General features: G+C 42.5%; 10 protein-coding genes across 11 annotated transcripts; 5 read left to right on the top strand and 5 right to left on the bottom strand.

Moving 5' to 3' along the window:
- Window positions 1–7061: 7061 nt before the first annotated feature.
- Window positions 7062–13556, top strand: zfand5a (zinc finger, AN1-type domain 5a). 2 transcript variants are annotated; one of them, XM_084550683.1, is made up of 6 exons: window positions 7062–7299; window positions 10121–10282; window positions 10628–10730; window positions 10849–10934; window positions 11392–11520; window positions 11627–13556. In XM_084550683.1, the coding sequence occupies exons 2-6, from the start codon at window positions 10123–10125 to the stop codon at window positions 11773–11775; spliced, it is 627 nt and encodes a 208-aa protein (XP_084406809.1). In that variant the 5' UTR covers window positions 7062–7299; window positions 10121–10122; the 3' UTR covers window positions 11776–13556. The 2 variants fall into 2 exon arrangements, with proteins under 2 accessions (XP_084406809.1, XP_084406808.1); XM_084550682.1 differs by having other exon boundaries at window positions 7062–7359.
- A 3317-nt stretch (window positions 13557–16873) lies between these two features.
- On the top strand, window positions 16874–29106 carry snrnp200 (small nuclear ribonucleoprotein 200 (U5)). The gene is made up of 44 exons (XM_084550678.1): window positions 16874–17229; window positions 17450–17613; window positions 18180–18351; window positions 18454–18646; window positions 18739–18794; window positions 18906–19004; window positions 19110–19262; window positions 19357–19456; window positions 19541–19677; window positions 19764–19841; window positions 19976–20149; window positions 20276–20413; window positions 20506–20661; window positions 20774–20944; window positions 21059–21252; window positions 21354–21477; window positions 21610–21759; window positions 21841–22083; window positions 22174–22362; window positions 22452–22649; window positions 22759–22911; window positions 23017–23097; window positions 23252–23335; window positions 23432–23538; window positions 23627–23745; window positions 23836–23990; window positions 24074–24263; window positions 24359–24532; window positions 24628–24788; window positions 24962–25189; window positions 25307–25498; window positions 25645–25823; window positions 25931–26082; window positions 26176–26284; window positions 26376–26484; window positions 26569–26758; window positions 26865–27029; window positions 27139–27260; window positions 27371–27514; window positions 27608–27784; window positions 27876–28036; window positions 28122–28203; window positions 28290–28382; window positions 28473–29106. The coding sequence occupies exons 1-44, from the start codon at window positions 17185–17187 to the stop codon at window positions 28620–28622; spliced, it is 6411 nt and encodes a 2136-aa protein (XP_084406804.1). The 5' UTR covers window positions 16874–17184; the 3' UTR covers window positions 28623–29106.
- Window positions 29107–29239: 133 nt separating this feature from the next.
- Window positions 29240–31946, bottom strand: ciao1 (cytosolic iron-sulfur assembly component 1). Its single transcript, XM_084550679.1, has 7 exons — window positions 31532–31946; window positions 30920–31068; window positions 30721–30832; window positions 30533–30621; window positions 30262–30463; window positions 30101–30170; window positions 29240–29594 (listed from the first exon to the last, which is right to left on the bottom strand). Exons 1-7 carry the CDS (start codon window positions 31668–31670, stop codon window positions 29360–29362), a joined length of 996 nt encoding a protein of 331 aa, XP_084406805.1. The 5' UTR covers window positions 31671–31946; the 3' UTR covers window positions 29240–29359.
- Window positions 31947–32179: 233 nt separating this feature from the next.
- Window positions 32180–34735, top strand: tmem127 (transmembrane protein 127). Its single transcript, XM_084550680.1, has 3 exons — window positions 32180–32947; window positions 33043–33207; window positions 33286–34735. Exons 1-3 carry the CDS (start codon window positions 32710–32712, stop codon window positions 33594–33596), a joined length of 714 nt encoding a protein of 237 aa, XP_084406806.1. The 5' UTR covers window positions 32180–32709; the 3' UTR covers window positions 33597–34735.
- An 87-nt stretch (window positions 34736–34822) lies between these two features.
- gatd3l (glutamine amidotransferase class 1 domain containing 3, like) lies at window positions 34823–39327 on the top strand. Its single transcript, XM_084551739.1, has 7 exons — window positions 34823–35618; window positions 35698–35750; window positions 35830–35943; window positions 36034–36165; window positions 36282–36374; window positions 38007–38186; window positions 38234–39327. The coding sequence occupies exons 1-7, from the start codon at window positions 35502–35504 to the stop codon at window positions 38400–38402; spliced, it is 858 nt and encodes a 285-aa protein (XP_084407865.1). The 5' UTR covers window positions 34823–35501; the 3' UTR covers window positions 38403–39327.
- Window positions 39328–41261: 1934 nt separating this feature from the next.
- On the bottom strand, window positions 41262–67526 carry igsf9b (immunoglobulin superfamily, member 9b). The gene is made up of 22 exons (XM_084551738.1): window positions 67066–67526; window positions 61537–61632; window positions 59481–59687; window positions 52184–52330; window positions 51046–51197; window positions 50731–50848; window positions 50277–50418; window positions 49760–49905; window positions 49484–49626; window positions 49233–49373; window positions 49009–49125; window positions 48782–48932; window positions 48584–48695; window positions 48326–48501; window positions 48001–48239; window positions 47823–47907; window positions 47526–47696; window positions 47392–47428; window positions 43735–47136; window positions 43420–43589; window positions 43033–43244; window positions 41262–42835 (listed from the first exon to the last, which is right to left on the bottom strand). The coding sequence occupies exons 2-21, from the start codon at window positions 61595–61597 to the stop codon at window positions 43045–43047; spliced, it is 6117 nt and encodes a 2038-aa protein (XP_084407864.1). The 5' UTR covers window positions 61598–61632; window positions 67066–67526; the 3' UTR covers window positions 41262–42835; window positions 43033–43044.
- Window positions 67527–71128: 3602 nt separating this feature from the next.
- Window positions 71129–73600, bottom strand: tmem230b (transmembrane protein 230b). Its single transcript, XM_084551812.1, has 3 exons — window positions 73236–73600; window positions 71696–71818; window positions 71129–71605 (listed from the first exon to the last, which is right to left on the bottom strand). The coding sequence occupies exons 1-3, from the start codon at window positions 73338–73340 to the stop codon at window positions 71465–71467; spliced, it is 369 nt and encodes a 122-aa protein (XP_084407938.1). The 5' UTR covers window positions 73341–73600; the 3' UTR covers window positions 71129–71464.
- Window positions 73601–83892: 10292 nt separating this feature from the next.
- Window positions 83893–90870, top strand: adra1aa (adrenoceptor alpha 1Aa). Its single transcript, XM_084551940.1, has 2 exons — window positions 83893–85970; window positions 90064–90870. The coding sequence occupies exons 1-2, from the start codon at window positions 85073–85075 to the stop codon at window positions 90615–90617; spliced, it is 1452 nt and encodes a 483-aa protein (XP_084408066.1). The 5' UTR covers window positions 83893–85072; the 3' UTR covers window positions 90618–90870.
- Window positions 90871–95469: 4599 nt separating this feature from the next.
- dpysl2a (dihydropyrimidinase like 2a) lies at window positions 95470–101777 on the bottom strand (the record flags this gene model as incomplete). Its single annotated transcript, XM_084552329.1, has 14 exons — window positions 101641–101777; window positions 99075–99163; window positions 98775–98959; window positions 98448–98612; window positions 98145–98206; window positions 97926–98006; window positions 97768–97836; window positions 97554–97674; window positions 97317–97473; window positions 97029–97170; window positions 96748–96918; window positions 95955–96134; window positions 95649–95850; window positions 95470–95561 (listed from the first exon to the last, which is right to left on the bottom strand). Exons 1-14 carry the CDS (start codon window positions 101680–101682, stop codon window positions 95470–95472), a joined length of 1758 nt encoding a protein of 585 aa, XP_084408455.1. The 5' UTR covers window positions 101683–101777.
- A 1504-nt stretch (window positions 101778–103281) lies between these two features.
- On the bottom strand, window positions 103282–107540 carry bnip3la (BCL2 interacting protein 3 like a). The gene is made up of 6 exons (XM_084552423.1): window positions 107408–107540; window positions 106073–106343; window positions 105914–105995; window positions 105723–105829; window positions 105473–105622; window positions 103282–104767 (listed from the first exon to the last, which is right to left on the bottom strand). The coding sequence occupies exons 1-6, from the start codon at window positions 107457–107459 to the stop codon at window positions 104719–104721; spliced, it is 711 nt and encodes a 236-aa protein (XP_084408549.1). The 5' UTR covers window positions 107460–107540; the 3' UTR covers window positions 103282–104718.
- Between the last annotated feature and the right edge of the window lie 1751 nt (window positions 107541–109291).

Genomic DNA, 109291 nt, shown 5'->3' with positions numbered 1-109291 from the left:
AACCCTAGAGCCACGCAATTTCACTAGCAATCAATTATTCAAAACAGTTATGACTGCCTTTATGTGCCAGTGTGTGCGTTTGTGGATGTTTATGAGTGTGTGTGTGTGTAATGCTAAGTACAATATGTGGATGGAGAGATGAAAACATGAGGGTTTTGTGCGCAGCAGGCCAAAGTGAGGATCAGGGTCATTTGACAGACATGTATTATTAGTATTATTAGAAGTGACTTTAAAAAAAAAATAAAAATCACTTTGACCTTCAGTAGCTGAGTGTCTTTTTGGTGCACGCTTTCCTTTTTTAAAAAACATAATAGGAATGGCTATCTTGTGTTTCATCAGTTTACAGACAAGCCCCCAACATTAAAGTACATGAATAAACAAAATGTTAAAATAAATGCACTGCTGTCAGTCCCTGACCTCTTTATTTTGTCTTATTGGTTTTAAATATAAACCAAAATGTTTGCGTAAAAATAAATCAGAGCTTGCATTCTTAAGGTATTGGTAACTGGTAATTAGTTGTGCGGATGTGTGATATAAAACATCTCTCTTTATCAATTTTAGATAATTAAAATAATAAGGCTAAGGCTGACATTTGACAATGTGCTTGTGAAATGGAGTGTGAAACAGATCTTACAATGCATGCTTAGTTAAGTTAATTATAAGAGTTGGAGTTATTTACGGAAAAGTCACATGTTGCTGTATCAATTATTTGGAGATGAAAAGCAATTATAAGAATGTAGTGTACCTTTAGGGTTTGGGGAGAAGTATAAATTTGATCATATAAACAAAACTCTAGTTGAGGCTTAAGAAAAATTGTGGAAATAATCAATTTAAATAAATCACTTGTGGATTCATCACATGAGACATTGTGACTAAAAAATAATATATGGGGTGAGTAGACCGAACATAAAATGCAACATGAAAGATCATGAGGGGAGATAACTACAAAAGAACCTGTAGATGGTAGTGTTGCTCCGTGTTGAATCCAGACTAGAGCAGCACAAGGAAGGGAAGAGAGACTTTCTTAAACATTATGCTTATGCTGCTTGTCTTCTGCATGCGGGGATGGTTGCGAATGCCCATGTGGAGAAAGCTAAGAGTGTTGCTGACATGTATGCATATACGTATACACGTGCTTCATCTCATGTGTGTTATGATGGAAAGAAGAGTAGGGAAGGTATCTGTTTCCCAGTACTAAAGTTAGCTACAGCTACGAGGGAGTCATTGAGCAGGCCGGTGGAGGGAGGTATTCAATGTACACGTTGCAGCGTCTAGCTATACAAAAAGTTTGGTTTATTGTATCCATTATTCCAGAAACAACATTTTGCGTTAGTCAGGGCTAAACGCTGACTTTGCTATGAACCACTATAATTAAACAGTAATTTCTACCAATGAAAGAAAAACTAACTTCAGTGGAGGCAACCTTTAAGGAGTAGGATTAGCACACCTTCCTGTAACGTTAGATCAAGCTGAGCATACACACACAACATTAAAACCACTGACAGGAGAAGTAAATAACATTGACCATCTTGTGAAAATACAATGTTCTGCTGGGAAACTTTTGGATCTGGCATTCATGTGGATGTTACTTAGACATGTACCACCCACCCAGACCTGGCCAGGTACCCCCACCCCATAGCAATGACACTCCTTGATGGCAGCAGCCATCTCCAGCAAGCTGCAGCCTGACACAGACACACACACACAAACAGTTTAGGAACAACTCAAAAAAAACATGACAAAGTGTTGACCTGGCCTCCAAATTCACTAGATCTCAAACTGATCAAGTATCTGTGGGATGATCCACAGATGCCCCTCCCCTCAACCCATAGGACCCAAAAGCCCCCACTTACATCATTCTGTTGTCAGACAGAATGATGTAAGTGGGGGCTTTTGGGACAGGACACCCTCAGAAGGCCCATGTCCATTGTCTGATGAGTCACAACTGTTTTGGAGGCACAAGAGAGACCTACACAATAGTAGGAAGGTTGTCATAATGTTATGCCGGATTGGTGAATGCTCATACAGTATCTGCAATTTCTCCATTGCGGGACTAATAAAGGTTTTTCTTATTTGATGGTGATGATGCTGAATGGCTCTGAATGTGGCTCTTTAAATCCAACTTTCAGTAAGTTTTACATACAAAACTAAGATTTAGAATGGGTCTCAGGAAATAAAAGATTAGAGTAGTTGTTCACTGCCCTGAAAATAATCCTCAAATGCTGACATATCCTTCAAAACAACTGCCTTTGTGGACTTTAGTGTACGTATTTGTGGCTAAACAGGAAACGTGATGTGTGTGTAAGCATACACAACATATAATGGGTATTGTTTTGGTTATTGAAACGCTCAATTTAATTACAACTATCGTGTGTAGGTGTTAGACAGTGAATCATCCATCTGTTGGGCTGATAAAAGACTTCTGTACCCTGCAAACTGCCTGCATGGACCGCATGAGTCAAACAGCAGCTCTGTGACAGAAGATTTGTCTGTCATCAAGCTCCCTAACAACCTAATGCAAGAGAGAGAGGCAGGAAAGCAGCAATCCAGGCTTAGCGGCAGTCTGTCTGGAAGGGTCTGAAGGCATTGCAATGTACATCGATAAAAATAAATACAGTAAGTTCATAAAAAAATTATTTGCCAGAGGGGTTGTCTTTGGGAACACATCCAAAGTATCAACAAAAAATAAATAAATTGTTGTAGCTCAGCTAAACAAGATTTATTTATTTAGATGTTTTTCTTTATGTCCTGTTTCTTTTTAGTGGCCTGTCACAGTCAAGTACTCAAACCCTGTCTGTGTGGAAGCCTCTGCCTGCTTTTCTCTGCCAATAACAATCTGCCCGTGAACTTTGTATAGCATTAACGTCTCTACAGTTTCTCAACTGTTGACACTAAATGTAAAGCAGCAGGGGAGCTTTTGCCCTGAGGGTAAAACGTGGCTGTTTTTGTCAGAGACAGAGTCAGACAGAAGGGAGCTGAGAGGAGCGTGCAGGTTTATCCAGGTGTGACTCAGACGATAAACACATTTTCGCCAGAGGGATCAAAAATGAAATCATTGCATATGGGGACTTGTCATAAAACATGTCTAAATCACAGAGTGTAATATGCAGTTTCAGTGACACACAGGTTGTTTACCAGCAGCTCTGTCTTGGTGATTGATTGCTTTTAAGCAGAGGTTGGACTAATTTTTCAGTTTAAGACACTATAGAAAAACAGACTGTTGTTGGAATCTACTTTGAAACCTGGGCCTCGCATAGCTGGATCTCTCCCTCCCATGTTTTTCCCCTTCACTAGATTCCTTCTTCCTGTTTCTGGGTGTTTCTGACAAGGAGAACTAACAATTGCCCCGATATGGAAATTTAAAAACTACAGGAAGGTTATATCAGTCTTCAACCCATCAAGACCAAGAGGGATCAGCACAAACACAAAGAGAAGGTTTACATGGATGGAAAAGGAAGTATTGCTCAATTTTGTACCCTGCGTTCAAAGCCACAGATGGTGTGATAGTGAGTGTAGGTGTGAGTGAGAGACACACAAAAAAAGAGCATGGTAAGTATGCGTGAGTAAAACGCCGTCATCAAGCAGGGAGGTGGACCCAGTCGGACTTTGAGTGTTTTTAGGGGCTGAGCTTGGCTGCTGCAATTGACAGATTACAGCGGCGGAGGCGTGGCTTGTTCTTGCAGTCAGAGAAGCACGTGGCTAGGCCCGTCTGCACGAGGGAGCAGCAACAAAGACCAGCCAGTCTGGGGAACAGAACAGAACACAGGACATCTGCTGCACACACATGTACACACACACACTCTCTCTCGTTCTCTCTCACACACATGCAGGCGTTCACATGCATGTGGTCATACATGCAGTCTCATGTATCAGCCGCAGAGGACAAACCCACGCAGACCAGCTCATAAATGTAAACAGGGTTTTTTTGCAGCACCATGAAGACAGTGTTAAATGCATATGCGTCCCTGTCTGTTGGTTTTCCACAAAACCTTTCTACATGAACCACATGTGCATACACACACACGCCGTGTTAATCCTACAATCACCAACATGACGGCGAGGCTTGTGTGAAAAAGAGAGCATGAAGTTTAGATAGAGTGTGCGCTGGGAATGTTTAAGGGGACTCCTCCCTGGTCAGAAATAACAAGAAACACATTCATGAGGGGTGCAGAGGGGTTTTGTAGAAGCTCAAGTGAGTAGGTACTCAGCAGATATTCATTTGGTTCAGTTATTGTTGTTTTTAACTTTTAGCCTCTTTATTTTCTCTCCGAATATCTTTGCTTTTTGGCAGTGTTTTTTTTTCCTTCTCTTGTTCCCTTCAGTGTTTCATGTGGAGTTTCTCCAACAGTTACAGAAACAACAATGTAAACAGAAATGAAGACAATGTTGTCCCAAATCTTCCAAGAAACTTTCTGTTCATGAAAAGTCTTTCTTTTTAGCTATGTTAACACCGTAGACTGTAAGTCTGAACACACACGCGCACACTATATATCGCTGCTCCCTTTAAAGGGGCTGCATGTGAAGCTGGATGTAGACGGAACAGGGTGGGGGATCAAGTTTTGAAGCAATGGTTTTAGTCAACCTCCGTGCAGAGCTTATCAAGCCCCACACACAGCTTATGTAAATGGATAAGCTGCCATTTCCACCACTATCCCCTTTATCAACAGTGTCTCACCACACCGACGCCAGACACAGGCAAGCTGTGCCTCTGAGTGTGTGTGTCTGCATGTGAGTGTGTTTGTGTCGGGTGGGCCAATATCTGCCTAGTAACTACAGGCCGGCTGCTCCAGATTCACAGAAGTAATCCTCACAGACTCGCACACAAACAGCGAAACACAACAATAACGTAAAAAAAAAAGGCTGTTAATTGTACACATCTGTTGTCATGGCAACACGGTCACTTTCAGCCTCTCACGTGCATCCCAACTTGGCCGTGGAAAAGAAAGTGACAAACACATAAAAGCACACACGTATAGGAGCGAAGCTATGACAGCGAGGGGGATGGGTAATGACACTCAATACTCAACACCTCCCACTCTCCTCAGCTGCCCCCTCCTCTCCCCGAAACCCATGAACCTTCACATTTTAAACAGATACATGTCTCACATGCACGCTCTCTTCGGCTCTGTGCAGGCCCGCGTTAACACAACACTCACACACAAAGACCTCAGTGTAAAATAAAGACGGGGTTTCCTGGCCTTCCCCGTCCCTCCCTGTCCTTTCTTTACTCACATATAAAAAGCTTTTGAGCTTATGGTTGTACAATAGAGGAACAGTACTACTGCTGTGTGTGATACACAAAGACTACTTACATGAAAACGTGCGCTTCCACAAGCACTATTCACATTTAGCCCTTCAATTTAAACAAACAATAACTTAATGTTGAGCATAGTCTAATATTTTAGGGCTAATAAAAGACATGTTAGTCAGAAAAGCCGAAGTGAAATTCAAACCCCAGTTTCAGGGTGTATAAATGAATACACTGACAAGTTGTCTTTTGTTCATTTGTATATATGTTCAAAGCCTGTGTTGTCAGTGTAACCTAAACACTGTGTGAATGTGTCAGTGTGTAAGACAGGGGGGTGGGGATTCCCTTGGAAAAAGGTAGGTGAAGACCAGCAGCAGCAGCACCCACTTTTGCTTTCACATAGCTGTACCTTCAACACACGAATTCTGGTTTGAACTGGATCGAGCAGAGTGAGCAAATTGCCCAATGGCTTCCAGACAGTCCTGGCCTCCTCGGTTTCCACGAACCCACTCACTCGTGCTCCCTCGAATGCACACTAACACCATGCTGCCCGACTTGAAGTGTTTGTTTTCTGCCGAGCGTGGCCTGCCGTGCCTGGGGATGTGTGTGACGCTGTACTGACTAGGTGGGGGGAATATGTCGAGGCTTGTCAGACCTTAGGGCAACCTATACAGCACACATTAAAGGGAACAAAAAGTACATGTTTTCAAAATTCGCAAAAAAACTTGAGTAGAGGATATGCTGGTGGGTTGTTGAGATAGAGGTTAAAGTAAAACTTCAACAAGAAAACAAGGTCATTTCATAGTCATACTATGACTGTCTTAAAAAAAGTGGTTAAGAAATTCTCTGAAAAAGTACAGAGGACTTATTTAAGTGCCCTCCGTAGTGACAACAACCTTGTTTATCAGCTAAAACAACCCAGGATAATTTCACAACATTTTCTAACAGACATATGAAAATAGCCTCAGCCCCCAGTGCTACTGAGCCCTTATCTTTTATAACCCCCCACATGACATGTCTGCAGTCCTGACATAAACACAAGTGTGTTTCAGCATGCGTGTGCTCATGGATGGACTTTTGGACTGAATCAGTTCATCCAGCCGTTTTAGGGTTAAGATTTTAGGGTTTGAATTATGTGTAAGTCCAGTTAAAGGTAATGGGTCGGGTTGGCCTTATTGTTATGACGATTAGAGCTATTTTTATTGAAAGGAAAAAAAGTATCGGTGTCATTGTGACCCAGGATTAGTTGGTATCAGTTTGGAAGCAAATGTATCACCCGATCCTGTTTGTTGTTACCTCCTGGAAAACATGTTTACAGTCTCCTGTGTTTGTGTGTGGAAGGGAGGGCAGCCTTGTGTCACCCACAGCTCCCCCATAACAAACAGGCTCTATATTTTTCAAGTTATAAATCAGCTGTTGTGTTGTTCCTACAGTGTGGGGCGAGGCTGCTTAAGCAGCAAAATAGTGCCCTCTCTGTTAGATAAATGTAGCCTGACTATAACCCTGTTAATCATGCATTCTTCTTTATTCAGTCATGTCAGCAGCATTATTCATTCATCCTTTCTTTTAGGGGGATTACTCAATAAAACTAGTCGTGTCCTTGTAGGAGGATGACGAGTAGATGTGTAATAACGCAATCCGGACTACGCGCATGGTCAGTGTGGATTGCGACTATTCCCCGCACCCCCCGCCCCCCTTTCATCGTCTGGCAGAACTGTACATAGAGCTCGGGGGCTCCGCGCGCAGCCAATGGCGACACGTTGTTTTACCCGTGACATCATCCGCCACTCCTCTTACTAAAGAAGGAAACAAACATCCATCCAGAAGGAACGGGAGACGGAGAGAGAGAGGAGGATAGGCAGGAGGCCGAGGAAGGGAGCATTGACCCCGTCTAAACCTGTCTGACACGGAGGACGACGCGTAAAAACACAACTAGGTAGAGAAAAGGACGACTCCGGGACCCGAAACCGTCGACCCTTTTTCCTTCTGCTCGGACTGACGGCCACTCTTCCTGTCATCTCGCGAGAAACTTCATCGATTTTTTTCAGCAGGTGATGATCTTGGATTATTGTTTTTTCTTTTTTTCTTAACAACAAGGATGAATTTTAAAAGTGAGTTTATCGGGGTTCTAGATGGGGTGTTTGGTTAAGCCGATGGTCGGTCATGGCGACCTTTATCGGTGGATCGAAAGGTCAGGTGGTGTGTATGCGTGATGTCTATGTGTGGTAAACAAGCTTTGTTTTCCTTTCTTTTACTCGATAAAGTAGTCACCAGCAGCAGCGGGATGTCCTCCTCTTGACTGGAAATAATCACAAGCCAACAAAACGTGACTCGGTCTGTTTCAGGGTGAAAACAAGGGAGGGAGCTAGCTAGTGCTGGTTGCTGTTTTTCTGTTTGTCCCGAGCTGGGGGATGGGGAACCAAAGCCAGCTAATTCCTGTCTAGAAATAGAAAATTCATAAGCCGAATAGGCAAGTGGAGCGAGAGAGTTTCTCTGAAATTGCTAGAGAACATTTGCTTAAATATTAAATGAAGTGTCAATGCAGCTTTGCCTGGTGTTTGCGGTAGTTTCTGCGTTGGCTGAGACGAGGTTCGGTCGATGTTGAGGACTGTGTGGCACCACCAAGTCGTTTCTAAGTACTTAAGTGTGATTATATAATCTTGGTTGTTCACATTGCTTAGCTGAAAACACGTAGAAAAGGGTTATTAGTGCAAATGAAGCGATAGAGGCGAGCTACAAATAGATGTCTAAACAGGAAGCAGGGAGATTGCAGACAAAGGAAGAAAGAAGAAACAAAGGGAGCAGAGACCACACTGTCTAGACTGTGGGTTATTTCAGAAAACACCAGTGCTGCTGCCTTTCCTTTTGGCTTCTGTTGGTGATTCTCAACATTTCGTCCATTTTAAGTTATTTCCCTGCTTTTGACAAAACAACTCTGTGTCTTTTCTGTTGTGCCCTTCAGTGTGACTCAGGAGTTTTCAACCTAGCCGGGCCTGAAATATGAGCTAAGCTTGCGGCTGATACAGGAGCACAGTCTTCCCCTTTTGTTTGCTTGCGATTATCACACATATGCCTTTTCACCGTGGGTTCGGACGAAACCAAACGACACCGTTTCAAGTCAGACCAGTTTTCTTTCATTATAATTTTACTCCTGTGAAGCTCTGGATGTTTTGTTGGAAGGAAGTTGTGGTGATTGATCTTGACTGGTGATCTGCCTAGTTCTGGAAACTCCCTGACTTGCCCAGTCAGATTTAGTTTACAATGCATGACACACGTTATTAGTCTCATATATATACAACTTCTCATGTTTACATTAAAATGTTCAAAGGAATTAAATGAATTGATTTCAGCCTTTAACCCCTTTCCTGTGCTTGAGAGGTAGACATCAGGTTAATGTATCTGCTGTTGTTGGGTTTAAAGAGAAGGACATGGCCGATCACATGTAAATAAAAATTCCTTTCGGGCTCCACGGTAGTTTCCAGGCTCTGGTTCAATCCTCCTGTCTGGTGTTTTTCAGCAGTCAGCAGTTGAGCACGTGACACAAATGGTAAAGAAGGTCTTTGTGGGCTTTTCCAAGGAAACCCTTTGTTGACACAGCGGTGATAGCATGCAGGGATAGAGAAAGGGAAGTGGAAGGAGGGGTTGCTGGTTAGCACAAAGGGTTAACGGCACTCATTAGTTCAGGACACATCGAGTGAACTGACAGGACGTTCTGAGACAACTGCCAGCGTCTCTGGGAACATTGTGCTCACCTTGCTTGTTTGTGTCCGTGATCGGGGTATAGACAAGCTTCACACCAACCAAAGCAGCTGCTACGCTGCAGCAGAACAGGGCCAAAGGTTCTTTACAGGGGAAATATGATACTGCTGCCGTGTACAGTGGCAGTTGTAGTGGGAGGGCTTGTGTCATATGTGATCAGATGAATTGCTAGAGAATGATTCGGAGACAGGATGCTTCTTACCCGCTTAATCTAGGCCTTCCTGTCTGCCTGTTCATTCATCTAGTCTGTTGTTGATCAGTTGCCTCAAAGTCAGTGTCTCCCATTACACAACTTCCTGCTGTGTTGCAGTGCAGCGAAGGCAGGTGACGACGTCATGGGACTAGATGTTTTGCCAAGTTACGCACATACACGCTGTTTTTTTGGGCGTATATGTGGTGAGAAATGACTCCGGGCGTTTTGAAATGCCTCGTGTGGCAAGAAGGGGGCGGGGAACACTTTCTGAAGCTGTCGTCCCACTTTTTTTTTTTTCATCTTCATCTTGTTATCTTGTGTCTTTTGTTAAGAACAGACGATTATTTGAACTGATATGTTTGTTCTTTTGTGGTCAAGATACTGTTGGTGAGTCAGAGCTTCTCGTGTGTCTAGACGAAGGAAGTAAATGACTTAAATTGGCTAAGAGGAAGGAAAGGGTTTTCCCCAAAGTAGTATGTGAAAATGAAAGATAGTTTAAATGAACTGTTCAGTGTGCAACCATGGGTGAGGGGATGGAGGACATGGAAGGGGGACACAACAGTGAACAAGGATGTGGGGCAGGCTAGAGCCCAGCTTCTGCCAAAGGTGCTGAGCAAAACACAGCAAGTGTTGTTTGTTCCCTGGACTTCCTGGGGAGAAGCCCTCATTATTGTATTCAGGCTAAAGGTCAGGTCAAGACAAACGGACACATTGTTCTTGAATTTTCATAATATGTCTCTCCTGTTATCTGTTGGCTCTCTTGATACTGCAGCTAGTTTCTCGGGAACCAGACTGGCAGGCAAAGCAGCAGGAAAACACGTCTGTGGCATTATTTTAGCGTTTATGTACAGTTCACATCGAGTTCTTCATACCGGAAAAATGTCAAGCATCCTCACCTTGTCTTTCTCTCATTCTGTTAGCAATGGCTCAAGAGACGAACCAGAGTCCGGTGCCCATGCTTTGTGCCACAGGCTGTGGTTTCTATGGCAACCCGAGAACCAATGGCATGTGCTCTGTATGCTACAAGGAACACCTGACACGGCAGCAGAGCAGTGACCGCATGAGCCCCCTCAGCCCAATGGGTAAGTCCCCACACAAAAATTAGATTTTGCTGTTCCATCTATTTCTCAGAAAGGTTAATACAATTTGGATTGATTACAGCAGCCTTATATTATTGTTGTAAAACCATCAATGTGCCCAAGCACATTTACAGCTAGAAATAAGGAGGAAGTGTTGAAATATAGCCAGTTCTGGGCCAGGCTGTAGTTTCCTAGTGGGGGATGAAAGGTAGCCGATTCCTTCATGACAGTGTTCAAGTTTACAGACCCAAGACTATTAGAGAGACTTTAAATTATTAATTTGGGGTAGATGAGATGAATTTGCTATAATTTCAACATGTTATTAAAAATATTTCTTTTCTTTTCCAGGCTCAACTGCTAGTCCTACCTCAGAGGCCTCGGCCATCCAAAGACTAGAAGCCAGTCTAGCCAAGGTCGACACCTCGCCTGCCTCTTCACCAGACATGTCTAGGTCAGTATTGATTGTGGTTGACAGTTGGAGGTAATGGGTGAGCTTTCATTAAATTAGAAATTGTATTATCTGCTGGCTGACTGACGGGCTGGTCCCCTTCCCCATCTTAAACCCACAGAACCATTCAAGGATCTCTTCCTGTGACCCAACAAATGACAGAGATGAGCATCTCGAGAGAGGACAAGCCTGAACCACTAGAACCTGGTAAAGCACACGTGAATACGCTTGTAGTAGCAGACAGGGAAGCAGAAATAAACTAGAAAACACAAAAGCATGGCTTCACAGGGCTCTCTGTTGCTTCAGTTTATTTTTGATGCTTAGCGCATACCTTTAACTCCACTGATGGTTTTACTTACAGCCTCCAAGAAATAGAGGGTGCCTAAAAATAAACCTGTTTAAAAATACCTCTACACCAGAAGACATTCTCAGATTTGATGCTGCCTGCCAGAGGCTTTCTCAGAGTAGTGCGCTGTTTTCTGCCAAAAACAAGCGGTGCAATTTAGAGATAAGGAGCACACTGATTACTGTCATTTAGGGAGAGACAAGCATACAGTTTTAGATGCCAGGAAGTTTGTCTTGTAGAATTATTATTATTTATTTATTTTTTTTTTAAAGGAGGCTTTTCCTAATTTTTGTCCCTATTGTCTTTCTTTATATCCAGTTGTAAGCCAGCCAGCTGCTTCTAGCCCTACTCCTGTAGCTTCTTCTAGCAGTGACGAAAGCAAGGGTGACACCCCAAAACCCAAGAAGCAGAGGTGCTTCATGTGCCGCAAAAGGGTGGGCCTTACAGGTGAGTGGGCGGACACGAAGGCAACACAATATTCTTCCCAGTGATATGATAATGGTTATACTTGTCATGGTGTACAAGTTTTGACTCTTGACCTTTGTGTTGCCAGGGTTCGACTGTCGCTGTGGCAACCTGTTCTGTGGCATCCACCGGTACTCTGACAAGCACAACTGTCCCTACGATTACAAGGCCGAGGCTGCCGCCAAGATCCGTAAAGAGAACCCTGTGGTGGTGGCCGACAAGATCCAGAGAATATAGATTTGACCGAACGGCGGCGGCGGCGATAGCGAAACACCTTTGACAAAGACTGGAGTATGAGTGCGAACCTTTGAAATGAGCACTGGCACGAGTGGCTAAGTGAGGATCGAAAGGACTTGATTTACAAAATGACAACCTCAAGAGAAAAAGAAGAAAAAAAATGAAAAGATCCTGTCCACGGGAGATGCATGAATGATCACTTTTCTCCTTTTTTGATTAATTCATTAGTTTGTTTTATCCTATTTTCTGTGGTGTGACTTTGCCGCTGTTCAGTCCTCTTTTTCTAAGCATATGTATCGTCTTATTAAGAGCAGACCAGGCGAATTATTCAGGATGTGCTGTGCTCCTCTCACCCATACCAGGCGCCATTTTGTGCCAAACTGTGGACAGCCATTTTACTCAGACCCTGTCATGTGTCAGACACAGGCAGGTGTCTCAAAGCATTCAGACTACACAGAAACAGTCCATACGAGTTGCGTCCCTCTACCTTCTTGTCCTGTGCTCCATTGGTACTGAAGTCAATCAGTGTCTGCCGCCGTGCACAAGGGGATTTGTTACTTTGTCTCTGTCTTTCCCAGCTTTACCTACCTCACAGCTGCTGTGTTAAGCTACATTGTCTTCCCTCTCACTTAGTTATCATCAGCTTTGAACCACACAGTGGATCATCTTGATAGTCGACGTCAGTGACCCCCTCCGTTCAGCATGCCCGTGTCGGTCAGTTTGTGGTGAGGCTGTTTCCATTATACCTGGAGGTATGCGAGACAGGGACAAACAAATTGCTCTGCGTTTCACTGAGTCCAAACATTTGCAATGGAGTACAGGAGTCCCCCAACAGGTCCGAGTTCGGATTGTAATCACAGACGCCTGGTGCAGGGCTGTGTTAACCAATGTGTGGCCTGAGAGGAAGGATAGCACCCGTCCCTGGTGGGTGAAATTAGGCTATAATATCGTGTGAATGAATGGGATAAGTGCACGAGTTACTCTTCATCTGCATTAGTGTTTCAGAAATATCACTCAACTTAGGGTTTCAGACATTTTATTTGCTGAGAGACAATTATCTGTTATGTTTTATTAGCTTTTTTTCCTCTTCCATTGTACTGATGTTAGCGCATGTATTCAGTGCATTTGTGGAATTGGGGTATGTGAACCATGATTTTTTTTTTGTTTGTTTTTTTAATGCGCTAACAGAACATTCGTGTGAGCACAGTGTGTGCGTGTGCGTGTGCGTGTGCGTGTGCGTGTGCGTGTGCGTGTGCGTGTGTGTGTGTGTGTGTGTGTGTGGTCTCCAATCCCTGTTGACTGTGGAGCTACCCGGTTTATCAGCACATGTTTACAGAACTACAGGAGCATGCCAGAGCTAGATTTATGAAAAATAATAGATACTGAGATTAGATGTAACTTCTCATCTGTCTAACAGCTATTGGTCTGTGTGTCTGCTATAGAGCACCATAGAGAAGTGAGTGTGTGTGTGTATTCGTGCGCGTGCATGTGCACATACCTGTGCAAAAGTGTGTGTTCTTGGCTGCCTGACACATTGAAATCCACGTATGTCTGTGACTTGTGTTTTTTCTCCCCTGCAAGGATGTGTTTTTTTTTTCTTTTAAAAAATAACTGTATGTATCCGTTTGAGTTTTCCTTTCTGATTCTTAGTTATATGCAAATTTGTACAAAAATGGAAAAAACAACAAACTGTGTTGATATTTATGTATTACATATAATCTTGCTATCCAGCATTACAACAGAATAGTATCATGTAAATAAAACTGTACAGAGAGACATTACTAAGCCTTGTTGTGTGTTGACTAATACATCTTACCAAGTCTTGGTATTGATGGAGTTAAGTCTGTTTACTTTGTGCCCGTATTTTGAAATGGCACACGGTCTGCACTCATATGGTGCATTTCTACCTTAGTATTACTCAAATCACTTTACAATACTTCACGCACTAGTGGAAGCTGTCATGCCGCTGAGAGCAACTTCGGGTTCAGTGTCTTCCCTAAACTTTCATGTGCAGAAAGAAATTCATTTGGATTTGGAATCCAAACGGAAAGATCAAATGAGTCAAACATTTTATTACACCTGAGCAGAGTAAATGAACTCAACCCATGGAACCCTAGCTCCCCTGGTACTGAGGGCAGCTGTGCACACAGATGGTTCCCAAATCTTCTTCACTTCATTATCACATTTATTATTGTTTACTCTGACCAAGTTGTATAACAAATTATACAAATAAGTCCCATATCTGCTTAGGTATACTCCCAATTGTTTTGGGAACGTCAATTTCGAGCCAGGGTCTGATCAAGGTGTAAGGTTTAAGAGGTTAAGGTTGTTAGGAGTGACAGCACAGGAGTGAACCTGGTAGAATAATAGTGCAGTTATATGCAGTCACATATGAGGAGCTGCAGCATTATTCTGTAATACTTTACCTAGTTTAACCTGACCTCAGACTGACTGATGCTCAAAGAGATTCATTCAAACTCTCATCTGGGTCAAACAGGAAGTATTAATCCCTGGACCTAGGAAGACGGCGATCTTGTTCCGCTTTATCTAGGCTAACGCCACACATGCAGGACGCTCATCATCGTGTGTGTTACGCAGACAATGTGTTTTCTCACACTCCTGTTGGGAGCTCTGGGACAAAGTGTGTTCACAGATGGTGTCACGGCAACAGCTGCTCAGACAGCTGAGGTGTCCTTGTGTGGTATTCCTGTGACAGAAAGCTACGAAGATCACACTGACTGAGATACAATTGAGGAGTCCCGCTAAATCATATGGAGTGAAAACACATCGGATACTTCAAGATGTTTTCATTCCAAATCAGCCAGCAGCAAATGACTCACTGACCTCACCATGCTCCTCACTGTTGATCATGTGCCTGCGTGTCCTTTGAACTAGAGAGGACAGCAGGGTACACTTTGTAACTGACGCAATGACGAATGGAGGAGGATCAACACACTCCAAATATGACCTGGAACAACTGCAGGCATCCTCATCACCCTTTTTTAACGTGTGAGCGCGCACATGTGCAAAAGATTTGAGCACACGCACACACCAGAGTCACTAATCTCTCACCTCCCTTACACGCACGTTAACCTATAATTTGTTTCACTGATGTGTGGAGCTCATTTATCTGCCTCACCCCCTCTCTCTCCCTCTCTGTCTGTCATTGGGTGTGACCGAGGTTAAAAAGCTGGCTCAGTACATGGAAGACATCAGAGATTCTCACTGGCGGAAAACGACAGACGTTGCTGCCAGATGCGTAAAGGGGCTGGAAGTTAAATGAGGACACAGAGAGTAAATACAAACAGGAACAGGCTCCTGTCTCTCAAGGGAACAGTCACACCCACATTAACGCAATATCCCTCCTTTATTTGTGTCTATGGGCTCCTGTCTCCGTGTCATGATCTTGTTTCCTTCATTTTATCCTGAGAAATTTCTGCATTTCATGCTACATTTAAGTATATAAAATGCAGTAGTATATGTCTAAAAACACATATGAAATACTAATACATGTTGTTAAATCACTTTCACTTCCAGGCAAACTGAATACTCTACATATACTGTATGTGAGTGGCAGTGACTTGGCAGGTTGAGTTGGTGCTTTGGTGATGATCACTTCCTGTCTACAAGTGTCTTTGCGCAAAACACCAAACTCCAAATTGCTCTCAATGCTGCCATCTGGGTGTGAAAGCTGGAGAAGTAAAGCCTTTTACCACTCCTGCAAGCGATTCAGACTACTTTTAAGTACTGCACATGATACCAAGACACTTTTACAAATGTAGACAATATAAAGTAAATACACAGATCAGTTCATTTATTTTACATGAATGCAAACTGCTTCCAAAAAAAGATATTTTTGAAAGTCCCTTCACATTTAACAGACAGGACTGCAGCATGTTAAATAGTCTAGATTAAGAAACCGAAAAAATCATGTTGAATGAATGAATGGATTAATGTAAAAAATTTATATTTTATTAGAATTTATGAGGTTGCTGAAGAGATTATGTGGGATGATATTACATCCAGAATCAATTGTGAATCCAACCTGAAAACATTACTAGTCTAATAAATCAGTGTCATACCAAATAGAAAATGAACATTTTCAATGCTTCGAAATATAATATATGTAACATTCAGAACAACCAAAAAATTCAATGTGCACTTAAGCATTTTTTGTACCTATCTTTTGTTTGTATTGTACTTTTTGTCTTTTCATCTTTGCACTGTTGGCATAGTCTGCACTGTTTGCACTGTTCGTACTGTTTTGTACTGTCTGCATAAGCTTGCACACATGCACTTCATGCTCAGTCCCATGTATTGTCCTGGAGGAAAATCCTATCATCTCACTATGTACTGCACCTGCTATATATGGTTGAAAGGACAATAAAAACCTCTTTGACCTTTGACCTTAATATAAGATGAATGAACATCAAAAGACTGTTCAAGGTCTCAAACATTTTCATTCATCCTCCCATTTCACAGATCTTCCTCTGTGTAGACTATTTGAAAGATCACAATAGAAAAAAAATAATAGGTGTATTAATAAAGGCTGCATTCCACTTTGGGGAGATTGTGCTTTTGTGCCTGCTGGACTGGTACAATGTCATTTCTCACAAGGATCCTTAATGGAACTGAGCCATCATTAATAGCCTGTTCTTTGCCTGCAAAATGCCTACTGTGAAAAGGGTCTGTTGTAGATGAGAGGAAAATGTCCTAGTCAGGCTAAAGCAAAAATATAAAATACACCAGCCTCTGTTGCTCAGATTTTTACAATATTATTTTCAAATATGTCTGTGTGAATCCCCAGAATTTACCGAAGTGTTGCTGTCAGATAATTTGCATTCTCTTTCATTGTACAATTATTATTAATTTAAAAACAATTATTTACATAGCACCTCTCAATGGTTTCATACATTTAAAGAAAACTAAGTGGAGCTAAGAAACTAAAAACTAATAAACAATTTAAAATATATATATATATTTGTAACAGTATAATTTAGGAATAATACGCCTATTACCGAACAATTATATAGATTTAAAAGATTTAACTAAATTAATTCTATAAATGTTATAAACAATGACAATTGAAAACCTGAACATAACCTGTAGGGGGAGCCGTACTGTTTTTTCCTCCGCGTTCATTGTTTGACCTTTGACACCGGAAGCGGAAGCGGCAGCAGCGGTTTGTTGTGCGCTCGTGTTAGCTTTGCTTTTGTAACGTATGGGAAACGCATTTTGTTGTACAATACTCGGTCATTTTGGAAACAGTCTTGTGCTGCAAGTCTATACACAGCACCAATGCCCGGAGCGCTTCCATAAAAAGACAGAGTGAAGTTAGCTCTGTGGATATTTAAAGAATCAGCGGGTTTGTTAACAACGTGCGGTAAAACCTAAAAGAGAAGCGGCACCATGGCGGATGTCACCGCTCGTAGCCTGCAGTATGAGTACAAAGCGGTGAGTACTGAGTTTGTTTGGAGAGAAACTTATGAACACCAGCACATTGGAAATGCCAGCGTTTGATATACTGTTATATTATCAGGCTAGCTGTCTTTATGTTTGTATTACACGCTGCTCATTGATTAGCTAGCCGTCCCGCTAACTAGCAGTTAGCCTAGCAATAGCAGCACAGACTGAAGTACTACCTGGTCACATTGTCTTTGTATTGAATTGTTAGAACTCGAACTTGGTGTTGCAAGCTGATCGCTCTCTGATCGACCGCACACGGAGAGATGAACCCACCGGAGAGGTCCTGTCCCTGGTGGGAAAGTTGGAGGGGAGCAAGATGGGTGACAAGGCTCAGAGGACCAAACCTCAGAAGCTGGAGGAGAGACGAGACAAGTCAGTGCAACAACATGCATTTTTGTTTCTGTTAAATTAAACTATCTGCATTTATTGATTCTTTTTACTGTACTTTATGGATTAACCACTGATTCAGTTAATTAATATTTTATTATTATTATTTGATTATTTTGCAGTGGAAAGTTCAAATTGTTTTGACAAGTTTATATGGAAGAAGACATTTGTAATCAGGTCTATTAAATGCACGAGTTGCATGTTGGTCAAAATGCAATCAAATCCAGAAAATAAACATTAGGTACATTTTATTTTGTTTTAATACAAATTAATTTTTATCCTGTCTGATTACATAACTGATGATTGACTATCAGATCAATAGCGACTAAAAACAGTGATCACTGTGAAAAATCAAAAATAAAGTTGTTGTGGATTATCTGTCATAAGAGGAAACACGGATATCTTTTCGCTGCTTTTGAAAATATTTGCCACTAATATGGTCAAAGCATTTAATGTGTGCCTGTTTTGATACCCTTAAGGTCAGTTGTCTCCGTCTCAGTGTAATGGCACTACTCTTATTCTTTTTATTTCCTTTTGTTCAATCCGTACAGGAGGCGGAAAAGAGACGAGGACAGGCATGACATCAACAAAATGAAAGGCTTCACCCTTCTGTCTGAGGGCATTGATGAAATGGTGGGCATCGTGTACAAGCCCAAAACCAAAGAAACCAGAGAGACCTATGAGGTGTTGCTAAGCTTCATCCATGCAGCTTTAGGAGATCAGGTAAGTGAACACTACAGCAGCTGCTCTCTTTAATAAGTCAGCTTGTATATTCTATCGCTGACTAACACCTGATGTGTCATCTCTCTTGGTGACTATCTGCAGCCACGTGATATTCTGTGTGGAGCAGCTGATGAAGTGTTAGCAGTGCTGAAGAACGACAAAATGAGGGATAAAGAAAGGCGGCGTGAAGTAGAGCAGCTTCTCGGACCTGCTGATGATACACGCTACCATGTGTTGGTCAATCTGGGCAAGAAGATCACAGATTATGGGGGGGACAAGGATTTACAGAATATGGGTAAGACTGTTCATTGTCAGCATGAAAATGTACAGTGTCTTGTGTTAGCTAACATGAAAATGTTCATGTAAGTGCATGTCTTTTATTCACAGATGACAACATTGATGAAACATATGGTGTCAACGTCCAGTTTGAGTCTGATGAGGAGGTGAGAATTTGATTTTCTTTCCCTGTAGAAAGCACAAGGCTGATTTTAAACGTTCTAGACTGAGATTTAGGAGCTGCTCCTTTAACTGATTCTTTTATTCTTGTTAAATAGGAAGGGGATGAAGACCAGTTTGGCGAGGTACGAGATGAACACTCAGATGAAGACAGTGAAGGAGAAGAGGCAGAACTGGGCTGCACCCTTTCAGCTAATGTAAGTCCAACAACCGGATCAATATCAGTACTGCCTTTAGCCTTTTGTCTAACTTATTGCACACCATATTAGATGAAATAACTAATGCATTATTTTTCCATTTAGCTCGGCGTCACGGGTGATGTGATGACAGTAAAGAAAAAAGATTTACATCCTAGAGACATTGATGCCTTCTGGCTCCAGCGACAGCTCAGTCGTTTCTATGATGACGCTATCGTCTCACAAAAGAAAGCTGATGAAGTGTTAGAAATCCTCAAGGTATGTTTGCTCCCCTCACCTGCGTTTGTTTTTGTTTAGACCAGATATACTAGTATTTTTTTTTTTTATAACCCTTGTGTCTGTTATTCCACAGACTGCGAGCGATGATAGAGAATGTGAGAACCAGCTGGTGTTGCTGTTGGGCTTCAACACCTTTGATTTCATTAAAATCCTTCGTCAGCATCGTCGCATGAGTAAGTCCGTCTGGTACAATCTGCACCAGATTGTTGTGCTTTTTGGAGTTGCTAAGGTTTTTTTTTTTTCTTCTCCTGACACAGTTCAATATTGTACCATGCTGGCAAGTGCTCAGAGTGAGGCAGAAAAGGAGCGGATCATTGGAAAGATGGAGTCTGATCAGGAACTGTCAAAGATTCTCTACCAGCTGCAGGAGACGGAGAAGGAGGATATTATTCGAGTAAGACCTCTTGATTGTGAAACTCTTCGCATGAATATTTTTTTCCTGTTTAGTCCATCACGTCTGTTATACTTTGGTGTCATTAGGAGGAGCGATCTCGCAGGGAAAGGGTGAGGAAGTCTCGTGTTGATGACATGGAAGCAATGGACATTGACCATGGAGAGGTAAGTAATGACTACGCATCATGTGATCAGTTTCACTACTACTGGTATTTTTACTATTAGCTATTCACAGTAGTAGTAGAAGTGTGTGTATACACTAAAGGATGACATGTGTATCACTTCTTCTTATTGCGCAGTCAATGGCCCCTCGGCAGTTGCTAGACCTCGACGACCTGACCTTCACTCAAGGGAGCCACTTTATGGCCAACAAGCGTTGCCAGCTGCCGGATGGTTCTTTTCGCAAACAGCGTAAAGGTTATGAAGAAGTCCATGTGCCTGCCCTCAAACCAAAACCTTTTGGTGATGATGAGGTTTGTTGGTTAGAAAACGTATTGTTGCCCTTGTGTGCAGCAGCTAATGCAGTACTTTCATTGATAAGCAGTGAGTTAATACGTTCACGTCCATTCAACATATTATTATTATTGTTATGTCATCAGGTGCTTGTTGCCATCGAGAAGTTGCCCAAGTATGCTCAGGCTGGATTTGAGGGTTTCAAAACTCTGAATCGCATCCAGAGCAAACTGTTTAAGACAGCCATGGAGACGGATGAGAACCTGCTTGTGTGTGCGCCTACGGTGAGAAAACTTTGTTGAAGACAAAGCGTTGTGACAATTTTCCCAGAAGCGTATGTTCTCCTATAATGTTGTTTTTCTTGCCCTGCACACAGGGAGCTGGTAAGACCAATGTTGCCCTGATGGCAATGCTGAGAGAAATTGGAAAGCACATAAACATGGACGGAACAATCAATGTGGATGACTTCAAAATCATCTACATCGCACCCATGCGCTCTCTAGTACAGGAGATGGTGGGAAGTTTTAGTAAGGTGAGCTTTGTTTCTTTCTTCCAGAGACTTTTTTTTTTTTTTTACTTGTAAGATATTTAGAACCTTGAGATACACGGTTCAGTCAGTAAAAGCTTTCCCTTTCTTCTCCCAGCGTTTGGCAAGTTATGGCATCGTAGTATCTGAGCTGACAGGAGACCACCAACTCTGTAAAGAGGAGATCAACGCAACTCAAATCATTGTCTGCACCCCAGAGAAATGGGACATCATCACTCGCAAAGGTGGAGAGCGTACCTACACCCAGCTTGTGCGGCTAATTATTATTGTAAGTGCTGTGACCATGAAAGAGTTTTTTTTTCTGTCAAACCCACCCCATAAACAAACATTACCATTTATTTGACATTAACAGTTACAATAACAAAGCTGATATGTTGTGCAGGATGAAATCCACTTGCTGCACGATGACCGTGGACCCGTGCTGGAGTCTCTGGTGGCGAGGACCATCCGCAACGTGGAGCTGACCCAAGAGGATGTGCGTCTTCTCGGTCTCAGTGCCACACTGCCCAACTATGAAGATGTGGCCACCTGTCTGCGCGTTGATCCGGCCAAGGGACTCTTCTACTTCGACAACAGGTGCGTTAGTTAAGAACAAAATTAACACATACATTATCATTAGAGGATGCAGTCTAGAACTTGCTTTTATCATCATCTCTGGTTATTTTTTTTCCCTCTAGTTTCCGTCCAGTGCCCCTGGAGCAGACTTATGTTGGCATCACAGAGAAGAAGGCCATCAAGCGTTTCCAGATCATGAATGAGATCGTCTATGAAAAGATAATGGAGCATGCTGGAAAGAACCAGGTGAGTCCTTGTCTGATTTGTTCTTGACCAAATTTCTGCAAAGAAGAAACTTTGATCCACAATGACTTGTAGGGCTGCAAAAGTAGTTTCAACAAATCTAAGAGACTCCCGATGTTCACTTGTCCCCAATAGGTGCTGGTGTTTGTCCACTCCAGGAAGGAGACAGGAAAGACTGCCAGGGCCATAAGAGACATGTGCTTGGAGAAGGACACTCTGGGTCTTTTCCTTAGGGAGGGTTCTGCATCCACTGAAGTGTTGAGGACTGAGGCAGAGCAGTGCAAGGTGAGCTAATGTCATCAAAGTGAAAAGTCAAACAAAAACAGTGTTGAATCCTTTATTGATTGATTAAAATTTCTCATCTAGAACCTCGAGCTGAAGGATTTGCTACCTTATGGCTTCGCAATCCACCATGCTGGTATGACCAGAGTCGACCGTACTCTGGTTGAGGATCTGTTTGCCGACAAACACATTCAGGTTCTGGTGTCTACAGCCACTCTGGCTTGGGGTGTCAATTTGCCAGCACATACTGTGATCATCAAAGGAACCCAAGTGTACAGCCCAGAGAAAGGCAGATGGACTGAGCTGGGAGCTTTGGACATTTTACAGGTTTGTCTGTACTTGATTGTTACTAAGTTGCAATGAAGTCTGCTGCTTCCACTAACGGTGATAAATCAAATAAATTTCTTTTGATTTCAGATGCTTGGTCGAGCTGGTCGTCCTCAGTATGACACCAAAGGTGAGGGAATCCTGATCACGTCACATGGAGAGCTGCAGTATTACCTGTCCCTGCTCAATCAGCAGCTGCCCATAGAGAGTCAGATGGTGGGCAAGCTGCCCGACATGCTCAACGCCGAGATCGTCCTGGGGAATGTGCAGAACGTCAAGGTTAGTGACTGGCATGTTCAGACGCAAAGACGCTTCCAGATTCGCATTCTCCATTCATTCTCCTTAATGTCTCATATTTGTGGTGTCAGGATGCTGTGAACTGGCTCGGCTACACCTACTTGTACGTGCGTATGCTCCGCAACCCCACTCTGTATGGTGTTTCTCATGATGACCGGAGTTCAGACCCCCTGCTGGAGAGGCGCAGGATGGACCTGGTGCACACAGCGGTCAGCGTCCTGGACAAGAACAGCCTCATCAAATATGACAAGAGGAGTGGAAACTTCCAGGTATACACATCTCTGCTGAGCATGTGTTTGTGTTCTTCTGATTCTCCAGTGCTGGAATTGGTGATAGGTTATGATTTTAAACTCGACTGTTTTGCCTCTTTTCCTGAAGGTTACCGATCTGGGACGCATTGCCAGTCACTTCTACATCACTCATGACTCAATTCAAACCTACAACCAGCTGCTTAAACCGACTCTGAGTGAGATTGAGCTCTTCAGAGTCTTTTCACTTTCCTCAGAGTTCAAGAACATCACAGTGAGAGAGGTAGGCAGACTCCGGACAGGCATTGTGCTTTAAATATAATCCTCGCGAAAAACTTCATTTAAACTATCTAAATTTAGTTGGTAACACAAAGCTTTGTCTTTTTAGGAGGAGAAGCTTGAGCTTCAGAAGCTTCTGGAAAGAGTCCCCATTCCTGTGAAGGAAAGCATCGAGGAGCCTAGTGCTAAGGTAACACACATAACCATGTTTTTTTTTTTTTTTTTTTTTTAAATTGAAAGGTCTTTCAGTTTTTCTTGGTGTAATTTTTAATTGCATCCAATAATTGCCATTTCAAACGATTTGTTAATCCCATTATATAATGCTTTCTATGTTCTTATTTCAGATCAATGTGCTGCTTCAGGCGTACATCTCTCAACTCAAACTTGAAGGCTTTGCTCTCATGGCTGACATGGTGTATGTTACACAGGTACAGCAGGACCTACTTCCATTACAGTTTTAAGTTTTTATACATTTTGTCAAACCACTTTTGTCTAAGTTGTAATGATTATCTTTCTTCCCTCAGAGCGCTGGAAGGTTGATGCGGGCAATTTTTGAGATTGTGCTGAGCAGGGGCTGGGCTCAACTCACAGACAAGACCATGAATCTCTGCAAGATGATTGACAAGAGGATGTAAGTGTGTTTTCTGTCCCAAATTAACATAGACTGTCTGTCTGTGTCAAGGCAACCTGCTGATTTTCTGATTCCTCGCTCTCCACAGGTGGCAGTCGATGTCTCCTCTGAGACAGTTCAAAAAGCTGCCGGAAGAAGTGATCAAGAAGATTGAGAAGAAAAACTTCCCCTTTGAGCGTCTCTATGACCTCAACCACAATGAAATCGGTGAGCTTACATCCTCTGTGACACATTTAGTTCTTCCAGCTTCTCAGCCTGAAGGCTAACTGGAAATCTCTAATATTCTCAAATTTTCAGGTGAGCTGATCCGAATGCCAAAGATGGGGAAGACCATCCACAAATACGTCCACCAGTTCCCCAAACTGGACTTGGCTGTCCACCTGCAGCCCATCACTCGCTCCACACTCAAAGTGGAGCTCACCATCACACCTGACTTCCAGTGGGATGACAAGGTCAGCAGTTAGACCCGTAACGTGCTGCTCCCAAACACTCTCTGTCTCTAAGCCCTCTGACACATATTCTTTTTTCTACTTAGGTTCATGCGTCATCTGAGGCTTTCTGGATCCTGGTAGAGGATGTGGACAGTGAGGTCATCCTGCACCATGAGTACTTCCTCCTCAAAGCCAAGTACGCCCAGGATGAGCACCTCGTTACCTTCTTTGTCCCGGTGTTTGAGCCTCTGCCGCCGCAGTACTTCATCCGTGTGGTGTCAGACCGATGGCTTTGTAAGTAGCTTGAACAAAATGTGTTACTGAATTTACATGATGTTCATGTAAAGCATTTCAACTAACCTTTTTTTTTTTTTTTTTTAACCTCCCAGCCTGTGAGACTCAGCTCCCAGTGTCCTTCCGTCACCTTATCCTGCCAGAGAAGTACCCCCCACCTACTGAGCTGCTGGACCTGCAGCCGCTGCCCGTCACTGCTCTCAGGAACTCTGCCTTTGAAGCTCTCTACCAGAACAAGTTCCCGTTCTTCAACCCCATTCAGACTCAAGGTACAGAACGACAAAAAAAATCCACACTGTTCTCCATAATACATTTAAATGATTTTTTATTTTCTTGATGTTCATTGATATGTCTGTTCCTCTAGTTTTCAATGCTGTGTACAACAGTGATGACAATGTGTTTGTGGGAGCTCCCACTGGCAGTGGAAAGACCATCTGTGCTGAGTTTGCCATTCTGAGAATGCTGCTGCACAACGCAGAAGGTCGCTGCGTCTACATCACCCCAATGGAAGCACTGGCTGAACAGGTATGAAGTTACATATGGACGCCGCAAGTGAACTAGCAAAAACTAGCATTGCTAACACATCATTTTCTTTCTTGAATACTTATGCTACAAAGAATGCCTCAAACCTAACACAGTTATGATAAATAGAAGCTTTTCACATAGTCTGAATAAGCGCAATAATCCTTGTCTCCCAGGTGTTTGTCGACTGGCACCAGAAGTTCCAGGACATCTTGAACAAGAAGGTGGTGCTGCTGACAGGAGAGACGAGCACAGATCTGAAGCTGTTGGGAAAAGGGGACATTATTGTCAGTACCCCTGACAAATGGGACATCCTGTCTCGTCGCTGGAAGCAGAGGAAGAACGTCCAGAATGTCAGCCTTTTCATCGTGGATGAGGCACACCTTATTGGAGGAGAAAATGGAGTAAGAGGAGAATACTAATTTGAATACAGCTATTTTTATGAGTTACTTTATGTGTTGATTGCTGTAGTCTCTTGTAGACTGTGCATCATTTTAACGTCCCTTGTTTCTTTTCATTAGCCTGTGTTAGAGGTGATCTGCTCCAGGATGAGATACATCTCCTCTCAGATTGAGCGTCCCATCCGCATCGTCGCCCTCAGCTCGTCTTTGTCCAACGCCAAAGACGTGGCCCACTGGCTGGGCTGCAGCACCACGGCCACGTTCAACTTCCACCCCAACGTCAGACCTGTGCCTCTGGAGCTGCACATCCAGGTGTGTAAATGTTCTGCTTGCTAATCAACAGAAATTGAGAATGTTTCTCGTTCCTCTAACTGTAAATGTGTACAGAAATGCACCAACAACCAAGAAAGAAGCAATGCTTGTCAGGTTCCTGATTATTTTCTTTTTCTTTCGTGTAGGGTTTCAACGTAAGCCACACTCAGACTCGTCTGCTGTCCATGGCTAAGCCGGTGTACCACGCCATCATGAAGCACTCTCCCTCCAAGCCAGCTGTGGTGTTTGTCCCATCCCGCAGACAGACTCGTCTCACAGCCATTGACATCCTCACCTTCTGTGCTGCCGATGTGGTTCCTCAGAGGTCAGTCAGTACGGCGAGACATATGTCTTTAGATGAGGAATAACATCGATGCTGGGATTAAATTACCATCAACACTGGTCTTGTAATAAACATTTCTCTTTCTGTAGGTTCTTGCATTGCACTGAGAAAGACCTGGCTCCATTCCTGGACAAGATAAATGATCCAACTCTGAAAGAGACTCTGGCCAACGGCGTTGGATACCTGCATGAGGGCCTTTCTGCAACTGAACGCAGAATAGTGGAGCAGCTCTTTAACTCAGGTATGACTCACTCCTGCTCTGTGCTTTCAGCTTGGTAGGTCCAGAAACTTGTGCAGAAATATAAATGTTTTTGGGATCCTTCTACTTTTACAGGTGCTGTTCAGGTGGTGGTGTCCTCTCGTTCTCTCTGCTGGGGCATCAACATCTCTGCACACCTTGTCATTGTCATGGACACCCAGTACTACAATGGCAAAATCCATGCGTAAGGCTCCCACTATTCTGACACTCTCATTTTTTGAAAAGAACAATAAAATGTATTTTGTTGGTGACGTTCTCCTCTTGTTTTCTCTCAGGTATGTGGACTATCCCATATATGACGTCCTGCAGATGGTGGGCAAGGCAAACAGACCGATGCTGGATGATGAAGGGCGCTGTGTCATCATGTGCCAGGGCTCTAAAAAGGTAGACCGATATTGGTTGTTTCCGTCTTATTACTTTCAGTCTGTACAGAGCACACTAAACTGTTTGTCTGTCTTCTCTTGATAGGACTTCTTCAAGAAGTTCCTGTACGAGCCACTGCCAGTGGAGTCTCACTTGGATCACTGTCTCCATGACCACTTCAATGCTGAGATTGTGACCAAGACGGTGGAGAACAAGCAGGACGCTGTGGACTACCTGACATGGACATTCCTCTACCGTCGCATGACCCAGAACCCCAACTACTACAACCTGCAAGGTGAGTTCTGCCCTCCAAAGATCAGACCTGTTGAGTGAACTCAGACTGATCCAGGTCTTGGATACAACTTAATGTTTATGCTTTTCATTCTCCCTTATCTTGTCAGGCATGTCCCATCGTCACCTGTCTGACCACCTGTCGGAGCTGGTAGAAAACACGTTACATGACCTGGAGCAGTCCAAGTGCATCAGCATAGAGGATGAAATGGATGTAGCGCCACTCAATTTGGGCATGATCGCTGCCTACTACTACATCAACTACACCACCATCGGTTTGTGCCAACACTTGCCCTATTATCATGCTAGCCTTAGATCGTTGCTGTGTAGAACCACGTGTTGGATTCAGACTCAATTGTGTTGCTTTGTCATTGTGTTGGACAGAGTTGTTCAGCATGTCCCTGAATGCCAAGACAAAGATCCGTGGCTTAATAGAGATCATCTCCAATGCTGCGGAGTACAAGAACATTCCCATCAGACACCATGAGGATACACTTCTCCGACAGGTAAACCAATCAGACGGGCAGCTTTCAAAGTTTTATTGACTGTGTGTTTTACAGCAGTACATCTCTAACAAGATGCCGTTTAATTTGGTTTATTTATTTTTACTTTTCAGCTGGCACAGAAAGTGCCCCACAAACTGAACAACCCTAAGTTCAACGATCCCCACGTGAAGACAAACCTGCTGCTGCAGGCCCATCTCTCCAGGATGCAGCTGAGCGCTGAGCTCCAGTCAGACACAGAGGACATCCTAAGCAAGGTTCAATATTCTGAGGATTGACAGCCTAACACAGTCACTTCTCTGGATTTGATTTCAGGCTGTATATTTGATGCGTGTGTGTTGTGTTTGTAGGCGATCCGTCTGATTCAGGCCTGCGTCGACGTGCTGTCCAGTAACGGCTGGCTGAGTCCTGCACTGGCTGCCATGGAGCTCGCCCAGATGGTCACTCAGGCCATGTGGTCTAAGGACTCGTACCTCAAACAGCTGCCCTTCTTCACCTCGGAGCACATTAAACGCTGCACAGACAAGGTAACTGTATTTCATGAAGTCTGACTCTTGCCTCAATACTACATAATCCTATACAGATTGAAACTGACTGTCATCAATGCTGTATTGACAGGGTGTGGAGAGTATCTTTGACATCATGGAAATGGAGGACGAAGACAGAACCGCTTTGCTGCAGCTCTCAGATGCACAGATGGCCGATGTTGCTCGCTTCTGTAACCGCTACCCCAACATTGAGCTCTCATATGAAGTGGCAGAAAAGGACAACATCAAGAGGTACATATTCATTCTGTCAGCAACATTGTTCGCTGTTAGCACGTGATTAGAGTCTAACTCTGTGTTTTTGTGTGTGTCCTCACAGTGGCAGTCCAGTTCTGGTTCAGGTTCAGCTGGAGAGAGAGGAGGAGGTGACTGGGCCTGTCATTGCTCCACTGTTCCCCCAGGTACGCTGTATTGTTCTTTTCTTCCGTGAGTCTGCGTAGTCATCAGTAGCATGTGCTTACTGACTCTTTGTTGCTCATTGTTTCAGAAACGTGAGGAGGGCTGGTGGGTGGTGATCGGAGACCCCAAGTCTAACAGCCTCATCTCTATCAAGAGACTGACTCTTCAGCAGAAAGCAAAGGTATGTCCATCGTCGTGCAAATATTCAGTTATCAGAAATTCACTTTAAACCACCAGAGACCTCACGGTATTTATCTGTCCTTCTCTGCAGGTCAAGCTGGACTTTGTTGCACCAGCGATGGGCGTTCACAACTACACCCTGTACTTCATGAGCGACGCGTACATGGGTTGTGACCAGGAGTACAAGTTCAGCGCCGATGTGAAGGAGGCTGACAGCGAGGGAGACAGCGACTCAGACTAATCAACAACAGCATTTCTTTTTGATAGAGGGATCAGTAGGGTTTTGTTTCCTTTTTGTTTCCTGTAGATATTCAACCTGATTTATGTACCTTGATTTTTAACCTGTCATTCTCATCTCTACTCTTGTGAAAATGTTTTTTTTTTTCTCTGCTCAGTCTATATTACCTAAATGATGTTCACCAGTCCAGAATTAGTGTACAGAATCAAAATCACTTGACGGCAACCAAAGCACCTTTCTGGGTTTTAAATGTATGAGGTTTATAATAGTTTGTAATTTGTACTCTGGGATATACTTAAAAACATTTCTGCCGTGCATCTATCATTTGAAGTTGATGATACAGACTCATATTCTGGATTGGTTGTTTAAAGATACCTAGGTCCAGTTGTATTTTGTTAGTCATGGAATCTAATTCTTGGATTGGTCTAAATGTTTTTAGTATGATGTGCTGCCTGAAATGTTTTTTGCAATAAAGAGAAGCCACATACGTTTTTATATTGTGTTATATTTATTTACATAAACATGGAATTTCAATCAGTTCTCAGCCGAGCTATTACAAAGAAATATGTAGCCTCAAAAATCACAAGATGCACTGCAGCAATATTCAGCAAAGACACAAATTAAAGACAGCTGACATGTTCATAGAGGTAACGTCAAGCAGAACCTGCTGAGCTATCGGCGTAACTATAAAAGATGCTTTCAATGTAACTTGCAGTAAGGAAAACATGTTCACCGTAGAATCAGTGCTCTTCTTGGAACTTCCAAATTGCGATCTCTCCGTTATCACTGCAGGAAGCCAGGAGTCCTGCCTCCTTTGGGTTCCAGGTGACACAGTTAACATCCTGGTTGTGAGCCCTGGTCACCTGGGCAGCCAGTGAGAACACCGGCTGGTCTGGATCTGACGCCTCGTCCTCCTTAAACACTCTCACTGCATCGTCACCGCAGGCGGTCGCCAGGGCACCAGTCAGTCGACACCTGAGCAAAGATGGCTAGATTGTTAGATCAGTTTGACCTGTGACTGCAACAGACAAGAGAAACTGGCTTCATCAACTAATTTGGTGATGAAGTAACATTGATGGTGGTTTCAGATGATTATCTTTGACACGCAGCAAGCAGTTGAATCAGTAAATACTACATATGGATGTCTAAATGCCACATTTACTTCAACTTTAACCATCTTCCATCTACTGTTGATTATGGAAACACAATATGGAAGTTTGTGATAAAATTAGAGCTGTGACAACAGAGCCATAAGACAAACGTACACTATATTGCAAAAAGTATTCGCTCATCTGCCTTTACACGCATATGAACTTAAATGACATCCCATTCTTAGCCTATTCAATCCATAGAGTTTAATAAAAGCACTTATGCATGACCATGGAAGTGACTGGAACACCTGAATTCAAATATTTGGATGGGTTAGTGAATACTTTTGGCAATATATTGTACATTATATATAAAAATGAGAAACGTCATACCAGGTGATATCATACACTGTTCGTCCATGGTATCCTGTCAGAGTGCAAACACACTTGTACGACAAGTCTCCTTTTAACAAACAAAGGGAAAAAAAATATTAATGAGATTATTTTTTGAATGACCTCACTGATCAATATTAGCATCACCAGTGAAAACTCACCCTGTCCACTTTCATTTGGATATTCTTTCCAAATCTTCACAGTGCGGTCATCGCTGCAGGAGGCCAGCCTCTGTCCAGCCGCATCAAAACACAAACCCCACACTGTTGATGTGTGTCCCTGTAAGGTGGCCCGGCACTCCCAGTCGTCATCCTCTTCCTTGTAAATACAAATGTTGTTGTCGTAGCTGGCTGAAGCCAGGAGCTGTGAAACACATAATTAGTAAGATAATGACACAGTGAGAAGTCATTCGGCTGCACACAGCAGACCTACCTCCTGGGTCGGATGCCACACAACATGCTTGACATCTTGTGTGTGCGAGTTCACAACTGTGACACACTCATATTCGTCTTCTTCATCCACTGTGAAACACAAACACATCATGTAGTGATTCGCAAAAATAGAGTTAGATTTATTCCTTAGTTTCTGTGCAACATTCTGCACAAACATTTAACACAAACCTTCCCAGACCCAGACTGTCTTGTCCCGGCTGCATGTGGCCAGCAGATTCCCAGAAGGGGCCCAAGCCACACATTTGACTTCATTTTCATGTCCTTCCAACACTGTCAAACTCTGGAAGATAGATCAAGAGTCTGGGTAAAACCTACACAAGGTAACGCATTTCAAATCACAGACTGAATATGAAATGTCTCATCTAACCTCAAAGTCATCGTTCTTCTTTTTCCAGATGCATGTGGTCGCATCAAAGCTGGCGGAGGCCAGGTAATTACCACACGGAGACCACGCCACTTTCCTCACAGTGCGCTGGTGTCCATCCTCAAGCACACTCTTACATATCCAAGAGTCACCTGAAAACAGGGAAGATCAGGAACACTGTCAACCATCAGATCTTGGCATGCTATTACTGGCTGAGTAAGAAATATGAGTTATGCAAAATGGATTTAACTGGACTTTAAAGCAATGTGATAACTGCTTTTTTTAGGTATTTCATCCATCAGATTAGTCTCATGCAAGTATTCTTGAGTGGTTTGATGTGAAATTTACAAAAAAAAATGATTACTATATAATGATAAATAGTGATGACAGAATTAATATCTGCTACATTATTTACCTTTCTAAGGAGCACCCCAAAATTAATCAGTTTATTATAATGCCTCTAAGAACAAACTTTTGTGTCATTATTGTCCTCAATTAGTTTTACTCATGATCACAGTTATAACTGTAGCATGCTACATATTATATTTTGTAAATACCTTTAAAGTAGTTATTATATTTATTATGGAGAAACTGTTTGTGTTTCTTGAAGCTCACCTTCTCGTCCCCATATCCGGATGGCCTTGTCCCCCCCACAGGACGCCAGCAGCGTCCCGTTCGGGCTCCAGCTGACGAACCAGCACCGAGAGTCCGGGTGTGCATTCAGTCTCTGAATCAGGGACAAAGACTCCTTCATAGCTGAGCTGCTACAATAACAGATATGTCTCTTCTGTCCCTTCTGTCTCCTTCCTGTTACCGTTGACAGTTAACTGATGTACCAGACAGGAAACACCCTGTAATGTAACGCCGTAAACAAGCTGCGCAGACAATCAGCGCTACCGTCCTAAACTACGGTTATTTGTCAGCACGGAAAGAAACTGAGAAAGAGGGGATAGTATTTACACCAAATACCAAAGTACAAAAGTTCACAAAATCAGCCGTGTACGAACTGCCGCCATGTTTGATTACCAGGTGCTGCTGCTCGCGGTGCCTTGTGGGATTTTTCTCACTTTTACTTTGTTTTACTTTCTTTTTTGAATAATTCTACCAGAAAATTATGATTTTAAAAAATCCAGATTTATTATTGTAATGTAGAGTTTTTAATGTAATGTATACTTGATGACGTTTAGCTGTCTTTGGACTAGTCACCAGTAGGTGGCGGTAGTGATCGACGCTCCTGTTGAAGCCACGAAGAAGAAGAATGACTTGAACAAGGAAGTCAATAACATTTTAGAGGAAACCAGCGTAAGCTTCCTTTTGTTTTGTTTTGTCTTTCTTTTTCTGGGGCGAATTGATGGTTGTTTTTATTAGTGTGGTTCGATAGGTTAGTTAATAGGATTTAGTTTATCTAATTTTTTACCGTTGGGTTTAGTTTTTTCCCATAAACATTGACGACATTTGGCGTTTCCTGTGAATTCGCTTCTCACGCTAACAACAGAGCTAACAGGCCTGAAAGCCATCTGTTCATTGTGTTTCCGTGAGTCAGATACTTATCCTGTTTTTAATCAAGTAGATAGTGTTAAGGTAGTGCGTCGCTTGGAAACATTTGTAACCGCGGTGAACGAAGCTCCCAGACCGCTGTCAAACGTTCTTCGTCGCCGAGGTGACGTTAGCTGTTACGGCTAACTTGTTTTACTTTGTCAGTCGGTCGACTGAGGTTATCGCTATTAAAGGGGAACTGTCGGATTAACTGACATTAAAAGGAAACCAAGACTACATCAGACGATAAAGTGACAATGTATGCCCCGCCGGGTCCAACTGTCCCCGGAGGCCGGAGAAGGAGAGGGGGAACCTCCCTGCCCAAGCAGCCGGAGCGGAGCCTGGTGTCTGCTCTGCCCGGAGCTCTGTCCATCACAGCCCTGTGTACAGCTCTGGCTGAACCAGCCTGGCTCCGTGTTCATGGAGGCACCTGTTCGAGACAAGAGCTGGGGGTGGCAGATGTCCTGGGGTACATTGACCCCAAGCTTCTTGATGGTGAGTACCAGCACTACACAATCTCTTTAAAACCCCCTGTAGAGATTAACCCAGTCCCTCACATGTAATGCTTGTATTGTCTCTGTCTCCGCCAGATTACTGTGTGAACCCGCAGACCATCTTACTGCTGAGGGTAATCGCTGCCTTCTGTTTCCTGGGCATCCTGTGCAGTCTGACTGCTTTCCTCTTGGATGTGTTCGGACCTAAGCACCCTGCCCTGAAGATCACACGCAGATATGCATTTGCACATATTCTCACGGGTGTGTTTTATTTTATTTTTTTCAGACATTTTCATTTTCATTTTTGTTTGCTTGACTGTTTTCTCTTTCTCCCATCAGTGTTGCAGTGTGCCACCGTCATAGGCTTTTGCTACTGGGCATCGGAGCTGATCTTGTCACTACAGCAGCAACACAAAAAGTACCACGGCTCTCTCATATACGTCACTTTCGCCATCAGCTTCTACCTGGTGGCGGGCGCAGGTGGAGCCTCTATTCTCGCCACGGCTGCTAACCTCTTGCGCCACTACCCCACCGAGGAGGAAGAGCAGGCCTTAGAGCTGCTCTCAGAGATGGAGGACAGCAGTGAAACTTTTCCCGCTGATTATGACATTGCCAATCAGTTTCAGCCACCGCCTGCCTACACACCCTAATGCTGCCAAACTGGCTTTGCTAACACACGTCTCTCTCTCTCTCTCTCTCTCTCTTTCTCAGCACAGCTATTAGCTTGATGAGCAAATTCCACTCTTAATAAAATGGATATCTTTGCAAATTCTCTTCGCAATGAACACAGTGCGTGCACAGTGGGTGAACAGATTCCTTCAGTGACAGTGCTTGGGTGCATGAAAGCTTTCTTTAGTGGTGACAGAAATTTAGAAGCTAATTCTTACTTTCACCACTGAAGTGGTTAGTGATTTGCATGTAAATGGCTTTTAGGATTTGGTCCTTACATGTCAAGAAAACTAAACTGCAAGGAGTCCCCAGCACAGCTCATCACAAGTAATTGATGGAACAGCCATTGCCTGATCAGTTCCCATGATTGTACCGGGGCTGCCGGCGGTTGTCTTGCTCTTGATTGAACGTGGAAGAAGCTTTGTTAAGCAGCATTTTTGATTTGATGTGCTTGCCGTGTGTATGATTTATACTTTATTGATACATTATAGCAACAGAAATACACTGACATGATTGTTTTAGACTTTTATTTTGTATGAACTATCAGAAAGGACCTTATTTATTGTCTGTGCCGCCCATTTTTCTTTTGCTTTGTACTCATCTGTCACTGCTGTAGTCTTCTTTGTTCACTTCTCTGCTTCAAATAACAAGAGCATTGTCAGAAGGTCTTTGTGGTGTGTGAAAGAGGATTGTGTTGTGTGTTAAGAGCCAGTGGCCACAGAGAAATGGAGAAACAGTAAGGGCGACAATTATTGACAAACCTTGCCACGCAGGTTGGTTGCGTCATGTTTCTTGTGTTTGATTTGAAATCAAAAGACACCTTATTTGTATTTTGTGATTACCATACGTGACAGTTTAAGTGTGTGTTTCCTATGCATGAGTTCTTTTGTGTGCAAATTTGAAATGTTCAGTCTGAATCTTATGGGAACTTCTCACATAAGGTGCCAGCTGAGGCCTGAAATATGATTCTAGTTGATTGTATATTGTTATGTTGATGCCATTTTCTGCGTTTCGTTCTGCATTTTGATCCTCAACTGTCACTCTACTTTCATCACCAGTATGTAAATATTGATCGTTTATACATAAAAAGTGGTCATAATAAAGTAAATGCCATAATTTGCCTCATGTCACTCCTCTGTGACTTCACATTGAATCATAGCTTCTTCACGATCAACCACCGAATGCAGCCTATAAGCAGGAGATGGTCGTTTTGATTTAACTGTATAATGACGTTGACATTTCCGTCTCACCAAGGTTGGCTGTCTAGACGTTGCAGACGCATCATGGCATTACACAGAGTAAGAGCCTTACAACTTAATGGACTTTAAAGGGCATACAGTATGCCTTGTATTGCATAAAGGCATCGCATACACTGCCACCTTACAATAACGATAATGTAAGAAGCGTTTTCAGAAACTGCACACAGAAGCAGACTTGTGCAAAAGTAATTTATTATCAGTCAACTATCCAAACATAAAACTATGTGTTTTTATTATTTTTTCAAGCTGCAACATGTATGCATCCTACCAAGAGTTAAATTCTAAATGGGTCAAGATATTTCATGGGTTAAAGCGCTACACATTTAGATTACTCTCCAAAGCTCTAGTGTTACTCCGTGGCCAAAAGACTTTAAGTTAATCAGATGAATAAACAAGGTATTATTGGGGGGGTGTTCAAGAAGAGAATCGGTCATTCAAGGCAATGCAGTGATGGCTCTTCTCAGAACATAGAGCTTACGTGGTAACGTCACTTGGCCACACTCTGGCGGTATATATACGGATGGCCTCAGCGAGATCAATATCACGCCCATCAAAAGTCTTTACAGGCTCGGTGGCATATTGTGAAGTCAAATACTCCTACAAACACAGTCAGATTGAAGCTAAATCATGCTGGCAACCAGGACTTTGCTGTCAAAACAAACCCTGGCTGTTCTTTCTCGTCAGCCTGCCTGCTTTGTGCACCACGGTGACTATGGCAACTGGGGGAACACCAATATTGCCGTGGTAAGTGAAACATCAGTATAACAACAAGTAGGCTGATCAGTGTGGATGTTGTTGTGACTTGTGAATCAATGCATTCCAGGTTTTCTCAGGATGTGGATGGTGGGATGGGACTGATGTCCATGAGGGGGTATAGTGAGTATCACAGGAATTTCACCTCATTGCCACAACACATCACTACGCTAAGATAAGTAATTCACCTCTCTGTCATTAGCACCATGTACCACCTGAGCCGTAACGGCGCTCGCTTCCAGATGTTTGCTCCAAACCAGCAGCAGATGCACGTGATGGACCACATGAAAAAGCAACCTACATCTAGCGAGAACCGGTAGGCTTTTCAGGAACCACTCATACTCTGATGGGTCCATTTAATTCCTTTTAAAAGTAGTATTTCTGATTATTTCTGGCCGTCACGCAGGAACATGATGATGGAGTCAGCTCGCTTCAGTCACGGTCAGGGAATGATGCAAATGCAGGATCTTTCCAAGCTGGATGTCAACAGCTTTGATGCAGTCATCTTTCCTGGAGGCCAGGGGGTCACCAAGAACCTGTGAGGAGCAATGAAATATGACTTACCTCTAGACTGGATAGTGTCAAATAGAGCAGAATTAGATACATACGGATGTGATTAAAATGAGTATTCATATCAAACTCTCAACTCTTTAGATCCTCTTTCATGAAGGATGGCAAAGACTGCAAGCTGCACAATGACGTGGAAAGGGTGCTAAAAGACTTCCACCGTTCTCGCAAGCCTATTGGGTATGTATCATTAACTTTGGACAATTATGCACTTAAAATGTTGATGTTAAATACAAGCGTGAGGCCTTGCGGCTTTAAATCAGATTACATTAGATTACATTAAACAAATTAAACAATCCCTGTAATGGAACTGTGACACAGGAGAATCCAGTGAAGTCAGTGACAATTAATTCTGAGCTTTTATTGATGTAGATAAATTAAGTAAGTATAAAATCTTCATTGCAAGATTAAAAGTGTTGCAGACCCAGTAGGGAAGCTACAGTATCGGGTGAGGAGCAGGTGCAGTAAAAACTTTACACTTTTAAGCTGACACCGGCCACCGTGAAGGCGGACAGAGGACATAAATCCTAATTGTTAAATCCATCCGGACAGAACAAACACTCAAACACTGAGGCCAAAGGTTTGTTTTCACTGCCACTGTAATGAGAGGCAGATCAGTGGTGGGACACCTGGTGGTCAGGTGCAAAATGGCAGGTCAGAGGTGACAGGAGATGGAGGATTACAGGGATTAAAGTTGATTAAAGTTGGAAGCAGAGGAGGAGGAAGGAGGAAGGAGGAAGGAGAGGCTGAAGCTGCTGTCACTATGACAGTGACTCCAACTAAAGTCATTCCTCCCTACTGCCATTAATGCATATGAAGTTTGATCCATTAAAGATTATTTTTATTAGTGAAACAATGAACTACTGAGAACAATCGCAAGTGTTGTTGAAAAAAACAATACATGTCTGGAACCAGATGATCTTGTTTGTTTCTCGAAACAACAGTTTTTACATTAAATAAACAGGTTTATACTTGATCCTTGAACAGCCTATCAAATTCAGATGTTTAAATTATTGTACACAAGCTTCATGTTCATGTTCTAATTTGCTTTGGTACATCTAGCTCTGAGTTCATGTCGGGCTAGAAAGAGATATCCCTGAGAGTCTGCACTGGAAAGGTACATTTATCTGGATTATGATGAGTTGGAAATTTTTTAATTCCACACAGATAGTGCTCAATAGACATCTGAATACAATGTCAAGGGAAATCACTTGCTTTATTTCTTATGAGTTTAAATTAATGCTGAAATTACCTGCCTGCCTTCAAAGATGAGTTTGTCGTTTCATCTCAAGTTGTGAAAACCTATACTCACCCATAATTCACGTCTTTGATAATCCCTAGTTTGATTTTGGATATTTGTTACATCATGTTTTGCATGTGCTTGGCTACAACTTTGCAAACGTGTTGCCACCAACTCCTTCTTCTTCCAATTCCTTTTATGGAGTCGTCTTTTTAACGCTGACAGCAGAGCCGGGGCTGGAATCCACTCGGTGTACAGTTAACAGGAATTCTTATTTTATCTTTAAGACTCTTTTCCAGGAAGCTGCCTGAAGCTGATCAGTTACAGACTTACTGTTTCTTAGGGAGGTCTCCAAGTACACTTTATTCATATTTAAATATGATGGCAAATGGTCCTCTGGCAGTCTGTAATCTTGCTGATGTAACCAGTGGTGTATGCTGGGAGAGACGTTGTTTTTCATGGTGCTGAATCTCTCCTGTCTGACGCTGGTAAGGCAATTAACCTTACACCCAGATCAGTCTCTTAATCTCGATTTAATAGTAACCTCCACCGACGCTCTGCTCCTGTTTCAGACTGGCCAGCATGGCTCCTCTGCTGGCCTGCCGTGTGCTGCCCAACATTGAGGTGACCATGGGCTACGAACGGGACGAAAACACCCGCTGGGGGAACTGGCCCAACACAAACATGGTGCAGGCTGTGAAGGGCATGGGCGCTCGCCACAATGTCCGCGAGCCATACATATCCTTTCAGAGGTTTCCATTTACCAGAGATATTAGTTTAAAATCACAATATCTGTTCATTTGTGTAGCTTTGACCTTAACCGTTTCCTTCACGAAGCCTATGTGGACGAGAAGAACAAGGTGGTGAGCACTCCATCCTTCATGTGGGAGACAGACTATCACTATCACTATATCTTCGACGGCATTGGAAACATGGTCAAGCACGTCATGCGCATGTCAACCAAGTGAGGTGACGATGGAGAAGAAACAGAGGAAGTTGGTATTACAGCATACACTTCTGTACTGTGATGAATTCTTATCTGAAAACTTATAAATTATTTCCTTAAAGAGCAAATGGCTTGTTGTGTGTAATTGATGGTTAATATGGGCAAACGTGCTGCATGTTCAGATGAGCCGAATAATCTGTGAGTATAGAGCACAGAGTACTAGTAGAGAGAACCCTTCTCAAGGTGACAAGTAAAAAATACAGTCATGGGACAGCAGTTGCTTCTGATCTTATGTCACAGTTTTGATGCCATGCCGCAGCTTTGGGACATTAGTTCAACAGTACTACATTACACCCACACACCTTACATAAATAGCCGTGTCTTGTACCAGAAAGGCTGAAGCAGTGAGGATCCACTCCTTGTATGGTGATATGCAGTAGCCTAAAGCATGTATCATTCTCAACTAAAATAATAAAATATGAGATGTTACATCCTTGAAATAAACTAAAATTCTGTGGACAGCCGCTGGACATCTTGTGCAATGTTTGTCACAACCGCTGAGGCCCGAGGTCAGACTGTGACTCACCTCCAGAAAGCTGGGACAACACACTAACTACACTGAGTTAAAATATAGAAGGAGGATTTACATACAGACATTCAGATTCCAGTGCAGTGGTTGAAAAAGTCTTCAGATCCTTTATCTGCCAATATAACATCATAGAAATAACCCATTACAAGTAGAAGTCCTGCATGAAGTATGAGGAACTAAATGTAGTTCAGTATTAAAGTTGGTTTGACTGATATATTATTATATTTGATGATCAACTCACACACACCACTGTTTACTGCAGCTGTTAAAACTTAAACGTCACCTGACAGCATGCTGATCATGAGACATGAGAAAAGTTTGGCAAGTACAGGCTTAATCATTAACAGTGTGTTCGTTTTAAAGGTTTGTGACAAATCGATGAGCCATATTGTTAGGACCACTGTCAGGTGAAGTGAATGATACAGATTATCTCGTTATCGTGGCACCTGTCAGTGGGTGGGATATGTGAGGCAGCAAGTGAAGGGTGACCATGCCGAAGCAGCTGAAACACTGAAGCATGGAGCAATGGTAGAATGAATCATGTTTTCTTTTACATTACATGGACGCGTGTAAGTTGGTACCTGGGAAACACATGGCACCAGTGTGCTAAGGGAAGAGGCCAAGCTGGCGTTGGTAATGTTCCAGTGGGATCGCCTACCTAACTACACTGCCTGGTCAAAAAAATATTTTTCTAATATTTTGTTGGACCGCCTTTAGCTTTGATTACAGCACACATTCACTGTGGAATTGTTTCGATAAACTTCTGCAGTGTCACCAGATTTATTTCCGTCCAGTGCTGCATTCATTTTTTACCAAGATCTTGTACCGATGATGGGAGAGTCTGACCACTGCACAAAGCCTTCTCCAGCACATCCCAAAGATTCTCAATGGGGTTAAGGTCTGGACTCTGTGGTGGCCAATCCATGTGTGAAAATAATGTCTCATGCTCCCTGAACCACTCTTTCACAATTTGAGCCCGATGAATCCTGGCATTGTCATCTTGGAATATACCCGTGCCATCACCCATTGATGGAATAACCTGGTCATTCAGTATATTCAGGTAGTCAGCAGACCTCATTCTTTGGGCACATAATGTTGCTGAACCTAGACCTGACCAACTGCAGCAACCCCAGATCATAGCACTGCCCCCACAGGCTTGTACAGTAGGCACTAGGCATGATGGGTGCATCACTTCATCTGCCTCTCTTCTTACCCTGATGTCCCCATCACTCTGATCTCACGATTAATTATGATTTTTTTCCAACCACATTTCTTCCTCTAAGATGATGGTTCCCCACTATCCTTCCAGTTTTTAATAATGCGTTGGACAATTTTAGTAGTTTCTTCAATCTCCTTAGATGTTTTCTCTGCTTGATGCATGCCAATGATTTGACCCTTCTCAAACAGACTAACATCTTTTCCACAACCACAGGATGTGTCTTTCAACATGGTTGTTTAAGAAACGAGAAGCTACTCATTGCATCAGTTGGGGTTAAATAATTTGTTGCCAGCTGAAAGATAATCGCCCACGCAGTGATTATCCAATGGGATTGCATGGTTAAATCCAGGTGGCGACTTTTTTTTGGCCAGGCAGTGTATATTCCTTTACGGGTGGCACAGAGGTGTAGTGGTCAGTGCTGATTCCTCACAACAAGAAGGTCCCTATCCCTTTCTGTGTGGAGTTTGCATGTTCTCCCTGTGTCTGCGTGGGTTCTCTCCAGTTTCTCCAGCTTCCTCCCACTGTCCAAAGACATGCCCGTTAGGTTAATTGGTGATTCTAAATTTGCCGTAGGTGAGCATGACTGGATGTTTGTTTCATTGTGACAGACTGGTGACCTGTCCATGGTGTACTCTGCCTCTCGCCCAATGACAGTGTGGATAGTCTTGAAGACAAGCGATTACAGAAAATGAATATTCACATATAGATAATATTCATAACAATATGGCAGCAGCTTCTTTTAGTAGGATAATGCACCCTGCCTTAAACTGAAGAACAAAATGAGTTGACTTGGCCTCCATATTCCCCAGAGTTCAATCCAATCGAGCATCTGTGATGTCCTGTCCCGTTTTCAGACTTTATGCAGTAAACGTAAGACACTTAGTAAAGAGAGAGCATTTCACGTCCTTTAGGCCTGGTACCAGGAGAAGGGAGAGGTATAAGCAGTTGTGGATTGGAGGATGAAAAGAAGGAGGACTATGTGTAAACAGTGATGGATGACAGACAACGGGAAAATCCACAGGGAGGCGTGTTGGGATTGAGAAATCTGGCACAACAGCAGAGGTGTGGCTTTGCTCTTAAAAGCAACTGGGAATTACCAAATTTTTTTGCTGTGGAAATAATTACACTATTAATCAACACGCTTTGAGTCTGGTACATTCAGAATAAAACAATTTATTTGTTACAAACATATAAAAATGACAAAAACAACCAGGTGGCAAGATATAAAAATTTCCATTTTGTACAAAGCTTCCAAAGCCATGGTCAGAAATGCATACTCACTCCACATGAGGATCTTAATCTGGGGTATTTAGGTAAATATAATACAAGCTGTGACTCTTCCCAAAGTATAGCTACAAAGATACTCTTTAAATCTGTTTGTCAGGTGACGTACAAAAACTGCGTCTGCCGTATGTCAGTAAAAAAAACATGTACGGGCACAAAATTCATAACAGACTGGTGATTCATACACTGAATCAGAAGTTGATGACACATTCACAGTGTTGCCTTCACATCAGTGATGTGAAATGTAAACATTGTTGCATAACTCACCTCAATAAATATACAGACATATTCAGAATGTGAGCATAACTTATATAAAAAAAAAAGGTTTACAATAACTTTTAATCCTCTGGTCAGTTCTGATTAGCTCAACCTTTAAGCTTTATGACAAAAATAAGGCAAAAAAATATTTTCCCTGTGTTTCTTATCAAGTTTTACTCTTGTTTCTCTGTTATTCAATGACAGAGTTAAGGTTTGACCGATTCAGGTGGAGTAAAGTAGCATTTGGTCATCTGATGAAGTGATGAAGAGGAATATACAACAGCAGGACTCATTCACTTTAAACTATATATATAGACATCTGTACATTTTCAACAAATACTGGGAGGCTACAGGCGAATGTTAACAGGACAGACGTATGAACATGAAATGATTTCAGGCAGCAGGTAAATCACTGCAGCAAATGAACAAATTATTCTTTTAAATAAAGTGAATTTGTGTTGGGAGTTATGAAACTTTAGGAAGCTTCTGTGTCAAAGTACAGCTATCAGAGTAGCATCTTTAAGAACTACTATTATTAAATGTCATATTAATAAGGAGATGGTAGCGAAAATGCTTCGAGCACTGTTTTGATTGGCATCACAGGCAACATTACAGACACACAGAGCTACAGAATTGTCATTAGCATCCCTTAATTACCAGGGGTGAGCCTTGGATGCAACAGACATTAATCTTCATTATGTAGCATGCTGCTGCTTTCATAAAAGGAGGTTCTTCTCAACTCTCTACTCGCAACCTTTCATAGTTTCCACAAGCATTTCATTCCTTTGTGCCTGATTGTCAAGGTTTAAAAAATTTACCCAAATACAGTTGCACAGGCTTCCTAGAAAAATAAAAAATAAATAATTCCATCTTAGATTCATTATGCAAAACTCAGTGGAACAAGTATGAGAAAGAATAAGTCATCTGAAAACAACCCAGGTGATGCAATGAAGTAGTACTGTCTCTTTAAATTGCTTAACTTTAGTTTGCTGTAATAGGATAAAAACTTTAAACATAACACATTTTCAGTGAGGTGTGTCCGTCCAGAACCACAGTGCTGTCATCATCCATTAAAACTGCTATTTGGTATCTGTCTTGTGTGCACCTGTCAACGACAAAGACAGAGAGGATTAGAGAACCGTCCTTAACGGGCAAAATTAAAGTACATGAATTATAAATTGATTTTGGCATGCAGAAATTCACAGTATTCACAGCAGCAGGCAAGAACAACACGCAAGCAGGCGAGTAGGGAGAGGTGGAAAAAAGGAGGAAAGAGGTGAGAGGGCAGGCAGAGTGACGGACCGAGTTGGGCTGCTAGAGCAGTGCTGAGTTGGTGTCAGAGTCTGAATCGTGGCGGGGGGTGAGGCAGGGCTCACGGGAACAGACGGATTCTTGAGCCCGTCTGTACTCTTGATACTCCTGGCGGAGAGCGTTGAAACGCGCTTCACTTAGGGAGCGGCTGTAGTGGCAGCGAGGTGGGTTGAAAACTGGCGGGCTGACTGAGGGAGACGGGCCTGAAGGGTGCATCATTGACAGGAAATGCGTGGGTGGGTATGTCATGGGACAAGCTCACAATAATCACATCACAAGGGATGAACACATGCAGCACCATCACATCACATCACCGGTACACTCACAGTGATACATGCAACAGTTAACACACGGTGGGAATGTAAAAGGAATGATTACCTTTCTGTCTGTGATCCTGGAGGCCAGCAGCTTGATCACACCTAGGTTCCCCTCTGCCTCTCCGATAACCCATTTGTGGCTGATCAAACTCTGTGGCCTCCAGGACCTCCGAGTCCACACAGGCATCAGCAGAGTCCCACTCATAACTCTCATCTACTGATGTGTTCCTTCTAACGGGATACATAAAACAAGTGGTCAGATAGCAGTCAGATCAAAATAAACAACAAAATAAAATTATTTTGGCAACATGAATAAATCCCTCCGCCAGGAGGACGCTCCAGTGTGTTTGTTATTCCAGGTGTGGTGGTGTTTCACCTTTTCGCTCTTCTCTCAGGATGCTCCATTTCAGCTCTGTGCCGCTCATTTTCCTCTGTGGTTTCTGGGGAGCTGAGCAGAGTGGGAGTGACGGACAGGGACTGTCTGAAGAGACCAGCGCTACCTCTGCCACTGCTCTGACTGGCATAACTGGCCCTACCCCCATCCCTGATCTCTCTGACCTCCCGCATCTCTGTCTCCCCTCCCCTCCCCATCATCCTGTCTGGCTGTCTGTAGCTCTCTACCTCTCTGGGTGGGAAGGGCGCATAGTACGGTGAGGGCCAGCTAATGCCCCTGGGCAGGTAGGACCTCGGAGGGCCTCTCCTGGATTCCATAGGTCTTGGGCTTTCCCGTCTGGATCCCGGCCAGTGCTGGTAATGGGGGACAGGGATGGAGGTGGGCATGGGGACATATTTATGCTGGGCAGACCTCAGAGTTTCTTGGTATGAGGGAGACCACCTGGAGGACTCTGGGAAAACACTGGCTTGCCGTCGAGGATCGGATGGTTCTAGCATCGGGGAGACTGATGTTGGTCTGGGAGGGTACATAGGAGTGAGGTAGGAAGGACTAGCTAAAGATCTTTGCACATGATGAGGCCTCTCTAAGCTCTCCATGCTGGGGCGCCTAAACGGGACATACTCCCTCCAGAAAGGGCCTGGCCTGGGGAGGGAAGGTGGCGTGCGACCCAAACTGTAAGACTTCACTCTGACATCTGGGTTTGGGAACTCGTCCCAGTAGCACCTCTCAGATATATAAGTCCTTGGGCTCTCAAAGTGCTCCCACCTCTGTGAGCCTAAGCTGATGGATTTCTTTAGGAAAGGTTGAGGCTGCCCCATGCCTGAAAGGGTCCTACAAGGGCCTATGCTTAAGGATTTCTTTAAAAATGGCACAGGGGCTTGAGTTATTCGTGATGCAATGTTATTAGTCCTGCTGCCCTGAGAAGCATGTCTTTGGGATTGCTCAGAGGAAAACTCACTACTGTCTACAAAACCGTGTGCATGTTTTGACACTATATCTGCCATGCCTTTAGCTGCACTGAACAAGGTGTGCGCTGACCTGGATCCAAGTCTGGATTCAGGCGTGTCTGTGTTTTTATTCCCAACTCGAATTAGTGTTTTTTCATCATACAGCTGCTTGCTAGTTTTTTCTGGACCAGGTGGTTCATCATCATCAGAAAATCGCACTCTAGCTTCAACATGGAGGGAACGTTGGCAGCCTTGTTTTTTACTAGCACCTAAACTGACTTCTGCAGCACCTGCAGGGCGAGTCTGATTGAAGGAAAACTCGTGTTTAGAGCCAGGTTCCCGGTTTTCCTGAACGTGAACCTCCCAGTTTTTAGGAACAACATCAGGCTTAGCCACCACAGACTTTTCTGGCTTTACTTGTGAACTTTGTCCGGTGGTGTCTGTGACTTCAGCTTCTTCAACTGGTTCATCCACACTCATTTCGATGAAGCCTGGAAGGCTCAGGTATTCAAGAATTGCACTTGTCTGGAGTGGGGACACACTGGGGGAGGGTGCCGCAGGTTTTTCCTTGAAGGAGTCAGACATTCTGGGGGCCAAAAATTGAGAGTGGTCACTGTTATCTTCTTCAACAAGGGTTAAAGTGGTGATAGGACTTGGACTATCAGAAAAAAGACATCGGTCACTCCTCCTGGATCGTGTGCGGACGCCTTCTCTCTCTAACTCAGAGTAAAACCCTGAACTTCGTCGGCCATCCTGAGTCTCAGTCTCTCTTGTCTCTCTATCTTTGGCTTTTGCCCCTACTTCATGATGTTGATAGGGTAAGGTAGAATAACTAGAGGGACTGGGATGCCTTGTGGCCATGCGGCCTACTTCTGCAGCTCTTTCAGGCTTATTATATTGTGCAGAAGCTGAACTTTTAGGCCTCTCGTTGGTGATTGAAGGACTTCTGGCAGATGAATCCCAGGGCTGAGTGCTTCCATAAGCATATGAATGTCTGGACTTTGAAGCAGCACCTCCATCCTCTGTCTTTTCTGTCAACCCCTGCTCAGTGATGGACGTCATGCATATGTCAGACTTTGTCTGAGGACTCAATGACCTGGCTCTGTCTGGTGTTTCTAAACACAGAACTGGAGTTTCAGAGGTGATGTCAGGGGACAGCATAGGGAGGGAGGTGTTCTGGGTGACTGGAGAGCGTGATGAATCAACAGCTAAAGAGTCTTCTGTGGCTTCTCTACATGTGCGGGGATGTGGTGACCTGGGCGATGTGGCCTCCCGAGGACTTTGCACAGGAATGAGGCTGGTGATAGATGAAACAGGGCTAATGTCCCATTGTATGCGAGACGTAGGGAGCCGGTCCATGGGACTGCTGGTGTTGCCAAAGTAGCACGCCCTCCTATATTCAGATACCCGACTCGTCTGGCCCGAAGGCCTATGTTTCTGTCTTATATTAACATCCAACGGCTTCCATACAGGCTCTTCCTCTGTCTTGGGTGAACCCCTTTGAGGGCTTTCTGTTGTTTTAAACTTCTGCTCATCCCTCCCACGACTGCGACTTCTTTGATCAGCTGTGTAGATCTTCAACTCCCTCTCCATTTCTTCCCTCTCTTTTGCTAACTGGACACACTTGTTAATACTATCCCTCTCTAACTCACTGTCAAGTTGTGAGATCAGGGTGCTGTTATTAGTCAACTGACTCTCCATTGGCTGGTAGCCTGAATGGTGTGCTCTGTCTCTGTCTCTATCCAGAAGCTTTGTTCTCCTCCCCAAACTGGGGAAAAGGTCTTCAGTGTGGCCTGGCATTCGATACCGCCTTAGAGAATCACTGGGCTTTTTCTCGCTGTTGTCTGAATAAAAGCTGGCTCTTTCCAAAAGAGCCTCAGAGCCTTGTTCATCATCAGAATAAAAGCAGCCATGACGGGAGAAGTTTCTGGCCATGGCCCGCACTCTTCCAGGGGAGGAAGGAGGCCTGCTCAGCTCTGGGACGTCCACTGTGAGAGGAGAATCTTTCCTCTCATCCTTCTCTGAGCTCAAAACGCTTGACTTTGGAGAGTCACGTAACGATGTCCTGTTGCTCCCTGAGCCACTTGCCCCACCGTTGCTTTGCAGGACGTCCATCTTCACAGTTTTCCTATTGGAAGGACTGGAAGCCTCTGGCAGTGGCTGGACAATGAAGCGTCCATCTGGGCCTCTGGAAATGGACTCCAGAGCAGTTGGCGAGGGCGCTTGTGACCCCAGGTGACTCTCAAAGAGTGTGTAATGAGGTGGGGGAGAAGAGTTGGACAAGAGCTGCTTCCGCTGGTCGTGGTATTCCCCACGGCTGCCTTTATCAAAGGACGACCGATCAGACTGTGAGGACGAGTTGTTGGGAAAGAAGGGAAGCGGTGGACAAAACTTCAACTTCAGGACGCTGTCTGGGCTGCGAGGAGGTGAGCGAGCTCTGAGAGACACATAGATTAGGAAAAATAGCTTAAATTAAGTGTATTTTGTAACCTTCCATACATTCATACTGATTGTGACACAGCTTTAGGTCATTTTAAGTATGTAGTCAAAATATCTTCAACAAATAAATCAACTTGTGGTCGCAGAGTATGAAAATTAAGCTTTTAGTGTTAATATTAAGCATAAATTCATTTATATAACATGCATCGTTCATGAACTATTACAATCAATGTATGAAAGTAAGTAGACTTACTCTTCAGATGTGCTCTTCTGGAAGGCAGACGGCAGATCTATGAAAATGTGAGAAAGGAATAAAATAGTTGAACAACTCCAATCATTCATATAACTTTTTTTTTTTTTTTAAAGTAAAGGCAAAACATGGTCCACCTTGTCTTCTCTGTTTGCGTCTACGCTGTCTGCGTTGACTCATATAGCAGGCTGTCACCAACGAGAGGATGATGGCAACAAACAGGAAGCACACTCCGCCCAACACACCGGCCAACAGCGGCTCAGGTATGACCTCTAAGAAACTTGGACGTAGGGGGTAAATCTCCATCCCTGTAATCAGATCCGAGTCAATAACTGCTAATTCCATTGCTAAAATACAAAGCTAATTTTGTAAATATACAGTAAAATTCATCTCTTGCTTGCTATAGTCATTTTAAGTCAAACAAACCTACTCACCTGCAGTGGATATATTGACAGACTCGCTTGGTTCACTGAGTACTTTGTTGCTGCGAGACATCAGCCTCAGATCATATGTGGAGTCCTGAGAGAAAGACAGATCGAGGGTTTGATTATATATAAACCAACATGATTGGAAAGGGCAGAGGCTAATTTAAAAAAATCTATGAAAAATTACCCTAAGCAGTCCTTGGACAAGTATTTCACTCTGGTTGGCATTGATGTTGCTGTTGAGGATGACCCACCGGCCCAGATCTTTGCGGGCCTCCAGCACATAACCCGTCAGTGAAGTCAACAGAACCTCGGGAGGCATCCACTGGAGGACAACTCCTCGTCCAGTCCGGTTGGCTGCCAGGAGTATTGGAGGATCCGGGATTGGGGGAGAGGTGACAACTGCAGGTACTTCTGTTGGCACGGCTGGTAAGAAAGCCCAATATAAGTTCACACTGATACATACTCAAAGAATTATGCTCAAAACAGGACATGTGTTCACTTCGACAAACCTTGTGTTCGTACAGACACAATTTCACTAAAAGGTCCAGAGCCAAGTTTATTCTGAGGTAGGACACTGAACTGATAGCCGGTGCCAGCAAGCAGCCCCGTCACCAGCAGGTAGTTTTTGGATGTTGGCACAGGCAGAGACGCCCATTCATGTTTCCCCCTGGATGCCTGCTTGACCCTGAAAAAAATCACAAAAGCCAAAATGAAGACAGAGCACATAAGTCATGTTGGTAGGTGAGAATGAATTGTTTGATACTGACCATACAGTGAACTTCTGGGTGAATCCACCATCAAAGCCAGGCACCCAGGACACGTTCGCCTGGTTCATCTCTGTAGTGACCAACACTGAGGACACAACATGAGGACTAGTCCCTGAGAAACAGAAGAACACATATTTAAATTTACAGTAAAACAGTTGACAGTGTACCTGAAGATGTTAAAGGGGTTGATCCACTTACCCAGCACAGTGACCACAGTGCCTGCACTGACAGTCGCCACACGATTAGTGGCCAAGCACTCCCAGCCCCCATGGTGATCTTTGCTGAGGGGCCGCAGCAGGAGGGAGCCGTTAGCCAACACAGCGTACGGTGAACGTGGAGTAGGGCCAATCTGTGAGGAAGGACATCAACAGGTTATAATGAGGGATCAATCACTGCCGTAGCTCCTCTGTCTCGCTCTCCTGTACCTTGCTCCAGGTTATGTTTGGAGGAGGGTCTCCAATGGCTTCACAAGGGATGATCAAATCTCTGCCCACCTCTTGGAGATACTCAGGCCGAGGAGGCACTCGGAATAACGGTGGGTCCTGGAGGAGGGAGAGAGACTTTTCACTTCTGCCTATGACTATGTGTGTGTACACTCATAGGTAGTTCTCTGTAAATAAAGCAAGTTGAGTACAGAACACAACCTTACCTTCAAAATGACCTTGGTGGGCGCAGACTGACCCATGGTGCCGTAACTGTTGTAGGCCGTACACGTGTACATGCCCACAGCGTTGTCATTGGCTGTAGCTATAAAAACAGAACCCTCAGAGTTCACCATCCAACCTGGAAACTGGACAAAGAAAAGGACAATAGAAATATACACACTGACTCAAAGCTCTCTGTGCTGTTAAGTAATCTCCACTCAATGATTTTTTTTTATTTCCACGGCACATAACTTACATTGTCAGGATTCAGATCGTTCCCGTCTTTGGTCCAGTTGACATACAACACAGGTGGATCAGCCTGGACGGGGCAAACGATGACTCCCTCCATGCCAGCAGGCAAATACGTTTCCCGCGGCATTCGCCCAACACGTGCAGGATCTAAGAGGAGGGAAGAAGAATTGATCAGTATGAAGTAAAGGTTCTTGGGCAGGGCATTCAGGGAAATGCAACTAATCGCTGCAACCCAGAGCAGCAGGGTTACCAAAGAAGCGAACAATTTGAATGTACTAACGTTTCACTTTGAGATGTGCAGAGGCTGAGGGCGGGGTCAGTAACCCATTAGTTGGAATACAGGTGTAGTTTCCAGCATCTTCTGGGATGAGATTAGGAATAAGAAGTGTTCCATCCACCAAAATCTTGACTCTGGACTTCAGGGACCTAATAATATAAGTCATCAAACTGACTATGGCACAAAAACTGTTTGTCTGCAGCAAGAAAAATAAGTTTATATATTTAAAAATGTTAGTTATCTGAGCATCTTGGAAAATTACAGTTTAATAGCCAGATCATGACCACATGATATAACTGTCTTCTAGTAATAAGAGAATAAGAATAAGAATAAGAAAAACCTTTATTTGTCCCACAATGGGGGACATAATTAGAAGTGAATTTTCATTAGCAACATGCTTTGGAAAAACACTGTATATATTTCTTTAAATATTGTATGTAGATATATATTCCAAATTGTGAATGATTATTAATGATATGTCCTACTATGCTTTGCCATCATTGATATTTTGAAGACTCACTCAATATGGTAAACGTTCTGTCCTTGTTTAATCCACTCGTAGGTGAGGTTTGAAGGGTAGGCATCAGCCTGACACTGCAGAACTGCATCCTGGGACATGTTGAGAGTGGTGTCCTCCGGGGAAATGATGATGATTGGAGGACCTTTTGAACAAAGCAGAAGACACCCCAATTTAATATTATGACTACATCTACAGCAATGCAGTCAGTGGTGGACAGATCAAAGCTGAGATGCAAAGCAGGGAATGGACTGTAGGTGGCAGTATAGCCTACTTTAAAGTCAGTCTCAACTGTTTGTTTCAGTATCATGTCAGGATAACACAATATTTGGGCAGGAAGGGGATGAGAAGACAATTTCATTTATCTGGAAAAAATGTTCTTAGAAAACTTGTGGTGCTGTTCCTTTAAAAACATGAAAGCTGTGTGTGCCGTGGTGACTGACAGTCCAACACTGACCTTTGACCTGCAGCTGCATATAGTGGGTCAGGTTCCCCTCTGAGTTGGACACGTGACATCTATACACTCCTGAAATATTTCTTGTGACGGAGGCCAAAGACAAAGTACCATTGAGCACCTGAAATGAGGCGAAGGAAAAGAGTCAGACGATCAAAGACAAAGAGAAAAGGTGGAGGGAGATCGTGAGGCAGTCACGGAGATGGCAACAAAGCAGTTTTCTTCAAAGAAACATCAAAGGTACGACTCCTGCAGAAAATGCTAATTAGAAAGTATTTAATTAGAATACAGCAAATGCCATCTGTTAATCCTGCTCACTTTTATTTTTTCATGTTTCTCAATTGGGCTCTCATCTTTATGCCAGACAACAGTTGGTCGAGGGTTGCCATGGGCTCCACAACTGAGAGTCAGCGAGTCCCCGAGCAGAACTTCCACAAAAGTCGGCGGCGTCTTAATAAACACAGGTGGAGCTAGGAGAAAGACAGAACAAATAGAAATGTTATTTTTATTTACAAGCTCTAGTGGGAAATTGAACACAACCAGAGCAACTTTAAATTGGACAACTTCTCACAAATCCACATAAATAGCTTTGGAGTGATCTACTGTGGCTTAGAGCTACAACCTGTAGTTTAGCCCAGTACATTGCTCCTACTTGAGGAGATTAGCAGTTGGACATATGTTATGTGCTGTTTGTGTTGTATATTGCAAAAGCGATACTAAAAACTAATGTCACCGATATTACGTGAACGTAAACACTACCCATCGTTCATAGTGAAAGCATCCCATCTTTGGGAACACTGTCAAAGAACAAAGCTCCGTGTCAAGTTTGGTTTTGGGATTACAAAGCAGATTAATTTAGCGACCACGTATCCACATTAGCCTGACTCAATTCTAATCACAATATGAGTCTGGTAACACACCATTTGGATTTCATTATGCGACGTGTTTCAACCAATAAAGACAAAGAAATATCTCTACATGCAATTACAACCATTCAGAGTCCTTTTGTTCAGAGACACTGGTCTGGTTTCCAGGCTGTATTCATAAGCGATCCATCACATGCATGATGTAACGCTGTTACATACAAAAATGGTGTCATGTGTAACTTGATACGGCACATGTAGACCTGTCATTGTCGCTGTACTACAATCAGATCAAATCACTACTTCACACTCTCAGTGGAAGGTAGGTTAAAAGCTTTGGGAGTTCAACCACAGTCACTTCATTCTGAAAACAAACATCAGCTCACAGCAGGTGAAGCACAAATACAAGATGAGATCACCACGTTCACAGTACGTCACACAGAACCTCCTCATACACTGCAGTAACACTTTCTGCCAGGGCCCTCAGAGTCCTAGCCAGGCCCCATGCTGTAGCTGTTCTAAATAAGGACAGTGCCAGTGATGAGCAACAAGAGGAGCAGCTCCCAAGTCCCCAAAACCCTGCGGAGCTGCACCTGTGATGGAGAGGAACGTCCACGTCCCGTTTTGAAAGTCGTCAGTCTTGCTGTCCAGGAGCAGGATGCGGCATTCGAACCAGCCCTCGTCCTCCAGGGTCAGCCGTTCTAGCAGCAGAGAGGCACCCCGGGTCAGGGACACACGGCCTGTGAGAGGGGGGGTGGGGGTGGGGTGGTAAAGAGAGAGAGTGAGAGCAGGTCAGCGCACACACAGGCAGACAGGCAGAGTCAGCACATGCAGGAAGAGGGCTTATCATGCAGAGGACACAGGCATCTAGTGTCACAAAGGCCACAGTCAAAGTTATAGCCTCTCCACGAACAGACAAATCCATGTACAGTGTGAAGAACTGCAGCTCTGATGTTTGTAGAAAATAACAAACCACACAATTGAGATTTATGAAAACAGTGTGGGTGGACACAACATTTGCAGCTTGTGGATGAAAAGTGAGTGGCCCTGAGTTGGAGTGCAAACACATGAATCACTAAAGTGATGATTATAATGATCTACAAGATGACAGATGAAGATGGTGTCCTGTCATTTGGGGTTTGGTTGGTGGAGTGCAGAGCTCAGATGCCAGGAATACTTGAACGCAGCTTCATTAAACCACTAAAATAGAAAATGTTTGCAGCTTAAAAAAAGGAAATCAACAACAACTCACAGTGAAGTAAGACACCTGCTCTTGTTCAGAGGGGAAATGGACAGAAGAAAAAAATGTGAGGCATGACAGATGCACACTATGTACAAGTGTGTGAATGCCCTTAAACACAGATGGACGAACAAGCACACACATCTCACCATAACACACACCCAAAACCCCACTCCCTCTCTCCTCCTCTCTGTACTTCTTACAACTCCTTGTCAGGCTTTGAAACTTGATCTGCTGGTTGCCTGGTGACTGCTGCCTGGTTTTCAGGGTATAAACCCCCCCGCTCCTTTTATTCGCTCTCTCAATGAACTCTTTTTTTCGCCCTTCAATCTCAGGGCTTTAAACGACAGGAGGATGCGTGCAGGGGGGGAAACACACGTTGCTCATGCCAGGCTCAGCCAAAGCAGTTTGAAAGTAAACAGGGAAATGTGGAGAAGTTTCCAGCATCTCATCATACTGGTTTGCTATTAAACATGACCCTAATACACTCTGCAAAGTACACTGATCAGGCATAATATTATGACCACCTTCCTAATATTGTGTAGGTCTCCCTTGTGCCTCCAAAACAGTTGTGACTCATCAGAGAATGGACGTGGGCCTTCTGAGGGTGTCTTGTGGTGTCTGGTAACAGAATGTTGTTAGTGGGGGCCTTTGGGTCCTATGGGTTGAGGGGAGGGGCCTCTGTGGATCATCCCACAGATACTTGATCAGTTTGGGAGTGGATTTTGTTTTTCATGTTTTTTGAGTTGTTCCTAAACTGTTTTTGTGTGTGTTCCTGTGTCAGGCTGCATCCTGCTGGGGATGACTGGTACCATCAAAGAGTGTCATTGCTATGGGGTGGGGGTGCCTGGTCTGGTCTATTTGGGTGGTACATGTCTAAGTAACATCCACACAAATGCCAGTTCCAAACGTTTTTCAGCAGAACATTGTACTGTCACAAGATGGTCAATGTTATTTACATCTCCTGTCAGTGGTTTTAATGTTGTGGCTGATCGGTGTATATAAATAATAAAGCACCGCAAAAAAAATCATTTAATCTTTAGAGTAGTCTCAGGAGTTATTTACACCAGCATAGACATCGTGTATAAAACGAGAGATTTCATGAATGTCCTGCAACCTTGAAGCAACAATATGACAAGAAACACAATACTCCCACAATTCACAGCGGTCTCCCTCCAGACAGCATTGATCTGGCGCAGAGCCTGAGAGCTATGAAATTCACCTAACTCTGTAGATGGCCTTAAGACAGGGTGAAACACACACTGAGAGTAAAGACAGACAACAATAGCTAACAATTAACCCTGCATTCCTGACTGGGGCTGTTGCTGTGTCTAATAGTTAGGTTTAATGATTGATTGACCTCCTAAACGCCAGACAAGCATTTGATGGACGGCGCTCGCTTAGAGGATCCATAAAAAGAACGCCTCTGATTTCAGGTCAGCATCTTTTAAACAACTGGGCAAGGCTCGGAGAGGGGAATTGTGCAGGCAGATGATACCAGGTGTGCGGAGAACTTTAGGCCTTTTTCCTCTCATCTCGCCATGAGGGCTCGTCCATTTCCTGTGAAACCTTTTCTGATCAGAGGTAGAATAAACTAATCGGCCACTGCGGGCTCAGGAGGAAAAACATGTCCACGTGCAACATCGCACTCTTTAGCGTAATCCTCATGTGAGCAAATGCTATGGGACACTTAAAGATCACTGTGGCTGAAACTGCAGCCCGTGGAAATCCCACTGACTTGAGCATGTGCACCGATCTCGGGGATTCAGAAGCACGTGGGTATGTATATGTGTTGATTTTCAAAATTTACTGAGTGCCCTGCCCCCTGGGTCAACACAGGGCTTTGGCTGCCGGAACACTTAACCCCTTCCCGTAGCCTCCCTCTTGTCCGTCACCACAAAGAGGCGGCAGCCCCCATTCCTCATTCTCTCGGGTTACCATAGTGACGAGACCAAGGAAATGCCCGGGCTGTAGGTTTAAATTTGAATTCAGTTGCTGTAGAAACACGGCGCAGCCAAACGTGGGTAGAGGCGGGTCGATCGAGCAAGGGGGGGTGGATGTTCTACTGTCACAGATTTGAAAAATTACAAGCGGGGGAAAACATGTTTAGATGAAAAAAAATGTCTTGTGCCACATTCAAGAGCCCATGAGGAGCGATGACGGGAGAGTGAGAGAAATTAATGAAAGGAAGGAAGAATGAGAGAGGGCTTTTCTTTTCAGCCTGTGGACGGAGACAAAAAACGGAGACTGTGACAAATGTTGCTCTATTTAAATTTGAATGTTGCATCTCAGGACTGAAACACTGGACGGCATCGGCAGGTGCTCTGCCTCGAGGATGAACAAAAAAAGCTTTTCTCTCTGATGACTTGACGCACGGATAAAGTGTAAATATGCTGCATTAACTGAACATAAAGAAAAAAATGATAAACCATATTAGAGAAAAGACGCCGTGCTTTAAAATCAAAGAGGAACTGAACAAGGGGTTACTCAGAGGTTAGCCGAATTATGTGCATTGACAATCCACTGACAACCAATGAGAGGTTGACCTTCCTGACCTATGCGCTCTAGCAGACACATCCATCACTCCCCCTGACCCTATATAAGCACAATGTCCACGAGTCCTCCTCAAGAGTCAAACATCATAGGACTCTGTGGCAGACAGAGAGAACTGCTGAAACAATAGCTGCTGCTCCTTCCTCATGTCGACCTTCTTCCTCCTCCTCACTGTTTTTCTTCCAGCACCTATCACATGACAGCTCCGGTCTATCTTGAAATGAGCCCTTGTTTCCAACAGGTTGAGTGCAGCCAAGGGTAGAAAATGGAAACGCTAATCCGCCAGCGCTGTTTGAACCTCTAAGACGCACCCTCTTCATATTAGTGAGAGTCGGGTTCTCGCCCAGTGGGTGGCAGGTTAGGAACAACTCAGCTTTCAGAGCCGGTAGCTGGCCTTGTCTCACTCATCTCATCTCCAATTCCTTTTTTTTTTTTCTTCTACAGATTCTTGTGTCTCTTTCTGCAAGAACAAAACACTGCGACACAGCCGAGCTGAGGACAGTGTACACCACATACTTTTTAACCATGTAATTCATGTTGATTTGTGGTTGCATTCAAGTACATGTACGAAAAACCTTACTGGCGTTTATATTTTACTTTCTCGGTTTTGTGGCTACTATGGCTCTAGGATTTTATTGCTCCAAAGGAATGGCATCATTGTGTGTTTTTTGCATTGCAAGTTCCCACTGATACTTACTGACAATGTAATACATGGAGTATTGTGAATTTCATGCGATACAATAGCAGGGGTAACTATGGAGGAAGACAGATTATTCTGTTTGGAGAAGCATCAGCGCTGCTTTTCTTTGTCCATCCGTATGTGCATAAGGGAGCCGTGCAGAGGTGCATTGTGGGATGTGTTTTGATTTGAATACAATCATAAGTCTGGGACCGGCCCCCTGCCTCTGACAGCTCACCCCTCCCATTCCCCCAAATTTCTCTCTTCAATCCTCCTGTCCCCCTAATCAGTTTAACCCTCTTATGAATAGCTCTTTGTCGTGAGATAGATTACAGTTAACTCTGTCCCTCTCGCTGGGTCCAGCTCCGTTAACCCCCTGAAAAAGCAAGCGCACACAGCTCACGTGCTGATTTTTTACTACAACTCACCACCAGGAATTAGCTCTGATATTAAAATCTTTGGTGCAGGGAGATTACAGAGGTATTTGAACTCTTTTTTTTCGTGTACAGAACTTGAGCTTTGGTTTCGGGTCAAGACGAGATAACACCAATGTTAATAATTGCTAGAATTTTTGCTTTAGTTGTTCAGTTGGAGAACCATTCAGGAAAATGCTCCTCATCGTTAATCCCATGAATGTCAAACCTCTTCAAAATATTGTAGGCAATGTTGGTAAACATCAAACTTGTCTACATGATACTTAATATGAACCAAGTCAGTGACACACCTCAGGAATGAGGTAACAAAGCACTGGTGACGTCCCTGCTGCTCTAAGCTAGTTAAATTCCCAAGCTGCAGCCGTCTATTCTTCTTTCATTGAGTCATTGTTTGCTGCACATCACCCGGGTCTTGTTGTGGCAGAAAAACAGGTTGGAGATAATAAAGTGATCAGTTTCACATTTCCACTGGGCCGTGTTCTGCGTGTTTAAGGAGTTGTTAAACAAACGGATGTTTGCAAAAGTTTAGTTGTTCAACATTAAATTCCAACTGAGTTTTCCAGTTAAAAGGTCACAGAGTTCAAGGTTTGTCCGTGCGTGTATGCTTTGGTTTATTCAAGTATATAAATGTGTACGTGGCTTGTGCATGTGTGTGACTTTCTCCAGTGTTCAGACGACTTGCTGAGAGTGTGATGGAGGCCTGCTGAGAGCCGGGGGTTTGCCCATTGTCGTTCTAACCTGAGGTCAGAGTCCCCTGCTCGCAGTCCCAACTGATTTACTTCACCACACAGGAGACATTTGATCTGACCCTGCAACAGTAAACCATCCTGACAGTGCAAGACTTAAACATACTGTCTATACAGATAGAACTAAAACTGGCTATAATAGCACGTCAGCCAGAGTTTATCTGGCTGTTTTCCTCTTTTGTTGTGAGCTGACTAATGTTCAACTCTCCAGGGCATGCTGGGCGAGAAACAGAGAGGAAGAGGAATGAGAGGCACCTACATCTTTCTGATTCGCTTGAAGCACACAAGAGATGGTCTCTGAGACGTTGGTAGGCTTAGGATCTAATGGTGTCGACAGAAAGACAGCGCAGTCGTGACACTCCTCAAATACAGAGTGCAATCTCAAGTACACCTGATATCATATCAAAAGTGATGGTTTAATGGACTCAAACAGAGATCCATGATATCACTTCACTCCAATTCTTTCATCTCAGTTGCTAAAAATTGCTAACAGCATCAGTGCACTTGAGACATAGCAGCAGAGCAGACAGGCTGTATTTGGGAATGCTTTTTTTTTATGGTTTACTTTAACCTACTTTATTATGCAACATTTGCAATGCAATGAGACCAACAAAGGTAGGCCAGGAAAAAACTGCTTCACTTTATTACTAAATACTGACTTAGTATTAATATATTCAAGACCGATACATCACTTAGCTTTATTGGAAGCAGCCATTATGCTGTAAAGCCACCCAGTGATGAAAACAGTGCAGGTCTGTGCAATGCTCATAATTCATTTCCGTGATCTTCTAGCTGTTTCTTGATCTTAAAGCTTACAACGAAAATCAGCCCTGCTCTCCGGTTCCTGTCCTCAGACAAGCCGAGACAAAGATCAGGAAATGGTAGCCCTACTGTCTTGTGGTTGAATCTGAAATCCAGCAAGATTTTAATTTGAGGGTAGAATACATTAGACCCACAGCACTTACACGCTTCACATGCTGCCATCTGCCTCCAGTGGGAGGGGAGATATGAGGATCTGAGGCAGACAGGGGAAAAGCCCACACCAGACAAGAATACACACGGGATAAATATGGAAAAACAGCAGCACATCACAAACACGCTTCTACTCCGAGCTACATATCTGCAGTGTTGTTTACTTCATTATGGCTGCTTATGTATCAGATGACTGCTCCTAAACAATGACGTGGTTAACGGCCTACGAGAGGGCTAACATGCCAAACACATGCAGTCTAATTGTGATGGTGGGAGATTGTTTGCGGCTTGGTCCTTGCAAACCATCAGTGAGGTTCCTGAGTGTTACCGTGCTGAAAATAGATGTTTCAGGCTCGTACGGTTTCATTCTCTGACTCATCTCTTAAATGTTTTCTTGCAACAAATGGATTTCCTGAGCGGTCCCTTGCGCATTTCCACAGTGACCTAGTTGGGACAGTATGGGATTTGGGGTATCCTAGTAGTCCTTTTGGCTTTGGTGAAGCAATGGGAGGTTGTGATACCCCTCTTTGTCTTTTGTCCTCCGGTAGACAATGACAGGATTATAGGGCTCCAGCAAGAAAACTCCCATTATTCCCAATGCTTCATCCATCCTCCTTCCAGCACAACAATCTCCCCTTACTGGGTCACCACTCAGCATACTAATAAAACACTGTCATCAGACCACCAAGCCCCCACCTGCACTCCTAATCCCTCCGTGAGCAGCGTTACTGGAATCACCCCCCTTTTCTTCTTGCGCAGCTACCCCACCCCCCCTTTAACTGCCGCCATTAAAACACATCCATTCTCGCCCTTCCCCTTTTCGCTGCTGTACTCTAGAAACACACAGACCAAACACCAGCTGTAATTACAGGGCTTGTGCTTTGGATGGATTATCTATTTGGGGTACTGTTTCATCCAAACTTCCCCTTCCCCTCTAAATACCAGTGTAACCTCCTTACGTCTACCTTTGTTATGGACACCTTGGCTCACCTCAAATAACTCTACTGAATCATTTACAGAGCAATCTGTCAACTGGTGGTCAGGTTGACAGCTCCAAGTTCAGTTCTTCTTTTTCCTTTGTGTTGAGAAATGTTTTTAAAGTTCACTTTAGAGTCTGGGTGCTTTAAAAGCACACAGGCAATGAAAGAAAGATTCCTTTGAAGCGAGGTCTTACAGATCTACTTCAAGGGAATGCAATGCCAGCTCAGTAACAAGGCTTTTTTTGAAAGGGGGTGTGAGACTGAACACACCTGAAACAAAGCTTACCCTTATAGTTTGGATGAACACGAGGAGCATACACTCCAAATTTGATGAGGACGGGAACGCTGTAACCGAGGCGCACCCACTCCACGACATGTAGCGGAAAGAGGTTCGGGGTGGTGGCTTCTGTGGATGTCGGCGTGAGACTACAGCCCAGCTCTGCAGAGGCCCCCTCTCTGGCACGAACCACCGACGCCACACCTTGAGACACACCTGTAAAGACAACAGCATATCACCAGGATAAAGCACTTGATTCACTGAGCTGCTGATAACACAGAAAGCCATAAACAGCAAAAAAAAAAAATGTGGCTAAACACCTAAATCATTCTCTATAAGACATTTTAAAGAGAGTTATGGCTGCCAAAGTGGCCGGATTAACCTCTCTGGAATTTCCTGGTCATTTGTTCCTGTGAAAATTGTTTGCTCTGCTAAGAAAAGTTGATAAATGGTGATCACAGAGGCAGGAAGAGGTCAAGACTCAAAAAAGCTGGTGGGACAGACAGAGCTACAACAAGCAACAGGAATAACTGAGCCATAAATGTTTCATGTTTCCAGGCTGCTAAAAGCCGGGCCATCAGAGGGCATGTATAACAGTCATGGGCCATTTGGTCACAAGATAGTATAGCCACAAAGCCTGCAAACAACCAGCAATCCCATTAGTGACACCTGGAGCGGTGTCTCCTCTCTCTATCTCCTCTCGCTCTCTCGCTGCCATGTGCTCTCGTGAGTGTGTGCGCAACTGGGTGCCAGTGTTTGCTCTGCTACTCATCTGGCCTGGTGATTACTCTAATCTCAGATGGGAGGGGGGGAGCTGGTGGTGGTACTCTGATGCAGGGCAGCAGGACCCTCTGTGCTTGCTCCGGCCGACCTCCCACCACCCCCTGGGGTACGCACATGGTCTGCGGACCAGCTCAATCAATCCCACCACCACCCCCCCCGACAACACATGCACGCACATACAGAAGCGTGCCTCGGGTTGGGGGTAGCATAAATCCAGGATTGATCTAAATCCACACCCAGAGATACTATTTAAGTTGGATTTTGGCCCCATTTTCTCGTGCCCACTCCACGTCTGATCTGCAACCCCTCCTCTTCACTCTCTCCAATATAAGGCAAATGGATCTGTGCCAGATGCAGCAGGGTGTCACTCGAACTGTATGCAGGCTGCTAAACAGCAACATATGCCAACTGCTTTGCAGTGATTTGCAATAACAAGGGATACAGGTCTTGTTGATGTTGGAAAATGAAGTAAAGTAGAAATTAAGAGAGCCTTAGGAAAAAGTGATTGCATTTAAATATAAGCTACGACAACGCTGCACAAATCAATTTCTACTGCATGCATGAGTTCACCTTTCAGTATCACTCCTCATATTCTTTGAGGACCAGTAGACTGTTTCCTATTGCTCTGACGTGGAGCAAGTTAAATGTGCAAACATTCAAGAAACTATTCGGAAATTAAAACTTTAATTTAAAATCTTTAAAGGTTAAATGATTTAATAATACGACGTAAAGTGATTTTTTTTAAGCAACACGACCATAATCTTGCAAGCAGGATTTTTATTACTGTTAATCTCTACTGTACATGTTCTGTTTACACGTGTTAAGTGAATTTTCTGTGTCAGTGTTGCATTATTTTGCAGCGTTAATCTGTTAAAGAATAATATCTGCAGAGTTGTCGAGTAGTTGCCTTGACTATAGTGGCTCTTCATGGTCTAATTTGCCCTCTATAGTCTCATAAAGAAATGGAAACACGTCCCAAATAATGTAAACATCGTTGTGGTGGTGTTGTGTTTTGCTCCGTTGTTCCTGCAAAGCGTCTCTCTCCACTAGTCAGATCTCCCTTCTCTGCCTAATGCAAGGTTTTGATAATATCAATGGTTTTTGTGAATGAAGATTAGACAAAAAAATAATTAAGACTTATATTAATAATATACTGTTAAAATGTCACTGAGAAACAAAGACTAGTTAGTGAGAAACACACAAAGGTTAAACAAGAGAAAAGAATGATGGAAATGCATTTTTAATGGACGCAATGGATCCATATCTGCATTTGCATACTTACTTAGCAGACAGATGGCTACAGCAGTGGTGACAGCCTGAAGCCACCGTCCCTCCAGTCCCATGGCCGTCCGTCACACTCCTTCACACATCTCCCAACCTGAAAGAGAAGACCACACATCCCGTTTACTCCTCAGCAGAACACAACTGTGCTGCCCGCAGATTCGCAGCTGTACGAGGACATCCCCCACACACCCCCCCCCCCCCCATCAGACAAATGTAATCCCTCGAGTTTACATCAACTCATTATCCAACAACTACACTATACTCCAGATGCTTCTAGGTTAATAAATAACTGTATTCATTGAAAACAAGTAATCCTCAGAAGAACTGCATGTCTGAGCTGTGGTTGGGTGAAGGCCAATGAGCTATTCCAACAAGTGCAACAAACAGACAGTGGGGCATGACATTGCTTAAAGCGTGCATCATCTGGAGGTTTGCTTGCGTAGATCCAAGTGTGTGTGTGTGTGTGTGTGTGTGCGTTAGTGTGTAGCCACAGAGAAGACCTCTACAAGGCTCTAAGTGTATGTACAGATTAACCTGATGCGTGCGATTGGTCCAGCTCATCCAGAAGGTCTCGTCTCACACTAAATAGGCCAACAGCAATTGACAGGTGACACGGGTAACATTGAAAAGTGTTTCTCGAGACTCCAGATGTTGTGTTAATGCCGACGCTTAAACTTAAGTAGCATAAATAGACTGTCATTAGGGGAGACGTGCTTACTTTAAATCTATCGACCACAGCACATGGTAAGGAGCCAGAGGCATAAGGTGCACTTCAAATGAATCACAAATGCATAAACAACCCTGGCAAGCACATCAGCGCAATTAAACCTTCACCTAATGAGTCAAATTAAAGAGGACTCCACCTGGACAAATTATAGCTCACGACAAGAACAGCTGTCGCAACTTATGAGGCCCTGAAATTGGATTGGAGGCACAAGTTTATGTTGATGTCCTTCAAACCCAATGGAAGCCCTCGCACACTTCATTCAGTACCCCTAATACCAGCTTATTACTTTAAGTTCATTTAGGTAATATAAGAAGGGGGCTATACTTAGAAAGAAACTAGGTGCGTAAAGATATTATCTAGTGATATAATCATGCACTGCAGAAACGCGGGACAGCTGAATTATTTGACGGAGACCTGTAGTCTCGTAGAGGCACTTGAGAAAACAAACAGCCGAGAATAGAACAGCAGAAAGATGCATTTATCTCCTTGCACTGGATTGACACTGAGTGTTTTTGTTGGGGCTGGCAGAGGAGCATTGTAATAACTTTTCTATTGCACCTTTTCAAAACAAGCAGAGGGATGGAGCTGAGTACACAGAAAAACCTGATGAAATGTGAATGGTGTACACTTTGCAGTTGTGGTTGCTAGTTTTTGCAGGGCACAAAAGCGCAACGTTTGAAATGAGCAGAAATCTTATCATAATACATTCAGACACTAAAGATATGAAGCTGCTCACTGTAATCATCTGTACTTCACCCCCAGCAGACAGAAAAACGATGGGAGTGATTGCAGATCGCTGCATCATTTCGACTGTCGCCTTCACAATCATCTTCACAACACGGCAGCAAAGGTAATGAGGAAACACTATCATATATTTCTAGTTGTAGCCCACATGTAGACCTCAAGGAACTTCTGGCAATCTCAAGACAGGAAACACGGTGCCTTTGGTCCTACATGCTGTGCTGTGCCTCCACACCAGAATATACGAGCGTCATGTAGAGAGACGAGAGACGAGAGACAGACGGGGGAGACAGGAGGGGGGGCTTTGTCTGCAGGTGCAGGAGTAGGAAGAGAACAACCAGGTTATTTCCTCAGACAGCAGAGCACAGCAAGACCATTTAATTGGCATGTGCACGGAGAGCAGCAAGAAAGAAGCCCTAAAAACAAAGTCAGAACACTTCATCTCCAAAATTAATACCAGTAATCTTTGCTATTCACCTGCCATTTACACGTCAGCATTAACTTAGCTTACAGGTCGAGCGAGGGCATGAACCATTGACACTTGTGCATGTCAGAGCTGTTTACTTCTACACACTAATCTCTTCACAAGAGTGTCCAAGGGGATGTAGACATGTGATTTTGTAAGGTTAGAAGTTACAAAAAGTGGTGTGAACCCTTCATGACTTTCGAAAAAGGTCACTGAAGGTAGGCAGAAAAAAATAAATAAATGAAAGGGTACGAAAAAAAATCCAATTTCAGCACAAGACAGTCCACTGTGTAACATGCACGTGGGTTTTATTTAGCGACCCAGAGTTTCCCAGGATTTCACTGACACAAATTGCTTTGGACCTAGTCATGACTTAGCCTTCTGGACGGTACATGTGTAACACCCAGTCTAATCCCGCCTTGCTGCTCCGAGTGTTAACAGTGTAATTGAATTAGAGATCAAATTGGTGAGACAAATCAAGGACACTCATGTCATCAAGTTGTGCGTTCATCAGTCACTGGTGGATCAAGTCACTGGAGTCTGCCTGCTGTTATTATACAATTTCTGCTGGTGGAGAAATCGTGGATACGTGTCTTTCTGTAAAGATATCCGGTTGTTTTGTTTTTTTTTACATGGAGGACACGTGTGACACACTAACTCGGGTCATTTCTTGGTATCATGTGCTGATCCTCTCTCCTCCTCAATTACCTCAGGTTTAGAGCTTAGCTTTTTCAACTCTATAATTTCACATAGGTGTTTTCCACTTAATTCAAAGGAAAATCACAGAGACTCATGCTCAAAATTCACTTATATTAACTTAATATAATATAAGCAGAATCAAAATCCTAATTGTGAACAGAGTGATGGATGTTTGAATGCTGACAAAAAATGTTTTAATAATTTTCTTGAGTGAGTAAGAAGCTGTCTCCAATCTGTCAGATGTAACAGCTGGTAAGCCTGCCCTCTCCTTATGCATCTCCTCTATTATATTATTCAAGCATGAACTGAATAATGCAAACGTTAAGGTGCGCTTACTAATGGGAGCAGGTGTTATCACGAGTAGTGCAGGAGTCTTGTCCTCTGTCCCGTACACTTTGTAAGTGACAGTAAAACTATCCTGTTTCTTTGCAAAGAGAAAACTAAACAACAAAAAAAGTGAACTTTTGACCTAATGTGTGTGAGGGTGTGTGTCATCCCTCAGTACCTAAGCAGATCCATCAGTGATGCTAGCGACAGATACAGGCCTGATAAGCAGTAGCATTACTCTCTTTGTAATCCTCCTTAATCCCGACAGGCCGTAGCCTCGGTGCAAACCAACCTGTAGAAGGAACTACTACTAAGCCATACTCAAACAAAAACTTTGACAGCTACACAGACGACAAAGAAGGAAAAACATCACGCAACCACCCAGATCAAAGACAACACATCTGCCCGGACAATACATGTCAACCACAGTCGGTAACAAAGGGAAGGGTTGAAAACCATCATTCCAAAGTCGACTGGTTGGACCAGCCCGTACAGCAAACCAATCAATTCATGGATTTTGTCCCTGGCACAGCAACCCAGATTAGAGACTGCATTGACATTTACTTTAACTAAAGGAAATGAGCTGGGCACGCGCTGGGCACGGGAGTGGAGTCCTAGTCTGTCGGGGAAAGCCTACTGTATATGGATTAACGCTGTGATTGTTGGTTAAGCCAACACTTGCTACTAGAGGGTATAACAGTATTGAACAGTGATTGAATGTTTTTAGATTACAACACAACACAAGCTCACATAACATTATCTTTACTGCGCACTTTTTGCAGCCATTGGACACTGTTGCGTATTACACAAATAAATCAGCCATGTGCTTCACGCATGAGTGGACTGATTTAATGCGTTTTTTTTTTTTTTCCCCAGGATGATCCACATTCATATAACTCAGTCGTCCCAGGGGAAAGGAGAATTACAAGAGTCTAGTGAAAGCAAAGCAGTTAACATCATTCTTGTAAGAGCTCAGTCTGGGTCAGTCCCATGAAGCAAAGACCGAACGCTGAAGGGAGGGAGGCAAGAGCCATAAGATAGAGGTCACGAACTCATGTCTCCAGTGTTGAAGGATGGCACTGGAATTATTTTAAAACCTGGGGATCAATGAGACACAGAGGACAAGTAGCTTGGTATGGTTCTCATGTCTTCGCTTAGGGACAGCTGTGACTGCCCAGATGTAAAGAGCTCTTTCAGACAGATCAAAACTAAAGAGACGTAAAACAAACAATGGTGTCCATTTATGGCCATTATCCAACTAGCTTGGGCATTTTTCAGTATTTTCTTTATTGCACCAATAGCTTCAGTAGTGTGTGACAGGCCTGAGTTTGCTGTGGACTGCAAACTCAATCTTAACCACTAATAACGGTAATTTGGAGAAACCACTTTCAACTCATGAATTATTTGTGTCCCGCTTCCTCCAGCGTGAAAATCTGCCCACAGGGGACAGTTAGCCGCATAGGGTTTGGAACAATGCAATAAACGAGTGAAATGTCAAGGCTTTCTATGTGTTGAATGTGTGCCAGCCGTGAGCAGGTATCTGAGTTGGAAGGCCTGGGTTTTGGGTGAAAATGTGCAAAACTAGCTGCTTCTTAATATGGCTGTCACCTTGCACATAATGCGAAGCCAATCATAAAACTAATTTATAATTAAGCTGCGACCAAGACGAGCAGACTGTGAGTACATATTTCTCACTGGAGCACTTTTTTTTAAGGAAATAGCATGTTTAAATGTATTTTTAAAAAATGGATTCCTCTGGAAAACATAGCGTGCTGTCTGCCTGGTACACAAGGGAGGCAACAGCAGTGATGTGTGGCCCCACGCACACCCCTCCATCTCTGATCAAAATAAACCGGCAGAAGAAAAATATTGTGAAGACTTCTGCTCTCCTCCTGTGCAAAACAGTTCAAATCTGTTTCTGTCCTGCTGCACCATGCGGAGGAGCGAGCTGATAGACTGTCTGGTCCGTGTCAAACAAACACCGAGCCACAAAGCATTTATTACTGCAGCACTACAGAGCACATTTTGACGCACATCCTTTTCTGTCACCAAACAAAACAGGTGCATCTTTTGTCTGACTCCAGGAGTCTGAAAGCAGCTGAGAAGAGGAAAACATAAGTAAAAATATTATAAAAACGCTGGGTTGTTCTCACTATTTTGATCGGGGTGACAGTGTCGACTCAAGGGTCACCACAACAAGTTATTCAAATGAAGAGGGGGGAAAAAAAGGAAACCCTCATTAAGATAGTAAGTGGTGCATGTGATACCCAAAATATAAACAAAGGTTTTGCAAAAATAAAGCAGTGCAACGTGCAACTACCATGGAAACCACAGCAAAACAATGGTTCCATAAAATGATATTACAATTAGAAACCTGGGAACAAAAGGCTGTAATATAATTGTCAATCAAAAGTCTCATTGTGAGTGGTTATGAGAATACAATAGAAATGTCAGAGAGATTTCTACCCAGCCAGCAGATAGCAGCGGTTTGTTACAGACTAGACACTACAGGATGGTTTACGTGTTTATGTTCAGGATGTCTTGGCTCTGCCTGCACAGCTCCTTACCTTGCTTGAGGCACTTTTCACTTGAAGCTGAAAGTACAATCCATCAATCCATTGATGCTCTTCTTTCAGATTCGTCTTGCAGACCTAATTTTACCTTGATTCCTTTCTCCAGGGAGAAACTGTGGTAAAAAACAAAAAAAAAAACAGACTTATAATAATGAGAGGAAGAATACGGTGCTGAGCAGAGCGCAGGTGGTCACATTTTTGTCCCAAGTCCGTGCGCGGATTTCAAAAGAAAATCAAATTAATCCTGGACGTCCACAGAAATCAGACTTTTTATCAAAACTTCTTCAATAACATCCATTAACCGAGGCCACTCTTATGGGTCCGACATCAGTTCTTTTAAAGTCCATTTAAACTTTCCACGCACTGGCCTCTGATGTCCTCAGTCTTCTTAGTCCAAACTTGCCGAAAGTGTCTTTAATCGTGAGAGAGAATTTAAAGTTGACTTTAAAAATGTGTAAAAATGGCTCCAGTGCGCATTCATCATCAGAAAGGGAGCACACCACACGTTTTGTCGGAGCCCTGCTGTTGATACTCCCTCATGGTGTCCCTCCTTTCATTATTACCATTCCCTCCTCCTACCACCGCTACAGGAGCTGTCAAGTTAGAGTACAACCACAACACTTCCTGTGAGATGTTTCAAAATAAAGCTTCGACTGAAAAAACGGGCATAGGTGTCGGTGAATGCTGAAGCTGTGAGTAAGTTAAGTGATTTAATCAAATTTAATTGACCAAAATTTTAGTGATTCATTAATAGTATTTAAAGATGTCACTGTAGGAAAATCCTGACCTGGTGTAGCCACACTCAAATCTCATCATAATATGAGAAGTTCTGTTGTAAACTAATTCATCTCCACAGTGCTCAGATGACGTGAATGACCACGTTGCTGTTATTCTTCACTGCATAAAGCCCACCCAAACGACTTGACTGGCCCTGCAGATGTTTTTTCAAACCATAATTAGCTCCCAACAGATTGACTCCACAACCACTTTGCGCAACATAAATGTAGTGGCCAAGGGAGGCCTCCAGCTAGGAAAATCCAAAAACAAAGATAAAACAGATGCAACTCGACCATCTTTCACCCTTATCCAAATGGCTTCTTCAGCCCTAAGTGACTAGAGGGGGTTTAGGTTTTTATTAGATACTTCTGCTGCTAGGTTGCCCACTCCCATGACTAAGGTCTGTTAATAACCCCATACCTGCAATTAGAGTTGTTCACATTAACCAGAGGTCCTGTTTGTCACAATTAGTGTTACAAAGAAGTCTGATTCTTTTTGTTTTAGCTATATTTTTGAACATACCATAAACCATTTGGCTTACTGCAGTTTCAAGGACCTTCTGTTGCGTATAATACTTGTCACATTGTCACTCTGGGACAGTATAGTGTAACAATATTACTACTTGAGTTACTACAAATTCTTGCGCTTTTACTTTCCCTGATAATTCAAAATGACCAGTCACTAACTTAAGATGAATGAAAAGCGATGTATATAACAAACAGCAGTTTTAAACACCTGAAGGCACGGACACACCCACAAAATTCCCGGCAATAAAGCCAGACTGTGGCAACACCTCAGGTCACCCGTGTCTGGACCCTAAACTTGCACTATAGCACATCCCAAGGCCCAACAGGCACATACATTCTGCGGGAAACAGGAAGAGCGCCTATTATCTGGTAGGCTGGGAAGAGCTACAAACCACTGATTGGAGCTGGCTGGCCCCTACAAAACAGCCATCTGTCGACTCAGTGTGTCACGGCCCTTGCACGCTGATATAGTAACCAAATGAGATGAATCAACAAGAATAATAAAAAAAATGTAGTCTAAAAGCCAGAATGTGAAATTGTGTACTAATTCAAATCGTGCTCGGAGCATCTATCAGTCTGCGGGTTAAAAAATTAAAAAATAAATAAATCATGTCGGGACAAAAAAAAAAAAAAAGAAGCTTTTATTTTGAAAGAACGATTACGGACTTCCGTTAATCTGCCTGTCTCTGTGTGACTTGATGGAGCAGGTACTTTAGCGCCTCAGACAAAAGCGCCTTTCCGTGGGAACGACTGGTGATCCAAACAAAGCAAACACACGCACCAAAAGGACACGTTTGGCTCGTTTGGTAAAGCATCCACCAAATATGTATGGTGTTAGAAGAAATCTCCTAACGACATTTTTTTTTCCTCGATATTAAAACTGGAAAACTGGTGTACAGCTATTCAAAATTATTTAAAATATGTCGTTATATGAGACAGGGCGTTACACCCACCACACGTACATTATTAATGCCACAAAATCTATTTTCTATAAGAGGAACCTTTTCATACTAATAGGTAACGTTTTTAAAGAACAAATGTATTTTTTGTACGTTTTTATACTGGCATGTCAGTTAAAAATTTATCTTCCAAAAAGAGATAACCATGAATTAAATTTTATCAAAAACATGGCATTTAACCAACAGCTATAAATTATACTGCCATTCAAACTATGAGCACTTAGCTTTCCGTTAGCTAACAAGTATTTAGCTATCCATTAGCTAGCAGGAGCCAGACATTATTCTCCAAATAAGCCTTACTACTAACTGCAGATACCAGGAAACAAACATAAAAAAAAAAAAAACATAAGAGTGAAAAATAAATAAATAAATGCGACAAATATTTCAGTTGACACGTGTGCATTGTGTTACATTAGCAGCTAACACTTTAGCAAGAGCCATGTTGTTTTGTTGGCTAACTCACTGATATTTAGCTTTTCTGTTCTGTTTGCCTCATTTAATATTACATTGTCACTTTTTTATGAATTTATTTAAAGGAAAAGACAGAGACAAAAGAAAGTAAGTAACTTTTCTGTCAGTGATTTTAATTATCTTACCCCAAAAGCCAGTTCTCACAGCGTCCTCGACCTGGATCTTAATCAAAGATGATTAAATGTAGTATCAAATATATCTGATGGTTAAGTGATCAGATCAGTTATTGTGGTCCTGTTTACATTTGGGTTTAAAATAACCAATCCAGTGGCAGACAGAGTGTATTACCACAAGGGGGCGGTACCATAGACTGTCTATGGGCGGTTTCAGCTGAGGCGTGCTTGCGTAATTATGCGCCACAGAAACACAGAAAGCTAACTTTAGTTCCGCTATAAAAGAGCCTTAATTTATGTGCAGTATTACTACTATACAATGATTTTTGTCTAGATGACAAGTTTGGAGAGTAATTTTTAAAATGTGCACATATAGTAAAATCACGGTAACATTAGTACAACATTACAATTAAAAATTAGTTATTAAAAGTTAAGCTGTGAATGAATTAAGGTATGAAAATATTAAGAGGAAATAAGAGTGATTACAAGGAAAAATGCAGCAAATCTCTGCTTTCTGTAAGAGGTTTTTTTTTTCCTGAAAAGAAAATCTGAGCTGATTTAAAGTGCATAATCTGATCTGACTAATACTAGGTAGTTTGTTGTTGGCTGCTAATTGAGTGGGCTCATTTGAAAGCAAGAAACAAAGAGAATGCAAGCAAATATCCTTGAATTATCTCTTGGCTAACAGCGGGTTGCCAGACATCTGCGAGGATTATAGAAGTCCAACCTTTACTAGCAAATGAGTTTCACATATGACATTATCCGACAAAGAAAATTGAGGTGGCGGCCTTGGTGTTTATTGCCAGACCTTCAAACTATGACGAAATTGATGAGTGGATAGCGCAGAAAGGTTTTGCTGACGTGGGTTAACAGAATGTCAGCTCTTAATTGCTTGTGTACTGCGCTGTTTGACAATGTTTACCCTCGGAGGCCAGGTGCACCATATGGAGATCAAAGGATTGGAATTAATCAATTAATCACACAAAATCCTCCAGGAAACAACTCTGCAGAGTAAGGAAAGAGGAATTAACGAAAGCATAAGGCAAACTGTGGAAGAGTTAGGTATCAGTTATCTACCAGAGCGGTCATTTAAAGCCAGGTAATTATTTAAGTTTTTGAACCAATGGACAGGTAGGTGGATCACCGCAACTAACAGTTGGTTCTGTTGTAAAAATTATGGTTAAATACCTTTACCTACTGCATTATAAACTATAATCTGAGTTCTGTGACACTGCAGTTTCTATTAATCAGAGGTCATATTCTGACACTTAAATACTGTCTGTCTGTGAGTATAGATGATCAAAAATGGCATTATACAAATAAAAAATACAATTCAGTTTCAGTTTTATTTATTTATTAAGCTAAAAACAAATATACAAATCAAACAAATCTGGCTTCATAGCTGCAGCCTAAAAATCTACCAAAAGAACCAAAAGATTTACAAAAATTATTACAATTTATTTTAAGGTATCACTGCCTTAGATTTAGCAAATAATGCAGAATGCCTGGAAGCACAGCAAGACTGAGGCTGAAGCTACAGTGTTGATCAGTCATCAAAGTCTGGGATATCATCATAGGAGTAGCCTGGGTAGCCCTTTGATGCGTAGTAAGCTATCCGGAGGTGGTAAATTCCAGGCAGGAAGACGAGTATCCCAATGATAAGGACAGGCACGGTTCGGTCAGAGTGCTGAAACAGAGAACATATGTTAAGTGAATATAAATGTCATGTTTATTCTGTGTACAAAAAAGTTACTTGTACTTTGGAAAAAGTACCCACTGTGACACCGAAGTATCCAGCCAGCAGAAGGGAGCCAATGATGATTAACAGAGAGCCGATTAAAAAGAGTATCGTGGCCAGTGCAATTGCTTTGTATGGGACCTTGGGTGGGCTCCTTTTGAACTGTGGAGAAGGACAAATATTTAATTAAAACACTTTTTTTTCTACAGCACTGTCTGTGTTATGTAGTTAACCGGGCAGGCAAAATGCATCTGCCACATAATGAACTTCTATCAACAAGAAATCTCAGAAAAAACACAGAAAACTGGAGCAAAAGTCACATTTCCTACACTGTAACTCGGTTAAGTTTTCCACATTTTACATAATTTCCCACATCGCACATAGCTGCCAAAACAACCACATCTTTGTTTTGTTATGTTTGACCTAATAAAACATTTTGTGTTTCTTGATTTGAGCAAAATACATGTTTGTCGTTTGTAATACATGCTACCCTCAAATGGGTTCAAATTCACCGCGATCATGAGAAAAGTTCACATGAACAGCACCATCTTGTGCTATTCATGACTTCGTAGCTGGAAAGTTTCAATAATGGCCAAGTTCAGGAGTTGTGAAGTATTTGCTAATGTTTTCAGAAATAGCAGCGTTAGATGGTGAGTTAGTATATGGTAACAAAGTTGTGTTTGTTAGCTTGCTAACCTTTCTAGGTGCCAACAGAGGCCTAGTAGCAGTGTTCTCAATACTTATGGAAGATGTTACCACTTGAAGGGCAAGTGTTTTGTGTTGTTGAAGTTTTAAGAAATGTATTGTACTTTAGTCATATAGAGTTCCCTTCATATTTCCAATCGAACAATAAAGAAATACACAAAAAATATAAATAAACTTAAACAGATGCATTAAAATGTTGTGCACTATTAGGAGGGGGGGGGGGGGGGGCAGTATTTACAAATGCAGCTGATGGAAAGAAACTGATCTTGGGGCATGAGGTTTTGGTCCTGACGGACCGCAGCCTCCTCACAACCCTGTGTGAGGGGTGTGAGTGGTCAGCCTGTGTACAAAACGTCCCATGTCGTAGCCACGAGTACACAAGTTCAATTTAAAGGCAACAAAACGCGGATGAAAATGACAGTTCCAACTGTTCACAATTGCTACAATGTGCACTGAATGCAGCACTGACACAGCAAATACTTTAAATTGCAGGAAAGGCACAGGTGTATCAATTATTAATACACCAAGAGTTTTTCTGCTTAAGACAAGGTAAATGCAGTGAGGGAAATAAAAAAAAAAAAACATCACTGAAAACGGCATTGCATTCTGGGAAATGAAAGTGCAAAGTATTAACTGCACTGCACCTTTATTTGAATATTTTATCATATTGTGGTTCAATCTAGTTTATCCAGTGCATAACTGCTTTTAGGGTGTGTAGTTACAATTCTTAGAAGTACATGACCTATGACCTTCAGTCTATTATTAAAACACGGTAATCATTACTCAGTGCCTGAGGAGCATTGATTAGCTCAGCCCTCCCTACAAACACAGCATTAGTGGGTTATCCTAGCATTATGCTTAAATGCTGCCTTACCTGTAAGTCAGTGTAGCCGTCATCATCAGTGGCCAACCTGGAGTACCTAACCTTGCTGTTAGGAGGACCGTGGGACACGACATTACGAGCAGGCATCTTCCTCATCTGCTCTGGACTTTGCTTGCAGTTTGTTTTTAAGATTTCAATGAGGCAGCTCTGCTACAGACGCGTTAAAAGAAACGACGAGGCAGTCATCATCACTCACGAGCTCTCACTATCGAAATAAAGTAAAATACCACACTTAAAATGTAATGTGGGACAGTTGCGACTTATTTTAGCACGTTTAGAGACGCGATTACAGCAGCAGTTATCTGTTCAGCAGCTTCCGTGTTTTCGGAGCACAAATCTCCTCCGCGCATGCGCAATCTGTATCATCGTTATTAATTGGTTATTGGGTAGATTCAGCACGCCAAGCTAACAGTTATACCTGTTAAGCAAGATTTAATTAAGTTTGTGGTAATTACGCAGCATTAATATCATACAAAGGACTTGATTCTGATGAACTGTTGTTGTTGTTGTTGTTGTTGTTTTTTGCACCACATTATATCCACCACAAGAGGGCACAGCCGAGTCTTCTTAAACTGACCAGGGTCACGGCGCGGAGCAGACTGACACACCGGTGTCAACATTCATCTTTCTATGTGGATGTTCATTTCCGGAGGAGTCCTCTCAGGCCATCTCTGAAATCACACTGTGTTCTCAGAGGATAAAGTTTCTGTCAAGGCTGCAGCTTTTTGATACAGTTTTATGTAAGAGAAGCCGACTCTTCCACTGAAGGCTGTTTTATTAAACCACACACATGCAATGCAATCACAAGCGTTCGAGTGTTTATACTTGCATAAAAATTTAACCAAACAGAAAATAAGAGAAGTGGAAGAAAACGAATGAAAACTCTGCAGCTTTTCACCAAAACAAAAACACATCAATATTCACTCTATTTGATTCCATCAAATGAATTCATCATCTTATTGTTTAATAGTTGGAATGAAAATAAAATTTGTTATATGCATCCTCGGTCATTTGTGTATACAAAGCTGTTTGCCAGATACTGCCATCTCTCTAGTCCCGCTCAGCAATCGCCTGGATCTGTGAACGACTGACCGTGAAATAGGCAAAACACACAGAAAATAACATCTGCTGGCAATCCCCCTGAAATGAATAATTAAAGCTATTGTGATAGTTGTAATATATTGTATTTTTCACATTTTTTCTTTTTTTAAAGTGTTTTTCACATTCCGCTACTGGTCTGCTGAAAATTGGACTGTCACAGAGACAAATAAAGTCTCTCCTTAAGGCTGAATTCAGAGACCAGCTTTGCCCTGAAGCTACACATAGCGAGTGGGTCACTGTGATTCGTGCTTTCTGGTAAAGCCATGTGTGCTACTTGCAAGGATAAATGTTTGAATGTAAACAATCTGGCAATACACTGCTCTTTTCATAAACAGTAATAAGAAAGAAAATGCATATTAGATGCGCTTGCGGCCTCAGTAGCACACTTTAAGTACATGTTGGCAGAGAAAGAGTCTCGAGTGATCATTAGTGCACTAAGAGACCTTGACTGCGAGTCACATTGTTGTAGTTTAAAGCCTTATTGTCAGTCTCTGTGGGGATATGAGCCCTGGAATCATTTATTTAGATTTTCATATTTGTAATGTTTTTCCACTCTATGCAAGATGAATTACTATGCAACACTTTGTACTGTAGGTTCCCTTTATGGGGTGCGTATATAGCCAAGCCTCGGCATGAAATAATCTCCATAAATCTACCCCGTATACAACTGGATTTCATGTCTGTTTTAAGGGGATTAAACACATGCATCAACTCTCTTTATAGGCCACTTAAAAGGGCATCAGTATTACAAATGACAGTGCCTGAATGCATGCAGTCTATGCTACCATTTCAACTGTTGCTGACAATAACAACACAGCTTTATCCTTTGCTTTATCAATCATGCCAGTCCTCACTCATATCTCACAGTTGTCTAAGCCTGCATGTGGGCTTCACTAATTAGCTGACACTGGCACACCTTCCTTTCTATGCTAAATAAGTTCTCTTTTTATCTGTTCTGTCTCCTCTCTTGGATTTTCAATACCTACAATCAAGGTCACTGCACAAGCCGCATACCCTGCCACAGTCTGAATTTAGAAACATGGCATTTAATTTATCTGCTCCACGGCCTTGAAACAATCTACAAGACCGACTACATCTGCAATTATTTTACATTCATAAATTCAAGATGAATGGGCACAGGATGGAATAATTTATCTGTGAGTAACCCCGCTGCCCCTTTCCATTTGTTTTCAGACATTACTTCATCTATTGTCTAGATGTCTTGTCTGTCTTTTTCTGAAATACACGTGGGTACTGGGATTTGCAGTTTCATCGTATTCTCAGTGTAGTTCCCTATACAGACAATGCAGATCTAGTGACATCTGGAGTTGTGATTAATTAATCAGATGATATGGAGGACTGTCACCAGTCAGAGGGGGGCAGAGAGTGTTGTCATGTTAGATAATCCCTGCCACTAGACTATAATGCCTGCACAGAAGAGCATCGGAACAGCTGAGCACACTGAGCCCTCAGTGTGTATGTGTGTGCATGTGTTTGTACATCTGCGTGTTAAGAAGACAGCAGCACTCGCCCCCTTATAACCCCTGAGTATGACACTGAACAGTAAGAGAGCAGCATTTAGGCCATAATTAGAGTCCTGTTGAAAGTGGAGTTCTGTCTGCTGAGATAATTAGGTCTGTCTTCATTACAGCAATTGCAGATAGAACCACGACTGGAGCCCAATAAAAGCCTAAACCATTATACCACTTGAGCATCACGCAATCTCCCTGTGGTTTAGCCTTTTTACTTTTAAAGCCCCAGGGTTTCAGAAATGATCAAATGTGCCATAGGGGTGGTGCACAGGTGCTGCTGTGCAACAAGCTTTTCAAAATGTAAAATAAGCTTGCACCGTCTTAATATAATTATTTTTTAGGCTTGTCAAGCCACATAGATGCGGGGAAGAAATAAATGATCGATCTTTTTTGCGGTTTTGTGTTTTGTCCTCAGCGTCCTCAAATACTGAGAAAAGAATGAACAGTAATATCTGAAGTAATACAGCCCAGGATGGCACTGTCTGTTTGGGTGTTCCCTCACTTTGGTGCAGGCTGAAATAATATTAGAAGGATTACCATTAAATCATGCTTGGTACCCCATAAATCCTACCGATATCTCTAATTTCTAAACTGACCGGCACATCCATGATTCCCAGATGATGACCCTGAACAACTTTTGTGATACTTGGAACTTTGAATGATCAACATGAAATTTGGTGCTGACCTTAATGCAAATATTGCAAAGGTCCCTCTCCCCAGCCAGTCTCTCTCCAGTTCCTCTTGAGGGATCTCAGAGAGTTCCCAGGCCAGTACAGATACAAAACCCTTCCAGTTAATTCTGGATCTAACCCGTGGTGTCCTCCCAGATGGCCGTGCCCAGCATCCTCATCAGATGCCTGAACCACCACAACTGGCCCCTTTGGACGTGAAGGGGCAGCAGCTCAATTGCTATTACCTCACTCTGTCCCCATGGCTGACCCCAGCCGTCCTGCAAAGGAACCTCGTTTTAATTTGCTTGTGTCCACAATGCCATTCTTTTGGTCACTACCCAAAGTTCATGACCACAGGTGTGGGAAAACCTCGCCTTACAGCTCAGCTCCCTCTTCCCACTGACAGTTCAATATAGGACCTGCATTACTGGGACCGACACACCAGCCTTTCCATCTCTTGCCGCATTCTAAGGTGAAAAAGTCGCGATCTGATGAAGTCAACATCGTCTGCAAAAAGGAAAGATGCAACTCTGAGGTTCCTATACTGGTCATCTTCTCAATCATTGTCCAATAGCTTTGTTAAGACATGATAACACACTAAACTAAGATGGTGGGATGGTAAATCTACTAAACACTGCTTGCTGCTAGCCTCAGTTTTAAGCATATTAGTGTTCATTTCAAAGTTCATAATTTCAAAACTGCTATTTGCAGATTAAGTCTTTGCTTAATGTTTCAATGCTCGTTGTGTGAGATGAGTAAAACGAAAGTATAATTTAAAACTCTTGCAGCCATACTTCATCAGCCTAATCATAACACTAATGTAGTAAAATCACTTTTTAATGACTGTGCTGTCGCTTCAGTGAACAAAAACACTGACTGACGTCGCCTGCTGTGAGTTCATAACAATGTCACATTCGTGTAAGTGATGGTGGACAATTAAATACAAAAGGATCTGCCGACTTTGATTGGATCACAGAAAATTGTCACTCTGCACAGAACGCTAGGAGCTCATGTAAAATTTATGCCAGACATAATCATGATGCGATGAGCAATGCTCTGCTCAAACCATTGCCGGTGCCGCATGTCATGCAGGACGGTTGCAGCAAGACCCAGTGAAATGTCGTCTTCTATTTCTGTCGACTTCTGATGACTCAACTGTTTCTCATTTTTTTTCCTCTTTAATCTGCATTTCAGGTGTGAGCCTCAGGTTAGCCTGTGTGTGGGTGGACAGCTGACTGTTGCAGTGCACACCTTTATTTAAAAATGTTAGCTCAGTTTTCTCCTTCAGCCTATAAAAAAATAACCACAGTGGCTCAGTGGTTTCGAGCATATCACAGCAACATGGCACATTAGGCTTCCATCTTTAATATGCCAGTGAAATGAAAAACTGCAGTATAATGTGAGTCGTGTGTATTTGCCTGCCTCTGATGATTGAAATCTGTAAAATCTCTCTTTTTTTTTTTTAGGCTTTGTCAAAGCCAGAACCAGGAGAGAGGAAATCTCTTGATATGCAATTAAGGGGAATGCCACTGTAAATGCCAACATTAGTGTGAATGCTCGGCTCAGGTTTGTTGCCTCCGTGACGGGAAACGTTTCTTCCGGTGCAGAGATATTGATTTCAGTATCTTTCAAACCCAGCAGCCCACCTCGCTGCATGGGCGGCTCAGAGATGTAATTACTTTTCCAACAGGTAGCACAGTAGACCATAACAAGATGCAAATACATAGAAATCAGCAAACACTGAAGAAACATATGAGCATTGTTTCTCAGTTTTTAAGCATGGTGGTGTTTTTTAATACATGATGTAATTATTGTTCTGTTAGATAATCATTAGAAAGTGGCTTGTCTGTGTCAGTGCCAGACAGTCATGCATGCACAATAAGGACACACAATCCCCTTAAATATTAATAATAATAAATTAAATTAAAATTAAATTAAATATTATACATGGACATGGTTCAATTTATTGCACACACAAAACAGGTCAGTCTATGTTAGTTACACAATGCCTTTTGCTGAAATGACTGTATGTAGAGAGTTCAGAGGTGCGTTTGTGATTTTGCTCTTGACATGACAAAGTAGATTTTTCCCCAGGATATATCAGCAGGCGAAAAACACTGGCACAGTAATATGAAAGTCTCATCATTGATTGATCACGGAGGCTGCACTTTAAACGCTCAAATGTTTACTCCGCAGTCAGGATCAGCATCTCTCACTGTACGCAAGCCCCAGGTAAAGCCTTGATGTCTGGACAAAGCCTGAAAAAACAAAGAACACTGGCTTAACCGAGGATTTGTCCACAGTGGGAAAAGAATCAACCCCCCAAAAATCAATGTGCTGTGCTTATTCATGTGTGCTCGTGGGCGTGATTGCGTGCCTGTTTCTGTTATGTGTCTCCATCATAGCTTAATTGGAAAAAAAAAAAAGAACACCGAAGTACAAGAATGGATGTTGAATAATAGTGTTCCTCTTGAAATTGCAACGCCAGATAAATTACAATTGGCTTTTTTGCCTTTGACATTAACAAATGAGTATTGACCGAGTTGTGCAACAGACAGGAGGCAGGAGAGACTTATAGGCTATGTGCTGCATATGTTACAAAATGTTTATGTCCATTTGTTCTTTATTCTGTTCTTCAGTGCTCCTGTTAAAGCAGTCGTTCTTTCTACATACAGATGCGAATTAGGTCATGGTTCTGTTGATACAATAAATAGGTTTCCATTTCAGCTGGCAACAAAAGCAGTGTAATTAATTTGCATGGGGCATCAGTCAAAATGTCGCTGTGTACTATGCCAAGGCAAAGCAAAGAAAAGAAGACAAAAAGTGAGGGAGATTAAGAAATGAATAACGCTGTAATATTCAATAATTATAGCGTAGAGTTTTATTGTTACTGAATTTGTGTCACCTACAATAAATACTGATGTTGTAAAAGATTTTTAAATAGCCTATCAGGAGAGTTTTATCGTTACATTTTCTTTGCTGATGGGGAGGAAAGTTTTAGGCTGAGCCAACAAAAAATGGATATCTCTTTATATTTTACACGATGGTCGAGGAACAGAGGTGATGGTACAAATCCTGTGATATTGACTCATAAATAAATTAAGGGCCACTCACAACAGAGTTTTTTTAAAAATTTTTTTAAAAAAGACAATGTTGTCGCAGGATAATCAATTCATTTTTTTGTTCACAATGTTTAATTTCTTCAAGGATGCTTGAATGATTCCAGCTGTGGTGATGACCTTTACTTTTACAGGAAGTGGCTTCCATCAAGGCAGAGCATTTAATATGTGGGAGAAAGCATTTTTTTATTATTATTGTGTGAGTCTGGGGCTTAGTCAGCTGTAAAATAAAGCAGGCCATTGTTTCCCAGCTGAGATTTATTTTATTAGCATATATATGATACACATTGTATTCCAGGGCTGTGAAATGTTAAAACTAAGACACAAAACTAAGAGGTTATGAGGCAGAGTCATCCATTTTAAGTTATCTGTAGATTTAAGACAGATAAAACATAATTCCAGTGTTAAAACAAAAGAAATTAAAAGTCAGGAGCAGGAACACAATCTAAATTAGCTGACAATGGAGACAACGTTATGGAACATTTAGTCAGACTGAGCTCATCCAATTCAATAGACTGGATCGACTGAAGCGGAAAGGTACCACCTACGACTGAACAAAAACAGTACAACATTTATTTGGCATTGCCTCTCATTGTATTCACTCTCGACTGACTGACAGTCGCCAAGGTGAGAGTCTCGTTAATGAAACATTTCTGAATGAAAAGTCGTACGGCATACAGTGACTGGTCACGATGACGCACAGGGAGTGATGCTGAGCGGGAGTGAGGTGATGTGAGTGGTTGAGGGGGGGTATAATACTCGGGTGGGGGGGTGGGGGGTAGTGGTTCGAAGAGAAAGCCGTGAGTGATTTGGTACTCATGATCATCTGAAGAGACCTGGAGCACCTGAAGCTCGGGCGTTTGTGCCGCCTGATGTGAGGGCTCTCCACGATGAGCGCACTTCTCCTCGGCGCCTGTTAGAGTGCGACATTCAGCGTTCACAGCCAAAAAAGGCTTTGATCAGCGGAGGAGACGGGATGTGAAAGTTATGGGTGAGTCCCGCAAAATTTTATTTCCAGCATTAAACTGTAGCACTGTGTGTTTATTTTATTTTATTTATATTTTACGCACATAATTTCTTATTCAGTTGGTTCGTTTCTTCATTTGTTGTCGTTAGTCGTTGGACACATTTTAATTGTTTCGATGCTGAAATGAAGTCTAATCTGATCATTGATAGGTGTATGGTTATTTTTTAAATTCAACTTTATGCTGAAGGCGAATTTGTAAAGTAGTCAAGCAAATGAATTATCTCGACTAACAAGCTCTCCATCCAGGATCTTTTCGGATGCGTGTCTGAAATATTAACGCTGGGTCGCTCTGATCTGTAATTAGTTGAGTTTTATGTTATTTTTGTTGTTTTAACATCTCTCTTTATTTTATTTAAACTCAATTCTTAAAGAAAATGATAAACCAATCCTTGAATTTCCCTATTTTTTTGAGAGAAGTTTTACAGGGCTGACGTCTCCAGTGACTATACAAGCCCCTGGGTATGTCATTTTATTAAGGCGGATGTCACTTTATGTCTGATGGTCCTGGACAGTGTCCCCATCTTATAAAGCTGGGAATTGCTCCGCACACAAGCGAAGGGGTTGAGATTACATCTGAGCCAGAATGGCTGTTTACTCCTGACCAATTAAAATAACTACAGACTGTCTGCATGTCTCAGGCTGTCCTCAACGTTATTGTGGATTCCAGTCCAACCCTCAGCAGCAGCTGCACATCAGCCACTTCAACACATTGTTGTGTGTGTGCCTGGAAAACGGCCAAGAACACAGAGTCTATATTTGTGGACCATCCTGCGGTAGAGATGCTTGGAACATGAGGACTTCCAACATTTTAAAAAACAAGCTACCATGCCCTTGAGCAAGGTACTTAACTTCCAGCCACCTCGGTATAGAGATGCTCACTGGTTTAGGGTCACACTGCCGGAAACTACGCCTGCATTTTCCCTTGGTAACCCCCACTAAAGATGCGTGTTGCTCTGTGTGAATATTAAACAGATCAGTGCTGGAAAAGCGCCGAACCAATGAATCTACAAGAGAACAAATTTAAATGAATTCTCATACACCTTAGGCTCTGCAATTAGTGTATAAACTGGATGAATTGATTAAATTAGGTTTGGTCACTGCAAATCTATCCAGCCATATTGATAAAAATGAAAAAAATATGTACAAACGCGATGAATAGTAACCACTTCAATCCCTTAATCTTCTCTGTAATGTAATAAAGTCACTGAGCTGCCACAGATGTCATATCTACACCTTATTACCAGCACTGATATGAGCTTAAATCCTGTAATATGAAACTGATCTGAATTGAAGTGAACTTATTTTACAGTAAATCCGTCAAGCACATTGTCTCCACTTTAATACACCCGCACAGTTTTAATACAGCATGGATAGTTAAGTCAAGGTAACATAATCTATTCAGCAGTGCAAAATGATGATGGCATAATGAGCTCCTGCATTTCTCCTGTGGATAAACATGTAACTCTTACTTTCATAATTACCTTACAGGCATTATTAACCGTCTCCTTCCTCTTCTTGAGTGGGTGGGAGAAGCTCAGGTGCTGTGTTACAAAGGCTGGTGAATGTAGCCTTTGCTGCATGTGGTGCCAGCAGCACTGTGGCTAACCTGGGACATAAAAGTCAGTGGAACATTCTGAACATGTGAACATGCAGCGTGGAGCAAAGGTTTGTGGGGCGCAGAAGAAAAGGTCAGCCAGTGGTTAATAGTGTGGTGAGGAGGGGGCTAAGGACTTGAGGGGACTGCATAATGCCTCCACCTTCAGCGCTGCATTGCACAACCTGTCTTTGTGTGAAGCATGTTTGACCCAACGTTTGAAAGCTGGGACGGATAGATAGATAGATAGATAGATAGATAGATAGATAGATAGATAGATAGATAGATAGATAGATAAGACACAGTCAGTAGAAAAGAGGGAAACCTGAATGAACTTTTAATTTAGTTTCAAATAAAGCAGCTTAACAAAATCCCAAAAATTCTCAACATGGCCACTCTACTTTCACTAGTCGCATCTAATCTACATATATTTAATCTGCACAGACAAGATTAATTTCCCATCTGTCAAAGTGGAGCAGTTGCTCTGACACTAAGACATTGTTTTCAAGTCGAAAAAGGCCGAACATTCAAAACTAAATTAATTCAATGCATCAAAGTCAGAGGGAGCAATTCAGGCGAAAAATCAGCACAGCTGGACAATCATTGCACAATGACATAAGTAGAAATTTAAAAACTGCATTACAACTGTGTTCTCATTTGACTCGTTTTAGCAGTGGCAAAAAAAAAGAAAAAAAGAAAAAAGTTCAGTTGATTCCTCATTGTTAAAGGTTACAGGCTGGGAAATGTCATTTTCTTATGAGAGATAGCGGATTGATACCACGCTCACATATGTATGTTAATTATGGAGCTATCAGGCATTTAGCTTAACTGAACAGATGGGGACAAAACCTAGCCAAGCCTAGTAACAGGATTGGTTTAGAAGCACATCCAAAGCCCAGTGTTTAACGTGGAGTATCTTATTTGATTAATATGAACCAAAAACGTTTGTCGGCTCTGGAGATAAGAGACAGCAGGCAGTCCATTTAGATCAGCATAAATACTGAATCCAGGGCAAACAACTGGCTCAGTACAAAAGTAGAGAAAATCAGCCACCAGACTTTTCTTTCATTTTTATACAAACAAAAGAAATAAATAAAACATTTGAAAGCACTAATGTATGATTTTTTGAGTTACGAGCTACTTCTCGTAGGTATTGGTTTGTTTTTGCTGAGCCTTGCAGCTTTTGCTTAATGCTATGCTAGGCTAAGCTAATCTCCGGCTGACTCTGCTGTATAGGCTGCCTTGAAATGGACTTCATAAACTTGTGATTTCAACGTTGCGTACCCAAAATGCTTTGGTGGTAGCATCGGCCATGAGTCAGGAGAACTCCGCCGCTAGGCAACTGTTGCCGTCTAGAAGCCTCCAGGGCTAAAAACTTAGCAAGCTAACAACCGGGTGACTTAATGTAGGAAATGCAATGGCAAAATGAAAGGAAAAAGCCTCAGATATATTATAAAATTAAGAAAACAAATTGATTAAAGTGATTAAATTACAATTTATTAATTTAGCACCCATTTGTACAAAATTAACTTCCACTATTTTCTGAGCCTGAAGCCATTCTGGGCTGCAGACTCATAATAACAACCTTTGAATACGCACACATCAACCTATCAGACCATCACAAAGAGTATTGTTTTGACCTCTGTCTGTTTAGAAGCGTGATGTTGATTTATTTAAAGGACGGATTAAAAGCGAAGTCAGGCCTATCTTGGTGCACTGCAGGTCACTTGAAGATCATATTAGCACCACAAAAGGTGATGAAATATACATTAAGTCCTCTGATTGAGACAGGTGCACTGTTGACACTGTTGGCTATTCTGGGTTGGCTCTACACTGTCCTGACTTTTAACAGTGAGACGTTTCCCTGACCGTTCAGTGAAACAGGCATCTGTTCAGTCTTGATAAAAGTTTCTTTATTCTTAAACCTCATGTCGCGGTCAGTCGATACTCGAGATGAGACGGCGGTTGCATTGATCTGACAGCAACTGTGGCTCAGACATTGTCTCTCAACTGCAGTCTTGATAGAGCTGAGCCGTGGAAATATGGGAAGGGAAAACAATGCAAAAACAAAACAATGCTCAAAACAAGGATGACTGCTTTTGTGTTTTACTGTAAGAAATGGATGTGTCAATTCTCCTCTGTCTCTTTTCAAAGGAACTGGATACTGTCATTGTCTGCTGTTGCTGTGCTGAAGCTGAAGCCGAATATGCCCCTGCGTGCAACAGGAACAGCCTGGATGCTGATTACTGCTCACCTAGCACTTTGCCCGGACAAGTGGTTTATCATTACAGTGTTTTCAAAGACAACAGACTTGAATTTTGGGCCCAAGATACAGTTTTTGGTTCAAAGAACTTGTAAAGCCCTGTTTGATTATTTACATCCAGCAGCCTATCCTATCTGTGATGCATTTCTAACAGTGCTTTGGACCAGCTGTGCAATAACAGACACTTTTAACATCAGTAACATTTTCAAGACGGATTACCTGATTTCAGCACAGTAGGTTTTGTCTGCATATATTATACTTCTGTCTCAGTGTTTCTGCATGCATCCTGTCGTTTTATTTTCCTTGATGCGTTGCCAACATAATGGCTCATTTGCTAGAGGCTTCATCTTTCAAATTATGTTTTGACAAGACAGACTTAATGTGATCATTACTCTAATGACTTTTATGAGAATGCCCCGATGTCCTTTTTTTTTCCTTTAGTGAACTTAAATAGGTGTGCGTGTTTCAGCCTACCTTTGCAGGACAGGACAGTGTTCAGTATCAGCTAAGTTTCGGAACTGATGGTTCCCGTCCTGGACAATATGACCCCAGCTCCTCTGACACAGAACTGCTCAAACTGCAGCCAGGTTTTAGTCCCAGAGCTCAACGTGGTCAAGGCTATAGTTTTGGGCCTGGTGCTTGGTGTCTTTATCATGTTTGGAATTGTGGGAAACATCCTGGTAATCCTGTCAGTAGTCTGCCATCGACACCTGCGGACTGTCACACATTATTTCATAGTTAATCTGGCCGTGGCAGATTTGCTGCTGAGCTCCACTGTGCTGCCTTTCTCTGCCATTTTTGAGATACTGGATCGGTGGGTGTTTGGACGGGTCTTTTGTAATATTTGGGCAGCTGTGGACGTGCTCTGCTGCACGGCCTCCATCATGAGCCTCTGTGTGATCTCCGTGGACCGCTACATTGGAGTCAGTTACCCTCTGCGTTACCCTTCTATCATGACAAAACGCAGGGCTCTGTTGGCTGTGATGCTGCTGTGGGTGCTCTCTGTCATCATATCTATTGGACCTTTGTTCGGCTGGAAAGAGCCGGCACCAGAGGACGATACAATCTGCAAGATCACAGAGGAGCCCGGCTATGCAATCTTCTCTGCTGTGGGTTCCTTCTATCTCCCTCTGGCCATCATACTGGCCATGTACTGTCGGGTTTATGTGGTAGCTCAGAGGGAGAGCCTGGGCCTGAAAGAGGGCCACAAGACAGAGAAGTCAAAGTCAGAGCAAGTGACACTCAGGATACACAGAGGCAACACAACGGTGTCAGAGGACGAGGCTCTTCGCAGCCGCACGCATTTCGCCCTGCGACTGCTCAAGTTCTCACGTGAGAAGAAGGCTGCCAAGACCTTGGGCATTGTGGTTGGCTGCTTTGTGTTGTGCTGGCTGCCTTTTTTTCTGGTGCTACCCATTGGTGAGTATGTTTATCATCTGATTCCTAATTGTCAGAACTGCCTTATAACTGGATGCTGTCCATAACCTCCGTACCATTTCACAGGACAGAGCAACAATCAACTCAGTGTTGTATAATTGAATCAGATCAGCCTACGTATCACAGGTTTAAATGTTTCAGTGTTAAAGGAATATTTCAGCTAATAAGCCAAATGTGGAAAATAAAACCACTCTTACTGTGTCTGTCAGGTAAATATGAATATACAGTCCGTCGACTGTTGACATATGTTAACATGAAGACTGGAAGCAGGGTCAACATCTTACCTGGCTCTGTCCAAAGCTCACAAAGTATTACACAAGTAATACTTGTAATTACAACTATTACAGACCTTTTAATTATTTTCCAAAACCAAAGGGTAAGCGTGGAAAGTTATTTTTTTTGTGTGTTGGATCATTTCATTGTTTGGTCACAGTAACCTCTTAGAGTCCTTAGTGAGCTTTAGAAATGAAGGTATGCTGATTTTGTTACCTTTAGACTGAGGCAAGTGAGCTACAGCTCCCTGTCTTAAGTCTGTCTAACAGTTTACTGACCCCAGCACCATATTAAAAGACATATATGAGAGAAGTATTATCATCTAATTCTGAGAGAATTAGCATTTCCCCAAATGTCATTATCCCTTTAAAGATGCACAGACAGTCAATGACGTGCTCTTTTAACTTTTTAATCAATATGATTTCACAAATTAAAAACAGGCTCATATATTGGATTGCCTACACTTCCACATGAGTCAGACCACTTTTAGAGAGCCATTTAGCTTATTTATTAATTGATTTATTCTCCTCCAAGGTTTTTAAGTGCTGGTGAATTTAATAGATGACATTAATTGAATTGCTCCTTGGTGGGAGCACACTGAAGGTAGCAGCATTCAGACAAGCCTTGTGGCCTATTGAACAGCATAGTAAATTCTTTGACTCGGCCAGGTAGACGCTCTATAAATAGCCGCTATAAATAGCCGCTATAAATCTTTCAGATCTCGGGCATCCTCCAGTGCTTTTCTGTCTGTAAACAAAAGCAAAGAATTTCAGACCATCATATACTTCAAATGCAGACCTTTGATTGAGGTGTCAAGCCATTTCGCCGCTCCTGCCCCCTCACTCCCTTGTGTTTGTGACTCACTTCATCACAATGCCAGCCCTTCAATGACAGATAAAGTCATCACGTTGGTGTCAAACTTTATTTGATGTTCCCTTCAAGAGCACCCAGCTTGATGAAGACAAGCTTGAAGGGAAATAATCACACGGCTTGCCAAGCTTGTTGGAACTATATGTGCTGTTGTCAATAATGTGAGAAGGAAATAGAACCAGATAGATACGAGATATGGCACATGTTCACAGGGTTTTTATTTATTCCATGCTCTCATGCTTGTAAATATAGCTACCATGTGGCTGAGACTGGGAAATGAAAAGCCTCAACTTACCAATGCTCCCTTACTAATACTGGCATCACTGTGCATACCACTGGCACATAAGTCTGTGGGCAATGATAGATTTAGCAGTGAATCACCAAGCAGTGGTCTAATTTTGATGTATTGAGCCTGGTAACCCCAGACTGCTTGATTTGGTTTACTGGAGTAAACATTTTTAGTAGTAGAGAGTAGTAGTTTACTGAAAAAAAAAATAGATGAGGTATTTGTTCCATCTTAATATTTCAGAAGTCCTTCTCAACGACTATACAAGATAGAAAGTCTGCCAGTGCTAGTTTTACAAGGAAATGCATATGTTGCTCCCTATTCACCGACCTGCGCTCTGGCTCCTTGTCATATCATTGTCACCATCTATAGGTTTAAGTAGTTTGGTATGAGACATACGTTTTTAATTACCTGGAAAACAATATAAACAAATATTAATGACTCCTCCTGCACTTGGGGGTGTATACTAAATTTCCATCCAATGAAATGCTTTCTCCTTTTTTTATATTCCATTCTCCATATGTCTCCTTCATCAGCTTCACTGCTGGTTTCATATCTTGGCTTGAGCATCTTTTGGTGGTGCCTGCTCAGACCACTGGAGCTGACCAATCAGAGCACACTGGGTTTTTGTTTTTTTGGGGGGGGGGGGGGCAGCCTCTGAAATAGCAGCTGTACGTTCCCACAGCTAGCCTTTTTAATGTGAACTTTAAAGCAGCACAAATGCTTTCTTTTAAATGAACATTGGAACAAATGTTGCAATAATAGTCACTCTCTGCAATTCCACATAGTTCCACTAAGCTCTTTGGCATCGGATAATCTGTTTCGTGACCTGCAGCTTCCTGGATGTGGTTCGGTCTCCTTGTTTTTATTTGCAATCGGATGTTTCCACTTAAAAAAATGGGGAATCATCTGGTAGCTAAAGAGAGAGATACTTTAATCAGGATGAGTGGTGAGACAGAGACGAAAGAAGAGTGAGAGCGAGAGTGTGATATTCACATTTATTAACTGTCCATAAACACAAATCCAAATGCATACTAATAACACTCTGTGTTTTTCAGGACATGTATGACTTCGTAAGATCATTGTATGGCAACATAGCCCCAAGCAGCAACAAAATCAATCGATGCTGCTAAAAAGTGAATTATAATTATGGCTATGCTGTGCTCTCATCCTTCCTTCTTCTTACTTACCCCTCCAACAGTTCACACTTAATGGTTGTTTGGTCAAAACCTTGTGCAAGTATGACAATAGCCTTCCAAAATATGTTGTTAGAGTTATAGAGCAACTAATGCTTCATTGTGCTCAGACAGCAATACACTTTTCCAACAGATGCAACACCTTCCTATTTTTACTCAAAAAATGAATCTATCGGGCATACTGGCAATAATAGAATTGTTCTTTTTTGGCACAGCTGGTGGTAAAATGTATGAGCTGTACAACCAGGCGCAAAATAATTTGCTCTCTAACTCTCAACGCCTCTTCTTTCTTTCCATCCCTGCATCACGATCTCATTTTTCCAAAGCCCACGTTTAACCGTCTGCAACAGCTTGCCCAATAAAGCATTTCTTCCCTTCTACCCCTGAAAATAGATGATAGATAGACAGATATATTGCAGCCCCACAAGAACTCGGCCATTTAATTATTTTAATGTCTCACTGGCAGCCACTGAATATGTGAAGAGTCACCCACATTTACGGTGACAAACAGGGCTGCATATAATGTGCCTGTTACGCCATTACTTTTGCTTCTTCATTAAAGGTCCCACTCACATTCTCTGCCATGAGCGCATCCTCTAATCAGCACAAAGCAGTACAATTTAAAACAGTAATTGTATTGAAATCCTTAACCTCGATTGCAACTAAGGAGCATTTATATTTATGGGATAACGCCATTAGGAATGAAGTGTGTGCAATGATACGATTCCCCTAGCTGTTGCAGATCATATATTTATTTCACATAAAAACTACCTCTGGCGGAACGGACACAAGAACAAGTAACTGAGGCTCTAAATATTTAACCTAAATCACACTAACAGCATGGCTTGGGGAAATGTTGGTCAGTCTACCCAGGGTCCAGACTGAAATATCAATAACTGTTACAACAGACCTTCATAAATTATGAAAGATGAGTCCAGGTGATTTAGAGGATCCACAGATTTTTTCCTGTAGACTCCCCAGCAAGCCAGCGTCTTTGTTTCATTCCTCCTCTGAAATAGCTTTGTGTCTGCTTGAAGGACTGGTACAAACATTTATATACAAATCTATGCACAGTTTGAGACGTTCTTCTCTCAGGGGTTAAATCCTAATATCCATTGAGATCCCCTGACTTTTCCTATAGCACCAACAAAATGTAAAATATTGGAGGGAGTCAGATTTGCTACAAATCTTAAAAGTCCCTTGAGGATAAATTAGTTGCCAACTGAAGAGCCTAAGCTGTAGGCTGCTACGTGTTTAGTGGAAATTGCTACGCTAACGATACTGCCAGCTAAATATGCTAACATCGTAGTGGGAGCAAGTTAGCATGCTAATATTAGCATATTAGCCTTACAGATCCAAAGAACTGCTGGCATGACTACAAACTTTATGTTTCACTTTGGATTTTTTATGTCTTTTCTTCTGCTGAAACATATATCTAATGTCACCACAGGTTCCATATTTCCTGCGTACAGACCTTCAGACACTGTCTTCAAGATCACCTTCTGGCTCGGCTACTTCAACAGCTGCATCAACCCCATCATCTACCCATGCTCCAACCAAGAGTTCAAGAAAGCTTTTCAGAGTTTACTGGGAGTTCACTGTTTGAGAACAACTCCCAGACCCCACCATCCACATCTGAGTACAGGTCAGGGTCAAACACAAGGTCACGGCCATCCCCTCACTCTTGGCCTTGACAGCAGGGGGCCTCCCTCCCGGCTCAGCCCCTCTTCCTCAATGGCCTTGTCCAGAACTCCTTCTTCCAGGGACAGCAGGGAGTGGAAGGTCTTTGCTGGTGGCCCCGCAGGCGAGTCTGGACCAGCAGAAACAAGCACGGCTAAAGTGGCTAAACTCTGCAATAAAAGCTTCCAGCGGACATGCTGCTGCATTCTCGGTCCTGGGACTCCCCCGCTGGAGTCAAACTGCGCTCAGCCACCTCCTGTCGGAAACCTTCCCACAATTAAAATCCATCAACTGTCCCTGTCAGAAAAAGGAGAGCCTGTGTAACCGCTGTAATCCTTCATCCATTAGTTGTAACTCCTCTTTCAAGGTCACAGGCGAGTATATTTTCCTTTTGCAAAGAATGAGTTGAAAGAATGGCAGCTTCAACATGTAAATTTGAAATATCTCTGCTTTGATATCACTCTGGGTATAAGATGTCAGAAACCTCACCGCTCTCTGTTTTACCTCTTTAAGAAGACACTGTCTATAAAAATGTTGAAAAGAGATCCTGAACACCGGGAAAATGGACCAAAAGATTTAAAAATGTTTACATGTTTTATATTACAGAAGAGAAGTTTAAATGTATAAAAATGTAAATGGGAACAGTTAATGTATAGCATGGTTTTAGCAGTCATTTAAAAAATGCTGGTCAGTGGTGCTCCTGTTGTCTCCAAAATTTGCCTAATGCTGTTCCTGTCGTGGAAACACTCGTGTACCGCTCTGTACACAGTACAAAAAACAAAAATAAAAAAAGGGACATTACATACCACTGTGTCACATGCAATAAATTTGGATGACATATTCCTAACGAGGGATTCATTAAGACATTTGGAGATTTCTGTTATTATTTATTTGTTTTGTTTACTTTTTTTGGGCTTATTCATTAAATATATAACCCATCAAAACATCTAGTTAATCTATTCCCACAATTTCATGTACCTCCGAGCAGTGCCAGATGGATGTCTTAATATACTTCTGTGGAATTTTAACTGACCTTGTGGTTGCTGGCCTCAATCCTGACCGGGCCCCAAGCCTCTTAAAATCCACCAGATTTAGAGGATGTCACGATAAGTCACACACAGTCTGAGACATTCTTCTCTCAGGCTGTGTTCCTTGTGTTTCTTCTTTACTCGCCATCCACACAAGGAACGCTGCATCTCCAACTTGGCCTTCAGTGTGTGCGCTGTTTAATAGAGTGTGAGTTCAAGACTGCAAAGTGGCTCTGTTTACGCCGAGGCATCGAAGGGCACGAGGACCAACCTCTGCCTGTGGTATTGATTTATTTTCCCCTGGCTACTCCCTCTGTAGCACCAAGATGTACTCCCTCCGTGAGTGTGAGGAGGAAGAGATGCAGCCGGCATCGTTAGACCCATCTCCTTCTCCCTCCTCGCTAAGTTCAGCGGCAGAAGTGGAGTCGACAGCTTTCGCGCAGTGTGGAAAACCTGTCAGTGAAGTGAAAATGCTTGTCCGCGCTGTCATTGACTGGCATGTCTGTGAACCTGTAAATCACACCGTCTCTGCACAGATGCCATTAGGAGAAAAGCTGCCAGCTCCAGCTCTAAATTGCAGATGGTACAGATGACCTGATTCATCCCTCCCTCTATTATCGCTCTTGAAAGAAACTGATGAACAAATTAACAAAATCTCAACTAAATACTTATGTGCAATGATCTTCAGCATCACTACTGAGTCAGATATTGAGTGGAGCAAGAGCACACCTCCTGTGTTTAACCAGAACTCCCTGTTTGTATCCAGCTGCTTAATTTCATGTATTCATGGTGAAATGATCAATGACTGTATAATCTACTTTTCTCTTTTTATAGCGCATTTGTTCTGATACAAATGACTGCAGTCACCGATTCAATAGAGGAATAAATTGAATTCTCACAGTCTCTACTGATGTGGATGATACTGTGGTCATGACAGATCAGTTCTGGGAGGGATTGTGGTCTTATTATAGCGGTGGCTGTGTTCCTCTGGATTGAAAGCATAGCGAGTGATGACTCATGTTTGCACACTTTCCCAAGAGGGTTAAGCTCAGTTAACTCCTCCTGATGTTTATTTTTTTTTCCCCCTCCTATCCAAAGCTCTCATCAGTGTGGTGAAGATGTTGACATTACAGGATTCCCCTCTCCGGTTTAATCAGTGCTCTCATCTTGCTAAGTCCTAATTGGACAACTGTCAAATAGCCGGGGGGCTTCACTCCAACTAATCACAGAACTTTTGTTGATGTGGTGTGTTCAGTGAGATGAGACGTAGCCGTTGTCTCGTTCAGTTCATTCTGACGGAAGCATCCCTGTGGGTGAAGTGTCTTAAAACATCAAAACTGAGACTGAGCACTACGACTCTGTGCCTCCACCTAGTGTCTCATTGCCTCTCTGCAGGATGAGCAACAACATGGTACCAGGATATACAAGGAAGGACATTGGAGACATTGCTTAGACATTTGAACTTGCAAATATTTTTAATTTCAAATTGTAACTACTTTATAATGATCTCGAAAGGGTGTTATGTGGGTTTAAGATGTCTTCCACGTTGCATTTATAACCTCCATATTGGAGTTCAGATTTAGGTTTAAAAACAGCTTTCTAGGGTCAAACCCAGAGCATTTATCCATCTGAAGCAAACTGCCGTATAACGTAGCATGGAGGGGTCATTAACCTCATAACAAGCAGCGTCCTAGAAGTGAGGTTGCGCATTTCAAACGTATGCTTTGCGTCTAAACCATGTGCGTATTCACTCAGTTGAATCTTCATATGGATTTGATGAGTCATGAGTCAGATAGTTATGATTAATAATGAGCCATTTGTGTGCAAGTAGTTTCATTTCTGACGCTCATTGCTCATCAGTATTTAATATCTGTTCAATTGTCATGGCAACAGTGCATCATATTATAAAAGGTTTTGCGTGTAAGATGTTAATCTCCAAAGAAATGAGCAGCTTCAGTTGCCAGATAAATGACGTGCACAACAGACATTATAGGAAATAGAAAACAGTTAAGTGAAAATGCTATTTTTTTTATAAATGTACCACCATTGCTTTTAAGCAATGCACAATTTGTCCACAAGAACATGATTTATTGATGTTAAACTAAGTTTCCGTTCATAAACAAACATCTACTTCAATTTAAATGATCACTTATCTGTTTTCCAGCTGATAATGAATCAGATATAATTCATGCATAATTTACAGCTGCTTATAAACACAAAAAAACCTTCTCAGAAGATTAACTCTAATAATTGCTGTTACTTTCTATTATAGGATGAGGAAACGACAGGATAAAGTGATTCATTAAAATTCTACATGGCTGAATTATTCATAAACTTAGAAAGAAAGCCAGTACCATAAGTTTAATTTTTATTATTTTAATCCACTGAAGTCAACACAGATAAGGTCAAATGCTGACAGGGCCGATGACCCCTCCCACCCTGCCCCCCCAAAACTCTGGTATCCTACAAAACATACATGATCAAGATCATCACACTCACTAGGTGGAAGAGGGCAAACAACAGTGCTCAACATCACAACTCAATAACCAAGAAAAGTTCCCCGAATGTAAGTCACTTCACATTATAGCTCGGCATACAAAACCTACACTTGACAAGGCAATGAGGAAGAGATAATCCAGTGTTATACAGTGCAGCTGCACAGTGCTGCGTGACTGACAACCTGTGGTGGTTCGCTGAATACAGTTAATACCTCGAGTGAATCTGTTGTTGACAGCAATGTGCAGGTGGAGGGGTAAGGAAAACGATATATCCGGTAATTCATTCACAACACTAACACCGAGAACAGTGGACACATCATCAGCGCACTGTGTGGGATTTCATATACGTACAGAAGCATTTTTCGTCAGGTCTCAAAGATCCTCGTTTCACCTCTTTAAAGAGCCTTCATAGATACAGTGTGCTATCAATATCTTACAGAACAGGCAGGCAAGTAGTTCAATTCAACACATATCCTAGAACGCACAGACACATCCAATACAAATAAAAACTGTTAGCAAGCTCACATACATTTGGATTGTTACAGGTGCAAAACAAATTGTGGGTAAATGGTGACTCCACCCTGGCGGCTGTTATTACAAAGCATACGTGACTGCTGTGTGGACATCGTCTGCACATATACAGCAATGGTCATATAGCACCAGGTGCAGAGAGGTCGTCGGCAAACCTCGCAACGAGCTTCTTCTTTGTAGATATACAATATACACTAATCTGATTATTGGAAGCTTGTTGCCCTGACAACCTTTCAACAAACGAGAGGAAAAAAAACACAGTGATGAAATGAGGGAAAAAGTGGTGTCATTCTCTGACAAAATGTTAACGACCCAGCTATTCTTCTGGTTTCAGGGCAAAGTTGAAATTAGTGGTTTTACCCTAAAATACCCTTTGTTTCTTCTTCTTTCAGTGCGGTCCAACCAACAAAATCCAAAAATGACTTAACATAAAACTTTTTCTTTTTTTAAATAAAAGTGCAACTATAACGCAAAAGGAAGACATAGGTGAATAGTTCAACTCAATCCAGAGCCTTAACAAAAACCTAAATACTGCAAACTTAAAATAAAAGCAATATGTTAGGAGAGGGAAAACTCTTTCATAGTATTTCGAGATATTTTATATTAATTTTACCAGAACAGCACAGTTTAATAGTGTTGATGTTTTACTTTCAACTGAATTTTTGGTTCGTCTAACACAACCACTAAAAAAGAGAAATGAACAGCTCGAGAAGAAAAACTCTAAACAACTCTTGTTTCTAAAATGCCCGCTCATGAAACTGACTACTTCTTGGACCTCGTTTTCTGTCAACTAAACAGCAAAAAGAATAAAAAAAAATATAAACAAATGTAAACAAATGAATTTCACCAATAATCAAACTGGGCGCAAAAGCAGTGAAAAAGCTGCTTCAATTCACTTTATCCTTCCTCGAGATGAATATGGCTGGAAAGATGAAACAAAATGGAATAGTGCTTTCTCATTTTTTGCATGAGGTGACGTGGTGGAGGTGAGTGAAAAGATGGAGTGGGGTGCAGGGGCGGAGTCAGAGGTGACGACATAAGAGGTGTGATGTGACATTGATTGAGAGTGGCCTCTGGTCCCGTGCTGCCCCTGCGCCCCGTCTCAGCTGAAAAAAGCGTTCAGCCCAGGCTGGTGATGTTGGCTTTTCCACCGGGGGGAGCCACGATGCGTTGAGTGGTGCGACGGGGAACGTTGTCATCAATCTGAGCGCCTACAGAATGTAAATACAACTTGTGTTAATGTACAACTGTGTTAAAGATGAAGAACTACTAGGGTGGGAAATTGAGCTTTCACTCACCAGAGAGACTGAAGCCAGACTGATGCAGGTTGCGTACTGGCTGATGAGTAAACTGCTGCTGTTGCTGCTGCTGCTGCTGCTGCTGCTGTTGCTTGGCAGGGGAAGTCTTCACCGAGGAAACTGTGGACATCACCTTGGGAGTCACAGACTCACACACCGGCCCATCATAAAGGCCCCTGGGGACTCCTCGCAGCTCTGTGAGCTAAACATGCAGGCCAATTCATCAGACCACAAGCTGTGTAGTTCACCACCTTTCTGTATTATAAGTATCTTCATAGCTGGAAGCATGGCTCCATTAGAACTCACCCTGCTGCGAGCCTTTATCCTCTTGTACACTTGGTCCGGGAAGGGTTTACGACTGATGTAGCGCCCACAGCCCTCCATGGTGTGAAGGGTGCCATCTTCTAACACAATCTTGCCCTGGCAGATCACTATCAGAGGACCTCCCCGCACTTCCGTGCCCTCGAATATATTATACTCCACAGCCTGGGAGAGGAACACATGCGATGATAGATACACAGTGTTATCTATCACTCTTACATGATTTTGGTAGATAATGAGGGCTTATACCTGGAAATAGATATGACAAATACGGAGGCAAACAGATTTATAGTCTCACTGTCATTTACATTAAATATTCTTAAAATGCTTCTGGAGCAGTGGAGTATTGTTATGACTAGTTATTTCTTGGACCTCTTGTGCCTTTATTTGATAGTTTTTCAGTGGAGAGAGACCTGAAGTAGTGGGGTGAGAGTGAAGAGGAAACAGTCTTGCAGCATCGTGGTGAGGACTATGGCTCAGTTTATGGGGTGTCCGCTCAAACAGGTGAGCTAGGGAGCATATCGCTATAGGTGTAAATCCAAGCCATGTTGGTTATAGAAGCAGATTTAAGACAGCAGTCACAGGTTTGAATCCCCTCTACATCCAGAGCAAAGCATCTAACCCCAAAAACTGCTCCCCCTGCTCACTTGTTATGTGTATGAATGGATAAGTTATAGAGCATCCTATCAGATACAATCTAAATTATTATGTCTCAATATGCATCAGACAGGTAAATGACTAAAAACACCGTGGATTAAGGGTCAAGACTCCATCTGACCAGGTTGTGGCTCTTAGCTGAGATGATCTTAGTGATATCCGGGTCCCACAACACAAGGTCAGCGTCGGAGCCGACAGCGATGCGGCCTTTGCGGGGGTACAGGTTGAAGGTCTTTGCTGCGTTTGTGCTGGTCACTGCCACAAACTGGTTTTCATCCATCTTGCCAGTCACCTTTTGGGACCAGACAGCGAATCACAAAGGTTTACAGCTTATTTTGATCTAAAGCACTTCATGTTTTTTTTTTCTCTAACATGTGTGAAAGTGGGTCGTTAAAAACTCACCACGCATTTGTCCCAGATTAGGGACATTCTCTCCTCGGTGCCGTTGGTGCCCTCTGGAATCATGGTGAAGTTATCTTTGCCTACTGCACGCTGAGAAGTGTGGAATGTGCAGTGAGCGCTACCGGTCACCTGCAAGTCACCACTGGATAAGAAGAGCATGAATGTGAATGTCACCCACCTCCGCAAAGGGCAGGTTCATAATGAGAAAAAATAAAATGCAGCACACAGCCATGGCACGACGTGTCACTGTGTTGCAGCTATCTTTAGGTCCTGCCGGAGAGCACCTACCATGACAACAGAGAGTTGAGGTAATCAGGGGTGGTGGGATCAGGACTGAGAGGTGGAGAGGTGACAAAGGCTGCTGCCTTGGCCCAGTTCTTACTCCAGTAATGAGTACCATCTGTGCCCAAGCTGGCAGATATGGGCTCTCCATAAACCACAGCACCTACGTGAATAGACAGGATGGTGTCAGCGCAAAGTTTGAGTAGCTAGAGTACTGGCAGATAAAAAAGAATATCTTCTTACCCCTTTTTCTAGCGAGAGCAATGACATCGGCAGCACTCTTGCTCATCACCTTGGTGATGTAGAGAGGACAGTTGGTCTGATTTGCTATAGTGATAGAGCGGTTGACTGCCTCCGCCTCCACCTAAAGATAGTGACAGTAACACACCGAGGTCAGACACACACACGGACACTTTCTTGTCTCTTTTTATTGTAAATAGCTTGTTATAAGTCTTACCTCCTCTGGACGGCTCAGCACGTGACCTTCAGGGCCAGTGATTCCCAACTCCAGAATACGTCTCTGCTCCTAAAACAGCCACAATTTGACATTATGATCCAAAAACAAACAACTGCTTGTAGCTGAGACGTGAATGAATTTACGAGCGGTTCTCTCACCTCTGCGATGATGTCTCCATTCTCAGCATGCACCTGTGCAATGGCCCCGAGATCCCTGATGACACTGAACACCTCATAGATCTACAACAACATGATATACGCTGGTCAGCTTGTATGTCTGGCCATCTACGGCAAAGACATCAAAAAGCCTAGAAAACACATCCTGTGACAGACGACTCAGCACAGATCCCACCAATACTGACAGCAAGCCAAGCATACCTGAGAGTCAGAAAGTTGGAAAACATCCTTATAAGCCAAATACACCAGGAAAGAGTTGACACCTGAAGATAGAAAACTTATGAGAGAAAACAGCCAAAGGTGGAATAAAGAGAGCAAAAGAGGGAAAACCCAGAGCAAAGGAGAAAAGTAAAATCAAAAGGATAAAAATTACAAAGCAGAAATATTAAGTTTTTTTCACTTAATGTAAGGGTGTTGTTTTTCAAATGTGCCAGACAGGGCGGCGGGTAATCAGAGACTTTAAACTGCATGCAGAGCGGTAAGTTGACGGTGTCAGCTACATACCATGATCCTTCACAAGCGTCTCCATCTCTTCCTGAGTGCCTTGGTTCCACTCAGTGATGTCCACGTGCAGAGAATAGTCACAGCATGACTTGCTGTCAGCCCACTCTCTCCACTGCTTGAAAGCAGCAACCAGGCTGACGCCAGGCTCCGGCACCACATGGTCAACTACGCAACACAAACAAACAGGTTGGATTGAATACACAGAGACAAACTGGAAAATTAAACCATGCACCTGATGGCATGCACATCTGCAATGTCACGATCCCAGCAAAAGGTTAACTGTGCTTACTAACTGTAAAACACATGAGGAAATCTAGCAGAACATACTGATCATGGTTGTCCCCCCGGCTAGGGCCGCCCGGGTGCCCTGGTAGAAGTCATCTGCTGCCACCATTCCTCGGTCGGGCATCTGGAACCTAGTGTGCACATCGATACCCCCGGGCATCACCATTCGTCCATGAGCCTCGATGATCTTAACTCCCCCAGGAACAATGAGGTTGTCTCCTATTTGCCTGAAGAAGACAAGTAAAAAGAAAAATATAGATGAAGGAAACCTGATAAAACTGAGAAAATCAAGGCTTCAAGAATCAAGGAGTGTGTGGCATAAGTGGTTATTGGTGAACTTACTTGATGACTCCATCCTCCATGTAGATATCAGCCAAGAATGACTGATCATCGTTCACTATCTTTGCTCCTTTGATGAGGAGACGGTCACTCTGAAACAAGGAGACAGCATTTTACATGGCCCTCAAAATCATCAGATCATCAACAGACTGTTCTATGATTCAACAGCAAACTGTATCCACTTCTAACAAAAATGACTTATTTTTATATAATATTAAAGATCCTTGGCCAGACTGCAGTGTATCTTCCAGTTTGTTCAGAAGCCACCGCAAGGCTTGTATTAAAATACAAAGAATGCTGCTGGAGTTATGAAACATAACCCATACCAGAGTTCATCATATATTATTATACAAGGTTTATTCACGTCTAACAGACACACACATTCACATTTGAAGGGATCAACTCCTGATCAAAACCCTCAAGTAAGAGCTCTGGAGTGGCACAATTAAATCCACCTGAATGAGATGAAAGAAGAGGCTGGCCTACTTCTGCTACAGACTTTCCAGGGTCTCTGAGGACAGCAAGGAGAGCTAATGAAGACAGAAGTGGTTTACTGCAAACCTCACAGCAGGAAAGGCTCTGTATTTAACTGACAGATCTCCTAGACCATTACTTTCTTGTAAGTGGCGGATAAAACCTGTGTAATTTGGTTGTCTTGTAGCTCAGAAATAGCTTTCACTGTGCAAAAATGTCTCTAGTTCTTATGTCCTTTATATATCAGAATATAAACATATATAAACATGCGTTTGAAGATCTCCACTGTAAATATCAATCCTTGTGATTGGTGATCTACAGTCATAAAACTGAAGGGAGTAATAAGAACTGAAAGTACTTAAAGGGTTAAGTGCCAAGAAGGTTATACTATAAATGGAAGTAGGAACTGCTACATCCAAAGAGCTACACTGGTTTTCCAGTACATTAGGTTTCCCTAACTAAAAGTAAAGTACTCCAGTACAACAGGCTGTTCATTATAGCAGTGATGTTCAGTTTTTGCCAGTATTGTCTTATAACTTTCAATTCAACTTCATGGTAGTTTTGAGGTCTTCCGAATCACACTGCGTTATAAAGAAGTGATCTGTTTTTTATATAAATAGGTTGGGCAAAATAATAGAAACACAGTTAACTCAGTTAAACAGCACTGCCATAATGTATTCTCAATTAAAATAAATCATTAAGCAGCCAATAAAAAGAAACAAAGAGAAACCGCAGTAATTGCAGCAGTTTTATTTGACTACCTGACAATCAGTTAACAGACTGCTCCTGTGACTGTACTGACTGTACAAAGGTGAAGATGCTTCCTTCAGTGTGAAACTATGAACACAACCTGCACAGTGCCTGAAATCCATTCAGCCGCTTGGATGTCCATCCAGATGTGCAAGCCTGATTGAGAAGTATCCACAAACACTAAAGATGTATCTAGAATCCCAACTTTAAGTCGTCATACACATATGCAAGCACTAATTTTACCATTATATATATTTGATTGACATTTCTTTGCAGAAATCTGTTTTCAGTTTGACAGCTTTGTCAGTAAAGACATTTTTCTTTTATTTTTGTCAAAAAAGTTAAATTATTTTGACCATGATTCAGTTTATAAAAGTGGAACATCTTATTACAGGGACTGTACACAACCCACTGAATGTGATTTGTGACAATTTCAGCTACTGGTATTTACAGCAGGATTTAACTTTTTGTTCAAAGCTCTGCAGAGTGAAACTATCTGCTTCATTCCAGACTAATAGGTGGTGTCTGACCGTGTGTGTGTGTGTCTGAAGGCCTGGGGCTGTTGCCTGCTGCAGAGTTACTGCTGTCTGGATGTTGTGTCTGGGATGTCAGAGCTGTGGCTTGACCTCTGAGAGACCTGACCACCGCCTAAATAAAAAGACTGGCTGTTTGGTGCGGCCAAATGATGAAACCTGAAGCAGCTGCTGTCTATATGCTTCTGCACTCTGGTTTATAACAGCTGCATAACGAAAGCATAGAGTTTGGATGGGTGCTCTCCAATGACCTACTTTACGAAAGAGGTTTTACTTCTTTTGAGTACCGCTTCTGTAGTCCCTTAATACTGCGCTTCCCACATTATAAGCTGCACCAAATCAACATTTACAACACACAGAGTCAGATACAAATTCATTTGAACAAATGGGATAGAAACAATACACAGAGACATTTGAAGGGGATGAAGATTGTGGATGTCAGAGGATACCAGGTGGAGGATGAAAGTGAAGTGTTCATAAACCTGTTAACTCCACCCTGCATGATGAGGATGCTGCTGACATAGAGCCAATAATGGCAGCTAAAGGAGCAAAGAGTTGCTCTGAACATGTCCATTGCAGAGAAGCATTAATTTCCAAAATGAGGAGCAATCAAAGAGCTTGCTGCAAACCCACAGGCTGGTTATCATTGTTCATCCCTGGCTGTCAGTGTGTGGAGCTGGAGTCGGGCTCCTGCTTAAATGAATGGACTCGGCAAGCTAAGCTAGCTTTTGGTCAAATCCTGAGCCCCAGACCACATTCAAAAACACCACCACCGCGGGATATATGTGCAAATATCAGGAAACAATACTCACTGTAATTCGTGGGATGTTCTTCTTTCCTTGGTAACCGGACATTTTGAAGACACAGTGCCCCCCTCTGCCTCTTGGCTAACGCTAGCTAGCTAGACTGGAAAAGCTCAGCTGCCAATGAAAGGATGAACGGATGCTCTGCTTGTTGACCAGTCGACGCCCCGGGTTTAAACGATTTCTGCCGATAGTAAGCTAAGGTCGCACACTGCAGCTCAGCAATGAACCAAAATCAAAGGGTAATATATTTGCCCAACTGTCCTACTCTTGAATTTACTGTCAGAAAAGGTCCCTGAAGACCAGACGAGCACCAAGATGAGAAGGGCCACAAAGAGGAATCGCGCATGCGCACTGCCCCGCCCTGCTCATCCTCTGCTCCATGTTTCTCATTTGATGTGGGGGAAAAAAAATAAAAAATCAGTTTGGGTGAAATAGGTTACATGAAATTTGGGGCTTGGTTCAACAGGTTCTTAGGGAATAAATTAATTACATTCCTTAACATATTCACAATTAACCTAACCCATCCATGATGAGTGATGATCAAAGTGTGCTATATTACACAGTAAATAGTATAACAATTAAGCTCTGGGTCCACATTGTGTGAAATATCTTGCACTTATAGTTATTCTGGCATTTCGTTTAGCATGGATCAAACTTCTCTGCAAGAAATGTCACGTTTTAAAATCATGTTTGCGAAGCGATGCCCATCACACTCCTAGGTCCATGCATTGATAGAATGAAGTCTGGCAAAATGCTCGACAGTGCTGCCTATAAGTAAGCAATGTTTGGTGTCTCAGGTAGGGGAACAAGTGACAACAATACTGTCAACGCAGTCAACTAGTCTAGCCCATCTGATGGAATACAACGGATTAAAATATGCCACCCACATGCACATTAGAAAAATTTGAAAAAAACTTAGAATTACAGCCACTGTATGTTGCTCTCTTAAAGAGGTAAACTGTGGTCCCAAGCAATCATTCAAGCCCTGTGAAGAAAACAAAAGTGGGCCCCACATTATGGCGTATTTTGCAATGACAACCATAGATGCTTTTAAACCTATGAAGATCCTACGTAGTGTAGCGACAATATGACATATTTTAATAATTTGGGATTGCATACGTATTGCGTGAGGACCCCAGAACCCAGGATTGCCTCTGCGCCTTTATGTCTTCATTACGATCTTCTAAATTACAAAATTATGAGTTTAGAAAGGGCTGTGTACAAAGATCAGAGATGCTTTGATGTTTGTGTGGCCCAAGCAAATGTTACAAAAGAAGGCCTGCGTCCACAAAGCACTAGAAATATGAAATAGTATTTTAAAAAGGCACACATATTTAGCTATTAACATGCAACAACCAGCATTGCAAGCAACAAATTTGTTGTATACATGTGGTTGCCCAAGAAGTGTTGTAAAGACTGATTTATAGTTTAAAACCCCATCTAGACAAACACACATTCACTTTCTTTGTTAGACATTAATAACATGTAAATTAACTTCCATAGACAACTGTAATCAGTACAAAGTCTATTCAAATCATCAGAAGCCCATAATGATGATATGTGCCTTTTATTAGTTATCATGTAAATAATGTTAGGTTACTATAGAGCTCCATCTAATCTCTTTGTATTTATATATCAGCCACTGTATACAGTACAAACTTTATTCAAATTCCAAAACGCTCTGTATTGCACACGGATCAACTGTACATAAGCCTGTTATGATGACATGTACAGTTTATGAGTTAGTATGAGTTACACAATGCTTTAAAGCCTAGAGTGCCTTCAGACCAATACTGCCAATATTGTACATTATCTTCAATGATTTTTCACATCATTAAAATGTCATCAGTTTACAAAGACCGACCGAAGAACCTTCCAGCCGGCATCAATATACAGAGATGCATGCATTTTCATCAGGAAATCATTTTTCTGCAAGTTCCACAGACACCGTACGCTATTTATTGAATCATGTCGTGTGAAATTATCGTACAGTGAAATCTAGATAAAAGTCAGATAACACTCTTAAACGAGGCCCCTAGAAATATCCTCTGTGGTGGTGGTGTCTGCCACTGAAGCTTCAGCAATTAAACAACAGCAAAAATACATTACTTACACTGCCACAATGCATAAGGTATAATATGCATCCTTATCAATGTATACAAATTATACAATGTCGACAGGTGTCTGTTACATGGGGCAGATCACAGCTTAAGTTATTTTTCACATCTACATCTTTAAATACCTAAACATTGAAAAAATAAAACAGTCTAAGATAAATCACCAATGTGCAGTGGTGAATGATAAAAATTTGGCACTTTGCCATTGCTTCTATATTATGTGTTAAAGATATGTAGGCAAGAAGAAATAAAGATAGCATATGGCCTGGCATAATGCTTTCTGGTATTATAATATACTTCCAACAATCTCACTAAAAGTCTGGAGCTACATACTAGATAAATGTTTAAGCTTTTCAACCTCGAAAAGAAAACAAAGCTTTTAAACGAAACTCTCAAGATGCAAGTTCTATTCTCAAAACTGTGCAAAATTTAAAAAAATTGATCCCACTGTGCAGCATCATTTGTCCCCGGCCCTCATTTCACTGCACCTTGAATGTTGAGTTCACTAAATTAAGGCGATAAAAGTCCCTTCTGTTCCCACAGCCAATCAAATTCAGCTTTTATTGCAACTATAGCACAGATTACTGGTTCATAAACTCTGCCTCCTAGGACACCAGAGGAGAGATGCAGCTTGGGAGAAGGCCAGATTTCTTATGACACGACATCAAAACAAAATAAAAAGAAACTTCAACCCTGAAGCCACCTGACATCAAATTCACATATCTTGTATCTACTGGACTTGGATCGGTGACAACTGCGTGTGCGATGTTTCCCTGTGTCATCATATGACGGAGTGCAACCACATTACGTAATGTGTCTAACTACATCTATGTGTTGTGATCTAATTTAATGCTGACTGGACAGGAAATGTGGGCATACAATAGATGCAGAGACAGAGCTTGACTACAATAGGAAGGCTGAGAGACTTGGAGACAGGAGAACATCCAGGCACTGCTTCATTTTTGATTCAGTAAGAGCTGGCGGAGGCTGTGGCAATTCTCTTCCCAATATACACCCTAGGAAAAAAAATATCAAGAAAATGCATGAAATTAAACCAGTTGGTGAAAAGGGGAGAAAATGTAGACAAACACTTTGGAAACAATGAAAGGCTGACTCCAACAAGCAAGTCAATCTGTGTAGAACTACATATGAGAGTGGCCAACTTTAAAGCAGAACTAAACATGTTTACAGTCTGGTACAAAATCAGTTTTGGTTACTATACATAATTTCCTCATTCTTCACAACTGTACGTGGGTGTTTTTATATAAATAACAAATTTCTGTTGCATTAGGGTTTAAAGTTACACTTAAGGGCACGGCCGCTTTAAGAGACAGGTAAGTGTCATCCCAGCATCCATGGCCTTACTGTCTGCCTCAGTGTCACCCGCACGCCCCAGCACCACTCAGCTGAGCCATAACACAGAGTTTACAAATCCTATGGGTGACATCATGGACAGTTTGTCTATCTTTATATACAGTGTGCGGTTCTTCCTTTATTCCTGTGAGCATGTGCATCTTTTTCAGTGTTTTATAAAGCAGAAGTCATCTTAAGAAACCATGAGGAGCACTTATAAATTAACAGAGACACAGTCCCTTCCCGTGGGACGTGAGTCAACGAAGTAGAAAATTTATGCAAGCTTACAAGAACGATTGATGCCATTTTTACGCCAGGGGACACAATGCAATGCTCTGCAAGACATAACTGAGGGAACTGGGACTTACCCGAGGCCAAGCGCCAGGATGTGTGAGATGAGCAAGGAAGGGATGAACACTTTGAGGAATTCAGCAGAGAAGATGCCGCCATCCTTCATGACTCCACTCTTCCTCATACTAAGAGATACTGAACGTCGGGGGTGCCTGAAGTGGAACTCCCTGAGCAGAAGAGTTAACGAAATGAATGCAAACATGTTTCACAACATAACCGATGATGATATTAAGACGTGCTGCGATCAGTAAATGACAGTCGAATTACTTTGGTGGAATGTTTTCGGGTCTGCTGGACCAGTCGGGGGCCCATTCTACTTCTTTGTTCATCAAGATGTCTTCCTCTCTGTCCTTCTCTAGACCATCTTCCTCTGACTGCAAAAGTCAAAGTAAAGTCAATTAGATGAATGGAGAAACTTGTAAGGGCTTAAAACTTTAGAAATAAATATAATGTTTTACCGAACTAGCTCTTGGGCTTGGCATCTCAACATCAAATGTTATCTGACCCTCATCCTGCTCTGGACTTGGTGGCCTGTGAGGACTGGATCAATAGAATGAGATTTAAAAATATCTGTTTTACTTGCCTGCTCAATAATGAATAATGACCATTATTCCTACCTATCACAGGAGGAGTTGCTTGGGCTGGATTCATGCTGTGCATCCAAGAGGATTTTTTCCATGTCTCCATTGTGGATAGAGGAGGATGATGGCACATGCTCTAGTCCTCCGATCAGGGTTTCGTCACTTTCAGGCACCATTTCCAAAGTGACCAGAGTATGACTCATGCCAGCATTTGCGTTTATTTGGTCTGCAGCGGGTGTCATTGGCAGGTCAGGCTGCCTGCCCTGGGCCCCTGTATTCCCATTCAGCTCCAGCTCTACCCAGGAGCCTTAAAAAAAAAAACAAAAAAACAATGGAAACAAATGGAAACGACCCTTGATGTGTTTTAAAGTGTATCCCACACAGAAATACACTTCTGTCCTCTTTTAAATGGAAACAGCTGACCTACATTTCCTGCACCACTCACTCTGTGCATTCAAATGAACAGCCTGTGCACTGCATTCATGATATCATGCATTTCTCTGTGCCACTGCCCCACAAACAGCTTGCACTTTTTTTTTCTAGATGGGAGGGAGTTATGTAATCTTCTAATGCTTGCGGGCTTGGATGAACACAGAATGTCAACCTTGTGACTAACATGAGACGCCCTTCTTCATCTTTGGGATAGCTCAAAATAAAATACGATTCTGTCTTTCCGATTGCGCATTAATAGGTCAACACTGGTGCTCTAGTGTAAGGTCTTGCATAACTGTGTAGTCCAGGGTGAGACAATTTGCCCAGACATGTCGCTGTTCCAGCTGTGATGTTGTCACACATGAAGCGAAACGCGTCCCACGTTTCCGTCGGAGCTAATGTTCGGGCACTTAACTAGACTGTTTATCGAATCACATAACCTTTAACCGATTTAAATGTCTTTTAGAAGCTGTCTATTTGAAGACACTTAGGAAAACATCCGAGCATTTGTGTCTTTTTAAATGACATTTAATTACTGAAACATTGGCCTGTTTAGTAAAGAAGCAACTCGCCCACACAGAGTTAGAGTGACACAGCCAATTATCATAAATAAAAAACGACAAATAGAACCAACATATATCGTCTATTGTCCCCAAACTTGTTTTCATTTGGGCTAGCGCCCGCCCACTGCCGACCCTTGTATGTGATTGGTTACCGGCGCATCAATCAAACATTTCCCACAACGCGATTGGCTGCCGCGCAGTTACGTCAAACAACATCAGCCTCCACCCCTCCTAGAAGACGAGGAAATTCTATGTATGTAACTTTTACAATAAAGCCTCCTTTAGAATAATGTTCTTGTGAAAACACGCATTCGTGAAGTAAATATAAAGAAGTATTATATATATATAGCACAGAAAAGCCAGGGATAGCACGTACCGTGAAGCCCGGGTTCCTCGTTATTGTTTTGTTGAGCTGCAGAGGTGGACATGTTGACTACCCAGTTTTAAGCGTTCAACATGACACGCAGACAAACTGCGATGTGCGCAAGCGCACAACCTGCCCAGAGTCCAGACGGCCAGACAAATAACAGGCTCTAGATCAGTGATGGTGGGGCTCACTCTGTCAAATATGTTAAGTCAAGAGTCAAAACAGTAATTTTCTGCAAATGTATTTACCAGAAAATTGTGAATGAAGAGTAGAATTATCTCCCAATGTCTGGACAGAAGCAACAAATTCTTTCTATCAGAGTCTGTGCAGGGATATTGATAGTAATAAAGCTGGCCTCTTCCTCTCTGTCTTCCTCCTCAAGTAACTGCTGGACAGCACACATTAACAATTAATGTGAGCAGAAAGGTATTAGGTATTATCAATTAGTAGTGCTTGCAGTGTAGTGTCTCTAATAAATTGTATATGGTGGGTTATTAATGGCATTTTTAATAGCGACATAATTTTTTCAATTGATCAGAGATACTTGGCATATCTGTATTTATTGTATACAGATTGCACATGGTCATATATACTGTTTTCCTAGCATGTGTATACATCTCTGGCCAGTACATTAGGTACACTAATGAACACTAATGCATTCTAAAATACAACCCGAATTCCAGAAAAGTTGGGACGTTCTTTAAATTTAAACAAAATGAAAACTAAAAGACTTTCACATCACATGAGCCAATATTTTATTCACAACAGAACATAAATAATGTAACAAATGTTCAAACTGGGAAATTGTACACCTTCATCCACTAAACAAGCTCATTTCATATTTGATGCCTGCCACAGGTCCCAAAAAAGTTGGCACGGGGGCAACAAATGGCTGAAAAAGCAAGAAGGTTCAAAAAGATTCAGCTGGGACACCATCTAGCAAGTAATTAAGTTATCAGGTCTGTAACATGATTAGCTAAAAAAGGGATGTCTTAGAGAGGCAGTCTCTCAGAAGTAAAGATGGGCAGAGGCTCTCCAATCTGTGAGAGTGCGTAAAAAGATTGTCAAATAATTCAAAAACAATGTTCCTCAACGTCAAATAGCAAAGGCTTTGCAACTCTCATCATCTACAGTGCATAACATCATCAAAAGATTCAGAGAAACTGGAGATGTCTCTGTGCGTAAGGGACTAGGCCGAAGACCTTTATTGGATGCCCGTGGTCTTCGGACCATCAGACAACACTGCATCAATCATCGGCATGATTGTGTCACTGACATTACTAAATGGGCCCAGGAATACTTCCAGAAACCACTGTGGGTTAACACAATCCGCTGTGTCATCTGCAGATGCCAACTAAAGCTCTATCATGCAAAAAGGAAGCCATATTTTAACACCGTGTCCTGTGGGCCAAGACGCATTTGAAATGGACTGTTTCAAAGTGGAAAAGTGTTCTATGGTCAGACGAGTCCAAATTTTACATTCTTGTGGGTAATCACGGACGCTGCATCCTCCGGGCTAAAGAGGAGTTCAAAGGAGAGTTCAAAAGCCAGCATCTCTGATGGTATGAGGGTGCATAAGTGCATACGGTATGGGCAGCTTGCATGTTTTGGAAGGAACTATGAATGCCAAAAGGCAGGTTTTAGAGCAACATATGCTCCCCTCCAGACGACGTCCATTTCAGGGAAGGCCTTGTGTATTACAGCAGGACAATGCAAAACCACGTACTGCAGCTATTACAACAGCATAGCTTTGTCAGAGAAGAGTCCGGGTGCTGAATTGGCCTGCCTGCAGTCCAGATCTTTCACCTATAGAGAACATTTGGCTCTTCATTAAAAGAAAAATATGTCAAAGACGCCCGCAAACTCTTCAGCAGCTGGAAACCTATATCAGGC

This window comes from Chelon labrosus (assembly GCF_963514085.1).
Source record: "Chelon labrosus genome assembly, chromosome: 9".
Lineage (NCBI taxonomy): Eukaryota > Metazoa > Chordata > Actinopteri > Mugiliformes > Mugilidae > Chelon > Chelon labrosus.
This window is presented reverse-complemented; position numbering and strand designations above follow the sequence as displayed.

Coding starts and splice junctions, on each gene's coding strand:
- zfand5a (XM_084550682.1), top strand. Junction 10,731..10,848: donor TCTTCACCAGACATGTCTAG/GTCAGTATTGAT, acceptor TTAAACCCACAG/AACCATTCAAGGATCTCTTC. Junction 11,521..11,626: donor CAAAAGGGTGGGCCTTACAG/GTGAGTGGGCGG, acceptor TTGTGTTGCCAG/GGTTCGACTGTCGCTGTGGC.
- snrnp200 (XM_084550678.1), top strand. CDS start 17,185: ATGGCGGATGTCACCGCTCGTAGCCTGCAGTATGAGTACAAAGCG. Junction 23,746..23,835: donor CCTCAACCACAATGAAATCG/GTGAGCTTACAT, acceptor TCAAATTTTCAG/GTGAGCTGATCCGAATGCCA. Junction 25,190..25,306: donor TTATTGGAGGAGAAAATGGA/GTAAGAGGAGAA, acceptor TCTTTTCATTAG/CCTGTGTTAGAGGTGATCTG.
- ciao1 (XM_084550679.1), bottom strand. CDS start 31,670: ATGAAGGAGTCTTTGTCCCTGATTCAGAGACTGAATGCACACCCGGAC. Junction 30,833..30,919: donor AGAAGAACGATGACTTTGAG/GTTAGATGAGAC, acceptor TCTATCTTCCAG/AGTTTGACAGTGTTGGAAGG. Junction 30,622..30,720: donor GACAGTCTGGGTCTGGGAAG/GTTTGTGTTAAA, acceptor TGTGTTTCACAG/TGGATGAAGAAGACGAATAT.
- tmem127 (XM_084550680.1), top strand. CDS start 32,710: ATGTATGCCCCGCCGGGTCCAACTGTCCCCGGAGGCCGGAGAAGGAGA. Junction 32,948..33,042: donor TGACCCCAAGCTTCTTGATG/GTGAGTACCAGC, acceptor TGTCTCCGCCAG/ATTACTGTGTGAACCCGCAG. Junction 33,208..33,285: donor ATTTGCACATATTCTCACGG/GTGTGTTTTATT, acceptor TTCTCCCATCAG/TGTTGCAGTGTGCCACCGTC.
- gatd3l (XM_084551739.1), top strand. CDS start 35,502: ATGCTGGCAACCAGGACTTTGCTGTCAAAACAAACCCTGGCTGTTCTT. Junction 35,751..35,829: donor GATGTCCATGAGGGGGTATA/GTGAGTATCACA, acceptor CTCTGTCATTAG/CACCATGTACCACCTGAGCC. Junction 36,375..38,006: donor CGTTCTCGCAAGCCTATTGG/GTATGTATCATT, acceptor CTCCTGTTTCAG/ACTGGCCAGCATGGCTCCTC.
- igsf9b (XM_084551738.1), bottom strand. CDS start 61,597: ATGGGACTGGAGGGACGGTGGCTTCAGGCTGTCACCACTGCTGTAGCC. Junction 48,933..49,008: donor CAAACATAACCTGGAGCAAG/GTACAGGAGAGC, acceptor CCTTCCTCACAG/ATTGGCCCTACTCCACGTTC. Junction 47,908..48,000: donor TTGTCCAAGGACTGCTTAGG/GTAATTTTTCAT, acceptor TCTTTCTCTCAG/GACTCCACATATGATCTGAG.
- tmem230b (XM_084551812.1), bottom strand. CDS start 73,340: ATGAGGAAGATGCCTGCTCGTAATGTCGTGTCCCACGGTCCTCCTAAC. Junction 71,819..73,235: donor ACGGCTACACTGACTTACAG/GTAAGGCAGCAT, acceptor CCTTCTCCACAG/TTCAAAAGGAGCCCACCCAA. Junction 71,606..71,695: donor CTGGATACTTCGGTGTCACA/GTGGGTACTTTT, acceptor TCTCTGTTTCAG/CACTCTGACCGAACCGTGCC.
- adra1aa (XM_084551940.1), top strand. CDS start 85,073: ATGGTTCCCGTCCTGGACAATATGACCCCAGCTCCTCTGACACAGAAC. Junction 85,971..90,063: donor TTTTCTGGTGCTACCCATTG/GTGAGTATGTTT, acceptor ATGTCACCACAG/GTTCCATATTTCCTGCGTAC.
- bnip3la (XM_084552423.1), bottom strand. CDS start 107,459: ATGTCCACCTCTGCAGCTCAACAAAACAATAACGAGGAACCCGGGCTT. Junction 105,996..106,072: donor AGCAACTCCTCCTGTGATAG/GTAGGAATAATG, acceptor CTATTGATCCAG/TCCTCACAGGCCACCAAGTC. Junction 105,623..105,722: donor CCCGAAAACATTCCACCAAA/GTAATTCGACTG, acceptor TCTTCTGCTCAG/GGAGTTCCACTTCAGGCACC.